Source organism: Anopheles ziemanni, chromosome 3 (assembly GCF_943734765.1).
Source record: "Anopheles ziemanni chromosome 3, idAnoZiCoDA_A2_x.2, whole genome shotgun sequence".
NCBI lineage: Eukaryota > Metazoa > Arthropoda > Insecta > Diptera > Culicidae > Anopheles > Anopheles ziemanni.
The window spans coordinates 54346339-54483912 of record NC_080706.1 but is presented as its reverse complement, the minus strand read 5'-3'; the positions used below and the strand labels follow the sequence as shown (position 1 = coordinate 54483912).

The 137574-nt window shown below is 44.8% G+C and overlaps 14 protein-coding genes across 15 annotated transcripts; 6 read left to right on the top strand and 8 right to left on the bottom strand.

The window, feature by feature from the left end:
• Nucleotides 1-10560: 10560 nt before the first annotated feature.
• LOC131289121 (cadherin-89D-like) lies at nt 10561-48721 on the top strand. The gene is made up of 11 exons (XM_058318326.1): nt 10561-10630; nt 37907-38214; nt 38389-38835; nt 38908-39161; nt 40570-40702; nt 40769-44548; nt 45754-46124; nt 46194-46262; nt 46323-46526; nt 48294-48596; nt 48667-48721. The coding sequence occupies exons 1-11, from the start codon at nt 10561-10563 to the stop codon at nt 48719-48721; spliced, it is 5994 nt and encodes a 1997-aa protein (XP_058174309.1).
• LOC131289123 (uncharacterized) lies at nt 21057-22296 on the bottom strand. The gene is made up of 2 exons (XM_058318327.1): nt 22255-22296; nt 21057-22160 (listed from the first exon to the last, which is right to left on the bottom strand). Exons 1-2 carry the CDS (start codon nt 22294-22296, stop codon nt 21057-21059), a joined length of 1146 nt encoding a protein of 381 aa, XP_058174310.1.
• Nucleotides 48722-48950: 229 nt separating the features above from the next.
• On the bottom strand, nt 48951-49580 carry LOC131289124 (glutathione S-transferase 2-like). The gene has a single exon (XM_058318328.1). It carries the CDS (start codon nt 49578-49580, stop codon nt 48951-48953), a length of 630 nt encoding a protein of 209 aa, XP_058174311.1.
• A 2354-nt stretch (nt 49581-51934) lies between these two features.
• On the bottom strand, nt 51935-62575 carry LOC131285017 (uncharacterized). The gene is made up of 3 exons (XM_058313878.1): nt 52865-62575; nt 52087-52140; nt 51935-51985 (listed from the first exon to the last, which is right to left on the bottom strand). The coding sequence occupies exons 1-3, from the start codon at nt 62573-62575 to the stop codon at nt 51935-51937; spliced, it is 9816 nt and encodes a 3271-aa protein (XP_058169861.1).
• A 14699-nt stretch (nt 62576-77274) lies between these two features.
• On the bottom strand, nt 77275-78345 carry LOC131285016 (glutathione S-transferase 1-like). Its single transcript, XM_058313877.1, has 2 exons — nt 77908-78345; nt 77275-77769 (listed from the first exon to the last, which is right to left on the bottom strand). The coding sequence occupies exons 1-2, from the start codon at nt 78343-78345 to the stop codon at nt 77275-77277; spliced, it is 933 nt and encodes a 310-aa protein (XP_058169860.1).
• A 361-nt stretch (nt 78346-78706) lies between these two features.
• On the bottom strand, nt 78707-81487 carry LOC131289205 (glutathione S-transferase 1). 2 transcript variants are annotated; one of them, XM_058318417.1, is made up of 3 exons: nt 81291-81439; nt 81001-81155; nt 78707-79323 (listed from the first exon to the last, which is right to left on the bottom strand). In XM_058318417.1, exons 2-3 carry the CDS (start codon nt 81133-81135, stop codon nt 78829-78831), a joined length of 630 nt encoding a protein of 209 aa, XP_058174400.1. In that variant the 5' UTR covers nt 81136-81155; nt 81291-81439; the 3' UTR covers nt 78707-78828. The 2 variants fall into 2 exon arrangements, with proteins under 2 accessions (XP_058174400.1, XP_058174398.1); XM_058318415.1 differs by lacking the exon at nt 78707-79323 and adding an exon at nt 79768-80286 and having other exon boundaries at nt 81291-81487.
• A 5223-nt stretch (nt 81488-86710) lies between these two features.
• Nucleotides 86711-89367, top strand: LOC131287405 (glutathione S-transferase D7). Its single transcript, XM_058316451.1, has 3 exons — nt 86711-86913; nt 88819-88960; nt 89053-89367. Exons 1-3 carry the CDS (start codon nt 86714-86716, stop codon nt 89365-89367), a joined length of 657 nt encoding a protein of 218 aa, XP_058172434.1. The 5' UTR covers nt 86711-86713.
• Nucleotides 89368-90730: 1363 nt separating this feature from the next.
• On the top strand, nt 90731-91432 carry LOC131285015 (uncharacterized). The gene has a single exon (XM_058313876.1). The coding sequence runs from the start codon at nt 90731-90733 to the stop codon at nt 91430-91432; it is 702 nt and encodes a 233-aa protein (XP_058169859.1).
• Nucleotides 91433-91884: 452 nt separating this feature from the next.
• LOC131288838 (myosin regulatory light chain, smooth muscle) lies at nt 91885-94038 on the top strand. The gene is made up of 3 exons (XM_058318016.1): nt 91885-92055; nt 93388-93524; nt 93855-94038. The coding sequence occupies exons 1-3, from the start codon at nt 91885-91887 to the stop codon at nt 94036-94038; spliced, it is 492 nt and encodes a 163-aa protein (XP_058173999.1).
• A 17070-nt stretch (nt 94039-111108) lies between these two features.
• Nucleotides 111109-111527, bottom strand: LOC131285014 (uncharacterized). The gene is made up of 2 exons (XM_058313875.1): nt 111437-111527; nt 111109-111335 (listed from the first exon to the last, which is right to left on the bottom strand). Exons 1-2 carry the CDS (start codon nt 111525-111527, stop codon nt 111109-111111), a joined length of 318 nt encoding a protein of 105 aa, XP_058169858.1.
• Nucleotides 111528-117123: 5596 nt separating this feature from the next.
• Nucleotides 117124-123388, top strand: LOC131285013 (suppressor of lurcher protein 1). The gene is made up of 7 exons (XM_058313874.1): nt 117124-117267; nt 117367-117438; nt 119283-119448; nt 119594-119711; nt 120912-121001; nt 121107-121372; nt 123249-123388. The coding sequence occupies exons 1-7, from the start codon at nt 117124-117126 to the stop codon at nt 123386-123388; spliced, it is 996 nt and encodes a 331-aa protein (XP_058169857.1).
• A 3651-nt stretch (nt 123389-127039) lies between these two features.
• On the top strand, nt 127040-131160 carry LOC131289111 (NADP-dependent malic enzyme). Its single transcript, XM_058318312.1, has 4 exons — nt 127040-127132; nt 128973-130374; nt 130456-130750; nt 130818-131160. Exons 1-4 carry the CDS (start codon nt 127113-127115, stop codon nt 130979-130981), a joined length of 1881 nt encoding a protein of 626 aa, XP_058174295.1. The 5' UTR covers nt 127040-127112; the 3' UTR covers nt 130982-131160.
• Nucleotides 131161-131389: 229 nt separating this feature from the next.
• On the bottom strand, nt 131390-132515 carry LOC131287254 (uridine diphosphate glucose pyrophosphatase NUDT14-like). Its single transcript, XM_058316289.1, has 2 exons — nt 132245-132515; nt 131390-132169 (listed from the first exon to the last, which is right to left on the bottom strand). Exons 1-2 carry the CDS (start codon nt 132435-132437, stop codon nt 131727-131729), a joined length of 636 nt encoding a protein of 211 aa, XP_058172272.1. The 5' UTR covers nt 132438-132515; the 3' UTR covers nt 131390-131726.
• Nucleotides 132516-135156: 2641 nt separating this feature from the next.
• Nucleotides 135157-137367, bottom strand: LOC131286576 (synaptic vesicle glycoprotein 2B-like). The gene is made up of 5 exons (XM_058315547.1): nt 136790-137367; nt 136438-136722; nt 135962-136376; nt 135477-135899; nt 135157-135407 (listed from the first exon to the last, which is right to left on the bottom strand). The coding sequence occupies exons 1-5, from the start codon at nt 137073-137075 to the stop codon at nt 135242-135244; spliced, it is 1575 nt and encodes a 524-aa protein (XP_058171530.1). The 5' UTR covers nt 137076-137367; the 3' UTR covers nt 135157-135241.
• Nucleotides 137368-137574: the final 207 nt, after the last annotated feature.

The following is a 137574-nucleotide window of genomic DNA, read 5'->3' as shown; positions in this document are numbered from 1 at the left end:
ACTAAACCCTTGATGGCACTAAAGATTAATCTGCTCCCCGAGAGACTGAGGGGGATGCTGTGGATTGAGGATTTTCGGGAAGCAATTTTCCAGCACAATTCTTATCGGATTTTCGTCAAAACTTAATTATAGCTTCGTTTGGAACTGACTGATATTTCGGCAGATCGGACTGTAAACATCGAGTGGAGGGAGCTGTAAATAAAATGATCACATCGTTGCAAATTATCAACCGGCTGTAATTGGAACCGGAATCACGCAATAATTATTAAAAATTGTACGCCACTCATTTCACGCTACGAAAAAAAAATATTCACCAGAAACACTCGTTCGAAGCACAATCCACAAGTAGTGAAAAGCGGGATGTTTTTTAAATCCTTTCCGACCCAAACACTTCGTCAATCGTTCGTCCTTCCGAGCGCGGAAAAAGCGTGCTGTCCGGTTCGCTCGCTAACACCGACTACCGGATGCTGCTTCGAAATGAACCGATCACACGTGGGCTGCCAGAACCGATAGAACCGGTCCCGGTTCGAAGTCCTTGGATTCCCGATCAAATGACCGGAACCCGGTACCGGTACCGTTTCCAATCGGTAATTCAAGTAGTGATGGGCGCACAGTTCCGAGACATTCCTACGGTAGGTCCGAAATTAAATGGTTTTTCATAGAAAACGGTGTTTGTCGAGAAAATTGAGAGTCGAGATTTGAACTAGGTTACTAACTTTTTTTTTAATTTACACAAAATGTCCAATTGGCTTTGTTTTGGATTTTCCATCAATAAGTTTGTCAACTTGTGAGGTATTTAAAATTTTAATTGTACAAATAGTAAGCACAGGGCATGGTTTGACGATAAGACACACAAACATTTCAGAGTCATTTACATTAATTTCATATTTTTCTGTCATCTTATCATAAGTATGGCAACCAATCGTGATAGGCCAAAGTTTTCTCGAACCTTTCCGGCATTCACTTTACGACCAATCGCTCTCCATTCGTCACACGCGGCGACAGAATAATTTGCATTTAAAGTACGATGCGCGAAAACAAAACCAGGACACGACACCTTGAAACACACCGTCCAAAGGAAGCGCGGGGCAATCCGTTTTTCGATTTTCCTTTCGGCTCAAATCAATTCCTACTTCCACGGGCATCGCCATCCTCATCAGCATCATCATCATCGTCTGCACGGTCGGTAATATCGTGTCCGACACGTTGCGCGCAAAAAGGACCCCGTTCCAGTGGCTCTCGAAAATCATCTTAATTGATAAGCCATCTCGTCGGCGATCGGTTTCTGCTCGGCGTGTCCTTGCGCGAGGAAGGCAAAAGGCAATCACGGCATTCCTTTGGCCACGGGCCATGGACCTAGCACGGTCCTCCCGCACTGCCGTTTCCATAGCTTGCCGCCAAATTGCCTCAAACTCATTTCTGCTTTATTTGTTTCTCCAATCATTCCGACCGATCTTCCTCGCCCTCGTTCGAGGACCGCCGTGGGGAGCAATCGGGCAGCGACGTGAAGGGAAGGTAATATTTTAATTTCCACACGCCGATTTTCTCCCCCCTCTCCGTCCACCATCAATACCTGACCCCACCGGGAGTTTCCTCAACGACCGGATGACCGTTCTCGAATGCCCAAAGGTGAATGCGGTGCAAAGATGCATGTAATTTGATAATTTTTCAAGCCCTTCCCATTCCACTACGTTCTCGGTGTGCTTGAACGTGCACGCATCTGTCCGGAAGGGTAGCAGCGAGTGGCGCGGGTAACGCAAGACATTTCCCCGTCGGAAAGGACGGTCCTGGGCCCTTTTGGTCCGCGCGGGAATGGGCCCTTCAGGGGCTGAAAGACGCGATTTCGTGGCTTTGTTCCCCCGTGTTTGGCGTGCTGCTGCATCATTCAATTTGCATTTTGTTTCGTTTTCCCTTTTAGTTGTTTTACATTTACGAATACGGTGGCAACCAAGGCTCAACGATCGAGCCAGATCGCTGCGAGAAAAAGAGAAAAATATGCACACACACACACACACACACACACACACACACACAGAAATATAAACATTAAAGTCAATCGTTTGAATTATCTTCTTCCCGTTCCGTTTACCGTCTGGCGAACGATTATTTCTGTTTCCGTTTGCTCCCGAATCGCTCTGAAGAACTGAGAATCGTTGAAGATTCAAAGATGCACTTTAAAGATTCGTTCAGTTTGATGAATCTCAATTAGTTTTACACAACACTAGGTTAAATATATCAACTTGCTGTTATTTATCCAAACGCCTTCGTGCAATATGATTAAAAACAAGAAGCAAAAGTGTTTTTAATCCATAGATTTTTGACTACCATCGACAATAGTTCAGAAGACATAATTCACTTCAGTTAATGGTGTTTTCTTCCCGGCTTCCGTTGATTAAGTTGTAGGAATCATCGGTAGCAACCGTTCCCTTCCAGAGGCGGATGCAATGATCTTACTCGAGGAAGATGCAATCGAGGCGCATAATTGGCCGTGCATCTTTCCAGCGCGCCGGACGTCGTACGAAGCGAAGCGCCATGTTGGCAATCTCTCGGAACGAGGATGCCACCACAACCACGGAGCACACCGCGATGCTGCTCGTCCACGCTACGATTCATTGACTTTTTGATGCATAATTTGTTTCTCCCTTCCGTTTCATTTCTCATCGGCACCCTCCGCAAGACCGGAGGCAGTGAAGTGCTTAATGCTTGAAAGGACCCGATTGTTGTCGATGACATTAAGGAAATGAAGCCAATTCTTCCTCTGGCCAGACTCCACTTCATGGCGCTTATCGGTAAATATATCTAGCTCAGGCCTGTTCGCGAATGCGCTGCGTTTCGGTGCATCATTGCAATCGGCTCCCGATCCACCCCGGATCAGTTTGTTTGTGTTTAATTATGCAAACATAAGTAAATCCTTATGCTTTTCCGCTTTAGATGGGTAAAAGTTAAGTATGACAGATGATACATTGCCTCAAAACAGATAAAATATGAATGGAAAGCCATCAAGCGGACGTATTTCAAATGTGCGGGTGGATGCTGAACGTGCGTGTCGTAACAGCTGCATTTTAGACGAATATTTACCCAGCATTCGCATTGCAACAACAATCTAGCGAAGGGACATCGAAGTATAGCTGCTGGAAAAAGGTTAATAATTTTTACACAACAGGAGAAGTCCATGATTTTAACATATCATGTTTTATGTTAGCCATCCGAATATGACAACACATACACCGTGTGAAAGTTAACTCCATTTATTTATCTATTTATTTTTAACTCATTCAATCCCTTCTAGTTAGGGCATAAATCTCCGTTAATCTCAACGATGGCTTCCGCATCGCAACAATTTTCCGCTCAAGAGTCTCGGATGACTTTCCTTATTTTTAAATTTTACGGCTTGCTAAATTCACCCCAATGTTTCGAAATTCACCCTCCTGTGGACTGATTACATGAAATAATCCGGGATGATTTAATTTTCCTTCATTCCACGCCATGCTGGAACCGTTGGGCCAATAAGCGAGGGACCAAAGACGGCAAAGTGGCGTTCTTATTTCACTTCAATTTCCTGACTTACGGCTCACGATACGGACGAGGGATTGCTTCGTCGGCGGAACGACGAATTTTCGACGTGTCACCCGGAGTGGGCGGCAACCGGAGACGCCAATTTGACGGATTTGACGAAAATGCTGCACGTTTTCCCGGGGCGGCCAAAGCAAGACCGGGAATGAACGGGTGTCGTCGAAAGTTCAAGGTTTGTGCGAAAATTTACGCAACCACTCCTCATCTGATGGGACATATTCAATAGCTGCCAATCAGGGCAGGAGGAGGCACTGGGTGGGTGCGGATTTAATGATCAGTCATCGGTCAAAAGTGTCTGATGCTTCGCGGGGTCTCCATCGGCCATTGTGATGTGGTTGATGAGCGATTTCGTCGTGGCTCCGATCTAACGGCGCCATCAAACGGCGTATAATCAGCGGCTAGGATGAAAATGCTGCGGTCAAAGCTTTTCGTCGCCATTTAAAATCAAGGGCGACCGGAGAGGCGAAAAAATGTGGGACATCCTGGCAGTGATGGAGCAAAAAGAGGGATGAATATTGTGTCGGTCCTTACTTTGCGAGGTTGATTGAGGCTTGTACGATATTGTTGAGTTACGTAACCAATGTATCTATAGCACATAGAAATCAAAATGACTAAATAGAATAAAAACGCGGTTGATGAGACTATAGGAACTCTCACATTATTTCAATAGTTTAAAATAGATTAATGTTATCTTCGGTAATTAAAAACAAGCGGAATTCGCAACACTTTTTTCAATATGATTAAATAAAATATGTAAATAATTAAAAAAATATGTCATCTTCAACATTATCCTTCGAATTCTGTATAATTTTGATGCATGTTTTGTATTGAATATTTCAGTGAATGAGTATATTGAATTTGTAAGCTACACGACAATTTATGTCGACAAAAAAATGATATGTAGAATTGTAGATAGTGCTTCGTAATGCAGAATTATAGATAGTGTTTCAACAGCATACACTCTTTTCTAACATTGTTTTTACATCGCGGTGTTTGTTATTTTTCTTTAACTGTTTTAATTTAAATTGTAAATAAACAATGTTCGCCATATTTATTAAATCTAATTATGATACCTCGTTTTAATCAATTCCCTCGCAGAAACCCACTTATTTTTAAAGCAAGCTGATTATTTCTGAAGCGCAGTGTAATGGCTCATATTCCATAGCTTCTCTTTTGCAAGTATCTTCTTCTTTTGCGACGCTCAACCCAAACTGCATTGTGTTATAATATAGAAACATGAATTGTTGCACGATCATCGCCCAATAAAGCACACGGCATTCGGTTTGTTCTCCAAAATAGAATCTATGTGAAATCTCTGACAAACGAAAAAACAGCACTACAGTTAGTGTGATTTATTCAGATATCCATCATGCTTTTCTATTGTAATGATTTGTGCGTTCTCCTAAACAAGCATTAATCAAACGTAGTTTGTTTCCACCGTTCCGTTCTGGCCGCACGCGTTCCACCATTGCTACCGCTTGCACCTCCCGCCAAACGGTGTCTATTTGGATTAATTTAAAAAGGAAATGACTCCAAGCTGATAACCATCGGGAAGAGGCGGTACTGGAATCACTTCCCAGCAGCATTACCATGCGTTCACAAAAATCTCAACCCCGGTCGGATGTTCATCTGTGTGTTTGAATATGATTGTGTGCATGTGTGTGACTGACTTAAACGAACAAAGACATCTCCAGCGCGACGAAGCCGCATTTGTTTTGATCACTCGCGATCGCGCGCGCTTTTGAAGCGCAGATCTCCGGCCACTTGAGTCGGCTTCTCCCGGCGTCAAGTGGTAACTTCCCTCTCAATTGATGCCATCGCGCCATCGGGCTAAATTAACGGTGACATCGCGGCTTGGATTCCGGTCCCTAAAGGCAACGTTTTTGGGAGGCGGCGGGGACTCTTTTAGAAGCGAAGGACGCGATGCGTACGGATTAGACGCTATCTTCCCGCACCATCCTCCGACATGTCCGGCAACTCCCCGGGGAAACGCTGTACACCGAGCTACAAGTAATCACCGCGAGTATCATGCCCATTGCTGGAAAGGCCCGTGTGTGGACGAACGGCACACATATTCTCACTCCTCGCCTTCTCACCGGACCAATTGTGTGGCCGGGCGGCCAACAAGCCTCTCAATTAAAGTATTCACTCCAAACGCTGTACCGGGACGCCCGACGGGGACAAGGGCAGTGCTCTGTGAGCAGTCGAATGGAATCCAAACATCGTAAATAGCCTGCCCGCATAATTAGACTCTATTCAATGGTTATGCTGACATTTTTATCCCGTCCAATCGCGGTGCTCGAGGGTGCAGAAGAGGCTGAAAAGGAGGCCCTTGCGAGGGAGGCGAACCGTACCGATGTTGCGACCCGATAGCAAGCGCTCGAGATCAACTACGGATAGGCTCGGGGCCCAGTCCGCCCATGCCAGAACCGCACATCATAATTCATTCGGCCGCTGGCAGGGTTTTTCGGCTGCTGCGTAGTCGAAACCGAAACGCATAAGCCGCACGGGACCAACAGTGCTGTTGCCCATGATGTGAACCTCTTTTCCTATCGCTTGATCTCCCTCCATTTCCTTCTCCACCCACCCGTCTTCGCCCTACCGCCTAACGTGCATCATCTTTTTGAGCTGCGAGGATGTTGGTGGTCCCCCGCGAAAGGCACGTGCCACAAGAGTGTGGCTTGTGGGAACCTCCTCGCAACCGTGGCGATAGTAAACAACATCCTTTGAGCATCGTATTATGATGACTTTTTTTCTCCTCCCGGTGTGTTGTTCCTTTGCTGGTTGGATTTCGTTAGCCTGTTGACTGTACTGTTTTACCGCTCGCTCGCCTTCATGCACGGAATTGCGAGCGCTCGGCTGGTGGTTGTTTATACGCACTCTTATTTTCGCCAAAATGACAGCATCTCTGTCCCCACCGACCCTCAGCGGCCGTTCCGTTTCTGTAGAACACTAGCTGGTTCGGTACGGTTTGCAAATTATTCTAGGACTTCATGATGGGAGTCTTTTGCGCAGCTTCTTCGCGCATCTTCCGCCGGTAGCTTAGGAATGGGTTCTCTTTCACTTGATTCTTCGGATAAGCATCACCATAATTCATCGTTCACCGTCCTACGCGGTAGTGCTTCGGACTGGAACAAAGGGTATGCGTAGCTGGGAAATCTGGTTAAAATAATTGTTTGAATGGTTAGGAAAATCTACTATCTTCATAGCAACATTTAGGATCGATAGGAATATTTTTGAGTGTGTCTTATTATGTTTGTTTTGATAAGCATAAAAAAAGAGAGAGTATCACCAAATTTACGATTCAAATTTTTCAAACGAACTTAATATAAATAAATAAATTGCAGCTGCAAATGCCACGAATGTTATATGCATAAAATGCGGGTTACTAAGACTATTCATCAGCATATTTTAAATTGCATTTTGTAAAGTTTTTGTAAAGCTCTATCTCCCCACTAAGGGTGCAACCTAACACTCCCACTCATACTGCTCTACAAAAAACTGTATTAAACCAGGAAATGGCTATTTTGTTTTATATTATATTATCAATTTTTTTATTTAATATCAGTAAAATTCCGCTTGTATTTATTTTATAGCCCGTGATTGTAAGATAGTTTGAAACCCTAACAGCTAAAAAATTCGTCAATTGAACAATTTTCGGTTAGCCGTAAAAATAGTATGATGCCAATTTGTACCATCTGGCCTTCATGCCGGTATCGAAAATGTAACAAGTTATTAATTTTAATCACTATTGGGAAATGGTTTCAAAACAAAACATGATTTGTAAAATATGTTATCGACTCTAACAAGCTGTACAAAAAACTATGTTCATGTTATAAACATTGCGCGCGATAAAAAAAACATATGTTTAATACGTTTTCGTGGAATAAATTTAGCTAAGAAAATATTTTGGATAATCTTAAGCTAGGTCCGATTACTGGTTCTGGTAAAAACTACTAATAAACAAAGCTAGACTTCATTTTGAATGAAGAATGATAATGATTAGAGAAAATATTGCAGGTTTTACTGTTGCTTAATTTCACTAGAAAACTGTGCACAAAACTTCTCTCACTGTTCGGCGAAACCATAATGCGTCCGACAAATGGGGATCTAACCGGAACCAAATTCGCCAGCGACGGCAGCTGAGCGACACCCTTATAATCCGAAACAGTTGTACCATAACTCTTCGTTACCGGTAAGCCAGTAATTGCGTTCGTCTTGGCGCAGCAAAAGGTGACGTACTACTCTCCCGGGAGGCAGCGACGGGCAACGCCGCGTGACGCACCCAGCCGTCTTCGCAAGGTAAAGGTCGCGATAATTTTTATTTCGTACAAAAGGTGCGTTTCCGGCAAACCGAGAGAAATGCTTCCATTCGCCTCAACGTCGTGGTACCAGGCGGGAAGATAGAGCACATGTATGCTAATTAAATTTTAAACTTTCTTAAATACTTTCTTATCGGCGGCAGCAGCAGCAGCAGAGTGGATGGGAAAATATTTTCCACCAGTGTCCCACCCCGTTACCTTTCTGCTTGCTTTATCAAGTTTGGCTTCTTTGTACGCCATCCCGACACTAAACCACCCATTTTGGAAGGCTTTCTTCTTACGCGCGATGTCATGGGAGGAGGAATTTCTCGTCCACAAAACGCTCGAATGGAGTGTGGTTTGTTTTCCTACTCCTCGCTGGTCTATTTTCTTTTGAACTAACTCTTCCAGCCACCGTTACCCAAACCGGCTATAAAGGATACAGTCAGGAAGCGGGAACAACTTAGATCAACCTCATTTGCATTCAGACGACAATGCAATTAATTCGTCTCCGCCGCCGGGAAGCGGGAAAATCGCCGGGAACAGTGGGCAAGAAGTCCATTAAAATGGCATCCTTCGGTCGGTGTGGAAGTATTCCACTCGCCAGCAGACTGCAGCAAAAGTGCGAGCTCCTGCCGAGATCTCGATCTCTGGAGCGTGGTTTTTAATACCACCAAGAGCTCCTTTGCTTCCTTCTCGGGAAAAACCCGGCACAAGGTTGCGCGCAAACTGTCGATTTATTTCCGCCATTTCTTGGGATGTAGATCGGGCAAACGCATCGGGTCCGAAATGGCGTTCCGCAAGGTGGTAATGGAAATGGAAAGTAATTATAGTTATTGTACCCTCGGAGCAATTTGTACCGAAGAAGTAGGAGCGACTCGGATGGGAAGCAGAGGCACGCTGACAAGTGTAGTGTTATTTAGCGAAATCATTCATTGTCATTTGTAGAGCGAATCGAGTGCAAGATAAATGTAGCCCAGCTTCAAATAAATACAATTAGATCTAAGTTGAAGTTTAATTTGTCGAACGCCCTCTTACAACTCCCCGCCTGCATTTAATTTGCCTGACAAAGCTATTTTCAGCTATAAAATACCATTTAAGATAGCTTTTTCGCAATTTGAACTATTTCGGAAGAATTGCTGATGATCCGAACTTTTGGGACAAGTTTTAACAACATTCTGCAATACCTTCAAGTATTTTGATGCATATAGCTGAACTAATCAATTTACAGTTGTACGTACAAAATTATTTTCATTAATAAAATTTTACTTTTAAACATGCCGTATCTTGTCGTTTTCGTGTTTGATATGAAAAGGTTCCATGAAAATGAAATAAAATTTAAATTGTTTCAAACTTTATGAGCGTTACATTTCTTAGGAAAACCACGCGTTCGTCTCGTTAAGTTATTATCTCATTTTGTTATCATGTAACAGTCTGATGGCTTATTTATTTTATTTATCTGGTGGTATAATTTGATGCTTTATGTTTACTTTTGCTTTATGTTTACTGTAAAGTATGACAAAAGCAGATAAAACGTTAGCTGGAAATGGTGGAAAACTGTTTTCCAAAGCTCGAAAGCTGCGTTGGACCTACCAGCAAAGCTTGACTGAAGAAAACAGAAACCCTCCACAAAACTCTCCAAAGTCGGAAAAGCGAGTTTCCGCTGGCCACCGGCAGCCACTAAGCTCCCCGATCGTAACTGCTTCGCCAACGGAATGAGAAACCTGTTCGCGGTTTTCTTCGCGTGTCTCTTCAGCCGAAAAGCAAGCTCTCCTACCTGTGTGGCCATTTCTTCGCGAGATGTTGGATGCGCCACCGCTTTCTCTCGATAACTATCTGCGCGTAAGGCTTTTCGCTCGCGACTCTCGTGGGCTCGGAGGTGTTGTTTCCCCGGCATCCCGCGGGCCCGGGTGGCTCGCCCGGTTTTGTTGGGCACTTTCCGCAGCATTCGCGTAGAAACGTTCGTTCCGATCGGACACACCGGTATTTCCCGGCTTGCTAGTTGGCTTGCGGAACGTTGTCGGGCTGGCGTGTGCTGGGTCGTGTTTCCCCCCAGAGACCTCCATATTTGGCGCCCGAGTGTGCGTTTTGTTTCAAACGACGCCGGTCGGGCAAACTATCCTGTTGATTGGGCAATCGATCGAAAGGTAGGAGTTAGGCAGTTACGCGATCGTTCCGAAGCAAAGTGTCGCACCGGGGTGTTTACTCAGCAGAAGTGCGTACGTGTGAGGCGAAGAAAAATAAGCTGGTTGGTGGAAAATCGAGTGGTGTCGGTGTTCCAAAAGATATTCGAAGGAAGCGTCCACGATGATCGAGCATCTCTGAGCCCCTCGAAGCCTTACGATGGCGTCACGATGAGAGTTGGGGAGAAAATTTGGGGTTTGTGCAAAAATATGGCCCTTTCGATGGCGCAACCGACGCTCGAATCGGGAAGTGCTGCAGTGAAATGGTGAAACTGGCTCGTGGTGATCGACGGTGATTAACCGCAGCGGCAGTGCAAGTGCAATATCGGCTGAAGCGTGAATGAGCCTAGTGTTTTACTCAGGCGTTCGGGTTTACTTCCGCCAAACGACTCGATACCAAAAAAAATATTGTAAAAATAAGATTATAAATAAGCCAAGAAAAGGGAAGGTGAACGAAAGCAAATCCGTCGTGTAAGCAAAGCGGTTGTGTTTGTGTGTCAAAAATGAAGTTCGTCAACAGGATCACGGTATTTCTGCTGCTGCTGCTGGCAGGCGTAACCAAACCGAATCAAGGTTAGTATCGCTCGGCATTCCCGTCGGAATTGGGGCCAGCGTGCGTGGATGTTTGCGCGCGAAACCGCGCTAAACCAGTTCTTGGTTCCCTTCGGGACGCCAAGCCATCCCGGTTCGGTCCAGTCCGGTTGGCAGTTGTAAGTGTGTCACCCGTTTTCCTTTCATCCGTGCGGGCTCAGGAAAGCGCCGACTAGACTCTAGAGCTGGAGCTCGGTGCGCAGAGGAAAAGTCCAGGGCAACAGTCGGCGTGTGCGTTTCCTGAAAATCCCGGACCGGAATCGCAAAACCCTGACCGGGCCGGGCGAGATTCCCCGAGGTGGCCGAGGAGTACTGTTATGTTTTCTCTTGGATCGTTTTTATCTTTCGTTTTCCTTTCCGGATGGGGGGATGCTGGACGACTTCCCGGGCGACCCATTTCGGGTGCGATCTCTCTAGCCCTAATGAGGTGGGCCGAGGTTGCTCCTGGTTCCGTCCCGGCACCGTTCGGAATTGCGCTACAAAATAACATCGTTTTCCGTCGTGCGTTGTTCGTTCTGCTGAAGACGCAATAAATTGTGCGTAATTAATTGCATACTGTACGCGAGTGCCCGAGGGTTGCCGACAATCATTTTCCACGTGTTTCCGTGTCCCGATTCTACATTGCGACCCTTGCACACGTGCCCTCCCTAGGTGGGAGGGTGTAAATGGAAATGGATTGCTACCATGGTTGTTTTTCTTTTCCGTTTTCGTCCTTGGAATTTTTACTGGCTGACGGCCCTCGCTTCCCGACGCCATTTCCACCGCTCTCCCTTTCGTGATGTTTTCCGGCGACGTAGATTCCTAATTTCGTTTTTCGGAAGCTCCACCTTTTTCTCGTTGCACGGAAAACGCTTGCCTTCCCACACTGGCAGCATGAAAAAGGACCGGGAAGGGAGGAAGTCAAATGTGAAAATAAAAATCCCAAACACATTTCCCCAACACCGCGGGCTGCAAGGACGATGAAGCCATTCAGGGGTCGGTTTTTCACCTACGGAAAAAAGGAAGACGAAAATGCTCGAAACAAACGATGGCAGTAATGTGGACGACACTCCGACACGAATTGTAATCAAAATAAAATGCAGAACGTGTTGTCGCTTCCGCCCGCGTTTTTATTGTCAACCTCTCCCGTGCGAGGGTGGCGTTTTCCTTCACGGGGTAAAATAATGCCGCGCTCGGATTAGTTCGCCACCAAGGAGAATCTCTTGCCTCTTTCGGTGTTTGAAAGAACAATAACTATTATCATCGAGCGAGAAATGGTGCAGCTTTGCCTGATGGATAAGTTCAATGAACCGAAGAAAAACATCCTCGCAAACCGTTTTCTTTCACCTTCTGGCTCCGGGGACCGAGAGGAGAACATTCCAGCCTCCCCGAGCCGAATCATCAACACCATCATCATCATCATTATTTAAACTTTGCACAATTCAATCGCAATCATATTACTCTGTTCGTTTGCGCGGGTCTTATCTTTCGCGCCCAATCATCGAAAAATGGACGAGTTGTTTTCTGGCACGAGGGTTGCGCCATATTTGTACGCTTAGTTCTTCCTCGTTGCCGCACGTTCCGGGCGATCGATCGATCGATAGATCGATCGCGCGATCCAGAGGCTACATTAAAGGCCCATGCTACGGGAAGTTTGGGAAACCACTCTTGGCATTCGAAGGTGAAGCCGACCGGGCGCTGGCAACCACGGGCAGGCACTATCCACTGGAAAACTAATTACTTTCTCCCGAGTGGCAACGGTCCCGCTAAAGCTCACACGTTCCATCTGCCACCTTCCGGCTCGTAACGGAACCGTTCGTAAGCTTGGCAGGGCCTGGCTTCTCTCCAGCCATCGGATCTCGTTGCTGGACTGACGTTCTTACGTTTGATTCCTCGTCAAGACCACCGGCGCAGGAAAAACACTCGGGAAGAGCGAGAAGGAGGCGTAAAAAGCGGTCCGGATGGATGCGAAGTGAATTAAAATACACACCTTCGAATTCAATTACCTCTAATCATGAAGTTTACTTTCGATCGGCTCGGTATTGGCTTTTGGCCGGAGTTGCCGTGCGGACGAAACGGTTGGGAAGAATCGAAATTACGGGTTCTTTCGAGTGTTCTGAGTTTTCCCGCATTCAGTTAAGTAAGGACTAGCATGGGACTATGCTTGCCCGGCCGAGTGGAGCTGTGAGACGTGATAAATAGTACGGTTTAATTCAGTGTATTTACGTGCTGAGGCGCTTTATTCCATCGAAATTGGACCCATGCTGGAAGGAAACGAACGTGCCACTGGGCTTGTTCTGATCTTCAACTGAAACGCATCACATGGGCCTTTACCTTTTAACGAGATTGTTTGATGAAGATTAATGAATATAGATTATTTTCGGGAGATCATTTTAAGTATATAGCATGAAATTTTATTAATCTTTTTCCCTTCAGTTTTGGTCTTTCAGTATATTTAATAAGTCGATTTTAAAATTCGATATATCTTTTCAAATATTTCTACACAAAAACTGATTATTATTTGCATGTAATCATATAATGTATTAAATTCTATTCTTTTCTATTGAATTTATGAAGAAAAGTTTACTCTAGATAAAATGAACATTGCAGAAAAAAACAGTTACTAGTGTAGTAACTTTAAGATTTACATCTATGTTTTCTTTAACACGTATTGGGTCTATGATAGAGTTGTGTAATTCCGATTGAGATTCCTGAATCTGAATAATTCTTCACTTTTTAGGGAGTCATGAATCTTTTGATGAGAGCTTCATGAATCCCAAAGGCTGGAAAGTGATGAGCTAAGAATGGGTAGGGGGATCTGCTCTTTTTTATTTGGTCGCATAATCCACGACAATGAAAGAATCCTGGAGATTCGTGACAGATAAGGTTTGAAGATTCATGAATCCGTCTGATCTGAGGTGAAAGATTCATATGAATGAATCTCGCCAAAAGATTCATTAAGCACGACACTAGTCTATAAGGGTCTTAAGTATTAAATCCGCGACAGCCGAGCGGTAGCGCCGGTTGGAAAATCGGCCCATAAGCGCCGGGGCTCACCACCTCGACGACGTGGGTTCGAATCCCAACCGAGACCGGACCCTCCCCTGCACGAGAGGAATGACTATCCACGTACAACAGGGAAACAAGTCTCGTAAGCCCTTAACGGGCAGGCATGACCAAGAGGTCGTTACGCCAAGAAGAAGAAGAAGAAGTATTAAATAATCCTCTTTTGTGTTGACTAAACAAACATGTATGATAAACGATAAGCTAAAAATATGACTATTTTGACACTATTTTATAGCGTAAAATATGACTGTAATAAGCTCTATTTATGTCTTTTAATCATAGCAAGCAAAAAATGCATATCCAGGAAGCCTTATTAGTTCCTCCACTTAGTTGATAACAAAACTAAAGCTACCGTAAAGTAACTAATTCGTTTTGGTTTCGCTCTCGACTTCACCACTTCCACTCAGCTTGAAAGTTCTGCTATGAAAATTTCGCACATCGTCAATTTTCCCTCTTCATCCTATCGAAAAGTACTCCCCGTTCTTATGCCGATGATAAAACAATCAACACATACACCGCCTAGAACGGTGCTATGCTATTACGATTGCCGAAGATGCTGCTACTGTGCCTTTTATAATGCATACCGCGGGCAAGGCGTTGAGTACAATCGGCCGTATGTGGAGTTGCTTAAAACGGCCTATCCTTTGGTGTGGGAGTTCCTTTGCGCAGAAAAGGAAACAAAAACGGCGAACGGGAATGGCGTGCAAGTAAGTTTACGTACTGTTTTTAGCGCCTGCACAGCTGCTGCGATAAATAATGGTTAAAAATAAAGTACCATAAGTACTGCCGGACTGCCTGCCGGGTCTGCCCAAAACCCACCCACCACCCGGGAGAAAGTTAAGATTGCGATGATTGATTCGCAACTCGCGAAGGCGCGCGAGAATTTCCAAGCACGATAGCGGGAAAGAGAGGATGAACGGGGCAAAACGTGCGAAAGGAAAAAGAATGAACGGTCCCGGGCGGGGTAGACAGGTGTTCATAATTACAGATATGCCGTATTGTCTTTCTCCACCCACCCATTATGCTCCGTGGCTTCTTCGAGCTTTCCATTCCCATCCGTCGCCCGATATGGTCCTTTTGTTTTACCGATTGCGAATTCTTCTCCTGGCGCGCACACATGTGTTTATGTACTGATGCCATTGTGAATTCGAGAAATCTGAACCGGTCGAAAGGTGCCTTCGCGACGACCCTCGGTGGGTTTGGTTGGGGAAGCGTGGAAAAGCCGGCTAAAAGATTTCTCTCGCTTCATCTTTCTCAAACACAGGCGCTTCAATGGTGGGTCACATACGCCACCGAGTCATACATGCAAACTGTTTCACCGGGAAAACGCAAAGCGAGCGCCCTGCAAAAAGGCAAATTTGTCACAACCCGTGCGTCCCCCCGAAGTCTGGGTTAATGAAATTCCTCATCGTCTTCACCGGCCGAGCCCGGGCCCAACGAGGAAAGCTATAATTTGGCCCATTATTAGCTCCGTTTTCGCTTCGCGAAGCGGTTTTTGCGAGCGTCTTATGCGCCCCAAAAATTGTCACTAACGAGGTGCAGATAGTGGCGATAGCGATAGTTTCGCTCGACCATACTTGCCAACTTCGCGGACGCGCGATTCCAAATTTTAATACTTCCCATTTTACAGCATTTTCCCTTGCCAGCCCACGTCCCTTGCAGTGCTCTCCGTACCCTACCTTGTTCCTTCATTTTCATTGTCAAATTACCTCTCACGCAAGCCGCACCGGCACAAACGGTCGCGCTTCTAATGTGTCTTGGCGAGGCCGCGATGGTTTCATGTTTTCGTATTTTTGTTTCAAGCGTGCCTTTTGTGTTACTTGTACCACCGCTTTGTTTTATTTTCACCGACAGTGAAGAAGTGAACGCTGAGTGCCTCCCGAAACGAAGTTACTGCTAATTAACGGATGAAAGTAAACTTCCCGCCTCCCCACCCTCGGAGCTGTCGGTGGAACTGGGTGGAAAACTGGATGATAAGTACAGTGGGAAACTTTTGAGGAAAATTTCGGTGCCAACGTGAAGCGAAATATTTTAACGCTGACGAAGTGAGATGAAGGAAAATGTGAATGAATGGTAGTGAAAAAAAGTTCTAATAATGTCTCCAATTTTCACATCTCCGATCCGATGATGGTACCATTTTCATAATTGATTTATAAATTGATGAAAGTTATTGGATAATGGGAGAAGCGAAACTAAACGGCTTTTTGTCGATTCGAGATGTCGATGTGAATTATTTTTTTTTTTTGCAGAATAATTTATGTTGTTTCAAAAGAATCCTAATCCAAGCATCATTTTATTTTTCCGTTTCAATACACCATCTTATTAAACTGGTGTACTTAAAATCATGGCTTTGCTTGATATTTGGAAACTTGCACACGATAGTAGATTCAATATCACATTGTAATGTAATATTTGTTTCGCCAAAATCCAAAATTTATTCTTGTGCTATTTATTTCATGTTTGAGAGGAAGTTTGTTTTGACTTTCGTTATAAGAGTGTTAGGAAGTTTTATGTCAGAGTCTTCAAAAGATATTCTTTCGGAGCGCTGGTCAATTTTTACGCAACATCAATTTTCATTAAATTAGGCTCTTGTCCCACATTTTTGGGCATGCGTTACACTTCAAGACGAACAAATATCAAGACGAAAAGACTCAATATGTGAATTGAAAGTCATTTTTATGATATCCGTATTTTTTTATTAAAAGACTCAGATTGAATGCCAAAACAAAATATTAACACTAGAACTACTGGACATTTTGACTGGTAAGGTACTTTTTCAATCACATTTATTTCTTAAGGCTGAAAAACTCTACCAAATGTGAATGCATAACTTTCACACATCCAATGGAATGTTAATTTTTATGTATTCAACAATAAAATTTTTTAGTGGCAAAAAAAAAGTTCAAGTGGTAAAGAGGTGAAAATGTTATTTATTATGTATCCAAGCTAATTTGTATAAATATAAACGTATTGCATGTTACTAGTTTTAAGTTTAATAAAACATCTTGTTCTTTGCGAAAGCTTGTAAATACTTTTAGAAAAACTGACGTCACAAAAACACGATATCAATTCAAGCCAATAAAATTCATCTATTAAAATGTAGGCTTTCTCAAATAATTGAATTAATACACATCATATAAGATAATTTGCACACTTAATGAGATGACCACCAAACATAGTGTTTTTTTTTATACTTCAGTACATGTATGACTGAACCGAAAGTTTCACGCGTTAGGAATTATTACTCATAAGTGTTGTAAAAAAAAGTTCAAACGTATAATTCTGTTTCTCGCACGGTTTCTGCAATATGCAGAGAGAAAACATGCTTTAATGGATTAGTTCATGGCGAAAAGTCGCACTTTCCTGCGAACCGCGGCTCATTATACTTTTCTTCCCGGTTAAGAGGTTCCATGCGGTCGGTTCACTCGGTGGAGACACTGGTACTCAGTAATGACGCCAAATCGTCAGCAGCGTCCACCTCGACTTGCTTCTCTGGACGCTTTCGAAAATCCCCAGTCCCAAACGACAACCGTCCAGTGTGTTTCTTTGACCGCACCGTCAAACGTTCGACTCCGAGCTCCCGCGTGTCTTCCCACGTGTAAGCAATTTACGACTCTCAGTCTCCTCGAACAACATTCCACAGACGTCCTGCACTAACGCTCTCGCTTCAGTCTCGTCCTTCAACCTAGCCCATTGGACTGTCGGGTGGCTGAAACATACAGAACGGTACAGAAACCCCAGTGAACCCGATACCAAACTACGCGCGACCACTTCTGGTGACAAATGGACACACATCGTCGTCATCCTCTTCGTCGGGGTTGTCTTTGTTGTTGTTGTTGGGCCAAGCGAAAGGAAAAGTGGCTCTAAACACACGCGACGCACTCTCGCCATCGCGAGATATTCGTTATGACCACTGCAAACCCTGTTGGCCGGTGGCGAAACTCCCGGTGGGAAAGGCGCAAAATTAAAACCCACTTCCTCATTCTGAACATTGCCGGGTGTCTGCGCGACTCTCAGCGTGCCGAGCAAGGCCTTCTGCTACGCTTCGCCCAGCGCCTTCCACACCTGAGAACTGGGTTAAATTTATGTACATAACGAAATTTGTAATAAACCTCCGACCTCGGTGCGTGGATTATGTGTTTTTGGCTTTCTACCGTCTGCCATTCCGAAAACCGGGGATTCAAATCCTCTAACGAACCCGCGCCCGTTAAGAGACTGGCGGGTATAGATCATAAAAAGGCGCGATTGATGGTAACGCGAGTAAGGGGGTTAGCTCAAGCCCGTTTGAAATGAGAAAGAAAGAGTTATAATAAAAACATCCAACCAACGACCAATGTAATCGAGGTGTTCCGACCGGACCGCCAGCCGTTTGAAGCTGAGCTTGTGAGAAGAAAAAATAAGTGGTTTGTAGCACCTCGCAAAAGTGCCGGTGAAATATTCCACTACATTAACACCGACCGTTGTTGCCGGTGTGAACGATGATCGCTATTTGCCAGAAGGGCCTTGATGGTGGCATCACTTTTTTCTTCACTTCCGATTCGTCAATATTTTTCATTCCCACCTCTTTAATCGCGCCCGAGCAACAAGGGGAATCTGCTCTTCAGAACGAAGGGTAACGCCATTCGTTCGAGTGCATTCGCCATCATTACCACGATTAGCCGATGATATACGGTGGCGATGAATGGAACGGATTTTCCCGCCGTTCCTCCGTTCTTCGTTCTACCGGAAGACCGGACGATATTTCATTCCACTCCCGATTAGGCAGCTCTCCGCGGCAAAGAGGCTGAGAAGGAGAAAAACACACAAAATATGCACGTTACGTTTCGGTAACGATTTCCTTCCATCATCGGAACGAATTAGTGAGATGAGTCTGTTATGCTTTTTTGTATTTGTTTCTATTACGATGACCGATGGCATGCGGGGAAAGACTGCAGAGGCTGGGACAGAGGTTTCCGAGCATTCTCGTGCTAGTTGAATCAACAGGCCCAACAGATCCGGCTGCCAATGGGTTCGTTTTTCTCGAGCTTTCCTTCTCCCTCCAAGAAGCGACCTCGCTGACCGGCTTTTCCGCAGTTCAAGCGTTTAGGCCGAAGGGAGATGCCAGTGCCACACCTCACGGGTGGGACCGTTAGTGTGATGATTCGTAATGTTCGTACTGATTTTTCTTTCGCTCGCCATCCCGTGCGCATGCAGCAATCCAGCATCATTCCCCCGTGACCTACATCGAATGAATGAAAAGAAGTGGAAAAAGAAAATCCACTGCTCAGTTATCGTCAGGCCCTTCGGATGTCTTCGAGCCCTTCGATGAGTCAAGCGAATAGCAAAGAAAAAAAACGATAGCTCGGAATGTAAGCACATTCGCTCATTTATTTCACATCTTCTCATCCTCTTTTGGGGGGAAATTCATCATCCCTCGAGGCAGTTTTCCACACGAGTGTGCCAAGAACGTTTGCTGCTGCTAAGGATGCAAAGTTGCGCTCATTTACTTTTCGCAAGAGTTTTTTCAGTTCTTTTTCTATTTTTTTGTTTTGCTCTACCGCGTTGGTGTACCGGAAAGACATTGTAATTAAAGCACGGAAACAGTTGAAAGGATGCAAAAAACAGGTACGTGAAGCAACAAACTTTCGAGTCACTGTATTTAAGGCAAGGTTATCTTCGGAATGATGGCGTAAATGCTGCTGGTCGGCCAGCATTTCCATCTGCCTTTTCCCTATGCTTAATGGATTCACAATAACGAGGCGAGCACAATTTCGCTTCAGTTTGATGTTCACTCAAATTCACTAATATGGACAAGATAGAGGAAGAAACAAGAGAACTTTATTTGATAGAGCTTCCTTTTTATTGAGCTATTTAATGAAAGACAAACATACAGCTGTATAAACAATAAGTAACTATATAATACATGATACATTTTTAAACATAAATTAACAAGGTAAAAAGAATTTCTTTGTTTGATTTTCCCTCAAACTATGAATAGTTTTAGTACCTTTGCTATTTTAAAACTGCATGTTATCAAAATGGTGAACTAATTCGGATTTGTACTTACTAGATTCGAAAATTTATTAAGTAGTATTTACTTCAAACGAAAACTTTATTCCTTTTTTCTGATTTCCAAAACATGTGTTTTGAGTATACAAAATACAAGACAAGTATTGGTTACATTTTCTTTAACAGATGAATGCAAAACACAATCGTCTTAGCAATTGGTTGAACATCTCAAAACCGTGCTGGAGCAACAAAGTAATAATACTCGCTTCCAACTGAACCACGCCATGAAAGGACATCATAGATGCTCATACAAACGAATATCGATAGCAATTTATGCTTTCCACTTGTGCAAAGAAGGAATCGATTGTTGCAGTTGAGTTCTTTTGTCGAATTTTCTTGTCATCAGTCAAAGGCATATGGGTAAAAAAAAGGAAAAAATAGTTCCACCACACGGTGCGCATAGAAGACAATTCCGAAAGCTGACACCACCCATCTACACTTATTGCGGGGATTTTTCGGACGAAAAAGTGGCAAATTGCACGACAAAATGAAAAGGAACATGTGGGAACACACAAAACACAGTGGAAGAAGGATTTTGAACGATACTAGACACCGCATCAGCCGTCGGAAGGCATATGCTGTTGGCGCGAATTGCACTTATATAGAAGCGTACTCGCTTTCGGTTAATGATGTTTGAAAATGCATCCAGCTTGATGATGAAGGCGTATGCAAACGAAACGAACAAAGTGACGAAACAGGACTACGCAGAAGTACATTCCGAAAATCCCGTTGAAAAAACGATATCCTTTTCAAAGAGACGAACTGGAAACACACAACACAGAGTGGATCCATAAAAGCGCCGTCAACCGACTGTATGTATATTCAAGATTTGGTCTTCTGCCTTATTCTGGCCTCGCCTTTACTCCAACAGCAGATAACACCAGAACCGTCAAGTGCGACAAAAATGGGAGGATTTGTCTCCGATCCGGTCCGGCCACTTGATGGGGTTTTCTTTCCGCTTTGCTCCTGTGCCCGACTTTAGTCTCTGTTGTGGAACGCGAGACTTGCAACCGAACAGAACGTACTGGGACAAATGGGACACACGAGAAATGTCAGCAGCTCGAAGCCAGAGATGCGATTCGGTTGAAGTGTTCTTCCGTGAGGGCGGTGTGCGGAAGCTTTTGCATTTCGAATGTCGAAACATGCTTGTGGGTTAAATGTACCGCACGGAGTGTGCTACAAAGAAAACCTTTGTGTCGAAAGATTACCGCCTTTCTCGTTGAGAAATAAATCCGGTTATGTCACGCTTTAGGGACGATGGCCAATTGTGCTTGTGCGGTCCGGAAGAAAGAAGATATCGGAGCGCCTTGCGATGTCATTCGTAGTCCAGCATGATCTGACACCGTGGGAGTGCCTGCCGCAGCTGCTCGATGTCGTCGTAGTGGATCGGGTGGAAACCGGACTGTTTGTGGAACAGGGAGCACCCGTCGAAGCAGAGCATCCGCAGCCGGCTTAGTTTGGCCGGGAGTTCGTCCATTAGAATCGTCTCTAGGTTGCACGAGACGAATATTAACTTCTGGATGCGATTGGTGGGGCTGAGTAGCCTTAGGACGTCCACTGGTAGGGCAACGCCGGCCAGCTCTAGGGCAAGTAGGTGTGGGAAACGATCGAGCCAACCGAAGATAACCTCCGCTTGGATGGAGCGTGCCGTGAAGTGTAGGCAGAGCCGAGTGACACTAGTGATGTTTTGCGTGATAAAGTCCATGGTGCGCGGTGCGTCCGTGCCGGTCGAGTGGATGAAGAACCGCTTCAGATTGTTCACGCGAAAGTAATGGCACGATTCGTCCGTCACCTTGATCAGTGAGAGGTTCTCGAGGTTGGGCAGATCGATCGGTGGAGCGGGCGGTTTGACGTACGGGTAGTAGTCGCTGATCAGTAGAAGTTTGAGGCACCGCAACGAAGACAACGGCTCGAGAGCCCGCGGGTTGACGATGTTCATCTCGGCGATGACCAGGTCGACCAGCTCGATGGCGTACTCGCAGATCGCTCCCAGCATCGACTCCTTCAGGCCCATCCCGAGCGGGATGTATTTGGCGCGCGTGTCGATGATCTGTAGCTTGCGGCCCCGGAGCAACCGCTCGGACACGCACGACTCGATCCGAAAGTCGGCCATGTTGAAGTACAGCGACTCGGCGCAGTGCGCCAGCAGCCGTATCATCAGCTTGACGACGCGCAACCGGGCGTCCGTTAGCGGACTGCCAAGGTTGGCCCGCAGCACCACGCTGTAGTACTCGCGCTCGCTCGACTCCAACAGCTGAACCATCTGTTTCAGCTTCGGTAGCGACTGGTCGAGGTTCAGCAGCAGCCGGAAGCGATGGATGTACACCTCGGAGAAGATGATGGCATTCCAGCGCCGACAGACGGTGGCCGCATTCTTGACGTCCCGCAGTGGAAGGTAGTCGAAAATTTCGCACATCAGCTGCGGAGGAGTGTGAAAAACAAACAAACAAACAATCACGGCTGTCAGTGATCGCAAGACGCAAACGAGACGTCATCTGATGTCGGTGACTTACTTCGAACGGAAGATCATCGAAATGAAGATCACTTTCGCACATTTTGGTTATGCAGAGGTTTTGAACACTGTTTCTACTCATCGTGTGAAACATTCCGGATGTCTGGATCAAAATATCACGTCACACAATCGCCTTTGCCATACGATCTTAAGCTAAGAAAACTCCGAGAAACTACCACATCGCGTCGGTCCAACAATAAGTGCGTCAATGTCAAGTTCACTTGACACCAGCTGAGAACTCACGTAACCGCAATACACTGATTGCTATCTAAAGCGCATGCCTACCGCCACGGTGCATCTTATGTTTGCAAATAAAGGCCTCTGTGCCAACGATGTTCGAGGATTTGCTGGGGAAAAGCACCATGGGGACAGGGGGGGCACGGTCGGTCTGTCAGGGTTATTTTTATTTCCCTACCGCATGGCACAATACTTGCAACCATGGCTACCGTTCTTGGTTTGTAAACAGATGAACGTGATCAACAAAAGCGAGATGACACACATACTCGAAGATACGTAGGAAATGGACGTGGAATACATGTTGGAATCACATAGAAAAACTTTCTATCAATCCGGTTCAAACTGATTTTTATTACGCAGGTGAAGTCCTAATGAATCGCGTACATAACCGTACAGTAATTACCAATGCCAACAGTTCCTTCTTAGTAAACATTTCCAACTTAGTATTCATCACACAATCTATTTGGTACTCATATGAGAGACTAAAACTTCGATTTCATTATTTTAAAGGAGCTACAAATTTGAATATGTTCTTCATGTAGAATGAAGATCTATCTCCTAGGTGGATCACAATATTGAAAATCTAAACTAAAGTTATGCTTTGTTGAAATGAAATAATTTGAGAAAATGCACAGGTGAAATTAAACACCATTAAACACATGTTGAAAAGTTATAATACGAGAATAGAAAATATCTCAGAAAATGTAAGTTGATTAGTCCTTTAACAACATATTATTGCCCTAAAATTCACAGCGATTTACTGGGTGCGAACATGTGTATTGCGGTCTAGCTTAGTAGAAAATCTCGCATATATGTAACGTCTAATTGTTCTGGATTATAAAATTTATGCGCCACTTTAAAACACAAAAGTTCATTTTACATCATATAAATTCATCCTCTATCGGAAGGGACTGTTTCCCCAAGACAGCTTCTCCTGCACCGTGCGCTCCTAGACTGGACACCGAAAACAGATGCCAAGCTGAACATAAAAATGGACCGCAGGAAAAAACACTTACGAAAAACTTGTGCCCATGAATCCTGATGAAAGCGAAGCACGCCAACGACGGTCGCCAGTGGTATAGAGTGCGGGGAACGATTTACATTGATTTCCTCCGACAATTCTTCCGCAGACAAATGGGACCGGTACTTTTCCGGGGGATGGTGGGATTTGGGTTTTCCGGTTCATTTCCCAGCTCCTTGCTGGTAGCGCACGGGGGACACGCTTTGTCGGATTGGAAGGACAATCTTTGTCAATTCACCGGAGCAATCATGTTCATTGTTCCGTGACGGCTGGCGTGATGTACGCCGATTTGCGAAGTATCCTATCATGTAGCATTTTAAGCTCTAGCATTATTCCAAATGATGACCATTTTCCTTTTCATTGTCGTATCTTGTTTAATACAACTTGTTTTATCAAACGGATGGTTAGATACTCAGGAAAAATTGTAGCTCACAAGGACTTGTTTAACCATATTCGAGTTCTTCCGAGGCAATGGGGGAAGGCATATTTTATCTTTATTTTAAATAGTCCTGCAAAAACCAAGTGTAAGTGTGTTATGGCAGCGTATGTTTAACATTTGGTTAAGCGAGAAAAAACGATTTCGAATCCAAATGAAGCTGTTATTCATTCAACTGCAAATTTAACATTTCCGCTGCTATTTCGAACGGCATCACATTTCTGTTTTCATGTTATGTGATGCTCAGTCACCGCTTCGAAGATTATTAAATATACATTTCAAACAAAACGGTCTGACTTTATCATGACCACGCTTCCGGTTCGCTTCCAAATTGCTCCATCAGTTCGCTAATCCATCCCGAAAAAAAGCGATACCCAACTATTCGGCACGCATTTTTGCATCCTCTAACTAATCACTTATGTGATCGATCGAAACTCAACGATTATCGACTATCGTTGGTCTGATGCAATCCGTATTGGATGCGGCAGTGTCGAGGTGTATGCTTTTTTCTCTCGTACGCGTACCTTTTCCTTCTCGGTCACACATTATCGACGTTTATGCCTCTTTCCCCGTTCATAGATCCGGTAATCGATTCCAAATATGCTCCATTGGATCCACGATGATCGCACACCGCAGTTTCATCCTGGGTGCGAGGTGTTGTTTAAATAATTGTGCAATACGCTGCCGGCCTGTTGATTTAACCTACTGGTAGGGTTTTTCAAGATGCGATACGCATTAAATGGATAGTCGCGAAATATTGAACCACAACCAAGACGCGGGTGCGACGGTGCAACGGTGAAAGTGAGGACGGACTGGAATGGGTGAAAGGAAATCGGCCTGTCGTATTTTAACGCGATTTTCAGAGGATCTAACAGCAGACATAATGCCGCAAAACAAACAGCACATGTAGGGAAAGGAAGAGAGAAAAGACAACGTGGTAGCGAACCGAAAATGCCAAATACCACCCGATCTTGTACGCGACAGCGAAATGCCAAGCGAATGCTGAAAACAAAGCGAAACAAATCGAATCCGAGCCAAAGCCCATCACGTCACACGGAAAGCCGCAGCTTACGGTGCCGCCCATCGGAAAATGGGAGGGTTTTCCACCTGGGATGGGCGGCGGGGTTGGGGAAAAACAAACAAACAAAAAATTATGATTTCACACTTGACCGGCTACGTGCGAGCTGATTTTCGAGTTTGTTTTTCCCCTCCCCTCCCGTGGCAGGCTGGCACACAACAGTAAAATGCACCCTACTCGCCACCTTTCTCCTTTCGTCCTTCGATTGATTTTATTTTCTTCATCATCCCCTCATTTTCCCGATGTTATTGTTATGCCATCGCAATCGCTCGGTACGATCGCGCTTGATCGCGTATGGGAAGGAAACCCGTTCGGAACCGGCAGCGCAGCCGGGGGGTCGGCCGGAGGAAATTATTGTTTAACGTGAGTTTTAAGATGCACGTGACGATTGGACTGAATCGCTATCGATCGATCCGTTTACATCATACGGCACAGCGTCATGTGGGGAAAATTAAGTAATGATTCCTTCCCTTCGCGGCATTGTGCCGTTTGGCTGTGTGTGCGTGTGTATTACGTGACGAGAGCTATGCTTGGATGAAAACTAACTAACTTCACCGGGTTCCGGCATATTTCTTCCTTAGTACTGGGCTCGTTTGGTTTTGTCAAATCAACGATAAGGAAACCCCAATCTAGCTACAAACCGGTTCAAGGCCGGGAATTGAAATCTTTATTGACGAAAATCCGAAGCAAAGCCTTTTTTCGTTCTCTTTTATATAGTTTTTCGACATTTTAGACACTTAGTCTTTCACCGAATGAATTTACTGGCAGTCTAACTTGTTTACCCTTTTAGATTGGAGACATCAAAAGTCACATGTGATGTGTAAGAGTTTTCCCGCTGTAGTTAGTTTCTACACCACACGTATTGGCTTCTGCCAAAAATACAATAAACAATCTATTGTCCAAAGTTTGCTACACACTTTGCTATTGCATTACGGAACTATGTGATGTTTCGCTTAACCTTATTTTTAAAGTTTCTTGTGTTCATTGCACTTCTATCGCTTTAAATCTGTCGTTTCATTCAAACGTAGGCTGAGAACATTCGTATCAAATTTTCATCTCGGCTCATTTCTGTTTCGCCATTAGATAAAAAGAACAATTACAACTAAGAAATATGTTTAAAACTATTTGTTATTTATACATGAAAACAAGTCTAACGAAAATATTCTTAAGCAAGGTAATATGTGCCAATTTGCACATTTTCAAATAACACTTTTGAGTTCAAATAGAATTATAACAAATTATTGAAAATTAAAACCAGAAAATAGGCATGACAGCGACGGCAGGAGGAGAAAGAATACGCTTTAAATTGGTTTCGCTAGATACGGATGTTGTCGAAAAAATTATTTGATGTTCTAAATTAATTAAAAAGGGCTGCTATTATTATAAACGTGTAAGAAGCAATGATGAAAATAATGAATTTGTATCTGAATGAAAGACACCACATCTTCTTCTTTTTCTTCTTCTTGGCTTCAGTTAGAAAATGTGTATGAAAGAGTTTTCGATACACTCATCTAAGGAAAAGGTATAAAGAATTTTTAATTAGTTTAATTTGCCAGCCCTAGAAAGTATTGTCAACAATACAATGGGATAGATAGGATCAATCAATCATAATCAATGACATCCACATACTACACCCATATGAAAATAAGGCACCTGCATCATAAAGTTTCAATTTCCAACGAATCCATTACTATAAAATACCACACACTACCTAACAGATTTTGATCAATAGTTTCAACGAAGTTTATGACACTCACATCTAGTTTCAATGCATGATGTGCTTCAAACATGGATCAACCGTTTTGAATTGTTTGATCTACGTTAAATTAACGAGCTTAGTGCAGGAGTTCTCTGTAAATTAAAGTCCTCTTAGCTAGATGCTCCTAATTTCGTCGAACGTTTAAAACAATCAATTTTGAAGGTTAGTCAGGGAGATTATTGAAATAATCCCAAAAGGGGTTGTTTTCAACAAAAAAAAGCCTTCAAACCAACAGCCATTTGGGCAAGCTAATCAGCTTTATGGATGAAAGAGGGGCTTCAAGTCAATCAAAAACAAAAACAAGAGTACGCGATTGTGTGCGTGTGTGCGATCCTGTGCGACGCCAGCATCCATCGAAAACCCCAACCGCACCCGTAAAAGAACCCCAATCGGTCGATCGGTCTGGGGCAAATATAATGGGAAAAATGGGAAACTGGGAAAATGGGCGAAGATGGTTTCGATCAACGCTCGCACCGGAATACCGTTTCCAGCGGCAATCGACCGATTGGAGGGCGTACTGGAAGAATCCAAGCAGTTTTTAGGGCGCTTTCCAGCTTCTGCTCGTAATCGATAAAAAAAATGGATACATACAGAGCATGGGTACGCACCGCAATCGATTACAACTGAGCGGATTTTCCGAGCACGGCATCAATCCACAAATTCTTGATCGCCGTTTTAATCGACCAACAGTTTGTATTTTCGCCATGACATTTGATTTCACTGTCCGCGTATCGAAACCGGAACAGATTGTACTTTATCATCGTCGGTGTTACGACGAAACGGGATTTATATCCATCGCCTTTAGTATTCTCTTAACATTAAGCCGTAATCCTTTACTTTGGGAAAATTAAAGCCCAACAGGTGCCCCACTCCGAGCAAGGTCAATCGTTTCATCTTGTTTTCAAGGATTAACGTGAGTGATTTGAACCTGAACGATAAAAAAAACATATCTCCATCGTCCATTAACACAACCCACGCATGCTTGGGGTTAACTGTTTAATCGGTCGATTAATGTACGCTTGTCATCGTGGCATGGCAAATTTTCCGTCGCGAACCACTTCAACACTCTGTCTGGACTGTCGGTACGTTTGTTAACATATCTGGGTCTTGTTTTCCCTTCGTTTCTCATTCCATTTAAAAACCTCTTTCCATTAACCGAGTCGGGGCTATGTCAACCTTGGTCCGACCCGGTTGGCGAACACTTGACAATTTTCAACCAGCGCCTAAGATCCTCCAGCTTCGTCCCCACTTACCCTAATTTTTTCTCGAACTGTATGGGAAGATGCGGTGACGGAGAAGGGGGATTCAAAAAAACTCAATTGCTGTTTGTGATTCCCCCCGGGTGTCGTTGCGAGTGCCTACTGTTTGCATTTTAATACACCACCATGGTCGGGTCACTAATTTGTTGATGCTGCGGATGGCCAACGAACGAAGGTTCGTCATCTTTTGCCTTCGCCTCATCGCCGGGTGGATTTATTCCACCATATTTGCTGAACAAAGCGGCGAGCGCTGGACGGAGGGACGTGGAGCAAAACGTAATAAAAATTGGACCAAACAGCAGCATCCCAGGCACGGCCATCCAAAACCTGGGGCACTTAAGCTCTAATGTTTGCCCATCACAACAAAAACTGGACTACCTTTAATTCATGATGTCCCCTCGCCCACTTGCCGGTCGGATTCGTGCCGTAAATCATGTCCGGACTTCGGGGAAACACAAACATATAAAAAATACTTCCACTTGCGGGGGAGGTGTGGGAGGCTACACGAAAGGTTCGTTAAATGTTTTAACAACCTTCCACCCTACCACCACCAAGTTGGATAACCTCTCCCCAGGGCTGGCGGGGGTGTCCTTTAATTGAACATGCCCCCGGGCGCTTTATGACAATCCAATACTTGGATGGACAGTTTTCGAAGCCGAGTGTGCTGTCATTCCTCTTTGAAGAGTGTTTTTTCTTGCTCTCGTTAGATCATTGAATTAAAAACTGCTCAACAAGTTGAATTGAATAATGGTGCACGTTAAATGGAACCGATGACGGGAAAACAAACGTTTTAATCGAAGGATAAATCAATCGGACGAGACAAAGCATGAAGTAGATTTTAAGTTTGCTGAAGGTGTTTTGAAGAGTGATGTTTAATTAGTTTCTATGTTCACTATTTTCTTTATATGTTTAATGAATGCTTTCAGAGGGAATATAAATTTTTCATGTTTTGTTGTAAGTTAATTACTGACTAAATTGAGTTTACCGGGACAATAGGACCATTATATTCCATTGACAGTTTACATTTTATATTTTTCAAACTAGAGCTAAGATTACAAAAAGTTTTTCTAATTATCTTTTTTTATAGTGAAATTTTGTTTAATATAGCAAAAAATTTGTTGCTTTGCACGTTTAAGGATTGGAATGTACTGTATGCACTCTTCAGCTATATTATACAAAGGACAACATGTTTATCTTTTAATTAATGTTTGGATGTAGAAGCTGTTTATTAATGTAACGAATTTTTTAAGTTAAGTGTAGTATAAAGCTTCTAGATCTTGCAACAAAGGCTTTGCTATTCTTTGATAATTCGGAAAGCACTGAGTGGTTTCATGAAGCATGGTTACAGTTGTTTCACAACATCGATAAGAATCCAACATGTTCAACCACAGTTCAACATTGGAGATTAAGATGGAAATAACTGTATATGCTTTCTTGAGATAAAAAATAGAGAAAAATAAACTAGAATTCCTTTAATAACGTATCTTTTCAGCAAAGGTTTTGCCTTTCTTTCTAAGTTTCTTAGTTTAATCGAGAAACAATGATTTTTATCTTCAAACCAATTTAGTTCTTTGCATTCAGGTAAAATATGGTTTTATTCTCAATAACATTTCAATGTTTTATTTAATGTAATCACCACATTGCCTGTATATTCATAAGAACGAAAGTAGTTGCATTATATGCTTGCAAGTGAATATCCGCTCGAATACATCTAGTTTCTACACGTTCAAGAATGGGGTATTTAAATTATTCTGTTCAACACCAGCCTTCAATTCAATTATTCATTACCTCTCCTGGATCTACACTGTTCTTTGAGAAAGTGTCAATACACCCACCGAATTCCTGTCGCCGCATAATTTCACCATTTGGACATACTAAGTGTCTAGGTTTCCCAGGAGCTCGCCTAAATTTCCATACATTACCAAATGCAAACCACCAAATTAGTCACGAATTCACACTCGTGCATCTATCAACCGCCAAGAAAGAGTTCACTGTACCATCACGTTGGTGGTTGTTTATCTTGCCGAATAATTATGATCTATTATTTTTCCCGGTCCGTTTGTTGGTGCGCTTCATTAGCACGCGCTGGATTAAAATCTCTACAAAAAGGCAGCCGTGTAAACCGCACAATTGACACCGTAAGTAGTGCAGGTAGTGGTAACCGGGAAAGGTTAATATTTTGACACCCGCCCGACTGGTTAACCCACGCACGAAACATCAATTATGCGCACCGTGGGTCAGGTCGGTCGCGTTTTCCCACCGAAATTCACATTCATTCGCCAGGGAAGCCGGTCGAAGATTCCTCCGGAGAAAAGGAAAACTGCTCCGTGAGCTATTTTCACTTTTTCCTACCGCTGGCGTGTCTCCGATGGGTGTCTTTTGTTTTCCCTCATTTTCTCATCTCGAAGAGTTTCGCCCTCGCACTTCGGGGTGTTCGAACCCAAACGGAAGGCATGCAGTCGAAGATGATTGTTTGTCTAGAGAAGTTTAGTCAGCTGCTGGTGGCCCTGCCGGGGAGTTTGCTCTTTCTTACCCATTTTTCTTCGGCTTTCCTTTTATGCTCGACCTTTGGTTGTCCAAATATTTTTCTTTCTTTCATCTCGACCCCATCCGCGGCCTCCAGAAGCAGGTTTCTTGGGGCGTGAAACCACCGGGAGTGCCGGGTTTCCTTTGCCCCAGGAGCGTAAGCGATCTCCGGGATTTCCTTGGCATCCTTCATGCTGTGCCGGTACGTGTTTGTGTGTGTAAGTGTATGTTGTCTTTTTGTTCCGTTTATTCCAAACCACCGCGACGAAGTGTTTTCCCATTTCACTTCACCCGTCGGATGGTTTACAATCCCTTTGCTCGGTCGGTGATGTTGGCCTTTATTAATAGAGCGTAGTGAGCAGGGTAATTTCCCCGTTTTGGCAGTTCACTCCCCGGGTGACTCCATTCAGGGGATCTGCTTCCCATTCCTTTCCATTCCACTCCGTGAAGACTCCATTATGCCCTTAAACTCCACCTCACCACATGTGGTTTGAGGTTTATCGGGTTTTAATCTAAAGCTATCGGTAGCTGAAACACGCACAACACTGTTGACGCTTGAGGAGAAAGGAAAACAAAAATGAAGAAAAGTGTTTTTCATCTACGATAGCCTCACTAGGAGATCTCTTCTGTTATGAGTGTTTGTGTGTGCATGTGTTTGCATCCCATTACCTTAAAACAATAAAAACACTAGCGGGCGGGATTTTGCTTTACACATAAAAAACAAGGTGTAGACAAAAATCACAAGGTTTCATGTAAACTTTTAAAAAAGGTCTTATGTAAACTGCCGCGTAATCAATGTTTACGCAGTAGAATAATATTATTTCAATGTTATGTATTGAAGTACGAGGGTTAATCTATATTTATGGCTTTGATGGAAACATTGTGTGGTTATTGTTCTTTTTCTCCCCGTTTCCACTTAAATGGTTGAAAGTAGGTTACAAAAAGATCAAATGAACCGAAAGTTTTTTTTAGACAAATTCAACATAGAACATGGTTAATGTATACAATTACAGAAACGTTTCTTCATCTCTCCTCGTTTCGGAGCACTTTTCTTAACATTTGTTTAAAAGAACCAATATTTCAGACATAACAAGAAAATCATTTTGTTGAAAGTATATGATTGGCAATAGAAATTTTCAGACAAAAATACTCCCAAACCTTCCAACATAGAACGGTAAAAGTTTGGCTGGTTTCTGCTACTATTAACCAAATCGTAGTTTATTTCGCATTCACGCACGTTAAACTCAATCGTCGATCTTAATTTTTGAAGAGCAATCATTGCCAATATAAAAAAAACCAACACAGCCATAGACTTCCCATCAGGCACATGCGGTTCCGACGCGGAGTAAATTTGATTATTTCCTACCATACGCATCACGTTCCGGTACATTGTTTTACACCGGCAACGGACCGAGCCGAACGCGGCAACTAGGTCACACACCAGCGGCAGAACCGGGAGAAAATCTCTCCAGTAGGGAAATCCCGCCGTTCCCTGCCAAAATTGGCCGAAAAGCAGCGCCACGTTGGGCTAATGTTTCGTTTCCCCTAGAGTGTGTGCGCGTGTGTCTGTTTTTTCCATCTTTAAACCGACAAGAAAACGAGTACTAAACGCCGCCGTTACACTGCGCCGGGCGCCCGGTAGTTGGTTTTTCGGTGATGAAGAATTTTGATTGATTGCTTCGCGGGGCGTATCTGGGACGGACTGGGTAAGCCCGAGTAGCCACGCCGCGCACATGGTTCGATGGGCGGTGCAAACAAAAAATACAAGGTAGTCTTGATCGATCATGAATGTGGTCGGTCAGGAAGACGGCCATCGGGCCACTCTCGGGCGTTGGGGCGAGGGGCAAATCGGCTGCGGACGGAAGGAAGTGTGAACGAACTAATGGGTTCCCATTAATTGCCACCTGTTGCGGTGCGCCCTATAAAGGTCGGCGATCTGGATTAGCGGGAAAGTGCAAGTGGAGGCCACCTGAGGGATAGATAAACCCTGCGAAAGGGATGATGTGATGGTTTTTTCATGCCGTCATAGAACAACAAACGACACAAATAGATTGTCAATGAAGAAGAAAACGAAAGCCATAAAGATTTTAATCGTTTTGAATCAAATGAGAAAAATGAAGTAAAACCTATTTCAACTATCATTAAACATTTCATAAAATAGTTAGTATCAAAGTAAATTAGAAAATATTTAGTCCCATGGTTATCGTAGTAAATAAAATCTTTCAAAAATAATCAAAAATATTAATCAAAAAAAAAAATAAACATGAAAATTTTTTAAGATATATTTTAAGATATATTTTGACGTATATTTTTCAACATAATAAGTTCATACAACGTACAAACACATAGGCTGCATGGTTCTTTTTGATGGCTTTGATTCCCAAATTGGAAGTTTTGTTCTTGCCAGTTTAAACTTCTTAAACTATAAGAGTTTTTCATATGTCGCTTGGCCAGCTCTCAGTCATAGATTCTAGCGTTGCGATGCATTGTTTTACATGTTAATAATTTAAATTTATTTGTACGTATTGCATATTAGCTATTTGTTTAATTTACGTTATTTTAATGAGAATCTTTTTATCGGATCACATTTGTTTTTAAGTGAGGCAACCAAATCATTATCTGTTTTTCTGTTATTGTATGCTGTGTTTTAAAGTTTACACGAAACGATCTTTTAAATAATTTTAATTTATCGTTATTTGCAAAGGTTTCAATCAATCTTCAGGGACTGCTAATTGAATCAACGCTCTGCCCTATTTATAGTTTAATTTAAGATAAAAACCGAGCTCCAATCAGCTTTCAGGAAGCAAAATGCCTAATCATATCATTAGGGATCCGATAAACTACTATTTGAAATACTACTGAATTGATTAAACAAATCAGACCAAACAGAATAAACAGTACTCTTGAGTAGTTCATTGATTCCGATATTTTCATCCAAGAGGCGAATGGTTCTCCTTCAACACCTTATTAGATTAGCACCGGCCGTCCTAGCTGCGTTATATCGTATGCCCGACGATAATTCATTTATCCGCCCAAACACGATGCCCTATCTTGCTACCCGGTGAGAAAAGCCAAGTCCACTTAATTTACCTCAGAGCCGTCTAAGGCCTCTTAATGGTTTCATGCAAATATTTACCACCCGTCTGGTATCGCGTGCGTACAGGCTCTCGGTGTAGCCTGTTTGCGCCAAACACACCGAGCACCCCGAACTGACAAGGATATGCATCGTTGAGCATAATCTGGGAGTAAACATACAAATCCCCGACCCATCAGCTAATTTCTGCAAGGGACGCAAAATACCTTCAAAGTGCTCCGGTCTCTCCCTCTCTCTCTCTCGCTCTCTCGCCTACACTTGGACTTGTTTTCCCATCCTTTGCTATCATGCTTTCCATCTCGACTGCATTTGCGGCGTCCGCAGTGGCCTGCCTTTATGTAATGCTGGCACACTGTCGTCTGCTAAAGTGTAGAGTAGCTGGCCTCCGGCCTATGGGTCCCAGTAACCTACAGCCATTGGGCAGGGGCAGATCGCAAATCATCGTACCGTGCCGGTGGAAATTCTTTGCGAACGACAAAACTCCCATCCATCGAAGCCGTCAAGGAAACGTTCCCTTTCTAAAATCCCCGCTCGGGATGCCACTGCCCGATTGCTGACGGTTGGAAAATCGGTGAAAGAGAAAATGGATCACCCACACCGCCCGCTTCAGTCTCATTCCACCCTCGATACACCCACGCTCCCGACCAGTCGCTGTTTATATCTGTCACCGGAGTTTGACGTCGCGGTGAAAAGCATCGTCAGCCCGAAAGCGTCCGCCTTCGACGCTTCATTATCGCTGACAGAAAATGTTAAGCCGCCGGGAAATCCCCTGCTTACCACCGTTCCCCATCGCACAAGTTTCACACAATAATTCATAAATATTCATAATTTTCCATCGAGATTTTCCTTTCATTTCCAACCACAACCAAAACGGACTTTGTTTCACCGTTTCTATCTCTCGTCGTTTTTTCTTTTCCCTTCCCGATGAAGTACCATCCACAGCCCGCGGTGCCATCGGGAAAATGACGTCCCCCGCTCCTCACAAATGCTTTCCAAACTAGATCTTCCCCACAAAAGCAACCCACCAGTCACAGAGGTCACGTTAAAGGCCACGTGAACCTGCAGAACAATGGAATCTTCCATCTCGGTCTCGCTTTCCACTTGGGGGGACAGGAGGAAATTTTCCATGTGGGACTTTGCAACATGCAAACCCACCGTCCCACCGCATTGGTTGCGCTTATGAGCGCAGGTGTTTCCCTAATGGTTCCTGGCAGTTGTGCCACCGGATGGATCGCGAAGCAGCATTCTTTAAGCCCGTTCAGTTTTTTTTTCTAGCTCTCATTTTCTTTCACTTTCCACTTTCCGCCCCACGTAGGGCTAGGGGGCTGGTTGATTGTTTCGAGAAACTGTGCGTTCTCGACACACACACGTGTGCTCGTTTGGGAGATGGGTCATGCTTTCCCTCTCAGCGAAATGGAAACTCTTGGGAATCATTGGATTGAAATGATATTTTGTTGTTTTGAGTATGTGTGTATTTTTTATTCGCTGACAAGTTTGAATTTTTCTTCCGTGGCAGGGAAAACCTCCTAATGAATCGCCTGGCTGCACTGGAAAATCACCTCTAGGGGGGGGGGGGGGGGGGGGGTGGCCGTGTGAAAAACTGCCGTCCCACACCCGTGTGAACTACCATTCCTGCCACGGTCGAACGAATGCCTTGCGCTTACGAATGCATGCGATATGTTGCAGTGTTTTTTTCACCGCCACCGACATACATTTATGCTACCGATGTACCGTTTTCATGCTCGATGGAGTCGAAGAGAAACAGGGAAAGAGCAAAAGATACGCAAATACATCCAGTCTGAGTAGTTAATGGGGTTTTAGACCTTCTGGGAAGCACCTGTACAGGGACATATGTCGCTCAACAATGTGTCTTTTCCGTCATCAACATCGCCGATGGCGACACACGGAACACTGTCCGTCTGGGTTCATCGTCTCGGGGAGGTTCCCGGAATCCATCCGATCTCAACTAACGGGGGTTTGGGGAAGAGAAACGACCGCTCTTCTTAACAAAAAGTCCAAACCAACGTTGCGTGACCCACAGGTTCGTCAACTCCAAACCACAGAGCCGGTGCGCCAATTGATGCACATTGTTTGTTAATGTGGAAAAGGCGCTCCGGCATCACTTTCATGTGCTAATTTGGCAATTTGGCTCGCGGGGTGGACAGCCGCTTTCCGGGGACCACTTTCGCCACCAGTTTCGGTTTGGGAAGACGAATTTCAATTTGCATAAAATGTATCGCTCTCCTTCTCGTTTGAAAACCCGTTCCGAACACCGTACGTTGGATTACAAGATTTCGAACTCCACGCGCTTTCGCTGATGTTGGAAGATATTTTATCCCCAACCAAAACGTTTGTCAGCTTGGGAAAAGAAAAGGTTGGAAAAGTGATAGCGCGAAAGGAAAATCGTAATCCGAGGCTTTACCAGAATTTTCCGATGAAAGTATTGCAAAGTGGCAGCTGGAAGATACTGACGAAGCGAATCCATCCAGACGTCTGCTGAAATGCTGATAGCGATTTAAAGTTTCATTCATCGAGAAATTTGAGTGCGAAGAAAAGGGGCTAAGAAAATGGATAGGCCAAGTGGCACTGCAATATTTGTTCTGGTCTCGAGTCCCTCGAGAGAACCTCTCATCACGTTCCGCCAGTAAGAAATCCGCTCGGGGGTTCCTTTGGCCAGATAATCTGATTAATGGAACCGTTTCGATGGACCGACGTTGTCGAGTTGGGTTTGGTTGATTTTTATGACCGGCTTTTTCATCCTGCCCAACGGCCAACTTGTTGGATCGTCGGCCGTTCGCCTGTGGCTATCTCGTGCGATTGTGCTGAAGGCACCCTTCCTACCAAGTGGCGTAGAAAGTGGTTCGCGGCTCATCTAACACAAGTCCCAGCGTGAGCCTCCGTTCGGCAGTCGTAGGCTTACCCGGTCTGTCTCGCTAATCGCTTGCCTAATCGTAATGAGACTCGAGAGCTCCAAGTCAACAAACGAACCATTTGGCGAACGACCAACCGAGCCAAAGTGCGCTTCCATTAGGCCCAACGTGGGGGGGAGGGGGGAGTCTTGGCGGCGGCAAGACGAACTGATTAATTTCTTCGAGTGATAAATTTGAAAGCCTACCACCCTCACACCATTCTGTATTCGTTTTTCACGACGGGGAAAATCCGCCGGTCCATTGTTTGAGGGAAGTAAGTTTTGTTTTTCTCGCATCAGGTTCACAGCGTTCGGGGGGGGGGGGTTCAAGTTAAGGTGGGGAGACACACAATTATTTGGCTTAGAAAGTGAAGATATACCGGATGGTTCAACTTCATTTGCTCCCACGACGGGTCCACCCAAAGCGCAACCACTAACTGCGCCACTCAATCTTGTAAGAAAGTATCCCCGAACGCTGAAGAATTGTGGACCATGTCAAGTTCGGAAGCCATCTTTATTAGGCCTTCTCAAGTCCGGCAACAGACCGGCTTCGTTTTTACAATGTCGCACGATTTGCCAATCAAACTGTTGAGCCGCCGTCTATGACACACACTCTCGGAACACGTTTTACCACTCCCGAACGTCAGCATCTCCGACTCCGACGTGTCGACGCTTCCAATTCGATAATAGTAACGAGCGGAGCTGCGGTGATTAGAATTTCTCGAGCCGTTTTTCGATGGTTCTGGTTCTTTATTGCTCTACATTCCACACCTGATACGCGGCTCACTTCAACCCCCGTCCAAAAGGGGCTGTCCCTGATGAATGGCTTCCACTTAATTAGTATTAATTTATACCGGGCTATCGTACCGTGATGGCTCGCGCGCCCGTTCGAGTCGTGCATTCCGATCGAATTGAGACATCGATTTGTCGTTTGGCCGAGGCGCACTGTGTCTCGCCGAGCTGGTTGCTACCAGACACAGGAACCATTAAAAGATGACTGTTGTACGGGGGGAATTAAAACGGACTGAACGAGATTGGAAAAACATCCCATCGAATCACCGAATCGATTGCCTCCAGTTGTTGTCTCGATGATCGACGTCCTAAACTGTCGACTCATTTGAACCTGCTCGGACAGCTAGTTCACCGATTAAATTTACATATTTCATAGACGGGCACCGTACAGTGTTGCTTTCGTGCCGTTGCTGATCGTAAAGAACCGGTTGGACGCGGTTCACCTACATCCGTGGACAGTTTGTTGCAATTTAATTATTTTTTAACTATTACTTTAACCATTTTCGTTATTAACTTCGTATGTTTGTGTTTAATTTTTCGCAGCGTGCAAACTATACTCAAAAAGTAATCTCCGAACAAAATCGGATGGCGTGCAGTTTCTGCGACTTAAGGAGGATTTCCCGGTCGGTGGGGAGATCGTGTCGCTGTACGCGTACCCTCGCAACTCGATCCTCATCCCGAGGACGGAAAACTCAAGCGATTACGAGTACTTCAAGCTGAAGGAAATCAACAGCACGGTCGTCAGTGTCATCCTCAACCGGAGTCTGGACAATCTGGTTGACTCCGAGGATCCGCAGAGCATCCTGAAGTTCAGTGTGTTCTGCAGCGGGACGGGCATGAAGCAGGACAATGTAAGTGTGAGAGTTTCGTGTGTTTGTGGTGGCATCACACATGGTCCTTATGTAATTCTACCGATGGGCTAACTTTGTTTCCGTTTGTCTTCCATGTCGCGGCCGATCCCTTGCATAACCCGGCGTTCCACAAATGCCGCGGCGGAACCGAAACTCACCGACGAACGGCAGCAGTCTTCATTTTTTACAATTACTGTTTACATTGAAGATATTAACGATAATGATCCCGAATTTATCAATCTACCGTACGTGGTAACGCTCGACGAATCAACGCCAATTGAGACGGTGGTGTTTAATAGAATTAAGGCAATTGATCGTGATAAGCCAAACACGCCGAATTCCGACCTCGAGTACGCGCTGGCGGCGAAGCACATGAAGAGCGGCGACTTTCCGTTCCGGCTCGAGAGCTCGCAGAAGCCGGCGCTGGTGCTGCAGCGTCCGCTCGACTTCGATGCCGGCTGGCGTTCGATGAGCGTCCAGATAGTGGCGAGCGACCGGGGTAATCCGCCCCGCACCACCAACGCCACCATTCGGGTGAACCTGCGCGACGTCGACGATCTGCCACCGATCTTCACCCGGGCCCTGTACAAGACGCGCATCAAGGAATCGACCCCACTCACGGTAGGAGTGTGTCCGCAGGCCGCGACGGAAGCCACAACAAATAAATGTCAATCCCACCCCACTGTCTCCTAGGGCAAACCGATTCACATCCCGCTGTACATCGAGCCACCGATTATGGCGTTCGATCAGGACTCGCTGAACGAAACGCTCGTGTACGGCATCGTGGCTGGGAACGAGCGGCAACTGTTCTGGATCGCACCGGAAACGGGCGTCCTCTTCCTGCAGAAGGAGATCGACCTCGAGAGCGAAAGTCTGCCGGATAACACGTTCACACTGCAGATCGAGGCGCAACAGATAAACGACCCGGCAAAGAGTGCCTTCGCACGGTAAGTATCGTCTCTCCGTTGGACTGCACAGTGGGCGAGATACTGGTCAAATACTGATTGTTCAAAGATCGACGACTGTAAATTTAAGCATAAATATCTTGAAGGAAAATCTTAAGGTTTCACTGAATCAGACGAGCCAGGAAGAGAAAAGCAAAGTTTTAGCAGAACAACGTACCAAAGCATACTGCGAAGGAGACAATTTTATTCTTTCGGTCTTGTGATATGAGACCACAAGATTGGCCTCCTCAGAGACCGAATCCAAGCCCCATTGAAAATGTGCGGGCAATTCTCATCAGTGGGATCGACACAACTGGTTCAACGAACAAAAACGCCTGTGTTGATACCGTAGAGCGCGCATAGGTTCGTCTATTCCTTAAAAATCTGGGGAAGAAATTGTCAAAGCGGATTCAGCAGATTCTGAAAGCCAAAGGAGGACTCATTAAATATAGAAATGCGTTTTTTTTATTATTCACTTTTATGTTCACTATAGAAAAGCAAAAGTGGGCCCTTTGTCTTGTAACTATATTTTACAATACAAATTTTGTTTTTTTTTTCTCAAGGTTAAACTGTTTGTCTTCTTCTCTTATATTCATAAATGTTATAAAAGATATGCAAAACAATATGCAAAAAATAATCACAATGCATTTGCGTTAATTGGAAATAAACATTGAGCTAAGGTTTGAGGTACAACTTAATCATGTTGGTGACTGTATAATATCCCTGTATATCAGATAGATACGCTGATTTTTTGGTTATGCAATTTTATATCAAACATACTTTGTGAACTAACTGGAGTTTCGTAAGGAAAAGGTAAAACTTCTTTTCAAAATTGTCCTATAAATCATTTAAAATATTTTCATTATTCTTCTATCAATTCATGCTTAATGTAAGTCGTTATACTGCAGCATAGGTTTGACCCTTGTTTAGTTATTTATTTACTCTGGATAAGCGAAAAAAAAAATTGAAGAAACTACATTAGAATTGGCAGCTATTCAGTCATCTACAATTTTTTTTAATGTCCAAACGTCCGTTATAAGAATAAATTGTAGAAAAATGTCAAATCCCTTTGATCGCTTTTCGGTCCACTGTGCAGCGTGGGGAGCACAAGTAGTTTTCACTTTCATATGCTGCTTTATTGTCAGTTCGTTAACGCGCCTCTGCCGAAGGGGTTTGGGAGGTGCACGAGGCAACCCTTTGAGGCGTGAGAAAAACAAAACCAGATGATCCAAAACAATTGCCATAGAAGAATAAACGCGTTGTAATGATGGCGCTGGTGGTCTGGTTAGGTAGTAGGTGTTTAGGGATGATTTCTAATTCCATTTCTCATGTTGGCTTTTTGCTTGGGTGGGTTCATTTCATGTTCCCCTTTCTCTGATGCACCACTTTCGCCATCGTGCGCGCCCTTTAGGGTGGAGATTGAGGTGATCGACTTGAACGACAACGTGCCCGAGTTCGAGGTAGACCTGTACAACATCTCCATCATCGAGAACCTACCGAAGGGCTTCAGCATACTACAGGTGAACGCGATCGATCGAGATCAGGTACGTAAGGAGTTGGGAAGCTTCCGGATAAGATCATACATACATAACATATCTCTGGGTTTACAGGGAGAAAATGGGGAGTTCTACTACTATCTGATGGATGAGGATCCCAAAGGAGCGTTCATGATCGATCATGGTTCCGGGTGGATCGTGGTACGTGACGAAACGTTTCTGGACAAGGAGCAGCGCAGTTCGCTGAAGATGAACGTGCATGCGGTCGAGCGGATAGAACAGTATGATCGTAGCCGTAACTACGGCAAGGTGCAGGTGGAGATCACGTTACTCGACACCAACGACAACACACCCGAGTTCGAGCAGGGTACGCTGTACGAGTTCAAGACACACTGCAATGCCACGGTTGGGTCCAAGGTTGGCCAACTGCGTGCGCTCGATCCGGACGATCTGGGCAATGGAAAGGTACAGTACAACATCAAAAACGTCCGACCGAACCTCGCCATTCCGTTCCGGCTTGACGTCGACACGGGCGACATACGTGTGGCGGAGACACTAACCTATGGAAAGATAGCATTCTTCGTGGAAGCACGAGATCAGCCACAGAATCCGTCCGAGTCGCGATTCAACGTAGCTCTCGTCACGATCGACATCGTGTGTCAGTCAATCGAGGATATCGAGTTCATCGGAGCTCCGTACGAGTTTTGGGTTGGGGCGGACGCCGCAATCGGCTCATCGGTTGGTCAAATTCGAACCACCTTCGATATGGTGTCGGACGAAGAAATCTTCTTCGACCTGCTCCACTCCTATCCCGAGGGAGTCCCTTTCGCGATCGAGGAACGATCGGGCATCGTAACGGTGATCGAGTCGATGGAGAAGTTCGACCGGCGATGCTACGAGTTTGAGACGGTCGTCTCGTACTTGCCCGAGTCGGCAGGCAAGAATACCGAACAATTGACGCCGGAGGCGTACAACAGCCTGGAGAAAATCATCGTCACGAACGTGACGATACACGTGATCAAGCACAACTTCATGCTGCTGCGCGGCACCAATGCTACACCGATCGAGTTCCGCGTGAAGGAGAACAAACCGAACGCATTGATCGGCCAGCTCAAGTTCCAAGACTTTCAGGAACAGTGTGACGCAGACGAGAAAGGCCTTCCACCGTTGATATCTGTGCGGGGTGATAAGAACCGAGCGGATCGACAAGTGTTTCAGCTTAATGGTGGGAAGAATCGAACACGGTACGCTCGACGGTTTACCCGGGACCTGTCCGCTCAGGCGAACCTGATCCGACTGTACCCGTTGGTGACCTTTGATGCAATGGCGTCCGTTAATGGCACCCGAAAGGCGAGAAACTCGCGTCAACCGACGAGTGGCGTGCAGTATTCGTTGGTGAACAGCTACGATGTGGCGGACACTGTGCGCCTTACGAACGATGGCAAGCTGATGACGATAAAGGGACTCGATCGGGAGCGACAGGACATGATCCGGGTGACGATCATCGCCGAGTACTTCTACAAACAACGGACGTTCGCTGGGATCTATCAGGTGGTGATCGTTGTTGAGGACGAGAACGACAACCCGCCGACGTTTAATCGACCATTCTACTTGGGTGTGATTGCCGAAAACTCACCGATAGGGACGGAGATCGTGCTCAACAACCCGATCATTATCGCCGATGCCGACGCTGCCGGTCCCAACAGTGACTACGAGTTGCTCCTATCGGGCGAATCGAACTCATTTGTGGCACAGTTTTCTAACTCGACGCTCTCCAACTACAACAAAACAGTGGCGCATATCTTCCGGAACTTGCAGATTGCCAATGTGGACTCCGGTGAACGCCCAGCCCGACCTCACAAGCAACTGCAGGAGTACGGGAACGCGTCGACGCCACACTACAACATCCTTTTCATGGGTCCGAACAAGCTGGACCGCGAGGAGATCGAGAGTCTTACGCTTAAGATGACGGCCACCGATCGGGACAATCTGATGTCGGAGGTGGAGCTTCGCATTCTGATACTTGACGTGAATGACTGTGCGCCAGTGTTCGAGCGGGTCGCCATTTTCCGTAAGAGCCGGTGCGAGATGATCGAGAACACGAGCGATCTGGAGTTGCAATACTTGGACGAGATAGAGACGGAGGTGCTACCGGAGTTCCTCGATTCGGGCGGGCTGTCGGAGCTGGCTGGAGCGAGTCGTGTGTCATACGGAGTGGAGAGTCTGTTCGAGATGGTCCAGTCGGCACCGTACGTTGGTATGCCACGGTTGTACGATAGCCAGGCGGTGATGGTGAACCGTTCGGCCGATCGGGATCTGTTGACGATGCGAAGGAAGCTGTACCGGCAGCAACAGAGAACGCGCCAGCGTGGACGGAATACGCGTGCGGCCGCTCAGAAATCTCAGCTGCGGTTTGCCCTGCCAGAGAACGTGGAAGTGGGCAAGGTGGTATTGAAGCTGACAGCAAACGATGACGATTTTGAGAAAAACGCACGAGTGTTCTACGAGGTGTCGGGGCAGGTGGAAAAAACCACTGGCGACCGGGTGACGTACTTCAAGATAGATCGCAACAACGGCGAACTGAAGGTGGCCCAGCGACTGCCACCCGAGAGTGACATCGCACTCAACATCACCGCCAAGGATGTGGGCGGCCTCTCGGACGCACTGCAAGTGTCATTCAAGGTGTACGATGTCAACGACAATGCGCCCGTGTTCGAGAAGCAGTGGTACACGTTCAATGTGGACGAGGGTTCGTATCCGATCACGGGCAAGAAGATTGGGCAGGTGCGCGCCAACGACGATGACACTGGTATGAACGGGAACGTCACGTACCTGTTGCTGCCCAAGGGAGATCAGAAGATTCCGTTCTCGATCTCCCCGCTCGACGGGACGATCCGGGTTAGTGGGGAGATCGATCGCGAGACGGTGTCCTCCTACCGATTTCGGGTGCTTGCCTCGGACAACAACTTCGACCTCAAGCTGTCCGCCATGGTGGACGTGGAGGTGATCGTGATGGACCGTAACGACAACAGTCCCGAGTTCACGGCGTACGACGAACTGCGAAGTGACCGTAGCACCGTCCAACGACTTCCAGTGTACGTAGCGTACTTGGACGTAAACGCTCCGGTAGGTACGTTCGTGAAGCAGGTCCTCGCCCGCGACAGTGACTTCCGGGAGAATGGCAACGGGCTCGTAATCTACTCGCTCACGGGACAAAGTGACGTCCTCCAGTTCACCGTTGACCCGAAGGATGGTGTGGTAACAACGGCATCCAAATACACTCATCCCAACGACGGCCGGAAGCAAAACCAGCAGGTAAACGTGTCCGTGGTTGCATCCGACTTCGGAACGCCACCACGCTCCAGCGTTGCCCTGCTGATCGTGAACCTAAAAGGTGACCCACAGCATAGGCAACCGGTGGATGAGAAGCCACCGCTCTTCCCTTACCGCTACTACGAGATCGAGCTGCGAGAGAACGACCCAGCACCACGGATCGTCCTCAACGTGACGCTCTCGAAACGGTACGCCAGTGAACCGTTCCGGTGGGAGATCGTTGGTGACACGTTCGATGGACAGTTCCGGATCGACGAGCGGAATGGATCGCTCTGGTTGCTGCGGCCACTCGATCGTGAGGAACGGGACGCGTACGAGGTGAAGATCCGGGTGGAACGATTGAAGCGCGAGAGTCGCAGCATTCCGAGTGTGCTGTACGCGCTGGAGAACCCGGTACGACGGAAAAATCAGCTGCATCGGGTGCACGACAACGAGGTGGAGATCATGATCAAGGTGGTGGACGTGAACGACAATGCGCCGGTTTTCCGCGATAACTATGGACCGATCATTTCCGTCGTGCCGGATACTGCCAACTACGGATATTCGGTGATGAAAGTTGAGGTGAGTGTAAATGAATATTTACCCTGCCCTAAAATGAAAATTGAAGATATAATATTCTTATCAAGGCGAAGTGTCATTAATTTTAGAATACACTGTTTTCAGGGCCAATTCGTCGGCATCAAGCTGCACTTTGTTGGTATTAGGCAGTCAATTGCACTGTTTTTTTTGTTTGGTTTCGTTAGGAAGCACTTTGGACTTTTTAAGTTTATCTTTGGCGTTATCGGTAGCAACATTGGCGCGACGAGAAAAGGTCGCGTTGTTGTCGTGCCAATGTTGCTACCGATAACGGCAAAGTTTAACTTAACAAACCCAAACTGGTTCCTAACGATGCCAAACAAAAACCTTGCGCGTGCAATTCACTGCCTACTACTGGCAGAGAGCAGCTTGATGCCGACGAATTGGCCCTGAAAACAGTGTAATGTTATGATCTTATGAAAAACAAGAATGTGATACAAGACAACAAACAAGCAAAATATGGAACTGAATGCGAAATAAAATATGCACCACTTTAACATTTGTACACGTTCAGCTATTGAAAATTTTCCAACAAATAGCAACTTAAAATGCATTTTCAATCATTTTATTTCAATTTCAATTTCTATGTATTAATGTATGGCCTACATAAATCTTATAACTACGCTTTAAAATTAAACGCTAACATTACGTAAAAGCCGGATGCCCAAACCAGTAGACAGATTTAGATTTTGTTAGAAAGTATAAGATCCAAACTTTACAATGTAAATATTAAACTCAAGGTTATTCGTCGATTTTCAAAGTAATTTTGAGGTAATTTGGCATGAACAGCATCAGCTGGGTTAAAATTGAGGTAAATATCAAAACTGACCGTGATGCAGGCCTCTGTTCCAAGAAAACTGGTTTAAAAATCTTCCAATCTCATACCATAGCAAAACGGTGCATGATAAATGCCCAAAACCCACTTTACAGTTATAGATAGGCGAATAATTTGTAGATAAGTGGCGAACCAGAGAATAGCATCGCAAATTGCAGAATTCAACATAAGGTATCAACAAGATATCTCAAACAAATTATGCTTCAAATTTTTTCCGTTTTAGTTCTAAATTGATCTATGTTAGTTTTTTAAACATGAAAACTTGTTATTTATGTTTAACAAACAAAAAAGGATAATGATCTATGCTTGCATGTACTCCTTTTGAACTCTTTTTGATTTTATATCTGTCCTGTAGGCCACCGATGATGATGCCGGCAGTAACGGAGAGGTTCGCTACTCACTCCTAAACGAACCAGCACGGCTCTTCGCCATCGATCCACTCACGGGCCAGATCCGGCTACTGAACGCGCTGGCCACGTTCAAGGAGAAGGTGTTCGGATTCGACGTGAAGGCGACCGATCGCGAGGGTGCCGACGATGGCAAGTCTACCATCGTGAACGTGTTCGTGTACGTACTGCACGCGCACCAGGAAGTGTGTCTCATCCTTGCCGGGCTGCCGGTGGACATCGAGAAGCAGCTGGCGATGATCTCCTCCAGCCTCAGCACCGCCACAGGCTACGACATTCGAATACGGGCCCTCGAAAGCAACGCCAAAGTGGACGATGCGTAAGTTCCGTGAAGGAAAATGGGAATCGTGAAGATTTTAGGCTTACGAGTTGTTGTTCTGTTTTGTAGCACCAACCTTTACCTATATGCCATCGATCGCAAAACGAATGGGCTCGTGGAAATGACTGAACTCCAAAGGTAAACTAATTGATTCGATCGCCAGCGTGGAAATAAACGTGTTTTGGCCATTTTTTGTAGATCTCTCTCCCGGTTGGATATGTCGAACCTGAAACCTCACCTCCCGATCATAGAGCTTACGGAGCTGGCGGTCAATACCATCGAGCCGCACTCCTTCGATGCCGGCATGAAGGGCATCGAGCTAGCAACCGTCGTTATCGGAGGGCTAATATTTGCCGGTGGAACAGCGACGGCCCTCTGCATCGCTTGCGCACGTTACAGGCGGTTAGTATTAATTACAGACGAAGAGGAAATCATCTAACATATCTGTAGCACACAAAAACACAAATCATCCGATCCGGACGTGGATCGTTCATTCATGCATCGTTCATCTTCATTGGTTTTTCATGTGGTTTCATCAACAGATACACTCGATATTGAATTTTCACACTGCACCCGCGACGTGGTTCCTACCTTAGAGGCAAAAAGGAAACTAACATACTAACCAGAACCGGTAGAAGTAGACACATTTAAATCATTAGGATGTTGTGGTTGATATGATTTTACCTTTACTCCGCAATGTGATACGACATTCTATGACACAAACAAAAAGCAAGAATTGATCAAAATTTTACTGTGAACATTCCGCAAGGTACCTTCTTGGCTTTAAAAAGAAGCTTTTTCAGCACCAAAACTGATCAAACCTAGTAGCAAATGCAAGTTGTACTATTCTGTTTTTTCTTTGATCTTGTAAGGATCCCCATCGCGACTAGTAACTCTTTTACTTACTCTTTCACTCTTTCCATTCAATATCCGTCAAAGATTAACATGTCCGTGGAAACTAATAGCGTTTTCTTAGTGACTGCACCCCCTCCAGTTACTGCAAGACCCGCTTTCTCTTTCGCTTCTTCAGTCTATGTAATGATTTTCCAATTGCTATAAGACCACTAAAATACAGTCAGGTTAGAATGACAATTTATCAACATCTCCAAAACGTATGTATAGTTTGATAAAAGTAAAAACCCTTTCGCGTCTTTTACATGTTCTGAATAGATCAATTTGGTATATTTTCATAGATGTTGAAGTCAATCCAGCTTTTGCTGGACCAATCGTTTGATGGGTTTTTTTCTGGCATGCCAAAGTTGAAACATTGCTTTTTTCTACAAAATTTGGAAGAAATTATAGTAACAGCCCTTTTTTAATTTTACGAAAATGATACTGGTCTTGTAGCAATTGCACATAGTGTATTTCCTCTCTAATTTGTTTTATATTAAGTATATCTACTCTTTTAGAAAACTCTAGTCAATCCTCTGTGTAAATTTTGGGCACAAATATTACAATGCACATTTCTTTCATCTAGATTAAATTCATCCACATTAGCTACGAAGAGCTTTGTACCACTGGGCCATGGTTTACTTCACAATAACATCAGTAGCACATTTGTTGGCGTAGCACCAGTTTGATAGATAATTTCGGACGATGTCTTTTTATTTATACTGGAGTATTGAATTTTATTTGTTCCCTATCAAGAGTCCAAATTCTCATGCCATACATGTGGAATGTTCGTTATCAGAAACAAAAGAGACAACCACGTTCTTGCATTAGCAAACAATTGCAGTTTAAAAGGTTCTTTTTCTGTTTCACCGACTGAAGATAACGCTTTATAAAACGAATAAGGGATCTACCACTTATGAAATCAAATCAACCACATTAGAAACTTAAAAATCCCATTATAAAATAGAATGAGTTTTTGATGGAAAGGGAAAAGGAAAGGAAACAGTTATAAGTAAAAAACAATTACTACCATTTATTTATAACAATCATTCAATTAATGTTTGCTGCTAATGTGACTAATTCCATAATTAACCTAACGCGACAGACTGCCGTTATCAGCCGTGTTGTTTTGTAAATAATATGCGTTTAGTTTTAATTTCGACTCGACGCGATCAAGACTCATCTAACGATTCCTCATTGTTGCCCCTTAAACCTCGCCTCACCTCTAACCGTAATCTCCCCACATCTTCCCCACCGTGCCACCCTTGGCACCCTTAGCCTCATACCCCTGCCAACCGTCGGTGGACGGGGTGGTGGTGGTGGTGGAAGCAGTAACACGTCGGCGGAAGATGTCCGAGTTCGGAGCAGCATATCGCGGCTAGGGCTCGGAGCGAACAGCGGCAACAACAACAACACCAACACGGCCGGGAGCACACGACCGATCACCGGCGCCGACATACAGCCCGTCATAAACCGGTCCGACCTGAAGAGCTCCATCTTCCATCCGAACTTCCATCGGCAGTTTGTGACCAACATCAGCACCGAAGCCGTGGCGGAGCATAGCAACGAGGGAAACAATAGGTATGACCCAAGCAGGGACGCCCGACCACAGGACGTATCCGTTGACCGAGTTTTAACCTTCCCACAACAGTGACAGCTACGAAGACTCCCTGAAGGACTCGCTGACATCGAACACGAGCCTATGACAATCGGGGAACCCTCCCGGGAGGACCTACTACACTGTACAGTTTAGTCGTAAGGGAGAACCCGCCGAAGGATGACCAGAACGACGATTGTTGATTAGTTTTGTAAGCTGACCTGTACCGAAACCCGTTGACTAGGAACGGTAGAGACTGTGTAAATACAATGAAGCGCTTCATCGACTCTTTTACTAATAAATATACAAACAGTATACAAACGAACTGAGGTTAGTATTTATTTGTACGTTAAGAACTGTTGCGCACCTTCCGCGTTCTGCCTCGCCCCGGGGCACGTGGCCACCATCTTGGCGTACCAACGCTCAACGTTGGCGAACGGGTCCAGTTGAAAGCGAAGCGCACATGCCGTCGTCATTGTCGCAAAGATGCTGATATCGGCCACAGTCATCTTGGGTCCGGCCACGAACTCACTTTCGCCGAGAAACGTGTCCAGAAGGGTGATGGCCCGCTCGAAGGCACGCCGCTTGGCTTCGTCAGCTGGAGCCCCGCCGAACACCTGCGGGTGATAGAACTCCGTGAAGCGGGGATAGAGCACGCACGCGTCGAAGAACAGCCGCTGATGGACGGCGGCCCGATCGGGGATGTCCTGTGGGTAGCAGGTGTCCTCTTCGGAAGCGTAACGGTCGCACAGGTAGAGGAGTATGGCACGCGACTCACACAGCACCGTGTCGCCGTCGACGAGCGTCGGAATGGAGCGCTGCGGGTTGAGCCGGGTGAACTCGGGTGTCCGATGCTCGCCCGCCATCAGGTCGAGAAGCCGCAGGTTCAGCTGCACACCGATCGCTTCGGCCACCATCAGCACGGCCCGGCACGGCGATGATCCGGGAAGGTAGTAAAGATCAAGCATCGTGCACCCAACTGCATTTGCTAGGCGTTTTGCAACGTTATATAGGCTGCCGTGTCGGCGATAGCCATATCTCCCCTTTAAGTGCTCTAAAACAACTAAAACCATTAACAAAATTTGCGCCAGTCACATGTTATCAAAGGCAAATAAAAACCCGCAACCGTTTATTTTGAAAACAAAGCAAACCGGTTAACGGAACCGGTTCTTGAAGGTCGTAACTCCTGGCGCCATCTGGTGGCCTCACTGGCGTCCTCTGGTGAGCAAAGTCGGAAGTTCTGCATTAGCAACCGTGGTTTTAAGATCATCTGTTTACACCTTGGTTGCATATCACATTTTTTCATAGTAATCTTGGTTGTTTCAAATTTTGAATTTTCAATTGTTCTTTTTCCGTTTATTCCGAACATTGTCATTTTCTCTTTGCTCACAGATAGACGATCTTTGTCCTACGATCGTTCTGGCAGCTGATTTTGAACAGCATACGTGTAGTTCACAAATATAAGTTCAAAAACTCTAGAAAATCCAATGCATTATTTAAATAATCTAGATATAATGTATATGTACAATTTGAGTTTGCTTATGCTTATTGCTTATGATTACGTTAGGTAAATCTATTTCAGTTACATCAAAGGGGCTTTGGAAGAGGACGTACATGAAAGCATTGCAATTCATAGTTTACAACGCACCAGCAAGGCAACGCAGTATACAAAAAAGAGACATATGTTATAGCTATTGTAAACAAATTAATAGCTTCAAGCTTTGGAAGATGATTGTTTTATCGAGCTCTGAACTCTTTTAGCTGGCAAGCGTAAATTTCATATGAAAGAAATTAGGAGTTGTGTGAAAACGGAATGTTGCAACTCACTTATTGTCCCACAGAACACATGGTGGCTGTCACCTTTACCAAGCCACTAGGAACAACAAAGTTCAAGAAGTTATCTAGGTTGTTAGGTTTGACCTAAGGGAATTGTTGAAGCGGTTGTAATTGAGGAGGAGTGTTGAGTTTTGCGATTACAACTTCAACAATCGAGTAGGCTATAGTCATGTAGTAGACTATGATGAATGTGAAGCAAGATATTATTCTGTGTCTGTCTGTTAGTCTCGTCGGATGTAATCTGTTCAGTACGTGTAATAAAAGCAAAGTAGCGCAGTGGAAGCGAATCAAATAACCAACAGGTTATGGGCCCAGAATCTTGAGCGTGAAAATGGTGGATACGAATTTCTCGATACAAAAGTTGAACGATTTCAATTATGAAATCTGGCGTTTTCGGCTGGAGTTGTTGCTGACCAAGGAAGGATTGATCGACGTAGGGCTAGAGCTTTCATTGGTTTGTCCATCGACGACAACCAAGCGTGTCACGTCATCCGTTCCGCAACTGCAAGAGAAATGTGGGAAGCTCTGCGGAAACATCATGCACGAGCCACGCTATCCTCCAAAATCCATGTTCTGAGGAAACTGGTTCGTCTACAATTGCCCGAAAATGGCAACATGGCAGAACATCTTGCTGAAATAACGCAATTGTCGAACCGACTCGCTAGTATGGGAGATGCTCTGAAAGAATATTGGCTAGTTGCTATTATTTTATCCAGCCTGCATGCATCGTATGATACTTTGATAAGCGCCCTAGAAAGCCGACCAGAAGAAGATTTGAATTTACAATTCGTGAAAGGAAAGCTTCTAGATGAATGGCGGAAGAGAGTCGAGCGTGATGGCCATGGAAATGGAGAGCATTCTTGCAAGGTTGTAAAAACGAAGCAACCTGTGCAGAAGAAAAGGCTCTGCCATTATTGTAATAAAGAAGGGCATATTAGGCGCTACTGTTGGAAACTAGAACAGGATCGATTACTGAAAAAGACGGAGGACCAAGCTGTGAACAGATCGTTTAAACAGAAGGCGCATTTGGTTAATGGAAATGCAGAAGTAGAAGTGTGTTTGGGAGCTAGATCTGAAAAGGAGAATTGCTCTGCGTCATGGATCTTCGATTCAGGAGCAACTTCTCATATGACTAGCAACGCATCGCTACTAGATGATATACGTGCGAACACCACAAATGTGAGCTTGGCTGATGGAAGGGAAACATCTGCAGCAGGGTTTGGATCTGCTAAGTTTCGATCTATTAATGGAAATGAAAAGGACATCCTTGTGAGGCTGAAACATGTGTATCATGTGCCGTCACTGTCAGGAAGTCTGCTGTCTGTAAGCAAGTTGTGTGATGAAAACTGCACAGTAAACTTTTCCAAAAATGGCTGCGTTGTGAAGAAAGACGGCAAAGTGTTGATGAAAGGACAACGCAATGGAAATCTTTATCAGCTCAATACCGATGTACAGCGAACGTTGTTGGCAACGGCCGGACATAATGCTAACTGCATTGACATGTGGCATCGTCGCCTGGGTCACAGAGACCATAGTACTGTGAAAATCATCATGTAGAAGAAATTAGGAGTTGTGTGAAAACGGAATGTTGCAACTCACTTATTGTCCCACAGAACACATGGTGGCTGTCATCTTTACCAAGCCACTAGGAACAACAAAGTTCAAGAAGTTATCTAGGTTGTTAGGTTTGACCTAAGGGAATTGTTGAAGCGGTTGTAATTGAGGAGGAGTGTTGAGTTTTCCGATTACAACTTCAACAATCGAGTAGGCTATAGTCATGTAGTAGACTATGATGAATGTGAAGCAAGATATTATTCTGTGTCTGTCTGTTAGTCTCGTCGGATGTAATCTGTTCAGTACGTGTAATAAAAGAAGAGTAGCGCAGTAGAAGCGAATCAAATAACCAACAAATATATCATATACTGTCCATCAATTTTTAAATAAGAATTTGTCATATACTAGAACTCTTTGAGCGTTTGTTGTTTTTTTTAGAATTTATTACACATTTGTCTTGATATGAATTTAATTTATAAGGACAAAATTCATTAATTAAAAGCATATTTAAACATTTTCAAAACATGGATTACTTATTCATTAACGACCTACGACACGGGTCCACGTGTCTTAAAGTTATACATTATTCTTCCTAGTTAAAATAATCTTGCAAAATCCTTTCTCGTAAAATTTGATTGTGTATCGGACGTAAAGATATGTTTGACATCATAGAATCCGTTCTCGGAATGTTTAAATGCTTATCGTCCAAAGCAACGTTTGTTGAGTGTAAAATACGGTCGGACTCTAGTATTGCAGCAATATCATTCATCTCTATCATCTCTTCATAAAGCGCATCGATGCGATCCATCAAGGTGTCGTATGTCTCACGGGATGCCTCGTTGTTTGCCCGGAATGCTCGTACATCTTCGTCAATATCTTCTAGTACGATGTTCATCCACTTATGTGCCGAACTGATTTTAGCTCTCATTCCGCATTGCCTAACGGAAGAGTACAGCTGGGATAGTTTTTTATTTAGCCGATACTTCTCCTGAGCTGATACATTTTGGAGTGATACTTGGTTCCTCGTCTTGCCCGTCAGTAGCTTTCTGAAGAACGACGCGATGGTCTTCGTAACAGCAGGAGCAACCAACAACAGCATAAGGGCTCCATTCAATTGGTCGAGGTAGTTGATAGGTTTCGCATTTGGTGTGAACACGTATGAACTGGTTGCGCCTGAGCATACCACTGAAGGAGATCCTTCATATTCGATTGGGTAGCATCGCGAATAGGAGTCTTCCGTAAATGACATCGACCCGTTTGCTTCATGTGGAAACACGTAAGATAATCCATATTGTTCATAGCACACAACTCTATCGAAGGTGCCATCCGACGTTCGGAAGAAACAATTGGGAACTTCATAGGTTCGCTTGAAACTCTGCTTGTTGTTCGTGTAAGGTTGAATGTTGTTGCTTTTAGGTTCGTGTTTTGTGCTATACCCACTTTCCGAATTGATAAAAATACTTTCCAGCAATTTGTTAATCCAATGGGAAATTCTATTTGAGTTCGACACCAGCAAAACCATTCCATCCAGTTCATTGTTGCTTTCGTTTGCTAAAACTGGTCGAAAGTGTGAGGCATTTAGCAGACTCATCGGGACAATTGATTTGCTGTACTCGATGCTACGTTCTTTTTTCGTTTTTAAAATATCAGCTAGCTTAGCAGTGATAAGAATGCCTTCGATTGCTTTCAATTGTTTATCTGGTATTTTTGGCAACAAACTTGTTCCACTTTTCGCTCCTGCAGCTTTACCCGCCGCTAAACCGTCCTTCACATGTTCTCCATTGATGACATCCTGAACAATCTGTCTCCATGCCTTTGCCTCGACCTGAAGTAATTCCTTAACAACTTTACCATTACCAGTTTGTAGGGCTTTTTCAATTTCTTTGAAATTTTTTAATCGTTCTGCGACCTGCTTCGTGGCCAACTCGAGCTTCGGTGACACGGTTAACCCGAAACTGGCACCTTCTATGGCACCCCATACGGTGCCCGGCTTGCTCCAGTCCCATTGCCAGAACTGCATGTTTCCATCATTGGACATGCTACCAGCATACAGGAAGAAGCCACCCGTGGTGCCGGTGGCTACAATAACGAACGCGTTACGTGTAATGCCTGTGTACCTCAAGTAGGCTTGTTGTGTACCGCCGATAGCATTGAACAGTGTTGCCCCGGTAAGACTACCAATGAACAGTGCATTCCAGGTGGCCGGCGAAGACCAATCCCACTTGCTCGGATCCCAGTTTCCATTGGCAGAAGCCATGCTCATGTATGCAAAACCGATAGAAGTCGCCGCCATTACACCGACCGCAGCCGTTGCCCCAATGTAGCCGGACAGAAAGGCGAATCCTTCTTTTATTCCATTTGGTGCCCAGTACCCGATCAAAACTCCAATAAGCAAACCGATTACCGCCCTTTCTAGGTTCCGTTTAGTTGGATTCCATGAGCCGTTGGCCGATGCAGCACCAACTGCAGCCAACACTACCATCAAAATAGCATATTGGCCATCTGGATCGATCAATGAAACGGGTGAATTTCCGGCATACATGTACGGACTCGCATACTGTTCTTTGGGATCCATCTGGTAGAATCGACCCAGTTCGGGATCGTACAAGCGCGTGTGGAAGTCATACAGTCCAGTTTCCTCGTCCCATTCCTTTCCTGTGAAGCGATAGTCCAGTTGGCCATTGGGATCCTCGCCGTACTTGCGGAGAAGCTCGCCATAAGGTAGATAATCGTAAGCCGCAACAATCTCTCCATTTTTTATGACTAACCGCACGGATCCCTCGTGGTCGAGTGCCACACTGTAGAACTGATCGTTGCGAATGAACCCAATGAGTCGATCTTCAGCGTAGAGAAAGATCGTTGCTCGAACCAGCGGCTGATCGGTGTTGATCCCTTGATAAATTGCTTCGTACTCAATCAGTGGTTTACCCTGCACGTCTCGGACGTAGTATTTCTTTTGCAAGAGCTTGCCATTTCGAGCGTATACGTGCTTGTAAAGACGCTGGCCACGGACGTTGTAGTCGAACTTAAGACGCCGCCCGTCGGTGAGAAGCACCTCCGTCGCCCGGTTGTATAGTGGGTCGTAGGTGATACGCTGTATGCCCTTGTGCATGGCTCGAGTCACACTACCTTCATCGTTATGGTCTATAGGAAATCGTTTTTCTTCCAAACCAGACGCGGGTTCAGCAAGGTTCAGTCTATGGACGGCGGCAATCTTATTCGAATTTTTCACATACTCCAGCCGGTATCGTCTGAAGCCCGTGTAGAAGTGCCGATGGTTGCCATTGGCGTCGATTTCATACGATTGCACATCACCGGAACTGTGTCCTAGAGAAGTGGCAAGGCGGCGGTAAAGCATCCCAATAATCTCTGGTAGGTGTGGAGTGTATGCACTCAACAAATCACGAAGCTCGGGGTTTAACGCTTGCAGGCTGTAGCTGGAGTCGGGGCCAAGGAATTTTTCGTCGATCAGAGTTTTCCAAATAGAGCTGCATGCTTCAAGAATAACGTTGGGTAGATCTTCTCGATACCAGCTGGCGCAGAGTATGTCGAACATTCTTTTTGAAAAGCCCTTACGACTGGTGATAACAAGCGCCATCAAACCACCCAACGTTACCGAGTTGGGATGTTTGGCTATAGTTGGATGGAAGATAGACTTGCCGGGTAAACCTTGACAGTTGACTCGACCAACTGAAGCGCAGTCACTGTGGATGTAGCCTGCTTCGTGGAGAATGTTCCAAATGTTTGCCGAACTTGCCGTATTGATACCGTTGATTGTATCAAACGCATCTTTTCGCAAAGGCTCGTACAGTTCTTCAGCCACATTTTGAAAATACTTTGCACGGATCAGCTGACGATGACTTCCGTAGTCGTACATATGTCCGTAAAGCAGCGGGAATCCTGCCCCATTCAGAACCGATGCTATTAGGTGTCCAGTTGTGCCCAACCTACAAACGATGGGTAGGTCGAGTGCGAGTAAGGGATACATGCTTTTCACAGGTCGACCCTGCGTATCCAAATATCCCGACGATTTCAAAGCGTCGTAGCAAATCTTTGCTCGATGTCGGTCGCCAAAATGGGACGGTTTTAGCTTGAGTATCTCGGTTTTGCTATGCTGATGCCAAGTGGCATTGAAACGAGTCATCTGTACTGTACCATCTCCGACTGCCCGTCCACCGTATCCTTTGCCGACGTAGTCGATCGATTCAGTGAGATAGGGGTCTTGAATGCTGGTCAAATATCCCGGCTGGTTGTACTGAAAGGTGCGCCGGAAAGCGTGTGAAGTGTTTGGTTGAATGATCATGTACTTTGGCAGTCCCATGCTGTTGTTTTCCATCACTACAAACTTCTCATTTGAGGCAGCATTCGCCAAGCTGATCACCTTTCCTCGATGGTCGTATTCATACCGGAGGCGGAAGACCTTGCCCTCCACTGCGATCGGATATTTTATCTCTTGGATTTGACTCTTACAATACTTGTATCCGATTGGAACTGTGCTGTTCGAGTTCGAGTACAGGATGCTAGAGATCAGCTGTTTCTCATGATCAAAAAACAATAACTCGGATATGACGCGATCGTTCGAAAACTTTTGTATGTTTTGTACCCTGTGACGATATTGTGGGACAACTTCGGTGTCTGCTCGGTTAAACAGAGCGAAGTTTTTCGATGGTGGCAACTGTGAATCGTTTGATAGATATTTTGTCAGTTCAGACGGATCCACATCGATCATTCCTCTTTGAGCTAGTTTTCCTACGGATGTGTAAGAAAAGAACATGACGTTGCGGTTTTCCGGTTGCACTACAAAACGCAGCAGGCCCTCTGGAGTGTACAAATACCGAACATCACCCGTGTCCGGCGTTCGCTTGAGAGTCATCAGACCACTCTTCTGATCATACTCGTATCGTGTTCCCCAGGACTGCTGTAGATCGGCTAGCTCGGAAGAGAATTGTCCACCGAAAAACGGAGTCGTACGAGAGAAGGTATCTGCTGTCTCGTGATAAGCTGGTGGCAATTGTAGAATTAATCGGTCGCAATCGTCGTATTGGAAGGTGGTCAGGTGGTGATCGCCACCATTGGAGCGGACGTATTCCGCTACCTTCCGTTTCAGATTATCGAAAATCTTGACATAAATCGACTGATCCGGGTATCGTTCGTATTCATACCGGAAGCCAACATGCTGCGGGAAAAGGTTTTCCAGGAAGTCTATACTCGAATTAGTTTCGTAATGCTTCGCAAAGGCACCATCAATGGCGAATTTTTTTCCAGGGTGAGATTGAACCGCTTTTTCTTCGAGCGGTGTATCGCGATATAAAATCCTACTGTAGGGATAGCCGGCACAATCTGCATTGAGTTCCGAGACAGGTCCTTCCATGAGACCATCGATCCAAACACGAGTCTCGTTTTTAATGAAGTTGCTACGATAGGCAAACAGTTCCGAACTATTGACACTGTTAAGGATCGTCCATTTCGTTTTGATGGCAGGGCGATTGAGATCATCATAAACGATTTCTTGCAGTGCAACGACATTTGGATCGTGTAGTTCCAAGATTTGTTTCGGCATCCCAAAGTCCGAGAGGTAGATAACATTCACGCTAGTGTCATATAAAAGAACTGCATCCCATACCTGACCCTGCGCGCTACTGATCACATATGTATCGAAGCGTGTTTCGGGAGCTAGATTTTCCAGTTTAAGAAGACCATCGATCCAAATGCTATAACGATTACTGGTACTAAAAACCACCATGTCACCGACCGGAGGAATCTTGGCAGAGTGGTGCTCTATGCGCAGAGTAGCATCGTGTTCTGCGATCTCTATAGAGAACGTTCTTGAACCTATTCTAGCAGTTATTATATCAGACATTTTTCCTCCATACCGGAATCTTATGACAGCCGTTTGGGGAATGTATTTGAATGATCCTGAATAGTTGCTCGATTGAGTGGCTTTTAACACCTCTCCCAATGCTGGTTTCATTTCAATGCGGATGTTGTGACAACGAGATATGATTGTAAAGCTGTCGACTGATCCTTGCTCGTTGATGTGTCCCATTTCGTTCCCAAGTCCATCGCGTAAGTAATGCGACATAAAACCTGATCCGTGCATCGTCGATTGTTTTCGGGCCGTCGTGAAGTCATAGATGTTCACTTCCAATTCCAGTTCAATCGGATTAACTTTCAAATGGTCAACATCTAACGATGCACCAGTGTTGCCTGGCGAAATGTTTACAATAAATGCTTCATTGCCTTCCACTAGTACCTCCGCATACCTCCAACCTTCTATAGATGATCGAACTGTTGCTTTTATCGTTTTGCCACCGTAAGTAACCGAAAGAGTATTGCTTATGTCTATCGATCTACTAGCTGTCCGCAACCAACAGGAAACCACCAGCGTTCCAGTGAAGTTTTTCGGTTGGAACGATTCACTTAAGGACGAGGAGGGTCCGAGGCGTAGGAAATGGTTACGCCCTTCCTGCAGTACCTGTCCGTTCTTCCATATCCATACCCGATCGGTTCCGATACGATTTTGTTCGTATGGTTCGAAGCCGTAGTAAGACACCACTTCGTTGGAAATTTGAAATGGACGAAAGTCAGCCACGACAGTCTTTCCATCACGCGCAGTTAAAACACCGTCTGCACTAAGTGAACCGTTCTGTTCTCCATTCGTGTTGTTGATCTCTTGAACAAACTCCCCTTTAGAGTTGTACACGGTTTTGGTGCTCAACGTATGGTTGGCAAAATTGTAATGTTCCTTGTACCAGCCGTATGGCCCAATTGTGCTGGCTGGAGTGATTTTGACATCCCCGAGAATGAATCCCGTTCCATGGGGCTTGGCAGATTGGGGATCAAACTGATAGTAATTAGTCAGCTGCCGACCTCGACGATCAAGCAGATCGTACCGTCCAATGACGTTTTGTAGTGTAACATCGAAGGATTTTATTGAGCAAATAAACAGCGCCTTCCCGTCTGTTTGCGTGCTAATTACCGCAAGCTGGTTACTACATGCTTCCAATTTCTCTCCTGCCGGAAGACTGTTCAATTGACCTCGCTCGAAATCAAACACCTGCACTGATGAGTCGTTCGTTTGGACGGCAAAAAAGCCTGGATATCGGATGTACAGATCGCTCGCATCGCGTGTATCGGTGTTAAGCTCAACGTTTTGGTTTGGGCCTAATAAATTGAATGTCGCATTTCGGTGCATTTTAACCAGACGATACTTCGTTCCGAGGTCGATTGAAACTTTACTCATTGTCAATTCCTCCTGTGGTATCTTTTCCTTCGTCCATTTTACACCGTCGAAAAGAATCTTGTGGCTGGCAGTAATGATGTAGGAGTCGCTGATTATCATGCTGAGCTTTGATGGATCGATTGCGAACGGGATTTGCGCGGTAATATTACGATACAAATCTTGCAGCTCGTTGTTCAACTTCTCGAGCGATTCCCGGCGATAGCGTTCCTTCTTCTCCTCAGGCGCGTTGGATTCGTCGCGAATGTCTTTTTCGATTTGTTCTTTAATTTTCTCGATCTCGTTCACAATTTTTCCTCGATGTTCGATCACTTTGAGTTTAAATTTACCATTCTCAATCCGATAGGCGAGCACGAATGTGTTTCCATTCTGCTCCGGTGGGTTGAACGTGTACGTTTCAAGATCTTCGATGAGAATACGGACTACTTCCCGTCGGGTTACTTCATGTTCGCCGTTTAGGTGCAGCAAGTTAAGCCGCGCGTATAACTTTGATCCATCAAAATAGAAAGATCGCACTACTATGATGTTGTGGAACATTCCCAGGGCATCTGGAAGAATGCCTTTCTTTAGGTGATCAATCGATTCCGGCGGATGATCGAAACGATCGAACACCGACGTGCTCTCTGTAATCAACCCCGATGGGAGATTCAGAACCGTTGGCGTCCATTGACCAGCTCGTCGAACGTACAGCTTCAGGTGTTGGTCTGTGTAGGATAAGAAACCATGGGAAAAGAATTGCATGAGAGCAGACTGCTCGTTATCGAATCGTTTCTGTGCTATCCACTTTCCATTCTGCCGTTCTACTACTGTCACCCTTTTAGATTGTACTACTAGTAGAAAATCTTGGCCGGATCGGATTGACGTATCCTTTGGCAGCTTCAGATACGTAGGGTTGGCCTGCCATATGTCTCCTTGTGATTGAAATAGGCATAGCTCCGATGCCCTCTGATCATGGTGAAGCAGCACCGCAAAGTACGATTCTCCCGGAAATAATTCATAGTTGAAGACGGGCAATTTGCCTAGTAGAGGAATGGGTGATCCAGCAATCGCAATAGTATCTGATCCAAGAACATCTCTGAGGTGAAGACGTACTTGTCGGTGTTTGGTAATGTCAGCGACCAACAAATATCCTGGACCATACGCAGCTCGGGGGTGAGAGAAGGTTTCGAAGCGATTGATAAGCAGATTCCGCTCGATTTGAAGTAACGTATATTTAAACTGAGCCTTCAAGCCGTTTGGGTAAGTAATCTCCGTCATCTCACCACTTGGTCCGTTGTAGTTGAACTGGAGAACAGTCTTGTTTAACTGAGAGATGCGGCTCAAACGCACAACATCAGCAGTTTGGATGTACTCCAACGTCACGGATTGGGTGTAGCTGGCGGTGCGGATAGTGTAGCCAGTGAACAGAGTTTTCCCAAACTGCGCCGTGTATGATGTCCGTAGTGATGCACCTGCACTTGTTATGATCGATTCAAGTAAGAACTCTTCCGTAATAGATCTACTCTTATAGGAATATTCCACCCATTGACCAGCATGATCGGTATGACGGAGAAGGTACCACACGGAAGACAAAAGTGTTCCGCCCTGGTTCTGATACTTCGTTCCGTCGATCGGAAAAGGCCAATCAGCCGAACCGTTGTCCATTTTGATAAACTTTTTGTCATCATACGTTCCATAGGTTAAGGTCTCTCTATTATCCTGGTCTACTATTGACCACCGATTCTGTACACGATCAAACGTAATAGTTGTGTGATTATTTCCGTCTATGGTAAACGATGATCTTGGTTGTTCTTCTGAAGAGTCATTGCTGAGACTGGCAGTAAGGAGCTTAGAAGATCCATCCTTGATAAGGTAGTAACGATGATCCTCGGCAAAGATGCTGTTTCTCCGATCGATGAAAACACAGTCCACCTGAAGGGACCAACCTCGTCCCATAGAAGTATCGAAATCTCTCTCCTGATAGGTGATCAACTTGGACGTCTGAAGGTTGAAAAGTGGTCCCACTTGCAGTAATGGGATGGCAAAATTTAAACTGCCATCCATAGGATTAATTGGCTCCTGAAGCAAGGATGTGTCGAGCATTTCTGCCAGGGAAGCCTCCACGATCGGACCAGGAATCGAGTGGAGAGTAAACATTGGCTCAATATCTGAGCAAGTATCATCTTCAACAGTACTATCCACATCAGGCTTAGTTGTTGGTTCGTTTGACGGTTGAAATCCAAGGGAGTACAGTTTTCGTCCACCAACTGCAACGAAAATAGGATTTCCTCTTTTCGTGATCACGGTCATCAACTTTGCGTAACGAACGTCGTCATTGTGTACAGAGTAACTGGAGATTTTCTCTACACCTTGCTCGGTAAAGCGAAAACCAAAAATTCCTTGAGGGGAAGTAAGCCACAACTGGTCACGTCCATCACCAGTAGTATCAACTAAGTTCGCCGTACGCCAATGTTCTGCTTGCCATCCGAACTCGCTCATACCGAAGCTCGAGTCATGGTAAACCGATCGATAGTTAGATCCTTCGTGTTTGTACAAATACAAACCAGTCTCGTTGAAATGAAGTAAATCCTTGAACGTTGCCTTTCCGAAAACACTACCAAATAAAATACGCTCGTCATCAGCATCAGTGAAAGGCACATCCTCTATGTGCGCAATTATTTGTAGTTGATAACTTGGGTCGAGCTTGTACACCATTATTCCATTCAAGGATCGCTCGATGATTGCCGATTGCTGGCTGGTGCCTCCATCGACGATCGCCAATCCAAGCCGTGTCGATTTGAGCTTCCAACTCTCAGGAAGGGTGGGGCCATTGGACAACCGCAGGAGCGCTTGTGATCCACCTTCTAGCACGACACCTTCTACCATTTGCTCGAATTTAATGGTACCTCGTTTGTTACGGCTCAAAACACCGATTTTACCACTCTCTGCATAAATGTGACCCATTAGGAACACCGTGTCCCTGTCATTCCAACCGTAGAGGTCCCGATACCGTCCATCAGAAAAATAATGGCGTAAATTCAGCTCGTGTCCTTCCATCCGATAAATCTGCAAGCCATTGCGATTCTTCATCAATAACCAGCCGGAACTATCCACGTAGAAGAAACCATAGACGTCGCGTACATTTTCACCGAAGAAGTTCTCTTGAGACCACAGCTTCTCCCACTGGTCGGTGGAAGTTGCGTCTGTGACTAGACGAAAACAGAGAACCGACCGTTGGCGTTTCACCAAAAGTACTTGCTGACCGGATACGATGGTTGGAAAGAGAACTATTTCATCACCATACGATACATCTAACAGTTGCTGGAGCTGATGAACTTTTTCGTTGCTTCCCATGGTTCCACTGGTAGGATCACTTAACAAAGAACGATGTTTGCTTCACTGAAGGCAAATGATTACTACTTACTTCATCTCAGCACGAGTTGATCTTGTCGGTTCTTAAACTGTATTACCAACAAATTGGTGGTTCCCCGACGCAGCGGTTACCAGTAGTTTTTTTTTTTTTAATTCAGGCAATCAACTCGTACCGGGTGCGCATACGGTTTTACAGTCCAACTTCGGCAATTTCTTCAGTAAAACTCCTTCAGCGATGGTGAACAGCAATATGTTGGTTTCGTTTACTACCGCATATATGCCGCACAGTATGCCCAACCAGTCCATCATGATTTACGCTTTAACTTTTTTTATAACCACCTTATATAAATTTGCATTCAATCATAACCATCTTTGTATTAGCTGCATGTTATTTTCTTGATATAAGCAAGCGCTATCATTGTATGAACCATTTCCGTTGAAATTTGGTGTAATATGATGATTTAATATGCCTGACGTGCCCAGCGTGCCATTTGCACTTTCCACTTGTCTACGTGTAAATAAGCCTTTACTTCATCTGAGCACGACTTGATTTTGTCAGTTTGTTAGTTAGATTATCACCAAATTGGGGATTTCCCTTCCAAAACGGTTAACTGTGCTAGGCTTTGAAATGTTCGTTGACTGTCGATGTAGACTGATGAGACTGTAGCTTGAAGGCTGGGAATTTCCGCTGTAACGCTTGTAGGTTATCTGTTTTTGTTATGTATGCCTGATAAGAAACGTTTGAATGCCTTGATAGCATTTTGAGGTGTACGGCCTCCGTTTGGTTGAATTTGAATATTATTCATATTAGGTACGCAAATAAATAACGGCCGTTTTTTCATAAGTTTGTTTTTACTCGTGGCATTGTTATTTGTAAAAATTGGGTCAATCAAAGTATTGGCCATTATTATTTATTACTTTCTTCTATCTTTCGGGTAAATCGTGGATTCTTCTTAATGGCACGACATCCCCTAGTGGGACAAGGCCTCTCTCCGAAGAGAGTTTGTGTGACCGAAAGACGGTATATTATAGATCGGAGGTCAGCCGTTCGTAATACCGGAGGGTACTCGAGCTTTCGATCCTCGAGATTCGAGATTCGATCCCACACTTGTGGCGTGGTGTTTCCTCGCGCTACCGCTGCGCCATGGGCATCCCCCCCCCCCCCATCGTGGATTACTTTTCGGAAAAATGATACGTTTTGCGATGAAATCCAGATATCCAACCAATTCTGGATCTGTTCATAGGAAAAGAACTGCTGGTCAGCCAATCCATGTGCCATGGACCGGAACCGGTGAAAATCTAATGGGGCAAGGTCTGGTGAATACAGCGGGTGGAGTAAAACATCCCATTTCAGCGTTTCCAGATAAGTTTTCACTGATCTAGCAACGTGAGGCCGAATAAACTTGCTGAAGCTCCCGAAACGCTGCAACAGCTGTTTTCTTCGAATTGAAGAAGAAAAGAAGAATCACCCACAAATGGTGATAATACGGCTCAGAATTCGACATTTCTCAGATAATATAACTATATTATGCAACAATGAAATTACCAATCTGACGATAAAGTTTGTTTACTACATATCTAAGCTAAAATTATTCAGAACGATTCACGACGATTCAGAAGCGAAGGGACATCCACAAAGCCACGTGAGAGTCCCCGGATGGAGCCACTTTCAACCAGATCGACCACGTGTTGATTAATCGCCACCATCAATCGAGTCTGAACAACGTCGGAACCCATACAGGAACCAACTTCGATTCTGATCATTACCTGGTCGACTTAATGATAAGATGCGCTGGTGAACACCTTCTTGGTGGTGCATGAGTCGTCATCTTCGTGACATGCCCCATACAACGAATCTTGGTGGTCTTCGCCACCGTCAGGATGTTCAGCTTGCCATACAGCTCACCTAGGTCGTGGTTCATTCTTCTCCTCCACACGCACAACACACACACACACCGCCTAAGATAGAACGGAGCACGAGCCGCTCGAAGACTGTGAGGCCATTGGCGGTATATGGCACATTTCCTACGAGGGAGAAGCCTTCTGGACCTCAGGACTTTGAAGTGCCAATAATAGGCACGAATTTCCTTAATAATGCGCCACCGGATTGCACAGCTTACGTTGCTCCCCAGCCTGGCTTTGTCATTGTCAGCTATACGTAACCGGGTATGTTCCTCAGAATGGAAAAATGACCCCAGAGAACCCGTCGAAGCCGACGAAGCCAACATCAAACGACGCCAATCCAGCCAGCTACGGTGGAACTGTGTGGCAATGAATTAAAAAATTAATCTCGCGCCGTTGATGTTGAAAGTCTTTCAACAAACCCCCAACCCCTGCGAGACATCTCAGGACAGCTATCAGGCTTGATAGCTGGTCCATTCCGGAGCTCTAAAAACAACGGAAATTGGGTGGTGGATCAGTGGCTCAGTACGGTTTCAGAAAAGGCCGGTCAACTCTCGAAACCTAAAAAATGGGAGGTCGCAATGGACAAGAGGGGCAAGAGGTTTTGTAGCATAGTGACGTTCGACGTTCGGAATGCCTTCAATGCGGCAAGCTGGACAACCATCGGAACAGCAATCGAGAGGAGAGGGGTACCCCCTTATCTTCTCTCTTCTCTCTCCTGTGACTGCCACTAGTTGGCCTCCGTCCGGACATCATCGGATTTGCGGACGACATCGCCTTTACAGTGATGCGGGGGACACTCTACCAGTGTATGAAGGGAATCGATCTCGAGGTGGCACACAACAAGACCGGATACCTCGTCTTCTGTAGCCACCACCAGGCGAAGATAGGAAGGCTGCGTTCTTGGGATCAAGCGATCCGATCGACGGAGTCGCTCAAGTATCTTGGCCGGGAGTTGAACCGAAAACAGTACCACGTTGGACACCTGGAGCAGATCTGCAAGAAGGTGTATCGGACAACCAACGTCCTGACTGCACTGGGGCAGTTGGGCCGAGGCTAGCCAGCTGGGTACCTTTTGAAGGTTTTATCCGGAACCCCGTTAACCGCCCAGCCAAATAACACAAAATATTGTGACTCTTTCCGTTTACGCTACTCGGTCTGCAATTTCGTTCGATGTTAGTCACTGGCACGAAACGCACCGGTGAAACGAAGTGGAAAGAAAGAAACGAAGAGAGTACATGAATATGAAGCACACTGACGGACTGACACTGAAGGACCGAAATTGGCAGAGTGACACTGACGGACCGACGATGGTGAACCAACACTGGCGGATTGATCGACCGACGCTACTCATGGATTCGTCAGTCCCTAGGGACCGACGTGGCGTGACTGGAAACTTCACCATCAGTCCCTGACATGGCAGTTAACGTGTTAAAAAAGAGTATGCGCACTGTTCTCTGAATACTGTTAATACCACCCAAAGCGAGGGGAAAGCGTGCCAAACCGATTGAAACCGATTCTAAAAAAACACTAAGTAAATTTTTTTTTTCGTTTAAACCATTCTTTCTTGCCCACACTTTTTTTACCATTCTATTTGTTGCTTTATTTGACTTAACTAATTGCACATGTAGTTTAGTCTTGAGAGAAATCGAAAAACTTAAGGTATGGCTTTTATTTTGAAGTTCAACTATTCAATAATGTTTGGCATCTCTTTCATCAGATATGTACAAATTATGTTTAGTTTTCGGTCATTTCACCACACTTTAAGAGGTCGAAAGACAGATAATACTATCTATGCTTTAATTAGTGTCATTAGATGTCGCTTGGAAGAATCATTACAGCTTAAAAATGGTTATGCTGAAGGAATGAGAGCTTGTGAATGAATGACGAATTGATTATTATCACTTCGAAAAATATTTTTCCGCATGATCTTATTTCAAATAATTTCGGCACGATATTCAATTTGTGTGGCCACGTCTTCATCGCTCCGCGTTTTCTCGGCACGTATTTTCTAAGCATCAGTTGGATGATCTGGCATAAAAAAAACCTCGCTTCAAACGTGAAAGCCAATATATAAGGCCGCAAAAAATAGTTGTAGAGAGTTGGAAAATGTGGATTTCTTTATATTATACTTTACAATATCGGTTTGTATCAGATTTACCGCATGTTTGAAATGTTTATTCTTTACGGATACAAAAAATCAAGTTATTAAAATAACGTACAACAATCATAAAATACGGAAATTTTAGGGAGCGCCGAATATTTTAAACGTCGTAAAAACGATAGAAAAAAATACATGAAAAAAAGCGAAAAGTCGACCGGTAAAACCAGTTTTACCAATTAGGCATTCCACTTCGGTTCGCAAGCTGGCAAGGGTAGTGAGCTCCTTAACCGCTCAAGATCAAGGCTGCATCAGTCGTGTGTTTGACTTAAACTTGTGCAGATCTGTTCGTGGTACTAGCGAAGAGTGTGGACATTGGAACAAAATGTCTAGTTTTAAAATACCGTCGAGCAGAAATTGTCAATTTCGAAGCACAGCTGTTTCTTTGAATCATATTTTATTGGCCTTATTGACACTTTGTGTTTATGTTTCTCGACTTCATGGCGATATTGTTCCGCTGATTCATAACGGTATCGAAGCCACACCAGGGAAATGGCCATGGCATGCCACGCTCCTCACCGGATCTGATGAGCTTTGTGGGGGAACTTTCATTGACAACAACACAATCCTCACTGGTAATCATATTTTTTACACTTCCAGAAACACACCCATTTATCATCTCATAACTGTTTTTATGTTACAGCTGCTCATTGTGTTGTTAATGGTGATAGTGTTAGGCGTGAAAGTGATTTACTTGTGTTCGGTGGCCGTAAATATAGAGATGCATGGACTAACGACCAACAAGAGTTTAATTTGGCGAGAATTATTAGCCATCCACAATATAACTACTCGACTCTCGCAAACGATATTGCTATTCTAAAGTTAACATCAGATATAAAAATTACAAATTTCGTACGACCAGTAACTATTTGGAATGAGGATATTGATGAAAATATAATTTTTGGGTCACAAGGAACCGTGATTGGATTCGGTTTGGACGAAGATGATGAAGCATCGGATACACTTCAACAGGCAACGATACCAGTATTAGACACACAAAAATGTCTTGCATATGATAATGCACCGTACGGAAACTTCTTAACAACTGAAATGTACTGTGCTGGTGGAAAAGACAATGTCAGTGCTTGCAACGGTGACAGCGGGGGTGGGATGTTTTTCAACCTCAGTGATACGTGGTACTTGCGAGGACTAGTGTCATTCAGTCCAACAAGGCCGAACGTAAAGGAGTATCTATGCGACAGTTCGAAACCGACGGTATTTACGGATGTTACCAAGTATCGCAAATGGATTTTGCGCTACACCAACACGACAAAGTGGCTAAAGGAGCTAAAGCCATGCAAAGACGGTGCGATTGAAATGGACACTGAATGCAACGCTGCGAGCCGTTTCGACTCTGGTTTCTTGACGTCGGTATTGAGTTTAGAAGAAAGCGTGAGCTTTAGGCGTTTATCCGTGAAAAGAGATCAAGCGCTCAACGGCCATGAAGTCCTGGCCGTAAGTGGAACAGTCGGTATAGCGAAAGATTGTGCCGATGGACGAATTTACTGGAGTGAAAGTGGGAATCGATTGATTTTCAGTGCAAAGTACGATCAGATGATTAAGAAAGCGTTCCTCACGGAGGGGCTCAATGCAAGAGATGTTGCAGTTGACTGGATCTCTCGCCGTCTATATTGGGTTGACGATGACAAGGAAACTATTGAAGTTACTAGCTTGGACAATCCTGGCTTAAGAACAACGGTGACGATCAATGTCGGTGGCTATACTAGAATCGCAGTTGATCCGCTGCAAGGTAAACTATACTTAACGGTTGGAAAACGCTGGATTGCACAATCCAATCTCGATGGATCAGAACTAGAGCTGTTCTTAGAAAATTCAGGAATAGAAGATATGACAGTTTCCATAGCCACTGGAGAACTCTGTTTCGTGAACAGAAACACTTTCACGATTGATTGTATTGATACTAGCAGCAGGCGGATTCGCACGATCGTAAGCAATGTTACGGATGCTTTTTACTTAGCCGCAACTGATTATTATTATTATTATTATTATTATTAGGTTCTTTATTCAAGATTCAACAGGTGAATCACCCCAATGAATCATCAGTTTTAATACAGTATACAAAACAATCTTCACTTAACATTTATAACTAATTACTACGCCAACATTGAACAAGTGATTCCTTAACAGTAACAGAGGTTCGGTTAAAGTCTATTATATTGCTAAACTTATTCACAGAACGACACATTGCGAGTATCGGAGCATTTTCAGCGTACCTCGTTGTAGTTGGATTCACATATAGGAACTCATTATTGCGCGTGGAGTACACAGGAACACGAACAGGACATTGACTCAAAATATATGGTGCATCTATTTCACCAGTCAGCAGTTTGAACATAAACATGGCTTGAGCCACACCTCTCCTATGTTCAAGGGGCTGCAGACCGAGAAGCAAGCAACGAGTCTGGTAATCAGGCAGAGGGCCGCTAGTCCACCAAGGAAGCCTACGTAAGGCGACGCGAGTAAATTTACGTTGAATGGACTCTATCCTCTGGTTCCAAACGTCGTAGTAGGGAGCCCACAAAACAACATTAAATTCAAGTATTGATCGTACCAGCGCCGCATATAAAGATTTAAGGCACACAGGGTCATAGATTTCCGTAGAGTTCCTTAAAACAAAACCTAACGATTTGTTAGCCTTACTAATAATATGCTCATAGTGCTCACGAAATGTCAAACTAGCGTCAAGTATGGCACCAAGGTCACGTACAGTAGTACACCTGTTAATCTCTTGACCATCAAGCATATAAGTCTGAGTGTACGGATTTTTACGACGATGGAAACTAATCACATAACATTTATCCACACAAAGTTGTAGCTTATTAATATGGCACCAATGAGTCAGTTTATGTATCACAGATTGAAGGCGGTCAGTGTCGCTAGGGATTTGCACTTCGTTGAAAATTTTTACGTCGTCAGCATACATCAGCACAGAATCCCACTGAAGATATCGCGGCAGGTCGTTAACGAATAAAACAAAAAGCAAAGGACCCAAATTGCTGCCTTGGGGCACTCCAGAGTCCGCAATAAAGGAACGTGACATAACCTCCCCAATCTTTACCCTATACACTCGATTGCACAAATATGACGCTAGCCAAGAAATAAAGTCGTTGGCAATCCCTAAATGACGCAGTTTAGACAGTAACACTTGGTGATTAACCCGATCGAACGCTGACTTGAAATCCGAGTACACTGCATCAACCTGGTTTCCTTGCCCAAAAGCCGCAATACACTTATCAACGAATTCAACCAAATTCGTCGACACTGACCTCTTCGGAAGAAAGCCATGCTGAAGAGGTGAGATAATACTTTTACACGCATTCATCAGTGCCTCGTGTATGATTAGTTCGAAGACTTTAGCGAGCACACACAAAGACGTTATCCCACGGTAGTTTTCGACCTGACCAATGTTACCCTTTTTGAAAATGGGTGTCATCCACGAATATTTCCATGCGCTGGGAAACTGGCTTGAGCTAAGCGACAGGTTCAAGAGCGACGACACAGGAGCAATGATAGCGCTCGCACAGTTGATAATCACAGAAGAAGGGATACCATCCGGTCCAGGAACATGTGAAAAATTTAAACGACGTATAGCCTTAGCAACGATTTCTTCACTGATGGGGATGTTCATGCTGGACAGGTCCACAGCTGAATGCGCTAAGTGAGATAGTACCGCTTCATCGTCTACATAGAAGGCGGAATCACTGGCATACACGGAGCTAAACTTATCAGCAAATAGCTCACATATCTCCTTTGTTGAGCACGCAGATCGGTTCCCATACTGCATTGTTCGAGGTATAGTACGGCAGCGTCGTTTGCGATTGACATAACTCCAGAAGCCTTTAGGATTTCGACATAATGATATAATTTATTGGTTCAGCCTCTACAAGTTAGTATTATTCATCTTTGGGTTTTAGCACACTTCATAACACTCTTCTTTTTATTTCATAGTGAAACGATCGAAAGCATATACCAGCGTCAAGGGGTGCGTCAAAAACCTTTATTATATCCCAACGCTACGAGGAATACACGTTTAATCGTGTTGACCGATGTTTGCCCGCTATTCTACAGTCCGTGTGCCAAAAACAATGGTGACTGCCCGGGAAACACAATCTGTCTTCTCAATCCACGTGTCCAGTCGGGCAAAATCTGCAAAAGCATTTCACAATTTGCTGACCAAACGGACCCATCCACAATTATAAAATCCAAACCTGTTAAACCGATTAGTCAAAGCGAAGGAAAACAAACGAAATGGCCATGGCATGTCGTAATATACAGTACGCTAATAAATAATACTGGATATTTGTGCGGAGGATCCATCATCAACATGAACACTGTACTTACTGGTAACTATTTTATGCTCTGCAGAAATACCCAAGTCTAATGTTTATTTTCTGGTATTATTTTCAGCCGCACATTGTTTTTATCATAATACTACTGAGGGTTATCGCGTTATACGTGAAAATGTGTTATCAGTATCGGTTGGAAGTGATTATGTGGATGGAATCACTGGCTCTACCCAAGTTCTAAATGTGGCTCAAATTTTAATCCATCCACAATACAACTACTCGACTTTCGCAAACAATATTGCAATTCTCAAATTATCCACAGACATGAATATAACTAACTACGTACGACCTGCAACTATTTGGAATGCAACTAGTGGACAAAATCAACTTGTTGGTATGAACGGAACCGTAATTGGATTCCGCTTGGACGAAGAGGGTGAGCCATCTGGTAAGCTTCGTGGGGCTAACTTAAACGTAATTGATACGAAAACATGCCTTGAATACGGTAATGTAACGTACGAGAACAGCTTAACAAGTCAGATTTACTGTGCGGATGGAAGTAAAGATAAACAATTTTGCAACGGAGATGTTGGAGGAGGCATGTACTTCAACATAAATGGCACATGGTTCTTGCGAGGAATTTTGTCATTCAGTGCAATGAGACCCAATTCCAATCCATCTGCATGCGATAGTTCAAAACCTACGGTATTTACAGATGTTACTGAATACTACAGATGGATTCTGCGCTACACAAACGCAACAAAGTGGTTAAAAACTCTAGAACCTTGCAAGGATGATAGGATTGACAAAGACACTGAATGCAACGCTGCGAGTCGCTTTGATCATGGTTTCTTCCTTACTTCACAAGACGGCATAGTGGTGCGAGTACCGATGAATGGTGAACCACCCTTCAATGTTAGTGATAGAATCTACATCTATTACATGGATTATGATTGTGTTGAGGGGCGTCTCTACTGGGCTGATTATAGAACTTACTCGATCGTCAGCGCCAAGTACGATGGGACGGATAAGAAGGTTTTCCTCTCGAATGACCTCGAACATCCATCGTTTGTTGCAGTGGACTGGATTTCGCGTCGTCTTTATTGGTTCGACGAAAGAAAGAATTCCATAGAGGTTGCCAGCTTGGAAAATCCGAACTTGCGGTCGACGTTGTCCTTTGACTCTCACAGTTATTTCATCATCATTGACCCATTGCAAGGCAAGCTGTACAGAAATGATCCTAACCAGATCCTATCACAAAATCTGGATGGATCAGAAGCACATCGATTACTAAGCTTCAAATCAGAAGACCCTTACGACGATATTAAGATATCTGTGGCCACTGGAGAACTCTGTTATATTGTCTCCGGTTCCAGAATTGATTGCATAGATACTCGCAGCAAGCGAATCATTACAGCCGTCGGCAATGTCCCCAAAACTTCTCGACTGGCTGTGACGGATGAAATGATCTACTGGACGGAACGCCACAAGTTAGTATTATTTTGATTTGTTCTAGAAAGCAACAAAAGATTTATTTTTACGTTATTTCATTTCCTGTAATTTCACAGTGTCATCGAAAGTATCAACCGGCACGGGGTGCGTCAAAAACTGTCGATGTTAAGTGAGTGGACGCATTTATTATACGCGGTATCCGATGTATGCCCCGTGTTCTACAGTCCAAGCGCCATCAACAACGGTGATTGCCCGTTGAACACGCTCTGCCTTCTAAATCCACGCGCCGCATCGGGCAAGATCTGCAAATGTACTCAAAATTGTACACCTTTTTGAGTCCAAGCAAATAAACACAAAATTTTTATTTAGAAATAATTTACCGTTTAATACTGTTTTATATTTTCAATCAAAAAAATAATCTCAATGGCTGGCGCAACTGCATCTATCACACTACCATACCAATCCAGGTTCATTTAGATAATTTTCGATTTGATCAATCTTTAGCTTTTGAATTTCCATTCCTCATCTTGATGTAAGTGGTGTCTGCAGATTCTAGTATGATGTTAACATACCCGTTAGCAAACAATTACTGTTAGTGGTTGCATTAGTTATGTTTCTATTTGAACGTGTTATGGATGCCTGGACGATTTCCGATACCCTTACAGCGATGAAGTAGTCAGTGAGCGGATGAAGAAAATTTCAAAATCCAATGAGAGGTAGAAGAAATTGACTCTTCTTTTGGAATTCTCCTTACTAGCATCTACGAAATGGTCAGGGAAGTGAAGCTGTCCGATCTAAGCGTCATTACGACGCTCGGCATCGACGGGTTCGGGCTGGTCAAACATGTCCATCTGCCACAGGACCACGGGCGCTCGTTCGCATTGAAGCAGATGAAGAAAGCACAGACCGTACAGATGCGCTTGTAGCGGCACATCATGTGAGAGAAGAAGCAACCGATTTCCTTTTCGATATATCCGGCTCATCGAATCACCACAACAGACATATTCGGCCTACCCCACGCCTAAACACGGGTCGGCTGCGGACACCTGCTGTTGCCGAGGGCTACGCCTCAGCGCTTGGGGATGTGCTACCGGACAACCACTGGCGTATGGTGGAGCGAGTCATCAGCAGCCCAGCCGAGCGGACACTAGGCCATAAGCCACAAAACCAGTAGAAGGAGTGGTTCCATGACGAGTGCAGGCGGGCACTATGGAACACTACAAACGACTGAGGACGCACTGTGTCGAGACGAGGAGGGGAATCGTGTATCGTCACGGACGAGCGAGAGGTGATCGAAAGGTGGAAGTGCTACTTCAACGGGCACTTGAACGGAGCGGAATTGGGGGAGTCCAGTAGCGGTGCAAGCGAATTTGAGCAGCACATTAGCCAGAAGATAGATGGCGATGTGCTCCCACCATCTTTGGACGAAGTCACTAGTGACATCAAGAAGCTGAAACAGAATAAAGCAGCTGGCAGCGATGGGCTGGCAGTAGACCTATTCCAGATGGGTTCGGTAGAGTTAGCCGTCAGTATGCACCAGCTAATTGTGAAAATCTGGGAGCAGGAACTTACACCGGAGGACTGGAAGCTGGGTGTCATCCATCCAGTGTACAAAAAGGGTGACAGAATGGACTGTGCCAACTTTCGAGCCATCACAGTCCTCAATGTTGGCTACAAAATCCTATCCCAGAGCCCCTTACTACAGATTTCGTCGGAAGCTACCAAGCTGGGTTTATTGGTAGCAAATCCACCACCGACCAGATCTTCACTCTACGGCAGATCCTCTAGAAGCAGGTGGAGTTACGCCATCCGGTGCTGGCGTCCACGAAGCTGCCGGATGTTTACCAGCAGCTGTCTCGCACGTCTCCGGAATGCTCGCCTGGTGGCTTCGTCCATGTCCTGGATACGTCCGCGAAGGGTCGGGTCCCGCCAGATGCGTTCCCGAGCCGTTACGACTGCTGTCGCCCGCGCAGTTAATCGCCGCCTGGCTGCTGCCGTTTCCCGCTTTGCTACTGCTGTTTGCTCGATGCTCCAGCGCCACTGCAGCGTGGAGCAGATCAGCCTTACCGCTTCATTGACCCGGTCCAAGGCCTCCGGGCTGTGAAGCAGGTAGTCGGTGATGTTGTCGGCTGTTTCGGATTGCATGCCGTGGCCAGTCAGCAATCGCTCGCGAACTTCGTCGAAACGGGGGCACCGGAACATCACGTGCTCCGGTGACTCCTCAGCACCTGGGCAGGCCGGGCAGCCCGGGGATCGGTTAAACTACTTGGCCGCGAGGTATTGACGGAAAAATCCGTGTCCCGTCAACACATGCGACAGGTAGAAGTTCACCCATCCATGCTTCCGGGCCACCCAATGTTCCACGTCCGGAATCAAGCGATGACTGCTCCGGACGAACCTGCTGCCCCGGTACGGATCCTGCGCGAAGTCGTCCCAGCACCGGGGTGTCGCTGGTGGTTCCCCTGCGCTCGTGGCAGCAGTGATCCTCGTGTTTCAGCTCCACAATCGGCGGCAGCCCAGCAACTACGGTGGCAACGTTGTACTTCACTGTACGGAACGTGCTGGCCACCCTATTTCACCGATCGATTGTGGACCCGGTTCAGCCTACGCCGGTTGCAGCTCCGTCGCCCTTCACCAAACCGGGGCCGCGTACCGCATCACCGACGTCGTCGAATGCTGGACGGTCCGCCGTGGTTCTTTACAAGGAAACCCAGGGCCTGGCTGATCCGTGTCGTTTTCTCGGTAACCGCCTCAACATGGAATTCCAGAAGACCGCCTCAACATGGACAGGTTGTCCTCCAGCTGCACGCCGAGATAGCGGATGTGGCGTTTGGATCGCAGAACGGAGCTCCCGACGCGAACCGGCACTTTCGGGTGTCCTTTCCGGACGCTACTCACCATGACCATATCCGTCTTCTGCAGCACAAGGGACAACTGGTGTTCCGCCATCCAGCGCTGCACCGCTAAGACGGGCTGAGTAGCCAGCGATGACGCTTCTCGCGGTGTTCTGCCTGGCACGGTGAGGTCGTCTTCGTGGGGCGCGTTCTCCGGTCTATCTTTGGTGGTGAGCAGGGCGTGTGGAGAAGAAGGATGAACCACGAGCTGAGCCGTAAAGCGAGCCGGACATCCTGCCGGTGGCAATGCGCTCATGAGGATGCCGGATCATGTCCCACCAAGAAGGTACCCCACCCGGCACGAAGAATCCAAATTCAGAATTATCTTTTTTAAATGTTTTAGATTTGACTTATTTCAAATGTTGTTCAGTTCGTTTATTTAATTGTAAATCATCAATAACTTTCCAAGAGTGTCCACAGTTGAGTTTTCTATTACTTTTATAAACAAATATACTTATTGATATTTTTTCTATTTAATAAAAAAGCTTTTCATTAGTTTTAAATCTAAAAAAGTCCGTTTTGTCAGTATTTGAAAAGTAAACACAATTTTAAACATTATTACTATATTTTAAAACGTTAAGGACATTATTTTCTCAAACTTCTGAAAATTTTCCTTTGTTCAATAAAACCCATTAAACTGATCCCTTTATTATATGTTAGTGAATCAATATTTTTATTTTATCCAAATCAAAACTAAGAATTACGTGAAGGCGACGTTTTCTTCAGCAAAACGCAGTTCATTTACTTTCATTCGATAATTCACAAACATGCAACTTTTTGGAAACTTATATAAACGTTAAAATTTGAAGACATATGCAAGAAAAGCTATGCTTATGTCTCTGATCATCAATTACTTTTTCTAGCACTGATCCACAGCCCACAGTTTCATAACAACAGCTCTTGAAGTTTATTTATTTTAACAGTTCTTGAATTATCATAAACTTTTTTCTGCTTTCATCGCTTGGGTGAACATTTTTGCCAGAGGTAAATTGAGCGTTCTAAGAGGGCTAAGGATTTTTTTTTACTTTTTAATTCAACTTTTTTTTTAAGTCGTTTAAAAATTTTTAATTGAGAAATGTTTGAAAAAGAAAAAGTACGAAAAATGTTCAGCAAAACTACTATATTTGTAAATGTGCAGGACATTACTTTTGCTAATCCATTTCCACTTTCCTTAAACTAATATGAGAATGTTACTCTTCTTCAATAAAATCTTTACACTGATCTCTTTAATTTAAGCTGGGCAATAATCTCATAATTTTACGTAAAAATCATGCCACATCTTTTATGCATCAAACCACAATTCAGATAAGCTGGATCATTGTCACATTTTCATATTCTTCAGTTTCATTCATTCAAAAGTAAACTCACAAACAAATCACCTCAAAACCTCTTGAATGCTCTGGGCTGCTTCCTCTGTCTGTGATTTTTGTACAATCTGTTTTGTAACTTTCTGCTTCCAAAAATCCCCTTGATGACAAACAACTAACGGTTATGAAAACTAGTCGTTCCGTTAAGCTCATCCGATTCATTGTATCGCAATGCACTCTTCAGCCCAAAGGGTATCACCGAGGGAAACCATTATCTGAAGAAATCGAGAGCGTTCGTCGAACAAGTGAAAAAGAAACTGCGTCCAAGGTAAAGAAAAACGAGGGCAAAACCGGAATTGTGGTCCAGTAGCGAATACATTGGTATAATTATTTCCTAGCGACATGCGGTTCCACGAGCTGGAGAGGTTGGTTGGTCTGAGCTGCATTCCATTCCTTCTAACATAATTGCTTCCCCACCCCCCGATCATGTGATATCTTGAATGCAACCCTGAACGCAATGCTGAGATTTATGTGTTAAAAGGCATCTGTGATGTAGGTTTATTTCGATACGCCGTCGCCTACGATCCGTCGATCCGGTTTTCACGAAAGCCTAGGCCTACGTTTCTCTCTCCCTCCCTCTCTTCTTTTCTCTCTATCTTTAGGACAGGAACTTTGCCTTGAATTCATCGGCACCGGCCTGGTTCAGCTCGTATCCGGGGGCGTTCGCTTTGCAGCGCGCCAGCCAAGCCTGCACATTCGGGTACGGGGTGAAGTCGAAGCTGGCCACCTCGTAGGTGGCAATCGTGGCGGCCAAGCTCAGATCGGCGATGGTCAGATCGTTTCCGGCGGCATACTCTTGGCCCTCGAGGAACGTGTTCAGGAAGCCGACGGCATCCTTCATCTTCTTCTCGTTCTCCGGGTTTGCCGGCTGCTTGGCGAAGATCTGCGGATAGTGGTAATCGGCGAAACGCTGGTACAGCGTGCCGATGTCAAAGAACAGACGCTGGTTGACGACGGCGCGCTTTTGCGGATCCTTGGGGTACAGTTTGTCGTCCTTGCCGTACTTCTCCGCCAGGTAAATCTGGATCGCGCGCGACTCCCACAGAGAGAACCCATTGTCGACCAACGTCGGGATGGTATGCTGGGGGTTGAGCTGCAATTGGATTCAGAATAAAAGGTAATGATCGCATTCCAGAAACACACCGGATTGGTTCTATTTTCCCGTCTCGCCACTGTGGTGATTTATTTTCGTGCTCTAACGCTAACCATGTTCTGATCAACACTTTTTAACCTTCTCGAAAAACGGCCGTGCCGCTTCCGCCCAACCGCGATTTGTTTCCGCACCGGGAATGCACTCCGCCATACTCTTGTACCAACGCAAAACATTTGCATAACCGCTGAAATCGTACCCAGCCACCTCGAACGTGGTCAGCGTCGCGTAGACGCTAATATCCGCCAGCGAGAACCCATTCCCGCCGGCCACAAACCGTTCGCCCTCAAGAAATACGTTAAGAAACTCCAAGGCCTCGGCAATTTTCGCGTAGTTTGCCTCGTTGGCCGGAGCTCCCTCGAAGATCTGCGGATAGTAGTAATCACCGAACCGCTGGTACAGCGTTCCCATGTCGAAGTAGAGCCGCTGGTTGACGGTGGCACGTCGTTGCGGATCGACTGGAAGTAGTTGCGATGCAGCCTGCGATTTTCCACCGTACTTTTCCACCAGATAGCACATGATGGCACGGGACTCCCAGAGGGAAAAATCACCGTCTACGAGCGTCGGGACGCAGTGCTGTGGATTGAGCTGCAATTTCGATCGACAAAACCAGCGACAGGGAAAAGATATTTTATTTTCTGCCGTCACCGTTGGATGGCAAGGATTCAGTCAGGTTTTAGGATTAATTTCTTTAAGTCGTTTTATAAAACTCCGGATCTACGAAAGAACTTGAACAAACTATTTTCAACCTGAACCAAACCTGTTGGTTTTTCCTCTTAATTCAATAAAGAGGAATTAACGGAACAAAAAAAAACATGCAAAAAATCGTTCCTTCGAGTTTGTCAAACAGGAATCAATTTGTTATAAAAATTCAGCTGGATTTAACAAAATAAAACAGGGTGGATAATTTATTAGTTATTAAACCACAAGAAATGCATACACGAACGCATCAGACCAGCTCCACTGGACTGTGGCAAGTTGTTTTGGTAGTGTTTGGTATGATCACTTCTCGAAGTACTTCTTGAACTCCTCAATGCCGGCCTGGTTGATCGCGGCTCCCGGTGCTTCCTTGCGGATGTTCTCGTACCAGGCAACCACGTTCGGGTACTTGGCTAGCTCGAACCCGGCCACATCGTACGTGGACACCGTGGCCAGTATGCTCAAGTCCGCGACGGTAAGCGAGTCCCCGGCGACATACTTCTGCCCCTCGAGGAACGTATTGAGGAAGTCGACGGCATCCTTCATCTTCTTCTCGTTCTCCGGGTTCGCCGGCTGCTTGGCGAAGATCTGCGGATAGTAGTAATCGGCGAAGCGCTGGTACAGCGTGCCCATGTCGAAGTACAGGCGCTGGTTGACGACGGCGCGCTTCTGCGGATCCGTCGGGTACAGCTTGTCGTCCTTGCCGTACTTCTCTGCCAGGTACGTTAAAATGGCGCGCGACTCCCACAGCGCGAACCCGTTGTCGACCAGCGTCGGAATGCAGTGTTGTGGGTTAATCTAATCAGGGTTTGGAGTAGGATTGTGGTATATGGTTTCAATGGAACGATCAGAAGGATAGACACAATTGGAACAAGGGGGACACATAGTTTAAGGAAAATTTCGATTCATTGGAAGGGATCAAACACACAGAATCGGGAGGAGATAAGAGCCAAAAATAAAACAAAGAGGAACAGAACAAAGGGATCATCGTTAATCAAACGGAAAATATGAATTTTGATATCAAGAGGAGGTGAAAACAATTTTGCGAAAAAAATCAAAATAACAAGCTGATAGGGGATGTCATAAAATTTGGTAGCATCGAAAAAAGACGAAGAAGAGAATGGCAACGGTCGGGTAATTAGTGGCAACAAATTGTGATAAGATGAGTCGTAGCTGCTGCTGCTGCTGCTATTGCAGTGAATCCTCCCTTATCAGCTCCTACCGCACGTGTGGATAGGACAACTATTTCTTCGTAAAGTACAGCCCAAAGATTTTGGCCCCCTCGGCGTTCTTATCGGCTGCAGGGGTAATCTTTTTCGTCTGCTCGTACCACCGGTAGATGTTTTCAAAGCGGGCCAGATCATATCCGGCCACCTCGAACGTTGCGATCGAGGCGAGAATGCTGAAATCCGCGATCGTCGGCTTGTCGCCACCGGCCACGAACTGCTCGCCCTCGAGAAACGTGTTGAGAAACTCGAGCGCTTGTTCCATCGAGCGGAGGCGAGCAGGATCGGCCGGTAGTTTCTGGCCAAATATCTGCGGATAGTAGTACTCGGCAAACCGCTGGTAGAGGACGGCCACATCGAAGAAGAGTCGCTGGTGGACAATGGCACGGCGTCTCGGGTCGGACGGGTAGAGGGCCTCCCGAACGGTGGCATCGGGGCAGTACTTTTCCACCAGATAGATCTGTATAGCACGCGATTCCCAGAGAGCAAAGCCATCCTTTTCGACCAGCGTCGGTATGGTGTGCTGGGGGTTAATCTGTGCCGGTGAAGGCGAAACAGGCGCAAAAACGCTCGTCATGTTAAAGCAACGTCATTTTGCACAGGAAATATCATGCAAATCGTAACCCCCTCCTTCCATCCTGGAGCTGATGAGTGGCGACACCGATGGCGTTGATCGTGCTCGTGACATATACGACACGACGATCGTGGAGGGTACAAACACAAGCGATAGTGTGCGAAACCCACACGAGATAAATGATCTGATCAAATCCCGCGCTCCAACTCGCGGCACAACATGCATTATTTGCAACGATAAATTCCAAAGTACGCCGCAAGTCCAAACGGTCGGGTGGAATGCAATGGCTGGAGTGAAATAAATGGCGGAATCAAAGATGGCGCGTTCAATTGTTCGGCCGCGTTGGCTTGGTAACCGGCGCTACCAAACGTTGTGCCTCAAGGGGCGTCGGTACGCCATTCTCTTTTTAATGATTTTTTGTTCACCACCGCTTCGCCTACTCCTCTCCGTCGAAGGGCGAACGGATGGAACGAAATTGATTTTTCCATGGGCACACTTTAACGTTAGAGCACGAAACAGAAATGGAACACAGTAAACTCATGCACACATAAACGCTGTGGAAAACGGAAAAACGGTTTTCCCGGCAAGTGATTCAAGGCACACAAACACACACAGGAGACATGCGACGGCAAACGGGAAAGTAATGAATTTGGGATGCAGATGGCAAGCACTTACCTTCAGGAATTCCGGCTTCATGTGCTCGCCCGCCATCAGGTTGGTGAGCTTCAGGTTCAGGTCGACGCCAACGGCGGCCGCCGTCATCTGGACGGCACGGCACGGGGCAGATCCGGGAAGGTAGTAGAAATCCATAGCTTTCGTTTTAGATGAATCTACCACGACGGAGGGAAGAAAATAAGCAACCGGTTACTTTTTGGAAGACAATTTTCGACACTGGCAAATTCCGGATAGAGCTTGAAAATCAATCAATTAACACTTCACTGCGCTTGCAGAGTTTGTTCACTCACCACACAGATGCGGGAAAAAAACGTACAACACAAAGTTAACACGGTAGGCAAAACTGGCGCACGAAGCAAGTTGCTACGATCCTCAACCGGCGAAGAGTTCAGCAATACTGACGCCGGTTGATGGCGTGCCCGGCGAGATATAACAAGCGTCGGTTGCTGTGTTTCTGTGAACGCGACCCGTCGTTCGATCGTTGTCCGTACACGCGAGAACCGAACCGGCCGTTTGGTCGTGTCTGTGTCTGCCGATCCCCAAACTCTCGTCGTTCCGTGGACCCGGGCTCCCCCGGAGCGGCCACCAACCTCCTATTTCTTCTTCGCTCAAAGATGACGACGAGGGCTATGCGCAAACAAAAAATATCTTGCCTCTCGCGAGATGGTGTGAGTGTCGCGCTTCAGCGGTCTCAAATATTGGACCCGAGCAAATATCTGTTGTTTTGTTACAAAAAACGATGGAACATTCCCGGTGGGCGCACCAAGTTCAGAACGTTCACTGTACATTGTGCACTGAACTGTCCCGACCTCTTATCGACCATCGGCGTCGAGATGCACTTCTCTATTTCGAGCCAGTTCCGGCATCACCGGAAGACACGGCTATGTATGGAGCCGGCACACCCAACACGGAGATAGTCGACGCCAAGCACGATGTGTGGCGGTTGGCAAAAAAAACGGTTCCTTCTTTTGGCAACCGTTGCGTGCGTCTGTGGTTGTGCATACGGCCTACGAAACGTCCAGAAGATAAGGTACAACATCTCATCGTCTTGTCTTTCTCGCTGTTTTCATCGCGCGCTTGCCTGCCAATTCGCTCTTGCTAGCATTGGACACGCTTGGAGCCGGCCTTTTGGCGTCTCCACTGGTTTAGCTCAACTCGTTCAACCGAGAGCGACACCACACACCAACGCGATAGAAGCTACGGATTTACGTGCCTTCTCCCCATGCTCCCACTATGGAGTCCCCCACTCAGTCCTAGGTGCTACCGGCGAATGTAGGAAATATGGCAAGTCATGCCCCCGCGTTAGCTCATAATTTGTTTGGCAGTTTCTTTCACGAGTTCGCTTCTGGAGCGCTAAACCGAAAGCTGTTGCGTGCCTAGAATTGTCTAGAGACGCCTTAAATGAAGAAGTTTTCTGTAAACGATGGCTTTCCTTAACAGGCTTCCAATCCGTTAATCAGCATTCTAATTCTCGCCCAACGCGACAAAAACCGACTGTTGAGTTTAGTTTCCGAATCAAGACCTTGAGAGAGTAAGTTTCACTTTCACTCGACGTCGAGCGCGATGTCGTTCGCTTGGCGTAGGCATTTACGTGACAAGTGGAATGGAAACAGGTTGACCCTTCCGTGATGGCGGTTCACCAGACCGCCGTGGCGGAGTTGTTAGATGACGCCTACCCCGACACGATCTCGTCGCACACCAACACCAACCTTTTGCCCCGAAATTGTGCGTCGTGTTTAACAGAGCAGAAAAAATAACGTTACATTAATTGTAGCCCTTGTTCACCCCGTCCAGTATGTAGCTTGAACCGGGAGTCACGCAACGCTTGGAATGGAATTCGTTTCCATTGGAGCTTACAAACGAATCGTTTTCAATAATAACAGAATTGCAACACGCGGGAATCAATATGTTTCATACTTCGAGAATTAATTTTTCTTATCGGTTTCATATGGAAACAGTTTGTTGGCGACCGAAAATGTTTACTCATCCCGGCAGATGAATGGCATTGTCTGCAGTGACTAACATATGCATAATGGATGACGCAGCATGGAGATTCCAACATAAAGTTTTGGCTCACTCATCAAGGCGTATTCATTTCATATCTTTACATGCTTTCCTACGAATAGAACTTCTTTAAGTGATCGAAAAAATAAAATAAGCACCACTACACTGAGTTAAGAATAAAGAAATTCTATCTTGTTGCTATTCATATTTTTTCAATATACGTACACTCCCCTATTGCATTATCTCCACTCCGATTATTCTGATTTGATTGTAAAAAGCTGAAAATTAATGCATTTCGCTGTAACTCATTTGTGCCGTAGTAAAAACATTGATTTACGCAATACAAATGTAGAGGTTTTGTTCAAACAGTGGGGATAAAACTTTTAATGGTGAGACTCCTTTGAGTTTCATTTTGCTAAATTCAATGTAACATTTGCATTTTATATATTGGACTGTACTTTACTTCACCATATAACTTTACTCAAACATATGCAAAAGTATGTATTAATTACAGGGTAATTTACAAATTATTTTTGAGGCATAAGCTGTAGTTTTATTCATGCAATTATGTACTTAAATTCAAACAAAGATTATTCACAAAAAATAATATAATATTGAAAATGAAATGAAAACGGTTGTTCGATAATCTTCTTTTATGTGTAAACTATTTTAATGTAAATTGAATGAGCCATAATATGAACCGGAGGGAATCTGTTAAAATATTGAATATTACATTACATATTGCAGGTGTGTATCTATTAATTTTTACGCAGCAAAAGCTACGGAATGTAAAATTTTGGTGATTTCATGCAGATAAGCTCGTGATTTTTGCAAACTCATACTCACACTGACCTTAGTAAATGTTCTGTAGAATATTCTCGGTGTTGCCAAAACTCGGTTTAAACATCATGACGAAGCATTTTCCTCCTAACACCCAAACAGCTTTTTCTTTACGTGGTGTGCATCATTAGCTCAACACATCATCATTTGATTTAAAACATTGCATGCAATATAAGGTAATGTGGGGCAACATGCTCCCGTTAGGCGAAAAACATTTCTTTCTCTCCATTCAAGGAAAACATAAAGAATTTGAAAAAGCACATGAAATTTATCAATTTATAGTTAAGCAAGGTTTTCAAAGGCTCTTTTGGTTTTTACAAACACAAGTAAACAGTCCGATGTTGAACACATTGGTTTAAATTTTGTGGTGCAGTATTCGAAAGACAGTTTGAATTGCTGATTTCCGAAGAGTGATTGAAAATGTTTATCAATCTTTTTATGACCTTCTATACCCACCACCTTGGCATAACTTTTATATTTACTTCATCCTTGAAGGTAGCCCTTCTAACAGGGCAAAAGTTTTACGTTTTCAAATCCTGTACATCTATGATATGAAAATACAGATGAAATATAATTTTAACTCTTACAATACCTTAAATTATGGCGGTACATCTTGCTCAAGTAGGGCATCTTGCCCCGCATTCCCTTAATGATTGCAGGCAAACTAGAATGCAACTTTTACCATACGTTGCATGCTTGTTTGCTGGTACATACTGCACTTCCGCCGTTGATAAGTGCTTATTTCCGAAACAAAAGATCCCCTTCATTACGTTGTAAACGAGATTGTCTCTTAGAAATAATATAATTACCGCAATCTAATGATTACTTTAATTTTTGTTCGTCATGAAGCGCAATATGTAGTACTAGCCCTCTGCTAGGTTACATCGGTGACGTAATGCATCAGGGGCATTTCCTTTGTGCTATATTCTGTTGGATTCTTAAGGTTCGTGTATACCGATCTGAGTGATGATATTAGAAACACATTTTTTCTAAAAGAACATTTTTTTAACAAAGGCACTAGTTTGAAAGGTTCTTGCTGCAACATGAAATAATGTTTTATATACAGTTTATTCTATATTGCTATATGATTTCTTTGCGATATAAGATATAACATTATCTTACATCTTGCTATTTTTTGCTTACATTGGCAACCGTTAAAAACTCACCATTATAACCTATTTATACAAGTTCATAGAAATCGCACACACATGCTTTTCAACTAATCTTACGCAACTTGTTTATTCTAAACTTATTTATTAACGTGCATATAACATTAACATACATGTAATGTTTTTTGTCGATTTTTTGTCGCTTAAGCAATTACGGGGAAATAGTGTACATCTTTAAAATAGAAAATTACTTTCAATTTATCATCTATTTCTGCATGCAATTGATATTATTTAAATTTTTCCCACATATTTAATTAATGTTCACATCCCATTGCACTATCGCTCGCCATAGTACGGAAAGTCGTGTAAATAACCCTTAAAAATCTTTTAGTTGTGACGACAAGGTCCACCGATCGTTGCGAACGATGACGAACACGTTTGAAAACGTAGCGAACGTTCGCGTACGCCTAGGCAACGGGGTTGGACCTTGACGTACCATAACAAAACACCATGCCATAGTAACGCCTCCAACCCCCGCCCCATGGGGGACATGTTATGCTTTCCTTTTCTTCCGGCACCGCGACTGTTCTGATTTGGAAGGCCCGACCGGACCAACCGCATATGCACGTGCACAGGGCGCTCGTCCTCCTTTCCTTCCTGGGACGGAACCCATCATGTCCTCTGTACTGTTGCAATCTATGCCATCGCAACGCAGTAGCTACAACATAGATGCACTGGAACGATCGTGCCCACATGCCCGCTTTTAGTTCCGTGCCATCGTCCGCCGAGTGTTGTTATCGGAGAGGGAAAAGCCGTCGTCCATCCGTCGAAACTGCTGGTTCCAGGTCTTTACCCTCGCGCTAGGAAGCCCAAGGTTTGAGTGAGACTAGTTTTGATAGCGGACAAAGTATCCAGCAGAAGCGCAACCGAAGCGTAACCACCGAATCTGGCAGCCATTCGAAGGAACCGCTGCTTGCCACACTTCTGGTACTCCGTGCGGTTGGTCGGAAAAGCTTCGGAAAAGCGGGAGCCTCTGCGTTTCACCTCTCTCTCTCTCTGTGTAGTCGTATTTGTTCGGCTTCACGGTTGCCTACAGTGAATCACGGGCTTTTGGCTCCTCAGTGCTCGATACCGCCCTGTAGTCCCAAAGGTCACGTTGGTGCGTAACGGTGCAAATGTACCGGTTGGAGAGACCGTGCAAAAACGTTCCAGTAGTGTACCGGAGGCGCCTCTGAACATTCCATCGCTGCCGGGAACGGGGTTTTCCTGACCTTTCGATCGGTTCACAGCAGTCCGCGTGGGAGGACTGGGCCATAGTTGGCGTTTGATAGCTGCCGAAGGAAGATACCGAACCACCCGTCAAGCTGGGTAACTGCATCGAAAGTGTTGCCGTGATCCAATCCAAATTTGTCAAGTAAGTGCCGGACCGCCCGAACGGAAACGGTAATCGGAAATGTTAATTGGGTGATTAGCAGGGTGCGTGCTAGTGTGGTCGTTCCCATCGACGAGCCTCCATCCATTTCCATGCCGTCCGACCACGACCGGTTCGCTGGTGTTGTTCTGGTCGTTAATTTAATCCTTGCGTGGCATTCGTGTCGCCAAATCGTTGGGGAATCGCTCGCTTTCCCCTGCTGACCGAGTGACCCAGCTGGTGTTTAATGTTTTATTAGAACCTTCTGTGGCTGGGCGTTATTTTGGGCATTTTTCATCTGTCTCTGTCTCTCTGTCTTTTTCTTTCGCTCCTCCCCAGGCGCGGTCCGATGACGCCGGTGCTGTACTATCTGCCACCATCGCCACCGTGCCGTTCGGTGCTGCTGCTGGCCAAGATGATTGGCGTGGAGCTGGAGCTGAAGGTCCTGAACGTCGCCGAAGGCGAGCAGCTGAAGCCGAACTTTGTCGAAATGAACCCGCAGCACTGCATACCGACGCTGGACGACCACGGTCTGGTGCTGTGGGAGAGGTAAGGCGGAAGCGAATCGATTTTCCTGCCCTTTCCAGCAATGGAGAGACGGGGGAAACTAGGGCTAGGAAAATCGGTGCTCTTACAAGGACGCAACTAGGCGTAAACTTCGGCCGTCGGTTGCGCAAAGTGCGTGATGTGTTTTTCTTATTATTTGTGGATAATGTCAACGGGCCTTTCGTCGTTAACGGGCGCCCGATTTTGAGGCAAAATTTCGGCCCGTTCCACGCACCGCGCACGTTTATTGGATTTTCCGACCGCAGCAACCGCACGCCAACGGTTCTATTTCCGTGCAACGCACGTGTTTTCGCTCCCTGGTCGGCGCCGTTACGAGCAGCGTGGGAAAGTGACACCGGCGAAAATCAATGACACAATCCGGGGGAAATGTTTTTCCGTTCCGACGAAAGCGTTGCACCTGCTAGGCTGGCCGCTTAATAGCCAGCTCGTGCAGCTGCCGGAGCGTGCGGTTATTTTTGTTTCTTTTGTCCAGCGAAAATTATGATAAATGGGTTATACATTTATTCATTCTACACAGAGATGCGGCTGGACATCACGAAGATATAGTTTTTTTCCCGTAATCAGACCTAATGTAGAGATATAGTGAAACATTCATTGTGGCGGAATGGACAAATAGCTGGAAATGATTAATGCTTTTAGCATGAAGTCGCGAAAAGTGCAATTGAAAAATCAACATCGCATGTATGATTAGTGGTGGTGTCTGATTTCTGTTTGCATACTTATTTATCTACAACAGATTAATTGCTTTCGATGCAATAGAGACATACATTTAAATAGCGCATGAGAAGTTACACAAAAATTCAACTTGTTAGATTCGGTTTTTGTTAACTAAAGATTTGTTTGAATAATTTTTGATTTTTGATTTCTACAAAATAAGGAATAATTTTGAAATACAACATTTTTGCGAACATTATGCCTTACAACGCAGCAAACATATTACAACGTTACATCAACCGATGACGGTTGTTGACAATTATAGTTTCGTTCTCCTTACCTGAAGAGCTGTGTATAAATCTTTTATTTAATTTCAAATTTAATTTCACTTTGGTTTACTGACAGTTATTTCAAACAGATTAAGCAATGAATAATATCTATTTATTCTAATTTCTATTACAATGAAATTTTATTGTTGAGAAAATTGTTGGGCAAATCCATCGTATCACCGTGCGGACAACACGTTCGCTCTTTGACGTATGACAGCCTGACCACAGATCCGGAGTTGCTTTTATAGTTTTCCATTCGCTCCGGAGAAGCACATTTGTATCTAAGTAGCGATCGGAGCAATATGTCTAATTGCTCCTCCGGACCACCTGTTACACGTGACAGTTTTGGTATTTGGAACAACATGTGGACTGTTTCTCATCTCTGTGAGGATCTCTGTGGGAAATTGTTGGGAAAGTGCAACACATTATTTATCAGAAGCCCCTTTGAAGCTTTTTACTGATTTTATGTAAAGCCTTTGAAGTTGAAAAAATGATTTTGTGTGGTTTTACTTAAACTCACAATTGTTGTTAGTACTTTTTTAAAACTTTACTGCCATTAGTTTAATTCCATTGTATGGTTTGATATGAACTAATTATCTTGCTATTTGAAATAAACTTGATTATCAACTTTCATTTTGTAGAATCCACATAATCATAGTTTTCTAATAAAAACGTAGTGTAAAAGAAAAAGAAAACAAATATGATAATGGCATTTTAAAAAGCCCTGGTTTGGCTTATAAAATAAAACGGGGTAAAAACGGGAAAAAGGAATCGCATGTGCAACCATACATACTGTTATGAAACTGATTCATAGAGACTCCAATTAAACTACTGATGATATTCTTTACTCAATTAAAAACGCCAAACAATGCAGTGACTCGTTAAACTAATTTTCTTATTTCAGCCGAGTTATTCTGTCGTATCTTGTATCAGCGTACGGAAAGGATGAAAACCTCTACCCAAAGGACTTCCGTTCACGTGCGATCGTCGATCAGCGCTTACATTTCGATTTGGGAACACTTTACCAGCGCGTCGTCGACTATTACGTAAGCTTGGCATAACATACATAAAACAAATTAATCTCGACTATCATCTTCTTGTGTTTTACTGTGTTTTTTCTTTCTCTATTTTCTTCCAGTTCCCAACAATTCAGCTCGGAGCACATCTCGACCAGACCAAAAAAGCGAAACTGGCCGAAGCGCTCGGTTGGTTCGAGGCGATGCTCAAACAGTTCCACTGGTCGGCGGCGAACCATTTCACGATAGCGGACGTCGCGCTGTGCATCACGGTTTCGCAAATCGAAGCATTCCAGTTCGATCTGCTGCCGTACCCGAAGGTCCGTGCTTGGTTGCAGAAGTGTAAGGACGAACTCGAACCGCACGGTTACAAGGAGATCAATGAGGCGGGCGCGGAGACGCTAGCGGGCCTCTTCCGGTCGAAACTCAAGCAGTAGCGCTCCGTCCGGAACGCACCCGTGCCTTAGGTCCGTCGATAAACTTTGATTTTTATGTTAGATGTAAAACAACAACAAACCACACTGAACTAAACATACCATTTTACCAAAGGAACTGAATGGACTGTAGAGTAGACCAAAACCGAAATTTATCTTTTGGTTGCGCTTATAGAAATGGTGATTTGTAGGAAAATAATGCTAATAAATAAACGCAGTTTAACGATATATCTTACACGGTGCATATTTTGTTTGGGGCGAAATATACCAGAAGCAAAATAGGCCATAAGTAGAACAAAACCAAAGAACATGATTTTTACAAATCAAGGGAAAAAAGACAAATGTTCTTAATTGCTTGATCTTCTTCGATCATTACTCATTTGGCAGAGTGGATCGTAACACGAACGATCGTAAAAAAAGATAAACCTTGTACAGAAAAGTTAATCCACTTTTCTTGCTGCATTAAAGGGGACAAACCAAAAAAGTCCTTGATACACGATAACGAACACCAACAGACCTTAAAAGAAATATTAAACTTTGCAAAAAAACAACAAAACGTGCCAGGTAGACAACATCTTAAGGACATCTTTCGGAATGAAACATCACCGGATGGGAAAGAAACGGAATGAATACGAGCGGGTTAGTTGGCTTCACCGTTCCTTCGCTGGCTTGCAATAGTGCACCACGGGTTTTGAGACGCTTAACACTTGGTGCGCCGTTCGTGACATTCAGGACAGTGTGAAAGCATTCAGCAACTACAGCAAAGGTGGTAAAAGGACACCTAAGAAGAATGAAATCACGTCAGTCAAAACGAAGGCAAAAGGATGCCCGGTTGCAGATGCACTTGTGGACATGGCAGAGCCAGTGAAAATATTTTCCATTCTACCTGCCCTCACCGTTATCACCTTCGTTTTTGATCCTTTTTGGCTAACGGTAGACGAAAAGGTCTCGGAATCTGTCGCACACCTGCAACAATCGTCCCACATCGGATTTTCGAAAGTCCATTAGGCGCATTATCGTTTCGCTTCGGGGGACGATGTTTTACGATTCTAACGCATCCTTTTTGCCATTTGTCGTTTGCCGTAAGGATCGGACCTTTTGCCTGTGCAGGATGTGTTAGCCTAATTGCAAAGTAGTGTTAATCATTCAGGTTCGGGAAAAATCTTATCTTTCCTGGAAGTGGTCCTTTTCTATTCCCTTTCTTCTGCGCTTTACCGGAATGCTTGACGAACTTCTGCGTTTCTATAAGAGAGACTGACGATAGCTTGTCCAAGGATTAGTTGCATCCTGACCGTTGACGCGGGCGGACGAAGTTTTTGAAAAGTGTTTTCCCAAGTGTTTGCCATCTTGTTAAGAATAACGAACGATGCGCGTGATCAGTGTGGTGATTTGCGTCCTGATCGGGACTTCGCTGGCCCAATCAGATCCTAGTGTTCAGCAGCAGCAATCGTTGACCGCCACGGAGAAGCCACTCCAGTTGGAGAACCCAGCCTACGACCCTTCGCTGTACCAGAAATTCCTCCCGCAGGATGCGGTGCAACAGTACGTGCATTCCTACACGGGTCATCCTTATCCGGCAAATCCGACGTACTACGGAGCGTCTCCGTTCGACGGAGCCACCGCGTTTGCCGCCATTCCGACCGGCGGATTTGAAGGGTTCCTCATCCCGGCACCAGCCGAGAAGGATTCGCCATCGCTCTTCACCTCCATGCGAACACTTCTACCCAGCGCTCGCTCGTTGGTCACCTTCGTAGGAAAGCTGGTGTCGGTAGTGGTTGGTTCGGTGGGAGTGCTTCTGTTCGGCACCATCCTTACCTCGCTCACCTGCTTCTTCACGCCCTTCTGTACGCTGTCGTTCCGCAATGCCAAGTTCCTCACCGGAGCGCAGGAGACGGCGCAAGATCTAGTGCAGACAGTCGGCGAACAGGTGACACCCGAACGGGTTAAGCGAGCGGCCGAATTTCTCTATACCGCCATCGACCGGTTCCAGCGGTTGAACAACGTCGTCAAGGAAGCTACCGAGCGGAAGGCAGCGGCCGCGGCAAACACCGGCGTGCGTCCGAGTTGAGTCCAACACGTAGGGTCAGTAAAAGTAGCAACAGTTTACCAACTAAGTCATCGAACATTTATGTCCATACGTCAAATAAATCATTCTTCCTTCCTTCGAAGCAAACATGCGTCAGACGTTTTGAATGTGCATCTTGAGAAAATGTAGTCCACATCCAGTTAATTAAGATCTTCAGCGCCATTGGTTCTTGCAACAATCTTGATTCTAGCCTCGACTGATCTGCGAGCGCATTTTTCCCACAGAAATGAGAAACAGTCCACATGTTGTTCCAAATACCAAAACTGTCACGTGTAACAGGTGGTCCGGAGGAGCAATTAGACATATTGCTCCGATCGCTCCTTAGATACAAATGTGCTTCTCCGGAGCGAATGGAAAACTATAAAAGCAACTCCGGATCTGTGGTCAGGCTGTCATACGTCAAAGAGCGAACGTGTTGTCCGCACGGTGATACGATGGATTTCCTCAAAGATCTCAACCAACCCAAAGTGTACGAGTTGAAGAAAGCGTTCTGTTTGTTCGATCTTGACGGGGACGGTGTGATCAGTGAGCAGGACCTGAAGAATACGTTTCTGACGCTAGGTGTGGACAAGTCGGACTACGATATCGACAAGATGTTCGATGGTGTAAGTTCAAATCCATGACGTAAGAAATTTATTTTATTCCTACGTACGTAAAAAATTAGTTTTTACACATTGCTGAAACACACCTGTTGCATTAATAAGTGTTGTTAATTCTGTTGCATTTAATTTTTTAAGAACACTTAGATATATCTAGCATTTTACATAAAACTGTTTGTTCAATAAAACCAAATTTTTATATAAAAATATTTCATATTTTTCGGATCTATTTTGCTTAGCCGATTGAACCCCACCATATACACAATTTTGGCTATTAAAACATATCTATTTGTGCGTAAAATTATTCTGATTCACCATTAACATTTATTTTGTCAGTCAATTTGATTTTGTCATCATGTATTCCAACGGTCGGCAAATATATTGCATATTTATAACACTGAACTAGCATTGCCTATCCTCGTAGCCTTTGTGCGACTGGAAAAATGTTGTGTAGTTATAAAGCTACCAATTTTCCTACGATTTAATAACCTTTCAGACTAAAAAAGTTTGATGGTAAATAAGTTTTGATCAGTTTAACCAGAGCTCGCCACGAGCGATCTTTTCTGGTTTGCTTGCGAAAAGGTATCAAAAGTGTAAGGTCGTTTGAGTTAATAAAGGACCACGATGGAATGAAGTAAATATTTTTCAATTAAACACATCCCAACCCCATCGGCCACCACCTTCAACATCAACTTTGTTTGCTTATCATTAACAACCATTTTCATAATTCCAAACATTCCTTTGCTGACACTCGTTGCCACCATTGCAATACTTTTCAGCCTTGCTGCTTACATCCTGCAGTACAGACATTAGCAACGCTATCTTAAGATCGTGATCTTCGAAGCATGAGTACCGTTTTTACAACGAATTTGCGAAATGCTGATTTGAGCCCTTTTAAGACCACTTTCACTCCAAATCACTCCACAGGATGAAACTGCAAATGAACAGGAGTTACATTCATTAGCATAGTTCCAGCGGAAGGCCCCGGTTTCGGCCATTAACTCCGCCTCGCTTCCCGCCCAACCCTGCCCCTTATGAATTCGAGAGCTGAAACGGAAAATGAATCCATTTGAATGTTAAATATTCTTTAGAATTTCGGCCATAAGCGTCGACCGGGAAAGTTTTCCAAGCACAAAAAAGGCATAAATTGTGGCACCTCCTTGGACAACTCTTCCAACCACTTCTACTGGGTACACTCGCCGCCTTACGCTTACAAGAACTCAATTAAAATCTGTAAATTTTTCCATCCTCCTCAGTGGACATTCTTTCGCATTTCGCTTTCTGCTTTCCACGGGAAATTTCAGGCCCAAAGTATTTTTGTCTCTTTCCTGTTCCCAGGTGGTGCAGCCGCTGAACTTGGACGTGTTTCTGCTATTGATTCTCCAGCGGGCCAACGGACTGGCCCCGCAAGACGTTATGCTCGGTGCATTTCGCATGTGGGACAAGGCCAACGCGGGCTACATCGACAAAGAGCGGTACGTCGCGAAACCGGGTCAGCTCGGGGCGCGAAAACGTTTGCCAAAAATTTTACGATAGGGTTTAATTAAAAAACTTTTCCGCTCCCCTTTCGCTGCCGCGTCCGTGGAGGGGGTTGTGAAATGTGAGCTGTGTTCTGCAGCCGGTTGAAGTTATCGCGATTTCCTTTTTATGTCTGCACTATTTTTTGCGAGCATAGACAACGGTTTTTCGCCACTCAAACCAGACCAGAAGGGTTTTCAGTAGATCAGTGCAATGAATGAGTCAGCTCGAGAAGCTCCGATTAGGGGTTGTATACCCACTGGTTTTTACTACCGTTTCTTTTCTAGTTTTATCCACGACATCACGACGTACGGTGATCGATTCAGTTTGGACGAGGCGAACGAAGCATTGGAGGATGCCGTCGTCACTCGAGGACCGCAGCTGAACGCCGATGGCCAGCTGCTCGAGAAGCTTGACTACGTGGACTTTGTGGAGAACATTTCCGGCTTCCAGAAGTCGGATCACAAGTGAAGCGAGTTCCTTTAAAAGGTTCATTCTAGTGCTGCATCCACATGACATTGGCGTAGAACATCAACAGTGGATTAATTAAAATTAAAAACATAAGTAATACACACATAACTGTACAACATAACTGTTGTGATCAAAACGATTTTTTTCTTTGTGCATTGTCTCTTGACAGTAATGATGTTCGTTTTGGTACCAATTTATCATTTTTATGTGTATTGTTATGCAAACTACAGAAAAAACGCATTCTTAAAATGTTATAACTATAGCCGAATCGTCCTGTAAGCAGTTGTGTGTAAACTGTAAATGAATGTGTTAAATGTATTACTGAAATATTATATTTTGTATAAGCAAATGACCATTTCAAATTCAAACAAATTAAACAATTTTTAAGTACTGCTTCTTGCATATTACATTCTTTTATTTAGAATTCTATAAATTCGTTTCTGTAGAAAGATATTACTGATAGTGACATGCATACGAAATTAAAGACATACCGGTACAGTTCTGCAAACCAAACAATCAGATGCTTATAATTATCAGTTTCGATAAATTTCAATGAATTGCTCTTGGTTGAAGCTGCAGTTTCTATGAACGGCTGACCACCGATCTATAATCTACCGTCCCTCGGTCCCAGTAACTATCTTCGGAGAAAGGCCTTGTCCCAAAAGCGGATTTGTACTACATGAAAAACAAAAAACTAATAAAAATTAGAAGCATTACTGCGCTTATCAAACTAGTAATGAAAAAATTCATCGGAAAATCCTCAAGGAGCTTTTTTCCAATAATGATTAATTGCGAAAATGAGAAAACCTGCTATCTGACAGTTTTGCTAATAGTTTAAGTGCTACTATCTGGCGGAGATTCTGATACTGTTTTGCTTTTCTTTATGGTGTTTTTTTTAATGCAATTTTCCTCAATCGAGCTGGCGTATTTGTTGACTTCAACTGCGTAAAAACCTAACGATCTTTTTTGACTGATTGATATATCATCCATTTGGCCTCTAATTGATTCCATTTGATCCATCGCTGATTCTGTATTCGTGAACATCGTCAGGGCACATCAATCTCACAATTTATAAGAAAAAAATAGAAAACAATATATAAAAATACAGATGTACAGATGCGTTGAAAAGAGTCTGGAAAAAAAGAATAAAACAAAATGATACAGTACACATCAATCTCCTCCCTCGTAGCAAAAGAGAACGTAGGTTGGTAAATTGGGTGCACCGCATGATGTCAACTGCTGCAACCAACAGCGAGCATGAGAAAGATACTGAGCGAAATAGACAGTGAAAAAAGTGCACTCAACGCGAAATCTTTACACCGAGTACAGAGAAATGCTTTCAAACGGGCAGACTGCTCTTAATTGGCCCCAAAAATCAACAGAATCCCGCAGAGACGAGCAGCAGATGGCCCACAGCAGATAACCCTTTGCCAGGGGTGATGAGCTTGATTATACCGATGGCAGTTTTTCGCTGGCGTGGGATTATTATTCCAAACCGGGAGGAACTCGTGCAGACCAGTAACGCGAAACGGTGTATACCATGCAGTCCAAGTGCCCCGAAGTTCATTAATCAAGCGCCGCTGCCAGAGATTCCTTTGCTGAGCGGAAACATACACACACACAAACGCAAACATACCAAATCCGGTCCCCCAAAAGAAAAACATGCTTCCTTTGGAGTGAAAGATGGCGAAAGATGGTGAAATGGAGTTAACCGGCGAAAACCATCCATTAAGTTGTTTGCCAAGATGGTATCCGAGGGTTGGGGAAGGCAAAGGATATGAATAGATGTTTTCCCAACACCATAAAGAAGCATACGATACGCGCCAGTATTAGATCTGCAATCTGTACATCATGATTTTACTCTTAGGTAAATTAATATTTATTTCGTTTGGACTTACGGGTTTCGTGAAGGTTTCAAATTCATTTCATAATATCTAGTAATTCATTAGCCATTTCTTGATTATCGGTTAAAAGCTTGAAGGTAGCATCCTTCGAGCAAAGTACAAACAAGGAAAAGTAAAATAAATTTGATTCTCCGAACATCTAAATGCTATTGGCCAACCTTAATGTCCTCCGTTCGTGTGGTTATACACTTTCTAATTTGTGAAACACCGCAAACCAATCCTGGTTCCCTTTGTCAGTCCCGGGAAAACGGAGAAACTTCTGGTCGGGGAAAGTTTCACCATGTTTTGCGGTGCCGGCTTTTCCAGTCAACGTCCGATGTCCGTTTGCGTGCTGGCACGAGTAGTCCTCCCAGATTCTGGTCTCGCATGGAAGATTTAGCTCCAGGCAATGTCAGCGACGTTGCCCACATAACTCATTACAAAACCCCTTTCTCCGAACACGTGGACAAAGCCCGACGGAAGATCTACGATACTCTAATCGAACGGCAGTGCAGAATTACGGAGCTTTCCGGGTGCCTGGCCCATTGAGGTAGATCGGAAATTTATGAACTGATAGCTTGAAGGTTGAAGCAGGAATTGTAGGATTTACGCTGACTTACTGCCTTCGGGATACTTATAATCCAGAAGCTGAATCTTCTTGTGACGGAGCTTTCGGAAGCTGCAAAGAATGGAATTAGAAACCCTAGTAACACCCTCGCCGGATAAGCTTAACGTCAAAGCGTTTGAACGAACTCCGTTGCCTTGATAAATATGTCTTTTATGTTTGAGCCATCACTTTAGAAGATTAATTCAAGGAACAAATGTTTACCATCAATAGCACGTCAGCAAATATCTGTCGAATAAAAAAGGGATGTCTTCACTCACAAATGGGTTCGCCACGTGTATCCATTTCGGACGCTATGTTGTCAATGAAAGTACCGTTCTATTAATTCAAACGTTCAACAACACGTTTGGTGAAATCCATCCACTCCATCCGTTGGATGCTGGAACACGAAATGATGCCTACGGGTGTTCTCGTTGATTTCTATTCCCTCGCAACACGTTGCTCCTCAGACGTTCGGGGAGCGCATGATGATGTTTTGTCATTAGGCGTACACGACCGGCCCCTAACGACAGACTTGGCAGTTAACAACCTGTGCGACCAGCCAGCGGCTTTTTTTATTTTTACTTTTCGTTGAAAAGCGACACATTTCTAGAGTCGAAAAGCCCATCCCGGGCGGGAGCCGGAGTCGCTCAGGTTATCCGAGGAAAAGTAAACATGCGCTCACCCGGTGGCGTTTGGGTGGTGGGCATCTGAAACGGGTGGAAAGAAGGCTCTCTTTGCTATTTTTCAAGCAAGGTTTTTCTTTTCATTTTTTGGTTTTGTTTTCCTCAACCCCGGCACGTCTGGGGTGGTTCACACGGAGCCAAAAAGATGGCACAGTCTTTGTGCGCCTTCCGGCGGCCAGAAAGAAGCGGATAGCGATCTCGGAAAACGAGTTCGCCCGTCTTCACGTGTCCCCTTCGCCCGTGACACGAGGGATGCACGAGCAGCTAGCAGGCAAATCACGCACCATTTCCAGCACACGAGGCAAGAAAAGAAGAATAAAAACCACACACTCTGTCGTCCTGGGCTGGCGAAAGCGACCGTGCAAAATAAGGAAATGCTAAAAGAGCCTCGAAGCGAACGTTTCCGTTGTATCCGGCCGGCAAACCAGCTCCACTTGCCGCCGCTAGGAACAGCGAGCCAAAGACACAGGAAATCCCGTTATCCTTCACGCGTAAACCAGTTGTCGTCGTACGCCAACTTCTTCGTTCCCTGTCCAACGAGACCTTAGAGAAGTAACATCCATGCATGACTTCACTGCTCGCCGGACTCGATGTTGGATGGGGAACCGGGACGATTTCGGGAGAATGGTCTTTCGGCACCCTCTCGGGTTGTCGTCAACTGGCATTCGTTGCGAGTCATTTCAGTTTGCCAGTTGGCTGGCACACATTTGCCTGTCTGGCGGTAGTTTAAGCTTTCCCCTTTGATTGGAATCGGTATCGAACGCAAATGCTTGTTACTACGCTTTTTTGGCAGATGACATTGGATTTGGCAGCTCTGCTTACCCTACTCTCTTTATCAGAAATGAATACGTACAACTTACAAAAAATAAAAGAATTTCCAATCTGAACCCTTTTCAAAAGATTGTGTTCGCTTAATTTTCTCAAATACAACTCCATAGCAACCAACAGTGAAAAAGATGGCAATCCGAATGCAGAAAATTACTGGTAAAACACCCTGGCCAACGTCACCATCGTCACCTGCACCCAAGCCGAACCGCTCGCTCTCCAGATTCCCATGACACACTATCCCTTCGCCTCTATGAAATGTGCCATCACGGATGAATGAGCTTTAAATTTACTTCCTTCGATTATTGCCAATAGCTGGAACGCTGGCCGCATCCGGAAACGGATGCGTTTCAATATCCTTTGGCATTTCTCACACCCAGGCAGCGAGCGCCGATGGCTCCATGGGGAAGCCACTGTAATTTCCTTTCGGTGAGGAAATTGTTTAAAAAACGTGCTACCACGTCACACAAACTCAACCCTCCCGCTTGCACCGTATTGGACAAATTTCCGTTTAGAGAACAGAATCCGACACAGGTGGAAGACGAAAACAAAACCAGCAACGGAAAGGAACGATTTTCAACCAATAGAAAACACACATTCCGGTTGAACGTTAAGTTTGCTCGTAAGCTAAAGTTGAGCTGACGGATGCGGTGAGGTGGAAGAAAGAAAACATGAAAACTCGTTGCAAACAAAACATTGCAAATTTGATGCGGAACAAACAAACATAAAGCGACGACGAAAATAAGTTTGATAAAAAGAAACACCATCCGTAACGCATTTCGGAAGGAAAAACAAACGGAGCCTTATCGAACTTGAATGAGCAATGTATGTTTTCCATGCGTACATTAAGACTCCTTTCCCGGCTGGCTCTTCCATCGAACGAAAACAGAAAACTCCCATACTTTCCCAAAAAATATGAACAAGTGTTTTTCTTCCCGCAAGGACGCGCGACCACTTAAAAACTCCTCTGGCCCACGCCGAAGCAAGTGGTTGTAAAGTTTACTTTACTGCTCACGCGAGCGCAATTGAAATACGCGCCAAATTGAACTCGCGATAGGTTTTCCAACCCTCCGGCCCTTCGGAAAGGCATTCTCTCCTGAGACGCACATAATTTTGCATACACGCTGGGTGCTTGCAGTCGTTTGTGTTTTCCCTCGCGAGGGGATAAGGTGCGGGAGTGGACGGTTAAAGTGTGTGTGTTTTCTTTTTGCGCCAAACGAGCTACTCGCTGGCTAAACGCCGTGGATGGATGGGGGTGCCTAAAGTCTTGAGTGCCGTCTATCTTTACCCATACGAGCACGTGTTGTGCAGACAAAGAAAAAAATAAAATTTGCAGGAAGCTTTCTCTCGAAAGCCAAGTGTTTCAACACTGGAGTAAGTATAATTTCTTTACTCCCTCGGTAAATGCACGTTACCGAGGGAGTAAAGAAATTTCACATTAGCATTGAGAACCAATTTTAATCATTTTTAAATCCCCAATGTTGCTGTACTAGATGTACAGTGTACTACGTATGATATCTTCCGTAAAAGTTCTCTTTTGCATTCTCGTTTGGTGCACTACCAAATTTGAATATTTCAAGCTTGCTCCGTTGCACCAGATACATTTAGCTGAACTGTACTTTATGAATGCATAAAAGCATTGTGATAAGAAATTGAAACAATATTCAAATCATTCGAACACCACATATGAATCCTGTTTGGACGAAAGCCATTTCGGTTCATGCAATTCACCAACGGAGACGCAAAAAGTACATCATAAATATTGTGCATCTTCTCGTCCGTATTTTTTAGTGCCTTAAAGTATCGACCCCTTTGACCCAAAAATTTTGCAACTGCATAGTTTTTAGAACACGTTATCCTTTCATCCGATTTACTGCCGCACACGCGACTGAAAAGCTCGGCAGAAGCAATGCGTTCCCTGGTGACGGAGAATAAATGATTTCCAGTGGTTTCGTGAGTTTGGAAAATTCACCCACCGCACGGTTGTGAACCCGCGGCCCCACTGGGAGAAGCATCGAACCAGCGGGAAGATTAAACTCCATCTGGCGTGCATCGGATGCCGCGAACCGAGCCAGTGAATTGCCCGTTCTCGTGAACCGAAACGGAAACAACCGAAGGCTTCTGCCCTTGCTGTGGATGCTGCAGGCGCACTTTCACGTCCCATCGGACGGTTAGCTCAGTTGCTTCCTTGCTGCGAAGGACGACGGTTCACCTTTTCGGGCCCCGGAGTCACCAGCTTCTTCGGGGGTTCGGTTTTGGCCGCCCGATGGAGACTTCGTAATGTTCGGAAGCACGACACGTGGAGTGCGTTCATTTCGTGTTGACCAGCGTAACGGACGCTGGAACGGTGGAAAACGACGATCAGTGTACCAGAACCGTCACAATCGGCGTGTTCCAGGAAATGGACCTAGCTTGTTTACAGTGTGCAAACAGGATCAAACGGCCATTTTATCGGGCGCAATTCATGCAACGTTCGTCGTACCGTCGTCGTGACTTGGTGGTGGTCAGCTGAGGTCAGCCTTCGTGTCGCACGTGCGTGTATGCTAATCATATTTATCGAGATTGAATTCCACGGCAGAGTGCATTTATCATGCCGACGGTAATAAACAACCCACGCCGACAAGTTCCTCGCTCGGAGGGGAAGGATCGTGTGAATTAAAAGCGTATTAGTGGTTGCGGTTCGGGGCGGCCATTGATGCGGTGACTGATATGTTTAATTAGCAGCAAGTACAATGTAGTGATTCTGGCTGTGATGGGCGTCATTAAGCAAATCAATCATACGAAGTAATGTAAACATAATTATCTCGAAGTAAATAAATCTCACAGAATATGACCGTGTGAAATAACAGGAACAGTAACATACGGATGAGGCTTATGCGAGGTTGAGAATTCTGAACATTTGAAATAATGAATGGTTCACATGAATGGAAAAAAGTAATGATGGCATGTTAAATATTCATAATCGCTTATCATTACTGAAGGAGTTCGTATCATTGTTATTAAAATAAAATTCCCTATTGTGTTTTGGACATTGATAAAACATGGACATAATTAAAATCGAAGCCAAGCAAGCACTTTAGTTTTTCGTGAACAATTTCTTAAAGCTGGTTTATGTTTGAATTTCGGTTTGGAATTCGTGCAGTAGATTAATTATAAACATGTTTTACCATAACTCTGAAATGGGTATCTTACTGAATTCAACTTAATTTCGCGAAGTAGAAAAGGTAAACCGTATTAACAAATCACAGCTAAAATCTACCGGATGGGTCAAGATGGCAGATCCAACAGCGCTAGTTTTAAGGATACTACTTAAATTGAGTAGAAAAATCATGGAGAGTTGTAAGGAGATATATTGATGTAAGAAGAGATATTGATTGAGTTTTGATTGAATTCAGTTTAATGAAACTTTATCAACCGAACGCTCTCACCACTACGCGCTCTTTGTGTAAATGCACAAATTCTGCCCTTCGTAATCTATTTTAGATTTTCTTTGAACGTTCTTTGATGTCATTGAGAATAGTGCTCTGCTAAATGAGTCCATCGGGGAAAGTGCATGATCCAAACGACACACGTATAGTATTCGATTAGGATTCGCTGGGTACTACTTGGGTTCCATTTCATCGCTGGTTGTTCATGGATAACTTCGTTCCGAACGTAAAGTAAAAACCCAAACTGGGGATAACGAAATCTACGGTAGAGTCGAAACTCAATCATCAATTCGACGGATGGTTTCTATGGTGCGTAGCAGAGAAAACCTCAAAGAATAAATGCATCGTTGCACCTTGTGAATGAACGGTGAAACATCAAATGTATCGTCTCCTTTGAAAGACTTGTTTGTGGTAAAAAAGGACATTCCGCAACCATTGCTCCGATTATTCGTTCCCCACAGAACAAGTTGTCGTGAACAGTTTCCGATTCTAGCAAACAACCGAACCAGCGTGTCGGCTTTGATAATGGAGCACACACGTCAATTAGTGAGGCTGGCAAATTTCATGCTTTACTTGGTGCTACTGGTCCCACTACCGGCAACATCTTCGAGCAGCGGTGGCATCGGAGGTGCCAACACAAATACCAACACCATCGGCGGTGGCAGTCCTAGCGTGGGAAAACCTTCCACGGACATTGCCGTCCCGATCGGCGGTGGTACGATCGCGAGCAGCTCTCGCGATAAGGCGAACTCAAGAGGTAAGTTCGAATCCCTCGCCGGAAAATGTGATGGTGCGTCTTTTTACGGCCATGACGACGCGCATTTATCCTTTACACCAGCTTTCACACGAGGGTTCTGACGTACGGTATCCGCCTTCCTTCGGTAGCATATGACGGAGAGGACATTTGCCTGTCGCCTGCGGATAAATCCTGCCCGTCGCTCAACGAGACGGAAAACGATGATGCACTTCTTGCTCAGTGTTTTATTACTTCCTCCTCCCCCTTGGGGAGACAGACAAAGTCATAAATGTAAGAAAGTTTACTTTCAAACCGCTTTCTCTTTTCACTGATCGGATATCCTGCGGGGGTTTTCTACTGTTTGATGTGGATCTTCCAGATTCCGCTGGATGAAGTCATAAAAAGGTTTGGTGTCTTGAGTTTGAACCATTTTAAAATGATAGCATCATTATTCAAAGTTTCTCTGGTGTACTTCAGACTCGGAAGATTTCCAAAGTGGTTACCACAAACTTTCAAACGAGTCCAAAGACTAAGAATAGTTGACAACCTCTTTATGGCCAAGTTGCTCCATCTATTTCCATTACGACTGATATTGCTTGTGCCTTGTGTTTTATATCATAAAAATATGTAGTGCTGATGGGATTTCATCTTCACGACATCGATAATGGTTCAAATCTCATTTATCATTATTCTTAAATTAAGCTCAAAACATCGCACTTTTTTAAAAAAGCTAATAATACTACTCTCTATTTCGAATAGAATAGTCGAATGTAAAATTATTTAGTTATACATGCGCCAAATCTAATGGGTAATCAATTAAAATTTCATGAGTTTTGGGAATGTAGTAAATTGTTATTTTTGCTATCGTAAGGCCTTTAAAATAAAATGGATACATATTAAACGATGTAAGTTATTCTTCTACTAAATAAGATCCTTACATGCGATAGAATTTCCTGTATAATAAGCACGGCTACGATTATGAAAGCCACCCTTATCAAGCAGCTAAAAACTAGAACATTGCCTTCCAGACCAGTCCACCATTTGTGTGCGCTAGCTTTCTCAAACAAAGACACGTCAATGTGGTACAAGTTAAACCGCGTGCAAACTCTTCCTCCTAGGAAAGGCACCCTTCCGAAGATACATCACTATATGGGCGGAGAAATTGTATGCACGCCTCTAGCATTCCATTTATTTTATCGCACTTAATTATCTTGCTCCGGTTCAGTTTTACAATCGAGTGAGGAACCCTTTCCTTGCGGTTCTGTCAAATGCCGGCCCCACCGGCGGACGCATATTTGCCAGCACACACTCAAGCAAACACTCTAGACGGGGAAACGTTACGCGCTCACGTTGTGCCAGTGGCATCCACCGTCCCAAGAATGGTATAATTTGTTGACTTTTGACACACACCCGCCGACTAGCGAAAACCACTACCCTGGTACCATGTACCGGAAATGAGGCACAAAGCAAAGTTTGCTGTACCAAACAGAACTTTCTGACGTGGCTTCCGGAAGGTGAGGGTGCCAAGTTTTGCCCTTTCGTTCGCTCTAGCCGCTTGGGATAGCCCTTAACAGGTGTCATTTGAAGCTGCACAGAGTTAAACGAGAATGTTATGCAGTGAAGTTTAATTTTTCTACAATGTAATTAAATGCAACCACAGTTACAGGGCACTGTGAATATGATAATTGGAAATTAGGAACATGTTGTACGAAACCAACGGTTTTAAATTCCACAAGAATTATTCTTAAAGTATAAGAAGTGTGCAATGTAAAAAATATACGTTTCGCATATTAAACTGAATATGAATGAATTGAATTGTAAACTGTACTACTTCTAAAAAACACCGACCGCATCAGCAAATTCAACGAGTTTTTTTTTCAGGATTGATTGAATTCTATTATAAATTACTTCTTTCTAATGAATTCTTGAAACCTTGAATTATAATTTGAGAATATCAATTGGCAACGTCAACTTCACATATAAGTAAATTGTCACTTAAATCTATTGTTTCCGGTTCACATTAGGTGATAGGTGATTTATCACACAAATGCAAGTTTGATTGCGTCGAATAAACATATAGGTATTTAGTTTTGCTGGTAACAGTATCTTCCTGTTCTCAAAAGGATTTCAATATGTCGCACATTTGACGCATAAATCCTTGTTCTCTTCCTCGACAGCAAAAGCCAGCGCAGTGCCAATGACGCGTCCGATTTTCCTATTCGGCAAAGATTAATTGCTATTGTGACTCGCCGGTTTTCGTATGCCGGTGCTGTACAAAACATGAAAATCATCAGATTTATGCAACCGTCCGCCAGAGGCCACCAATAAACGTCATCAAGTGGAATCGCTCATTATTGATTTACGAATCAGTGTCTGACCGGCGGATACGCCCGGCGGACGGCAGAACTCGCAGCGCATCAATCGTGCCATCCTTCATCCGAAATTGCTTCCCGGAGCGGTAATTAGTGTTGCCGACCGTTGCGGGGTGCCGTTCGAGTTTCATCGCACCGAACAGGCTCGCCTTGGGTTTTCCCAAAGCCGTTGTAAGTCGTGCACCGAAGGATGCCCCCGATAACCGTGTCCGGAAGCGACCCGTTTGCTCGATCTTCGATTGGTGAGTCCATTAGCGGGTTATGGGTATCAAACGACTTCCGATTGCTGCCCCCAATGAAACCGTTTCAGGGCCGGCTCACGTTCGGACCCTTCCCAGAACCGTTCTCCCCACCCAGGTCCTTTTATCATATCATTCCTAATGGGTTACCAGGGATACAATGGAAGGTCGCCTAAATCAAGCAAATGATTGCCGCCTCCACACGGGCGTGCGTGAAAATGGGAAAATGCCAATTCCGCCCAGCACCGTGTTCCCCGAAAGACGGACATCGATTGGAAAATAATCGATTTACCGACGAGTGGCGCACGAATGGGTCACTTTTTTCGTTGTTTTTCCCAGCCCGGCAGTCCACTCTGGTATCATTTACCGAAATGATCTGCCCCGGGCCATCGCACGCTTCTCGGTTCTCAGGGTTTCTTTCGTTCTCCGATTCCGTATCCTTGCCACTTGGAAATGACACGCAATCAGCCGTCGAAGAAGGTCCACTCAATTGTCGTGGAACCCCGGGACCGGAACATTGGGTCCGTTGGGGTTAGATGGTTTGCTTAGGGAGCCCATTTGTGGGTTGAAACACGGTCAAGGCTCCCTAGAGCGACGCTGGCAGCAGAAAACGAGGCAGAGAGTTGGGAGAAACGGTCTCCAATTGAATGGAATGGACAGGACAACTGGCAACCGATGAAGAGAATGGTACGATCGGAAAGTAATTACCTTTTCATTAGCAACAGTTCGGTATCGATGTTTTTCTCTCCGGAGGGTTAAATCGACACACATTCCACGATATATATCAGGATGTTTCCGTTGGAAACTTCTGCCAAGAGTTTCGAGTTGCTTAGCGGCAAGATTCAAGACAAGTTTCCCGTAAAGCAAAAAAAAAGTCTAACATCACCTCCGATCGTCGAACATTTTCTTCATGAACAGAATGTTAATTATGTACGTTTCCCGCAATTGCACCCCAGCACCGGCGCAACCCCGTTTTTCCTAGCCTCAAACCAAACCCCACCGACAATCTAGTCCGTGATTAAACGAGCGTTATGAAACCGGTCATAAAAGTTTCCTCTGCAAATACGCTCGAAACGACTCATTCGGCTCCAAAGAATGGCCCGGTTGGTGAAATGTTTTGACTGCGATTTGCGATGTTTTTGCTGCGGGTTTGACTTGTGGCCACCCGACCACACGGGCGTGCAGCAAAGTTTTCTTTTGATGTGATTCTGGTGACAACTTTTCTAGCTTTTGGTGAAGGAACACTTTCGAAGACTTTTGAGTATGATTCTTTTCAATTTTCTCAATCGTACTCTTATGTGCCGTCAAGTAAACTTCCCTGGAATCAATTACGGTTATTGAATGGCAGGAGCGTTTTGTACGTATCTACGAATAAATTTTATTTTAATTTTGCTATCATGATTAAGCTTAGCCAAATAAGCTATAGATTGATTCTTTGGTTTATAATGCGAAGTAATGAGTTTGAGAATTTGATGCGATCTTCAAAAAGAAATGGGGTGAATAATTAATATGAAATAGCACGTCGATCACAAAAGTAAATGCACCGTAGCCAGATTCATTTTTTTAGACAACTTTTTAACTAACGTGCACAACAAGAACACGGAAATTGTCTCTCTTTATAATTGTATTTTCTTGTTCTTATCGCTTCATAACGTACACTGTTTGGCTATGATAAATTAAAAGAGAAGTTTCTTTTATCACCTTCGCTTCGTTCGGCTAACCCAATGGCTTAATTTGTTGCCTATTTGTCCGTAATTGCCAGGGGGATGACGGAATGAACTATTTCTCCTGGGAAACCCCTCTTGCCCAGCGCAATGGTAACGCCGTTAGAATGCAATTCAATAAAACTCGCCCGCTCCATGTTACACGGTGTGCAGAAGGCCACGTTACAGCCAAGACGACGCCCAGCGGGCGCTATCAAATATCCGTTTCCGGTACCATTTGCGAGCAACCGGCGTGCTTTTGCACGCCCCGACAATTTCCTACCTTCAGCGTTGTATCCGAAGCACAATATCCTGCCGGAAAATACGCCTTATGGTGGTAATCGTTTCGTGTACCACATTCGTCGGGCACCATTCTGCCGGTGATCGTGTTCCGTTGGCCGTTGATTATCGCAGATAGCACTGTAAAGGTGCTAAGCGATTGAAAGCGATTCAGGTGGCACGTTGAATAGGTATGTAACAGCAATGTCCACCGTATTTATTATGTGCGACAGACAAAAAGTTTTGCTAGAGGAATTTCTTGCCCTTCCAACCAAACTCCTTTCTATTATTTCTAGAATTTCACAACAAAGTAGAAAACTATTTTTATCACTTCATCTTAAATTTTAGAATAAAAACTGATGCTTAATAAACAATTATTAATTTTTCCAGTTAAATCCCATACTTTTTATATATTTTAACATATTTTTTCTATGTACGACGTACATTCAAATATATTCACGTTAATTTGAGATCGTCAACATTACGGTCACAGTTTCAAAAATGGTTGATTTTCATTCGATATATAATTCTAAAATTTAAAAAATTCTGCAAAATTAGAGGCTTTAAAATTTTAAGTAATGATGAGAAATAATCTGTACTGTTGAACAGTGATAATTTTAATGGTACGTTGTGAATTATGTTACAAAATAAGCAAGAGGGGTCGTTATTTTGAAAAGACTGTGATTCAATCACAATATGCTACGGCTTTTCATTGTTTGTGCAATGAAATCAGAAAATAAATCTCTATTTGTTAAATTTTCATTCCTTCATTTAGATGTTCATCGTTACCATACTTCTTTTCTGAAACCCTCTATTAGTTATGAAGGATAATGTAATCCTCATCCTAAAATAAACTAACATTACATAAAGAGGAAAAACCTTATACTAGACAAGGACAAAGACGCAGCCCTACATGCTGTAATGCAATCTGCATAAGAAAATTGGTTTACGTGAAACCATTTCTAAAAATGCAACGCTTCACTACCTTGCCGGCTTTCAATCGGACGAAGGATTATCGGAAAACATGGCAAATATTAATATCGTCAGGTAAGCAACAACCCGACTTTTCTAGAGATCGATCAACCGAGTGACATGTAGAACGTGTGGAACGCAGTAGAACAGGAGCAAAACTTGTCGTTGGACATAACAGCATGTTCCTTATCTCATTTCTTTTTCTGCTGGTAAACATTGACATTCTGAATATTTGATGCAGCAAAGTGCTTTTTCGTTCCATAATACTCTTCAAAAACAAGCTTAGCTGCCAAGCTGGTTCTTCGAAGGTGACCTCAGATCCACAGACAAGCAACGTCGGGAAGGGGCGATATTATTACAGAAATCAGTTTATTTTTTCCTTCGCTAACTTTTCTCGAAGTGGCCTTCTTAAATAGTTTCTAAAAATTTCCTATTTTCTGAACTTAAAATAGCTTGAGTTAAAAAACCAAAAAACTAAGAAAAATATTAATAATATTGATCGCACATATGTATTCGAACTTTCAACATGTAAAATCCATTATCTGAGATAAATGTCATGTGGCTGGCATTGGAGAAGATTTTTGGCTTTAATCTTTACACTTATACCCATGCCTTATTCTTAAGCCCTGGTTGCTCAGGGCATTTTTCCGACCACTCTTCAGAAGTGCACCACAAACCTTCAACACGAATTAGTATATACGTGCTGTAAAATAATTGCTCTCTCAAAACTGCCAGAAGAATGTGAAAGAACGCGCCTCGCTGTAAACCGTGAGATGACTCTCGACACCGCGGGCGTAAAAAACTACATGCTTCCTGCACATTGCCCTGAGCTCCACTTTTCGTGCGAGGAAAAGGACATTTTCATTAATGACGCCCAGACCCGCTCACCCGTTTTCTTTCGAGGCTGGAAAAAACTCTATTAATGAATTTTTCTTTTCCGCAGAATGGGCATCACCATAAGTTTTTCGCAAAACGTTGCACCTTGCAATTCAGGCAGCCTGTTTTGCAACGAGTTAGTCAAGTACTTTTTGTATTTTTTCTTCTTCCGCTTTTCTGCTCGAGAGGTTTGTACTTGTCTCCACTTGGCTTCGACGTAATTGGAGCTCATTTCACGTTGTAGAGAAAAGTTGCTTTGGTGAACCAACAGGGTCAACAGGTTAGAGAACAAAAATATTGGAGCGTTATAATAAGTGCTTATCTTATAATGACCTCCAATTCGCATGATCTTTAAGTTCCTCAATTCTACATTTTAAGCAACGACATCATTTATATCTCAAAAGAACATTTTCAATTTATCACAAATAACGAATTCTTCAACCCTTTGGAAAGAAACGATAGCTGTTTTCCCTTTTTCTAACTCACCTTCTATTAACTCGACCGACTTCTTTGCTTGGAAGCTCGACGGCACACCTTACCCTTCCCAGTGAAACACTTCATGTTGTCGGTTTTATTTATTTTTATTATTTCGCTCTCATAACTTACAGCCTTGATTTTACGAATAAAAGAAAAATATGTTACACATAAGGTAAATGAAAAGAAAAATATAGTGTTTGTGTGTTCTTTTTTTTGGGAGTTGGCATTTTTGAGTAACATGTTTCTCTCTAGCGGTCATATTTGCTATTGGTATACTTCCTCTTCCTCGCCGCCTTCGCACACTGGGTTAGAACTACTTTCGCATGTGTACTCGTTTCAGTGGATATGATTTTCTCTTTCCCTTTTACTCGCCATACTTCATCATACATTGGGTCGTCTTTGGTCCGGCTATCTCGCGGTCACGCCATTATCCGCCCCACCGGCGGGAGCGTCCTCAAATTGGCTGCCTAACTACGAAGTTTGCCGCGTTTTCCTACCACTCTTCCGCACGTGGTGATTTCCGTGGCGCAACGGAGGCTTCGGTTGTAGTTTCCCTTTTCTCGTTCCTTATTTCCGTCAAGATGCAATTCGTTTTCTCGTTGTTTTCGATGTCCCGGCGCTCTACACTCGCGTTGGCTGATGCGTCGTATTCGATGTCGTTGAGAACAGTGTTGACGCGCGCGCGTGTATGTGTGTGTATGTTTTGTTTGTTTGTTTGTGAAGCGCCGTTCGAAATAGTTAGTCCGTGCGTTTGCTGTTACTGTCGTCGTCAATTACTAAACCATAATTTGCTGCTTTTGCTCCTCTCTCACATACGTTCGTGTTGTTCGAAACATTACCGTTTTGCCGTTCGTCCGTTATTTTGTTTTTAAATTGTTGTTGTGTGTTGGCGGAACCGAAATAGATCGTTTGCGGTCCACCCGGTGTTATCGTGGCCGCCGAACCGAAAAGATGGTGTTCGTAGCCTGCGACGCTCCGCGGAATAATCTTCACCGTGGAGCTGACGTATTGTGGGGGTGAAAACGCGTACCCAACTCAAGTACAGGAAGAAGAAGAAGAAAACATTCATGCTCACTAACGGTCATACCGAGCGCACGTGGTCGTTCCGGTTCCGGCTTTTCGGTGTATGTTTGTGTGTGTGCGCGCTGGCGGGTTCTGGGCTCTAGCGTTCGCTTGCTCGGAAGTGGATTTCTCGCTATCATTGTGATGGTTCATAGTAATTGTTGATGTTAGGTTAAAGTTGGTCAAGAACTTAGGGGACACATTAAGACAAAGGATAATATAGTGCTACACGAATTGCTTAGCGCTGCATCGATCACGTTCGTTCCATTAGGTGCGTGTAGGTCGGAAATAGAGAAAAGGGAGATAGAGAAGAAGAAAACACCAAATTAACAAACTTGAAAATTATGAAAACATTATCCCAAGACTACGTCGCAATGGTTGAATGAAGCTGACAGGTAGGAATCGTAGGACGTTCGTGGCATACAATAAGAGGAAGGTAAAATGATCTTGACTCTGTTCGAGCTGCCAACTGGGTTGAGCGCGATGTTGAGGTTGTACTCATTTTTCACAATTTTGAATGACAACCAGCATCCGCCCCCCGCGGGCACCCCACCACCCCTACCGAGAAGCAGTAATTTATCTTTTGGTAGCGAAATTGCAAATCTTCCCTCGGCTAACATCCTCACGGTTTCGCTTTTCTGATGTTCTTGCGGGCCTCAAAGTGAAGTCGTAGGTACTCGGACAGTATGCGGGAGTGGTTTGTTTGATAAAAATAAATTCCTCACCCTGAACGAACGGTGAACTTATTTTTATCACCTTGAACGCATTCCTAAAACCGATCCTACCATTTCCACCTAGAGTTCCCGAGCCAGAGCCTAGCTATTTTTAGGGCAAGTGCCGCCGCTCTACCGCCAAACCGGCAACTTAGGCAGATCGAAAGTGTCGAAAGTGACCCCAAATGATAACGACTGTTTGCTTGACCCCCTCTTCATAGCAGCTTCTTTGCCTTTGCACCCTCCCGGTTAAAACTCACGGAGAAGTCGCGTGCGTTGATCTTTCTCGGCGTAACACCATAAGTGTCCTTGCTGACCGGGTTGTAGTGGTAGCCGGGCGACTTGACTCTTTCGCAGGCGAATTTCGAGTCACTGTAGATGCTCTGCGATTCGAAGGTCGAGCTGTAGGTGCGCTTCTCCTTGGCCATGATGTCCTGGGAGCCTGTCGTAGCGGATGGCGATAGGAGAGGGAAATTAGATCATCATTTGAGATTTGCGTCATCGTCCACCGAACCGGATCTATTTTCTTTTTCATTCACTTACCCTTGAGCGATTTGAGGTAGGTGTTGAAGAAGCGAGCCTTCTTGCTGATGGGCTCGTAGCTTCCGATCATTTCCAGATGTGGCTTGAACATTTTCGGTTGAGTTTTTGGTGTGAGGTTTGTTTACTGAAACGATCGAAACGAAAAACATACAAGTGTGAGCAACACACTAATCATTTGGTTCGGTTTACATTGATGATTGAAATTTGCGATCAAATTTAACGGAGCGCATTTCATTGTTTACATTTCAGTAATTTTTTTTCTAAAGAACATAGTACGACAAAAACATGCTGTTTTCGATTTAATTATTTCTCCATATTTCTACGTATGTATCAAATTCTTGAAATATTATCCACCAAGCACATGTTTTGGATTTTTTCGTTTTTCAGAGAAAATTTTGTTAGTATCCAAACGCGAAAAACCCAAAAACGAAACACAATGAACCGGAAACTCCCTCGTTCAGTTTGCCGAAAGATAAATCATGTAATTTGCAATCCAAAACACCACCCAGGAAAAATGTAGTTTATGTGTGTGCCTTTCCCCTGCGGTACCATTACAGATATGGCCGTTTTCCTTTCGGCCTCAGATTTATGATCACATGTTGTCGGTATGCTCACAATAAAAGAAGTGAGCCAGTGGAGTTTCCCCGCTCGATAGCCAACGTGCGATAATTATGCGCGGGGATGCTGCTTTACCAAGCGGACCAAGGGGAAAACAATTTAACCGCCGTTCGCCAATTTCAGGGTGGAATTTTCCAACTCCCAAACATGCCGTTTTTTCAAATGATAACTTTTGTAAAATAATTGCCATAAAAAAGTGGGAAACGGAAACCATGAAACAGTGGCATCTGCCGCCGAGGGATGCGCCATGTTTGCCGGGCGGAACATTTACAAGTACCACTGCCCCGCTCCACCGTCGTCCGGGTTCGTTCATAAATCTATGCCGTCGTTTGTCGGAAAAGGTCCGAGACGGAATCCAAAACGAGGCTTATTATGTGAAGCAGGAGCAAAAGTTTGGTCGTATGGGTGTGTTTTCCAACGAAACACCGGGCGGCTCCATCGGGAGGACCATCAAAACGTGTACCAGATGTAAGGAATGTTGGGTCAGAAAGACAAGACACAGAGAGAGAGAGAGAGAGAGAGAGAGAGAGAGAGAGAGAGAGACGGGGAACAAAACAAGTGGCAACCTGCTCGAGTTGAGGAATGTCTAGCGGAGAGATGCTGTCCGTGCCCCGGCAAGGGTAAGTTATTTGATCTTTCTGCCGAAAATGAAATGAGAAACGCAGCGCAATGCATCGGGTGGCATGCTAAGAGGGACATTTTTTGCATTGCACAACTGCTCGTATTTTTACCTTTTGCTTTTCTTTGGCGATGGGAAACCGCCGCCAAGTGGGACCAATTATCGTTGCTCACCGCAACGTTGGGAATCGTACGATTGAAACAGAAACTATTTTTAAAAATATGCTCTTCCCAAGACGCGTCTAGTGGCGCTCAACGTCCTCCAAGTGAGTGTATGTTTGTGTACGGGCAGCATCGTTTTGTTCAATTATTTTTTTAAAACAGTTTTTAAGTACGGGATGATGAATCACCGTCAGCACTAATGCTTGTCTGCTCGATCACCGGTGCGGTGTACGCAACATGTCCTTCCTTGGTGCCTTCCCTCACCCCACTCCCTGCTAGTACCACCCGCCAAAGATGGCACACTTTCGATAACGGTTTTTTGTTTCCGTTATTATTATTCTTCTTCTCTGGGGGGAGTGTTTCGGTCATAAAAATTGCTCTCGGTGCAGTTCCATTTGACTTTATCGCCGATCAGGACCCGGCCGATCGGGTGGAGGGAAAAGAAAGACTCACGGTGGCGAGCGGCACGTTATTACATTTTCAAACGAGCTTTTTTCCACCCCGTCGAGGTCGCTTTTGGGGCCGCCAAAGATTGGCAAAATAACACGGCCAGCAGCAAATAGGTTTCTTCACTTCACCGTCCCACCGCGGACACTCATCGGACGAGTCGCGGCGAGGGTTTTTTTCATGTCCTTTTGTCCCTCTGTGTGTTTGTGTACCGGTTTTGTTTTACCTCATCCTTCCTTCGTCGACAGCCTCTCGTAGGCAGTTGGGGCAATAACGAGCAGCGGGCAAAAATAAACATAATTTTTCACCGTCGTCCATATGTCCTCCCCTCCTGGGCGTGGTGCGTTTTTACCGCCCCGACTTCGATTGCCTTCCCTCGGGTCCTTTCCCCACCAAGGGAGGCGAAAGATAATTGCGATCGCAGTGACATACATCTCTGCACACCTTGTCGGTCGGGTTTTTCTTTTTTCTTCAGGCTGTCCCACGAATGGAACCACCTTTGCAGTCCCCATTTTGGCCCCAAAATATGCGCGCAAGTGTTTTGATGCTTTGCCATGCTGGAATGTGTGCTTCGATGACCACTTAAAGGGCATCTCAGCAAGCGTGGAGGGTCAGCCAACCTGCCGAAGAAGATGGACAACCAATACCGCAGGACGTTTGCAATGCTCGCGAGTTGGGATGCCATCAAGTGCGTTTGTCACGGCGCAAGACAAACGGTGAAGATGCCATAAATCGCCGGCCATTACCGCATCTGCAGCGGATTGATAGCCAGTGACGGCCAGTGTGAGTTTCCCCGCTCGAATGGCAAGCGTCCAGATTGAACCGGCGATAACTGCGCTCTCAAACCAAGGCCGCTAGATCTTGGATCTAGATGCTCGCGTACTCTAACCGGGACAGTTTGCTACCTTGACGCGCCACCGTCCCCGGAACCGGGCTCTCCTTACGCAAGAGCGTCGTCGGCATCGTCGTGGCGCAAACGCACCGTTTCGACTGCTGGTAATTATTTTTAGCACTAACCAACTGGCTCGGGATCGGTTCGGTCTGCAAGTGCCATGTCACTTGTCAAAATTAAAGGAATTTGTGAACTCTCTTTCGCTCCTTATTGGTGTTCTCTCCCTCTCGTAAGGCATACGTGTCTCTTTTTCACTAAACCAAGGCTATTTGGCTAATAAGTTTTGGTCAAACAAGATTTTCTGTTCAAACTAGATAAGCGAATGATTCTATTTGGGCTACAATTATTTATATTTATCACAATCACTTGTTTACCAAAATCTATCGATCACATGGAAAACCGAACCGAGACGCATGAAAAATATTAACCGCTGCTAGCCGTGCCTTTTTGAGTATTTGGCAAAGGCAAAAATTCCTCAATGAACGAGAAAATATTGAACAGCTTCTTTTTATGCGGCGTTAACAGTTTTTGCTTTGTGAATCAGCTCAAAAACGTTTCAACCAATAAGACACGGAGAGAAGTTTTGCAAAAAAAACAAAAACTAACAAGTACACCCAGAAAGGATCGATCGAAAGCACGAACGCATCCCGTCAGCAGAATGGTGGAAAACGTGCCACCAAACAGTGTGCACCGTGAAAACTGAAACAATTTCAATTCTTCAATCAGGAAGCGCTATGGCTCAGTGTTTCTGTTTTTACATGCTTTCGCACATTGTTCTCGTTTTTGCCGCTTTTGAACTGAAATCGATTTGCGAATACAGCACCAGACATGAAATATTTGTCAGATTATTTTTTCCATTTCCCTTGGAGGAACAAAACAACACACTCGCACTATCACCAAAACTAGGCCATTCCAGACACTATCCGTCGAATCGATTCTTATCAGCTTGATGCAAACAAAAAATGGCTCCACACAATCCTGCAAATCGCATCCGCTAATCGGGGTTGCACGATCGCTAAATCACACGATTCTCGTTCGCTGGGTTTTCCTAATCCCCCTTCCTGGGGCGGGCGAATGCGAATTTCTAGGGGCAGTATATGGTGTGGCAGAAAATTTGGGGTTGCTTACAGATTCGAAAGCTCAGCAGTTGCAGCAGACAGCCAACTGTTCGTGATGCGAGATAACTCAAGACTGATTAGGCTGATACTGGTGAGGGTTTAAAAACCCGCGCTCGAGTACCATGGCGCGATCCGGCCGGTGCGGTCCATTTGCATGTCCGTCCTGCTCGCACGTCCCTGGCCTCTTTGTTCGGGAACGGGCAAATCGGTCCCGCTCTCGCTCGGGCGTTCTTTCTTCCCAACCCCCGGGGGTTTTTTGGCTAGGCGTACGTACCCGGTTCGATCTCCGCGCGATCGGGCGGGCCATTCGGGCTGTTGCGAATCCAACCAGTGTAGAAAAAAGAACCAAAACCACTACCCGAGGAGCGAAGAAAGAAAGACCGTCGCGTTTATGCTGTAGCGTGTATTTCTCACGGCAAATCGCGGCGCATTACGGTCCGCTCGCCTCGCACGTCATCGTGTCGCGCAATCGAGAGCGAAAGGGAGATGACAGACGGGTTAGGGTTGGGGGGTACAGCCCGATGGAATGTGCCCCTCCCGAGGGTGGAAGGAGGCGGATGGGCGGGAAGGCGTTTAAAAATATCGCACGTGGCTTCGCGCGAGAGGGCCGCAATCGGGTGGTGGAATCCCTCGGGGGATGATCCTCTTTCGGGCGAGGGGGATAATTGGCCCGCGCGATCGTTTGTTTTGATCGATCGATTGACCATGATCCAATGTGAAGTTCAAAGTACCTTCGCGGTGCATCTGCGCCCGCTATTCCTGGCCCGAGCCAACCACAAAAGGTGTGCGCGCACCTACCAGCTTCCATCGAACCAGCATAAAGGGTGCTTTTCCACTCGAGGCGATACAATTTGACACAGATTGTAATGTTCCCAATGGAAAATAATTTACTAAAACAAACCAACCAAGGCATGATGTAGAAAGTGAAGAGTACACGGAATTCTATTTACGATCAACCGTGACGCAAAAGCAAACGACTGTAGGGTCATAAGAGGGTGGGTAAAGGTCGAAAGGAAACCGGCCACCCCACGCGGGGACGTACTCCGTTCCAAGTGTTGATCATGACCGCTAAAAATAACGCTTTTGTTTATTTCTTTGTCATCGTATCCGTAACAAGAGTGAGCATTTATTGTCCTTTTTTCTCGATAACACGACACCGTCGATCGAAAGGCGAACGGATGATGATCACAGCGTGATTGCTCATAAAAACACGATTAGTTATTTTTAAGAGAACGGGCTCTTGCTCACCTTCAGAAGCAGGGATTAATCAAACCCAAAACCCCTACCCACCGCCTACCACTCAAATCCCCAACGGGGAAAGTGCTCGTTTGTAATTCGATTATAGTTTGCATACAGTTTCAGGTTACCTTGTATCGGCTCCCCCTAATCCCTATCATATACCCTTGGCTGAGACCTTCGGCGTACAATTTATCGTCCATTTGCGTTTCACAACAATCAACGCACGCACCGAGCCGGTTGGGAATGATACGCACGAATTTACCCTCAACAAAATGCCCAGCTTCGATAGCCATGGAGGCGCCTGGTGGCCCGTGTGTTAGGCAGCGAACCGGGCTGCGTTGTAAGCTGCTTCATTAATAAACTATCGCTGCCGAGTCGAGATAGTGCTCGGGGAAAAGCGGTACCACCGACTCTATTGTGTGTCCCGCACAATTTAATTAACGATTTACACGTTTGTCCCAATCGTTCGGCGCTGGCGGGCTCCATTTTAATCTCCAGCGTTCATTTACATCCGTGTGTCGGAAGGTTTGAAACTAATTTGGTTTTCGTTCGATCCATTCCAACAAAAAACAAAAACACATCCAACAGGCTCCATGGGTTGCAATCGGCTGGTGTTCAGCTCGAGCCGTATCCGTAACGGCAGCATCGAACCATCCCATTCGAAGCACTCCGGCCTATTCCCGTCGAGTCTCTGCCAGCTGTACGAGTTCGTCGGCGATGGAGCGGAACGAATTCAGGTAAGCTGTGAATCCTTCCCAGTTTGATACATCTTATCCCACTGTCAGTCTCTTTCTCTTTCTCCCTCTCTCTCTCTCCCTCCCTTTCTTTCCACACAGATCATCTTTTCGGAGTTCCGACTGCCGTCGAAGCTCGGCCCGACCGAATGCGGTGACACGGATATCCTAATGGTAATTAATTTTCACTTACATCTTTGCCCCGACGGAGGGTGGAAAGTATTGTTGTGGGTTCACGCCTTCACCACACCGAAGCCGTCCTCAAACCGGGAGCCAATTTCATTTATTTCGTACGCGACGGTATCTGGTGACACAGGATACAGCGGAGAGAACTTGCGTTAGGGGCTTAACACACGGCAGGTTGATAAACTCCTTTTCCGTTGTGTTTATTAATGCGGAAGCTTCCACACCTTCCAGACGGAGAAAAAATAAACCCAGGCTGGCGTAATGAAACTCCGAGCTGACAAACGTGGGGTGACACTTTGCGTCCTTTTCGCTCCCGTATTCATGGCATACGGGAAATTTGTTTCCCCAAGGAAGCACCATGGAGGAAAGTTTGTTAAATAATTCAATGCCTTTCAGCGGAGGTTTTGTGAGTAATTTAACATATACATCGTTACATTCGAATGTATTTAACCGTTCCGATTGTACCTTCACGAGTTGATTTTGCATACTTTGTCAACTTGAATGGCAGTATTGTGGTGTGATCTGTTCATTATTTTTCCACTCTGTAGATTACAATTTTAATACATTCAATATGTGGTGAATAGGATAGGATCCATTATTATTTACCTTTGATGTATTTACAATGTAGCCAAATGTAAAACCACACTGCTATGATTGATTGGGTGAAAATCAAATATTTTAATAGAAAAACATAACTGAATGTGAAAGATCTATTTTTACACGTCAACCATGTTTTACGCGATATGCAAATGAACGATGTGCTCAACTATGCTTTTTTTCCACTCGAACTCTACCAAGTGCAGTTCGTTCCATTAGTGGAATAGATTGCCATACAAGAGCAGTCGGAAAATGGAGAAGCTTAAGTGAACCCTTGAAAATAATGAAACAAGCCCGATACCATAAACGAACGACCGCGATACCATTTTGTTTTGCTAGAGAAATTTTGCAACCGGCTGCCATGAAGGTACCGTATTAAGCGCTTTGCAGTGTGCACTCGTTAAACATACAAAGTTACATGAACTAAGTATCCGTACTATTAATCTCTATTAGTTAACAATATAAAGAAATGAATAATATTCATAGCTTATCTATGGGAATACTGTTTTTAGGAAGAAATAAATTTATTGTTTGATTAGTTTTAGATTTTAAATTTAAAATATGCTTTCAAATGAAAAAAGACAGATGCGTACTACAATTTGGAAAATATGCTTCACAACCGACAAGCGTGAAGCTTAACGAGGAATACTGTCGTCATAAACTAAACCTGCCATTATCTCTGCCAATTGCCAGCGTTCTTGAATATTAATTCAGAGATAGTAGAAAATGCATAAAAAATGAGGAAATAATGAAAAAGTATATCCGTACATGGTTTGTTTCATCATCAGTAAGGACATCTAGACATATTCCGATCATTCAGTATTCCTATGAAATCTTTTTTATTTGTTTAATGGTAGAGAAAGCAAAAACCGTCCGTAGAATCCCGAAAACTCGTTAAGGAGTATTTCATAGGAGAGGGCTCCCACTGATTTTGTGGTGTACAAATATACTCCGAATCGAATATGATATGTTATGCAATAGATTGACTAGGGTTGTTCATTTTATTCATCTGATATTGATTCGAGTTGTTTAGTTCTAAATTGAAGTTGAGATTGATGACCTGGTTTCCCTCCAAAAGTGGGTCGAATTTATTTTTCACTACAGCTTATTGGCTATTTTGCTACCTCTATGTCCTCACGTTGATCTGTAGAATGTTATCCAACATCGAAAATTCGTGTTTCGAGACATGTGATTATTTACACACGATGACCGATCTGCCATCTCCTATTTCGCAGGTTTACTACATCGTTGACGGCCGGGAGGAGCTCGTGGAGACGCTTTGCGGTGTCACGCTGCCAAAGCCAATCCTCTCCAACGGCCCACGGATGTTGCTGGAGTTTCGCAGCAGCTTCAACAACACGGAAAACAAGGGCTTCAACGGGGACTTCTTCTTTCTCACAAGTGCGTAAAGTCCCTCCGCAGGGAAGGCGGCCGCAAGCCCGCGTGATTAATTGTCTTCCACCGCACATTGTTTATTGTTCTCTACTTTATCTGTTTGGTTTTCGTCCGCTCCGCTTGCGCCCCGCGCTCTCCCCAACCCGACCAGACTTTGGCATTCCTACGGGACATCAGCCGACGCAGTCCGAGTGCAGCTTCCACTACTTCAAAAACGCCAGCAGCCAGGGATGGATACAGTCGCCGAACTTTCCCGGAGCATATCCAAGGTTAGCAAACCCACCTTTGCTGTTTACGGTATTAAACGGTGCTTCGGGCTTCCGATGAGTTCGGAATTTTATTTTTAAGTCGAGTGAGCTCAGTTGTTTGCCGACCTGAACACCTTGTCAATCTCGGGGTTGTTTGCATCTGATGGCCGCTGTCAACTTTAACGAATTTCCATTACGTTGTGCATGTCACGGTTCATTTTTGGTTTAACCTCATTCCGTACCGGAAAAATAAGTGACGCGTAAAAAGCGCTTTGCTTAAGGGGTACTTTAAAGCTTTGCTTACTCAACAACAAGCGCAACAAGAAAATAATTTGTCATATCAAATTTTCCGAAAGAACATCTAAAGAAAACTTTAGTATTACATTTCATGTTGAAAACAATAACTCAATAAATGCCTCGAACTAATTAGTAGCTTTCTTATTTTCCTCCAACAATTCTTACCACATGGTTGACATTTGAAAATTGCATCGCTGCAAATATTCAAACTCAATCCCTTCAATTCTTTAAGAACCAATTTTTTATTACACTTGGACATCACTTCCATAAACAACGCTGAGTCAAATGTTATGTTTGTAGAAAATTACGGTAGCAGCGTGTATATGGCTTTAGAGATTTGAACAAACAAAATTATTTTTTAAAATGAGGGGCAATTAAATAAGTTGAAGAAACAACTAGTTCTCTTTAATTTCTGAAAACAATGAACGCGAACGCGAACACATTTTTTTAACATATTTAAATATTTCAATTCAAAGATATATTTTTCCTGTCCGAACCAGAACCCATTTGAACTCGCATCGCATTTCTTATGACTCGCATCGCTACCAGCAGCTTCATTGATGGTAGAGAAGGCTCGAGTAGTGATCATGAATTTTTATATGAATTTTTAAAACATTCAAATGGAATCGAATTCTTACCAAGACCGAACCCTGCCTTGTACTACGCGAAGGCTGACTAACCACGGAATAAGTCCTTATCCGGTAGGCATAACCGAAGCCGATCGTTATGCCAAGAAGAAGGAGAAGAAATAGGCTTAAATATTACATCAATTACGATAAACTCAAAAATGAAAACGAAACAGAACATACAACTCTTAATAATTTGTTCATTTCACAAAGACGCATAACGAAGTTTGTTGTTCTTTCTGATCTTCCTAACCCCTCCATAACAATACTGCCTTGCTGACTGGAAAACACGAAAAAGAAACATCATCTGTAACTATTTCTTCCACGGCGCTGCGCATGACTACGTTTCCATCCGTTTCACGTACTTCGACATAGAAGGCATACAGCCGTAAGTATCCCTCTCGGTGGCATTGGGGGACCGCTCCCCGGCTAACCCCCACTCACCCCGAACGAGTCGTTCAACCCGATCGGTGGTCCTGGCTTTCTCTTTCAGCTGCGACGAGTACACTGCCAGCGATTACGTGGAGTTTTCTAATTTTAACACACGCGATCGCAAGTACGGCATGTACTGCGGCGTATGGCGCGATCTCAACGTCCGCTCGGATGGACGGTACTTTCGCATCACTATGGTGTCGAACGATCGTCTGGATGCTACCGGCTTTCGAGCGCAGTACACATTCGAGACGACACCGGTGACGACAGAGCGGGTGGAAGTGACGATCGGCAAGGTCACGACCAGTGTCGCCAGCAGGATACACGGTAGGTTCAAAGCAATACCCCACCATTCTAATGTTACCGCTTGAAAACATGAAAAAAGCAAATCAACAAACTCGCCATTTGTTGAACTGTAAATGCATAACAAAAAAATACGATTTGAAACCACTTTGCTATGAAGGGTTAACAGTGTCGTGCACGTTGCATACCGTAAGGCGCAATATTGAATTTTTCAAACATACCCTTACCGTGTAAACCGCTGTTTAAACTTGCCTGGAATTCCCGGTGGCGGGAACGGGAAAAAGTAGCCCAGATTCGACAAAATATCCAGCGGGAACGAGCTTATTCGTCCGATCTGTCAAAGTGAAGCTTTGTTTACGTTTTAGTTTGTTTACGTGATCTAAATTGGCGGCAGGTAAAAGTGGAATTGTGAGTCATTATCAAATATAAAGTTTATGAATGGTGTTGTTGAGTTCCTCCTCCAAAATTTTGCGTCGAAGACTACTCGCATTTTGGTTTCTCTCCAACAACATCGGCCGCATTCATATACGTTGCCCATACCGACGTTGTTGTAGCAAGCGAATGAAACTTTTCATGAAACGTTTCAATTAAGCAAATGCGTCCGTTCCCGCCGGGTCGTAGTTTCGCGTTTTTTAAACATAGCGGGAACGACCCAAGGGGATTTTTGAAATATTTCCGGCGCCTAGTCCGACCCGTTTTCGCGTCGAAAACGGGTCGGTCCAGGGCACGATGCGCAGTAAATTTCGACCCGATTTGACAGCGATGTTGACGGGCTGTCAGATTCAAATTTGATGGTGGGTTCAAATTCAAAATAGTGGGTTCGAAAAAAATTATCATTCTAGGTTCAAAAATAATATCCTCTCTAGGTCTGTTTTCCCTCCTCATTCCGCTATCTTTCCTCTTCCCTCTCCTAGCCTCTACCTGTAATGCACCATGATTCGATATTCTTTCGTTTTTTTACTGTCGCGATCGTGGTTAACACAGTGGTAGTGATTACATTGGTGGTAGCTGTTGAAGAGAAATTTTTATTGTTTGGTTAGTGAGGATTGAACACTTATCGTTATACATACCATACGATGCGCAGACCGGTTGATCTATCGGCGATGTTGGAAAGTGTCTTGTTGATTGTCTGTTTTATTTTACGTAACGATGGATACATTTTCTCAAAATTGCACTCGCGCGAAATAAGGTGCGTAGTATAAAATCATGAAACTAGAGGTTGGAGTTGAAAAATTCGACGAAGTTTGTGCAGTTTAATAATGTGTTTGATTTTTCTATTGTGCTGTTTTTTTAGATTTTAACACTCAATTGACGGTGACTGCAGCATGTTTTGGTCAGAAAGCACACGCCAATAAAGTGTTAAGTGTGGAAGTATTCATGCTACGACATCCACTGGGACAATCAATGTGAAACCCACCGAAACAACTGAAAACCGACTCAGGACATTCCATCGTCACTGTGTATCTTTTCAAATTCCACCAGCATTGACAAATCACGGTAATTATTGAAATCATGTTACAAAGATATAACTTTATATTTGTGCCATTTATAAGACAAATACTGTGTATCATTTATTTTTAGAAGGAGCTTTCAAACGCAACCTTCACAACCATTAATATCATACCAGCATCTAAGCCATCGATTTCTGGCAAGTGAATCAGAGAACAACTCTTCTTTCATTAGTTGCATGAGTTTTGTCGTCTGCAAGGCTTGCGGTATTACTTTACATTGACTTTGGTCCCATTTTCTCTTTCCCAGTGTTTCGTTTCGCCAGCCCACCAGCAGTCGCTTCATGATGCTAAGATCGATAAGATGCAAACGATCCGCTACCACGACATCCTAGACTATGTAAAAAAATAAATCTTAAAGAGGTGTAATCGTTCTTTGGTGTCCTGGATAGGCGCCTTGCCTGAATCCTCCATCAGTTCGTTGTGTCCCAGAAAATACAATGGTGCGAGCAACGCTGCCGTAGTGACCTACGACAGTACATTTCTGGCAACTCCTATAATCAACATGTCCTACTACACCTGTGAAAATTAAATGAAAGAACAATTAAATACATGTGAAATTGTCTGCTGATAAGTTTTGTAGTCAACCTGTTATGAATGCTCTTGCTGGAGCGTCTGCAATAATAGCCCTTAGATTCCCGTTGATGTTTACTCCACATTCCATTAATAAATAGCGTTGAAACCCCATTTCATCCACATAAGCTCCATCTCGATCTTCAACTAGAATTTCTGCTTCCACTATATTGTCAGCTACAGCTTCAATATTTGCTGTAGATTGCTGCGTTTTGAACATTTTTCAGACATTGTCAGATCGACGATAGAAAACAGCATTCTTTCGCAAATGTTTTAATTCGGTTTTAAGCACATTTTCAAGGGATTTCTTGTACAAAATAGACACCAAGTTTTTACAACATACTGGACGAGCGGTTATTTTAAAATGTAAACAATTCCTCAACGGGCTGTTGCTCACACACACACAAGTCTATGCTGTTGGCAATATAACGCGAGAGAAAAGGACGGAACGATAGAGCAGACAGCATTTGGATTGTCATTAGGAAGTGAGGGGTATGTCAAATGGTGACGGAGTGGTTGCGGGGTAGCTCTCCCGTCGTGGAGGGGTTTTTTTGTATGGAACTTTCATGGGTTCGGGTCGAAACGTCAATTTGGCGCTCCTTGGGGAAATCCGTTTTTTTCATATGGAGTTTCCCGTCGTCCAGCGGGATTCCCGCTGGACGGCGGGAATATTCGTGCGAATACCGCTGTGTCTAGCCGTCGCTTAACGCGAAAAGCCAAAAGCCCCGAAAACAAGACTAACTTTTCTTATCATATTTTTTTGTAATAATAACCTTGTTTGACAACACTTCAGAAAATTACACAACACAGACATTTATCGTGTCAAAACTCATCCTGAAACCCAAACCCGACTTAAGCCTGTGAAAATAACATTATAGGACAATTTATTTTGTGAAGCAACTTTAACATTCATATCGTGAGAATTTTATATAGTTTCGTAGTAAAAGATTATTCACACTTTGTTAATCCCTTTAAAACGCTGTGATTTGTTTCACCGCTAGTTTGGGTTTAAAATTCGTTAACATGGCTCTGTGTAAACAACGCACTTGCTAGCGTATTTTGTCCCCACGATGCCACTGCACGTTCCACAAATGAACAAACCGAGTTTCCAGTATTTATTTAAGCCTCGTGAAATATGTTTGTGCACACTGTAGAACAACATTTGCACATCAAACCATGTGGACCTCAAACTAATAACGGTTTGGTTCTCACTCCGACGTAAAAAATAACTCCTCGAGTAAACATATGTATTTTTCTTTTGGCATAGCCTCCCATCTACAAGCATGCAAACAAATACGTGAGCAACATAACTAAATTCGCCAGCTGTTATTTTTTTCCAACCCATTCCACCCACACAGATCCACCGACGATGCTGTTAGGAGCGTTGGTGCTTTCCCCGGCGGTAGCACTGATTACGGGCCCTTCCACAGCCGGCATTTGCATCATTAGGATCATTGGTTTAGAGCTAATAAAATTCCTCCAAGACTGACGGCCCCACCGGGGGAAAACCTTGCAAACGGGCGCCCGTGAACCCAAATTGCTTCCGTTATCAGTTTCCGTAGGAAGCGCACCGTAGGATCCGCAGGAATACGCAAATAATATGAACGGCATAAAAAGTGCCTAGCGAGAATCTCACGACAGACGGGAGTGCGGGAGCCCTCGAAAGATGGATCTGTTATCCGATAACAAACGATGTATCGAACGATAGGGATGGAATGAGGGAATGGGATAATTTTAAGTAAAATGGAAAACATCTTGCATTTTATTTTCTTTGTAAAAGTTCTAGCCAATGGGAGACTTTATAAATGTGGAAAAGCCAAATATTTTATAAAAATAATGAAAAGTCCGAAAATCAGTAAACAGACAAAAATAAAAATATATTTCCGTGTATTTAACATAACATTTTTTCTGACGTTGCAGAAATCTCTGCATTTTTGACTCTTCTTTTATTTAGTTTAGAAGAACCAGGTAAGTACGAGAGAATACATATTATAAGGTTTGAATGGTTTGGGGAGGTAATTTATTATTACACTCCTTATACATTGAATCATAAGACATTCGGATTGCGTTCGCGAACTAAAATCATATTTTATCATTCGTTTAACATTTCTAGAAACACTATTTTAACTAAATGTATTTGTAATAAAAGTAAACATCAGTAACGAGGCAAAACAATTGGAAATTAAGCAAGCGGTACAAAATACAATATGAGGCCATAAATTACAGCTGAATCCGCAGGGATTACTGAAAATTGAAGAAAAGTACAAAACAAAATTGTCTTGTTTTTAAACAACACTGAGGTACTGAAATTAATTGCCGTTACCCAAAACACGATCGATAATTGGGCTACAGATCACAGCACACAATAGCCGTGATAAATCAAGCGTGGGCTGCGAATTGAGATCAATTTGACAAATTTTTATGAATATTGTCTGGTTCTTGATAGCAAATTTTTAGTATCAATATTTCATTGTACGTAGCATTATTACACCTTGGCGAAATAACTTGTTATCACTTGAACGCATGAAACCACTGTGGATGCTTACTATCAGCATCCACAGAAATAAAATAAAAGAATACAAAATCGTCAGCCTCGACTGGATCTTCACGGAATCCGAGTGGAGGCGATAAATGATAACGAAAACAACGCGGAGCAGCGAAGTGCGTTCAACGCCGAAAAAGAGTAGTGATGAAGCGTGATTATCACAGCAACACGCTTCTCGTGATTTCGTGATTCTGCTCTTCGCCTTTCGTTCCGACTGTTTGTGTACACAAATTATATATTTGAATTGTACTCCAGTGGGACATGGTAAGTCGGATGTAACCAGCTTCCGTAAACAAACTAATCATATTCAGTTTGTAATATGATTCAACATATTTTTTGCTTCTTCCATTGACAATAAACCAAACGCTAAAATGCGAAAATAAGCGAGATCAAAAAACCGAAGCCGATACTTCGGAGAGACAGAGATGCAAGGATAAAAAAACATGCAATGTGGATAGAGCAACATAGATATAGTGAATAGAAAGAGAAAGATGCTGCCGTATATCGTTATCGTCGAACTGATTCAATAAATTTGTAAATTAATCGGCTTGCTAATATGTTAATAGCACTGTAAAATAAAGGACGGCTACTAGCAAGTATTTTAGTTTTCCTTTCTTCATAGAATAGGGAATATTTTTTGTATAATTCAATTGATTCGACGCTACGAAGCCTCACCTTCGAACCAGCTGTTCCACGTATCGTGGTATCCATTTTTCGCTGACCTTCTCTGTCTACTGCCAACGTGCTAGTGCCGTCCTACTCTATCCACCTCGCTCTTTTGCGCTCAATTTTATCGTTATCTCAGTCACACTCGCGATGCGAGTCGCAAAAATCGCGTTTGTTTTTGACAGTCCGCTTTTCGGAACCAGCGAGTCGAGTTCGTTTGCGTTGGACCGCTGTCACTGCTGGATACCAGGACTCGTCGAGAGGAACCTCCGGTCATCGACGCTATTTTCCGGGTGGTCATTTCACTGCATCCGCTTCCGGCCACCGTTCCACGAGCGCCGCTTTTCGTCACCGAACCAGCAGAAAGGCCCAACAACAGGCAGTCAACGTGAGGTGCTAGTCACGCCAGTCGTCGAAAACTCTCCTTCCTGAGGTGTAACACAAAGCGTACCGCGAGACAAAAAGGACGAAAATGCAGGCCCGTAGCGTTATGTAAGTACAGAAAAGCCTGTCGCCTGGTTCGGTAAGCGTAACTGCCCGTCGTCTGCTGGGAATTTTCAAAGGGTAATTCCCCCTCACTTCGCTACAATGTCGATTGTCTAGCCCTTGGATCCTTTCCCTACACACCGCGTGTCCTTGGTGTAGCGCCGAAAAATGTCTTGTGACCGCTTGCTCTAAAAGGGGAATTGCTGTCGGTTGTGGAAAATGACCACACGCGCTGCCGTGAGGATTATTGTAATATAAAGTGTAGATATTCAGCGAATAACAGAGGTGTGATGCGTTCGCAAAGAAAAGAATGCGTGCGTGTGTGTTTGGCGAGAAAAAGGATGACGTAATAATTTGAAGTGTATCCAACTACAGTTTCCCGAGATATCCAAACATGTGTGGAACTGAAAAGTGAAGGGGGGGACGCGGTGAGACGATAGGACCTCATTTTGACGGATCAACTGTTTGGTAAGAGAGACTGTCTTGGAGGAAAACGGCGAGAAGAAGCGAAAAGAAGGGTAATGTTTGTATACAATTGAAATAATTGATACTGTGCAACGTGATCCGACCGAGGGACGAACATCATCGACGGAATAACACACCACGATGTTAATTTCCCCAACAAAGCAGGCGTTGGATATTAAAACGGCGAGTAAAGATGACTAAGTCTCCACGCGCGTGGTCGTCATGTGCCCCTCCATTTGTCGAGGCCATCGTCATCTGGCCGACACATTTCAATGCGAACTGATAACCAAGTGGTGCTGAAATGTAACAGCGGCGCAATGGAAAAATTGCGCTAGCCACCTTCCCCAATTTGCTTCGTTTCAGCTGACCTCGTATGCAGAACGTGACACAACCCGTCGTCGGGGGAAGCAATCCGTGAGCAAAAAGCAAACATAATCAGCCACTTGAGTTTTATCTCCCAACCACCATGGTGGTGCTCCGTAATCTTGGCCTGGACAACTGTCACATGACCTTGACAACACGCGCGATTTCCATCACCATTTTAGGGAAGCAGGTGAAAAAGCAACCTTCGACGGAGTACGCCGGAGCGAAATGGTCGGAAATAACCTGTTTGACATTACCCAGGTCCAGTCTTTCCAAACGTTGCGCATGCGAACGGAAGGAAAATGCGCGCCTCTCGTGGTGTAAACAAACCACCATCGTGTCGGGTGGAAAACAGAAAATCAATAACAACCACGTACGGAAGGTCACTTATCGAACGCTATCTGATAACACCAAGCCCAGGGGATCAATCAAGCGCAGGGCGCGTGCCCGACGAATGCAATTAACACCGTTATCGTGACACTGACCATTTTGCACACCATCCGATCCGGACGCGACGTTCCAGACTGATCCAGTTTTATCGTGTTTTGTTGTATCGCCGCCTCCTTGTATCGACCTACCGCACTGGATTATGCAAAAGCAAGCGGCATGCAAAGTCGGACCACTTCGCTCTGCCTTTCCGGACCGATCGCAGTCGGCGCGGAGATAATCTATTTTCGCCTGCATTGAAACATGGTCCGTGGTTGTTAAGCGTTTCCACTTCCCCACAACAATCGGTTGCCTATTAATAGAGAACACGGCAAGCAGATGGGCACAGTACCCCAGATGACACCGAGTAAACCTCGACCTTAGAGTTCTAGCCGGTGTCGAACCTATCCCAAGGATGGTTTGTCGCGCCCTCGACAAAGAGGTCAAAAATGCCCTTTAATTCTCGATCACTCTGGCAAAGTTACTATTGACAACGGGCTTGGTTTATTTTTAGACCGCGGTCGCTCTGGGAATCGTTAGGTAATCGGTAACGGGGTTTGCGCTCATGGTGAATCTTTTCTTCTCGTTTTAGACTAAATGCTAAACAGACCGTGGACGCGCTGCGCACCCTGGTAGTGACCGCGTCGCCAAAGAAATCGCTTACCAAAGCCGCCACGTCGGCCGCCGTGCAGGCTATCCAGACGCGCGACTATCATGAGGTGACGGGCGACATTATCGTGCCCTCGATGGTGCAGGGTATCGATCATCTGCGCGATCCGCGTCTAAACAAGGGCCTTGCGTTTACGCTGGAGGAGCGCCAGATCCTCGGAATCCATGGGCTGCAACCGGCCCGGTTCAAGTCGCAGGAGGAGCAGCTGGAGCTCTGCCGTATCTCGATCTCACGCTATCAGGAGGACCTGAACAGGTACCTATACCTGGTGGACCTGCAGGACCGTAACGAGCGGTTATTCTTCCGCTTGATCTCGGAAGACGTGGAAAAGATGATGCCGATCGTGTACACGCCCACGGTGGGCTTGGCGTGTCAGAAGTTTGGCCTTATCTACCGCCGCCCGCGTGGTTTATTCGTGACGATCAACGACCGTGGGCACGTGTTCGATGTGCTGCGCAACTGGCCGGAGCCGGACGTGCGCGCGATCGTCGTGACGGACGGTGAGCGCATTCTCGGATTGGGCGATCTCGGTGCGTGCGGTATGGGCATTCCGGTCGGTAAGCTGGCACTGTACACGGCCCTCGCCGGCATTCCGCCGCACCAGTGTCTCCCGATCGTGATCGATGTGGGCACGAACAACAAGGATCTGCTGGAGGATCCGCTCTACATCGGGCTGCGACACAAGCGCGTCCAGGGCAAGGAGTACGACGACTTCATCGACGAGTTCATGCAGGCCGTTGTGAAGCGGTACGGTCAGAACACGCTCATCCAGTTCGAGGACTTTGGCAACCACAACGCGTTCCGCTTCCTGGACAAGTACCGCAACACGTACTGCACGTTCAACGACGACATCCAAGGTACGGCTTCGGTAGCGGTAGCTGGACTGCTCGCTTCGAAGCGGCTCACCGGCAAGCGTATCTCGGAAAACACGTTCCTGTTCCTGGGCGCGGGCGAGGCTGCCGTCGGCATTGCCGATCTGGTGGTGAAGGCGATGCAGGCCGAAGGTACGGAACTGCAGGCAGCACGCGATAAGATCTGGATGTTCGACATCGACGGTCTGCTGGCCAAGGGTAGGCCCGAGGGACGGCTCGGCGGTCACAAGGCGTACTATGCCAAAGACCACGCGGTTATGAAGAACTTTGCCGACGTGGTGAAGGAGGTGAAACCGTCCGTGCTGATCGGGGCGTCCGCGGTCGGTGGCGCATTTACGCCGGAAATTTTGCAAACGATGGGCAAGCACAACGATAAGCCCATCATTTTCGCCCTATCCAATCCTACCTCCAAGGCGGAGTGTACAGCTCAGGCGGCGTATGATAATACAGAGGTAATGAAAATCACACACGATTCCTCCGTAAGCCCCCACTTCCATGGATGAATAGTAAAATGCAACTTCTTCTCGTTTTAGGGACGTTGCATTTTCGCTTCCGGATCTCCGTTCCCGCCGGTCAAGTACGGTGGAAAAACGTTCATCACTGGCCAGGGCAACAACGCGTACATCTTCCCCGGTGTAGCCCTCGGTGTCATCGTAACCGGCACGCATCACATCCCGGAGGACATGTTCCTTATTGCCTCGCAGGTCGTCGCGGACCACGTTTCGGAGGATGATCTGGAGAAGGGTTCGCTCTACCCACCGCTCGGTGCCATCAAGGAGTGCTCGATGCAAATCGCCGTCGGTGTGACCAACTACGCGTACCAGAAGGGTAAAGAGGACGGCCGTATTCGGCCATTGTTGCGTTGAGGGTGTTTCAATTGTCCATTTTCTTCCAGGGCTTGCATCGACGTATCCGGAACCCGAGGATAAGGAAGCATACATTAAGTCGCACCTATACGACTACAACTACGCCAGTGCCATGCCCGTCACATGGCCGTGGCCGAAGCAGGAAGAGGCAACGAAAACGCGAGAGATCAAGCCAACCAAGCTACAGGCGTAAATGGTTTCAGTCGATCCCGCCCGACCCATGTTGTTTCAGCATCAGTTTCCACCAGTATTTATGTTGTCACCGTTTTCGTAGCTCATTTATTTATTTGATCACATCCGGCCCGTGACCCAACGGCACGCCACGTTCGGAGGATGACGAATCTTCCGCGCTCTTTGGCTGGTCTTTGCGTGTGTGTGTGTGTGAGGTTTTTTTTTACTTGAATTGAACGTTCCCCGGATGGCGGTGGAATAATGGAAAGCTGCGATTTCAAGCGCGCGCGCGAAAGAAGGTAGAGTTGAACGAATGCAATGATGTTCCTTTTAAAATAGTTATTTAGATATGATCCCGCTACCAAGAAAACAGAAACCTGTGTTGTGATTGGTTTCTTAGCAAATGTCTCATCCTAACGAAATATGGCACCCGTATGGAATGCGTGATGAACGGAAACCGAAGGAACAGCAGATAGTGGAAATTACGATGTTACGAGTCCACAGGACCGCCAATGACTGTGCATGTTACACTCTGTCGTCAAATTATGTACGTTACACAAACCCTACTCGTACAAGCAGGAAAGCGAAGGCTAACTTGTTAGGAAAGTATGTCTTAAATAAATTGATTCGTTTTATCTGACGTACGAACCACAAAGTATGGTACAAGCTTGTGTGTGTTTCTTTTTTATTGTTGGGGTTTCCAACAAAGCGATTTACGTCCTAAGGACACTCTTCTTCTACGGTCACTTGGCGCTATCACAGAGAACTCAGCTCTTTGGGGCACGATTCGTCAGGAACCACAACACGCCGAACAGGAACGACGGAGGGCTGGTGATGACCGTGCCCTTTTCCGTCAGCTTCCTTGCTTCCGCGAGGTCGTACTCGACCACATCTATAATCTCATCGTCCACGCCCCCACCAGCCGAGGAAACCTTGTCCGCGTCCGTTACCTCCGCGTAGAACAACGTCTGCTCGGACCCGGACGTACCGACCCCCGACCGGTAGCGCATGATATGCTCGATGCGCTCGACCGGAATGTCGTAACCACACTCTTCCAGCACCTCCTCGCGGGCGATCTCGATCGTGGAGATCGGCTTATCAATAATGCCCGCGCACAGCTCCAACGTGACGGCAATTTCCGGCGGATACTTGGTCATATCGATGCTGCCCGGCTGCACACCGTCACTGCTGATGATGCCATGGTACACGGCTAGAGGACCATGAAACGAAAGAAATCTGGATTAGATAACCATGTCCTTGGGGCGATAATCGCTGTTTTGCCTACCCGGTCGGAACTGCTTTACGAAAACCAACTTTTTGCGGGTCACATTGTAGATGACGATCGACACCGAATCGTGTACCTTCAGCAGGTCCCAGGACTTTTGTTTGCCGTTTTGCGTGTAATGAAAGCGGAATGGTTTAACGTACGGCGAATCGGCCGGCAGAGGACCGTAGTGGATGTCGGTTATGTTGTTCATTTTGATGACGCCGAAGGAAAACTGCTGCAACCGCTGGAAAACTGGTAAAATTGCTACGATACGGGCAGTATCGACTAAACAAACAGTTGGCAGTTACTTTATGAAAGGTAAACAAAACGTGACAGACTTGCAATCTATAATCAAAAATAGCAAAATGCAAATAACTTTTTAGTTCCTAAACCGATTTTAAAAACTAACCCCTTAAATTAAAGGTCTGTTTTAGACCAACAACTTTGTGGAAGTGAAGATTTATCCATTGCTTGTAGTTTTTGAGGAAATTAATTTCTTCGAGGATTGTCTCTCAAATTGACACAAATGGAAAGTAGTGGTGGGTAACTCCATTCTGATCTGGAATTAAACAGCTCTCATGGTTAGGCTGCCCAGCCAGCAATATCTGTCAAAAACATAGGCGAGGGCGAGTAAAAGAAAAATCCCCGCCGCAAGCGGACTGTCGATGTTTATGTGTGCGTGAAGCAGGTGTTTACATGTGTGCGTGCACCCATCGGCTTGGATTGACGGTCTTTCGTGCTTCCGTTAAGCAACCCGTAGACGTTGCGAACTTGTTCGCGCGAACAATTTGACAACCAGGCATTGCCTATGTTAAGGATAGGAAAGGAAGATATCCTCTTATATCTTCCTTTCCTTTCCTTAACATAGGCAATGCCTGGTTGTCAAATTGTTCGCGCGTACAAGTTCGCAACGTCTACGGGTTGCTTTAGACCCGATTGCGGACCGTCACCAAAAATTGACAGATATTGCTGGCTGGGTGGTGTCAGTGCTTTACCGCACGATGTTTTGACAGGCGAAAATGTATGGGATTTGACAGCTGCAAGGTCGGCACGATTTCTTCGCACGATAAAATCAAAATCATTTGATTTTTTCGGATGGACGCATCCGATTTTAGCTGTCAACAAAGTTGGACTTTATAAACTTGGAGTTGTGCCTTTCATCTAAGAAAAATAATAAAATTCATCGTCTTAGAATTTAAAAAATTACAGAAAAATTGGCGGACCTGTCGTCCGACAAAAGATCGTGCGGTAAAGCAATGACGCCAGCCTTAAGCGACTTTGGGAATTTGATGTCAGATGTACATGCCAGCTGGTGGTACTAGTACCAGGTTTCTTACCTTTCGCTATAATCTTGCTTCAAATACATCATATTCAGAAAAATGGTCTCATAACATAAAACATGTTAGCTCCGCGATAAAGTGCGGAGGAAGACTCCCCGATGGAAGTGCGAACAAAACATCAAAAAGACTTGCTTTACTGTTTTAGTCATGACGGATTCAATTTGAAACAAACAAAATGCACTCGTATCGTATAAAACTGAGTAAATCAGTTAGATTCTGCTTATTTCTCAAGAAGGGTTAGAGTATTTCTGTCTACTGTGTCGTGTCGTTTAAATTTACTTGGAACAAGATTGTCAACAAATGTTAACAAATGATATAAAAACCCACAAGTTCGATTTTCACACATGGTATGACGGATTGGGATTCAGATTTGGAGATAACACAAAATGTAATGCAGTCGAAAGATCTGAAAGTGCGCCAAATTAGACGCTTTTCACTGTTTCTTTTTATTTAGATTTCATGTGGAAGAATCCTGGGTCATCTGTATCACTTGGTGCTATTCTTGGGAAAGGATCGTCTTCAGTGGGTCTCTGGGGGCGGCGTTGTGGTCGTGCGTAGTTTACGCGTACGCGGGGTGCACGTGGTGCGAACCGTTTGCCCAAATGCCACTGCAAGAAGACTGATGGTGATTAAAGCGATGGTCAGAAGCTTCATGGTGTCGGAATTGGGTAGTAGTATTGGGCGACTAGCTAAATCAGCACGGCTCGTCTGCGATTCGATTCACACTAACTGTCGTGTTGCCAATGCAATCATCTAAATACCCTCGAAAACGTTAAGAAGCGTTCTGATCGAGCCACCTTTCATTCACACGTCGGTGCAGGCACATCTGTTCACAAATACTTAAACACGAGAAATGTTCACGGTGCAACGGCTCACCAACAAATTCCATCAATGTTTAGGAGTTAAGATCCACAACAACATTCTACCAGAAGCAAGCACGAAAATCCATGTTATGTTTATGAGACACACGGAAGTTTTTTCATGAACCACGTATTTAAAACTGAAACCATGTTAGGTGTTCGTAAACCCGTGTAACAATATATTTTTTTGCGACAGAACCAAATTTCCTACAACGAACGGGAAGGGTCGTATTGACCTTCAGCACGCTCCGCCTTATGATTCATAAATGTTGCCGTACAGCAGAAATACAAAAAAAAAGATCAACGCCCAACCAACTGAGAAAACATTGAATGCAATGTGGTGCAATCGAGATTCTTCCACGTATTGGGATGTGAGTCTTAACCGTCCACTGTTCAAATGTATTCACCATGCTTTAAAACGGCGTGTCGAGACTCTGCGTGAAACATAACGACGCGGCCAGATGGGATAAGGTTAGCTCATGATGACCTCAAACGATAGGTTTTTATCGTCTCGCTGCTGTTTTTGCTGTTTTTATTTGAAAGATTGGGATTCGGATTTCTTACCGGATTTAATTTCAAAAAGAGTCCGGTCCACCACTAGATGTCAAATATGATATGTCGACTATGTCGATTAGTTTGTTTTCTCCAATAGGTGGCGCTGCACAAATAGTTTTAAAAGGCCCGTTACAGCAAATTAATTTAAATAAACTTCGCATTCGGTGAAGACACATGGAATCTTAATTTATTTACACAATGATAGTATGAATAAGTACTTTGGACTTGATAAGCAGCTACGTTGACCTACTAGAGCGCTGTTACTTTTTTGGCAATAAAAACGTTAGCCCCGCACATAGAAACAGCAACCCGGACAGCATGTAGAATGTGACTGGACAGTTTTGAATCATGAGCAGTCCAATCACTGCACTGGCCACAAAACAACTTAATCGCCCTGTCATATTCGTCAGCGCAACTGCCATCGCCCTGTGAAAGGGGGAAACAATAGTGCGTCAAATAATGCCGAAACGGAAGAGTCTCTTACGAAAGTCTTACCTAACGTTCGTGGGGAATATGTGTACCACGTTTGCGTTCACCAGCAGGACACAGTAGCCAGCGAATACGATCTCGAGGCAGAACAGAATGGCCACGGCGTACGCGTTGCTGATGAACTGTAGCGCGATGCCGCAGATACCGGCTACGGTGCAGTTGAACACCATCATGACCTTCTGATCGATTCGACCCAGCACGGCCGAAGTGACCAGAGCGTATATCACACCGAACACGCCCAATATCAGCGTGTAGAGGAACGTCTCGAACTTGACCTCGTCGTCACAGAGTTCGAGCTCGGCCACGAACGACGATTCGGCGGTTTGGTTCCGCTGCAGAATGTCGCAAACCTTCTGTGCCTCACCGGAGGATCCGTGCGAGTAGATTTGGTTCATGATGTCGGGAAACCACAGGCCGAGCCCACCATAGCTGTAGAGAACGAATTAAAAGATGTTAATCGTAAGTTGGGACAGTCCAGGGATTAACCGTACATAGCAAACGCTCCGATGTTGTGCACACAGCAGATGATAAAGTAGATCAGGTAAGGAAGTTTTAGTATTGGCACCGTTTGTTGAACCATTGATCGTAACAATCCGGTTTCCTTTGTATCGTTCTGTTCTTGCGCTAGCACATCCTCGGGGTCGAGTTTGAGCGAAGTCACAGCAAACCCATCGGTGTTGGTGGTTCGTTTATTTATCCTGTACACCATGCGAAGCACCTCCAAAGCTTCCTCGTTGCGACCTCGCGACAGCAGGAACTTGGGACTCTCCGGGCAGAAGCAGAACGCGATTCCGTTCAAAAACGCAGGCAGCGTGTTGATGATGAACAGCAGGCGCCACGGTTTGAATTCGAACGTACCGGCAATCAGGATCACCCAGTCGTACGAAAGAATCCACCAACCGGCCACTAGAAGCGAAGGAATTATGGTAAGGACATTCCAGGAGACCAGTATAGTGCACAAGCTTACATGAAACATAGACGATTCCGACGCCACCCCAAACCGAGGCAAACGAGAGCATTTGACTGCGCTTGCTCGGCGTGGTAAATTCGCCCAAGTACGCGTACACCGTCGAAGCCGGTGCGGCCACACACACCCCGGTGAGGAACCGGAGCACCAGCAGCGACACGAAGTCGTTCGCCACCAGGGAGACCGCCCCGAAGAAGGAGGTCGCAAACAGTGCGTACTTGAGGATGATTTGTCGCCCCCGCGTGTCGGCCAGATAGCCCCAGAAGTAGGACGAACACATCGTACCTGATGGCGGTTAGAAGGTGCACCTTGTTGATAACGCCAAACACAAGAACAGCACTGCGTCACTCACCGAGAAACACGGCTCCACCGACAATTCCCTTCTCGCCCGCGTCCAGATCTAGATCACACTGGGACGCGGGCAGTATGATACTCATGCCCATGGCCTCGTTGATCGATGCCATCATGCCGAGCCCGGACAGGATCGACAGGACAATCTGTACCCGGCCGAAACCGGCCAACTCGAGCGCCTCATCGAAGCTATGCCCATCATCCGGCGGTTTGTGTCCTTTTTCGGCCGCGTTCGCCTGCTTCCCACCGTCCACCGTAAACACCATGCTCACTGCCGATGGAGCCATCTGGGTTTTGTTCTATTTTTTTATAATGGTCAGTGCGTCACGGTACGAGCTCCTGTCCCTGCCTTGTTACGACCGTGTTCGTACGGTTCCGGATTGCGACTAAACGTGCGTCGCTTGAGCGCATTGCTGTAATGATCGCGATTATTTAAAGTCGGCAGAATAAACATCGAATCGAGGGACTGCTTTCCGCACACGAGTCTTATCAGCGGTGCTGCTAGCGGTTTACCATCCTATCAGGCGCCCGAACTCGTGAGCAGATGAATGACTGTACGAAAATTGTGGCAAATGTAAACCAACGATCAACGTGCCCTGTGGTAGCTTACAGGGTAAGCTCCAATAAGGTGTACGCCACCAACAAGTGTTCCCCAGGGGCAATATACGAGGCAGAATGCCTCACAATTACAGCGATGTTTGTTGGCACAAAGTCATGCAGACTCTTTGGCTAAGACAATCTGATGTCACTCGTCGAGTGGAGGACGTCACATGTCGTCATCTCTTC

Excerpts from the sequence above, each read along its gene's own strand:
- LOC131289121 (XM_058318326.1), top strand. The coding sequence starts at position 10,561 with ATGAAGTTCGTCAACAGGATCACGGTATTTCTGCTGCTGCTGCTGGCA. Across the intron at positions 38,836-38,907 it reads AGGAATCGACCCCACTCACG|GGCAAACCGATTCACATCCC; the intron begins GTAGGAGTGTGT and ends ACTGTCTCCTAG. Across the intron at positions 44,549-45,753 it reads ATTCGGTGATGAAAGTTGAG|GCCACCGATGATGATGCCGG; the intron begins GTGAGTGTAAAT and ends TCTGTCCTGTAG.
- LOC131289123 (XM_058318327.1), bottom strand. The coding sequence starts at position 22,296 with ATGTGCGAAAGTGATCTTCATTTCGATGATCTTCCGTTCGAA. Across the intron at positions 22,161-22,254 it reads TCGATGATCTTCCGTTCGAA|CTGATGTGCGAAATTTTCGA; the intron begins GTAAGTCACCGA and ends ACTCCTCCGCAG.
- LOC131289124 (XM_058318328.1), bottom strand. The coding sequence starts at position 49,580 with ATGCTTGATCTTTACTACCTTCCCGGATCATCGCCGTGCCGGGCCGTG.
- LOC131285017 (XM_058313878.1), bottom strand. The coding sequence starts at position 62,575 with ATGGGAAGCAACGAAAAAGTTCATCAGCTCCAGCAACTGTTAGATGTA. Across the intron at positions 52,141-52,864 it reads TAGAAGATATTGACGAAGAT|GTCAAACCTAACAACCTAGA; the intron begins GTACGAGCATTC and ends CAATTCCCTTAG. Across the intron at positions 51,986-52,086 it reads TTGTTGTTCCTAGTGGCTTG|TACTATGGTCTCTGTGACCC; the intron begins GTAAAGATGACA and ends TGATTTTCACAG.
- LOC131285016 (XM_058313877.1), bottom strand. The coding sequence starts at position 78,345 with ATGTGCTATCTGGTGGAAAAGTACGGTGGAAAATCGCAGGCTGCATCG. Across the intron at positions 77,770-77,907 it reads CACGGCCGTTTTTCGAGAAG|CTCAACCCCCAGCATACCAT; the intron begins GTTAAAAAGTGT and ends ATCCAATTGCAG.
- LOC131289205 (XM_058318415.1), bottom strand. The coding sequence starts at position 81,135 with ATGGATTTCTACTACCTTCCCGGATCTGCCCCGTGCCGTGCCGTCCAG. Across the intron at positions 80,287-81,000 it reads TGAAGCCGGAATTCCTGAAG|ATTAACCCCCAGCACACCAT; the intron begins GTAAGTGCTTGC and ends TCACCGGCACAG.
- LOC131287405 (XM_058316451.1), top strand. The coding sequence starts at position 86,714 with ATGACGCCGGTGCTGTACTATCTGCCACCATCGCCACCGTGCCGTTCG. Across the intron at positions 86,914-88,818 it reads GGTCTGGTGCTGTGGGAGAG|CCGAGTTATTCTGTCGTATC; the intron begins GTAAGGCGGAAG and ends TTCTTATTTCAG. Across the intron at positions 88,961-89,052 it reads AGCGCGTCGTCGACTATTAC|TTCCCAACAATTCAGCTCGG; the intron begins GTAAGCTTGGCA and ends ATTTTCTTCCAG.
- LOC131285015 (XM_058313876.1), top strand. The coding sequence starts at position 90,731 with ATGCGCGTGATCAGTGTGGTGATTTGCGTCCTGATCGGGACTTCGCTG.
- LOC131288838 (XM_058318016.1), top strand. The coding sequence starts at position 91,885 with ATGGATTTCCTCAAAGATCTCAACCAACCCAAAGTGTACGAGTTGAAG. Across the intron at positions 92,056-93,387 it reads TCGACAAGATGTTCGATGGT|GTGGTGCAGCCGCTGAACTT; the intron begins GTAAGTTCAAAT and ends TCCTGTTCCCAG. Across the intron at positions 93,525-93,854 it reads GGCTACATCGACAAAGAGCG|TTTTATCCACGACATCACGA; the intron begins GTACGTCGCGAA and ends TTTCTTTTCTAG.
- LOC131285014 (XM_058313875.1), bottom strand. The coding sequence starts at position 111,527 with ATGTTCAAGCCACATCTGGAAATGATCGGAAGCTACGAGCCCATCAGC. Across the intron at positions 111,336-111,436 it reads CTACCTCAAATCGCTCAAGG|GCTCCCAGGACATCATGGCC; the intron begins GTAAGTGAATGA and ends CCGCTACGACAG.
- LOC131285013 (XM_058313874.1), top strand. The coding sequence starts at position 117,124 with ATGGGTTGCAATCGGCTGGTGTTCAGCTCGAGCCGTATCCGTAACGGC. Across the intron at positions 119,449-119,593 it reads GGACTTCTTCTTTCTCACAA|ACTTTGGCATTCCTACGGGA; the intron begins GTGCGTAAAGTC and ends CAACCCGACCAG. Across the intron at positions 121,373-123,248 it reads TGTCGCCAGCAGGATACACG|GCGCCTTGCCTGAATCCTCC; the intron begins GTAGGTTCAAAG and ends TGTCCTGGATAG.
- LOC131289111 (XM_058318312.1), top strand. The coding sequence starts at position 127,113 with ATGCAGGCCCGTAGCGTTAT. Across the intron at positions 127,133-128,972 it reads ATGCAGGCCCGTAGCGTTAT|ACTAAATGCTAAACAGACCG; the intron begins GTAAGTACAGAA and ends TTCTCGTTTTAG. Across the intron at positions 130,375-130,455 it reads CGGCGTATGATAATACAGAG|GGACGTTGCATTTTCGCTTC; the intron begins GTAATGAAAATC and ends TTCTCGTTTTAG.
- LOC131287254 (XM_058316289.1), bottom strand. The coding sequence starts at position 132,437 with ATGAACAACATAACCGACATCCACTACGGTCCTCTGCCGGCCGATTCG. Across the intron at positions 132,170-132,244 it reads CGTAAAGCAGTTCCGACCGG|CCGTGTACCATGGCATCATC; the intron begins GTAGGCAAAACA and ends ATGGTCCTCTAG.
- LOC131286576 (XM_058315547.1), bottom strand. The coding sequence starts at position 137,075 with ATGGCTCCATCGGCAGTGAGCATGGTGTTTACGGTGGACGGTGGGAAG. Across the intron at positions 136,723-136,789 it reads CGGTGGAGCCGTGTTTCTCG|GTACGATGTGTTCGTCCTAC; the intron begins GTGAGTGACGCA and ends AACCGCCATCAG. Across the intron at positions 135,900-135,961 it reads AACATCGGAGCGTTTGCTAT|CTATGGTGGGCTCGGCCTGT; the intron begins GTACGGTTAATC and ends CGTTCTCTACAG.